We start from the raw sequence: 144,179 nt of genomic DNA, 5'->3' as shown, positions 1-144,179 counted from the left end.
TTGTATTTAAGTCCATAAAGTTGACATAAGAACATATAAATGCATTTGAAATTTTAAAATGAAAGAAGAAAAAAGAAGTTACATTTCGGGATTCCAATTCAAAAATAGCAAAAAATAGCAGATCTACAAGCTCGAAACGCGTCGCAGTTTTGAGCTTGTAGATCGGCTATTTTTGCTATGTATATGCATTGTGGCCCTCTGGAGTGAGTGTGAAAATGTAGTGGCCCTCTCCAACATCAAAGTTGCCCACCCCTGATCTAAAGAAAGAAAGAAAGAAAGACAGAAAGAAAGACAGACAGAAAGTAATAAAGTGCGCTACAGAGGGCAGTGCGGTCTGCCCAGTGCATTCTCTGAGGTGCTGTTAGACGCCAAGCGCTGCGCAGCCAAGGCTGAATGATTCATCATAGACACTCAGCACCACTCACAGCCACAATCTGTTCCTGCTGCTGCCTTCAGGCACACAATAAACTGCATTCACTCTCTGAGTGAATCCCCCATGTAGTCTTAGCTAGCAGCAACAGTGTGTCTTTTCATTTCCCTTAGATTTTGATATCCAGCGTTGTCGTCGTTATTATCTTGTTATATCGTTGCCGTTGTTATATCGTGGCAGAAAACTCTTACAAAAGCATCAAAAATAGCAGATCTGCTACTTTTTTTATGCTTTTGAATTTGAATCCTGAAAAGCAACAGTTTTGGACAGGTTTGCACCTGAAGTACGACAACAGGGTGAATCAAAATCAGTGATAGCTTGTGATAATAACTACATTTCTAAGTAGCGTAATGGAAATTTGCTACATTTCTCTGGGGATAGCTTGTAGTGTAGTTAAGCTATATTTAATCAGAGAGTAATGTAGCTTACTACATTTACCAAATAGCTTGCCCATCACTGTTGGGAAAAACAAATCAATAAATAGACCAGTCAATTGCAATAGTGTCCCCAATAGTGTCCCCAATAGTGTCCCCAATAGTGTCCCCAATAGTGAGGGGACAATAGTGTCCCCAATAGTGTCCCCAATAGTGTCCCCAATAGTGAGGGGACATTCAAGACCGTCTGACCCCCCTACTACTTTTGCCAGCATGTAGCTTGTAGCTCAGGTAACTACATTTCTTTGGGGATAGCTTCGCTGTAGCTTTAGCTATATTTAATCAAGTGTAACTTGTAGCTTAGGTAACTTCATTTTCATGCAAGTAGCTTGCCCATCACTGATCAAAATCATCACTTTGCCTTGTGGGGAAGGAGTGAATGTCAGAAGTGACACGGAAAGAATTACAGTATGAAAAGAAGAATGTCTTGTTTGCATTTTTTTTTTTTTTAAACATAAATAAACAGGTTTGAAGAATATTCACTTTGTCAATAGGCAATAATGAATATTGAATAAAGAGAGGAGCAGATGGCTCAAATCTATTAGACTGAGAAATCCTTCTCAAAAACCTTGAATCATTAGCAGTGTGCTGCCCTCCTCCTGCAGTGTTTGCTGGCACCGTCAGCATAACATGCAACACCAACATGTTGCTGCTTGTACTGTACCTGTATGATGAGGAACACCTAAAAGCCTCTTTAATCTTGGATTCTGCTCTATGAAATGCACAGCGAACAGTGTAAAGCAGGGGTCTTCAACGTTTTCAGGCCAAGGACCCCTTAGTTGAGAGAGAGATGCAGCAGGGACCCCCACAACCTTTTCATTGATTCAATATAGTTCATTGTTTGACAGCACAATCATCAGTGTTTTTTGGATTCAAGTATTCAATCAATCAATCAATCAATCAATCAATCAATCAATCAATCAAATCTACCTGCTGCACAATGACCCTAACCTGTTATTCAACCCTGCCACTAGATGGCCATGTCAGTCTCTGTTTCACGTTGGTACACTGCCCTCTGATGTCACTCACTGTATGTAACCTGGCATTACCAGACTGGCCACCTCAAAGGAAAACACTCTGACTGTAGCACTGCAGATACATATTCACACCTTCTATTTGATATGTGTTGATGTTTGATATGTTACACAACTGAGTGAATAGGATTGAACACCATACAGTATACTGGGTGATCACATTGATATCACAGTTCTGTTTGTGTGCCTTAATGCAGTGTTTCTCAAACTTTCAAATTTCAAGGTCCCCTCTTAAAGGAGTCGTTCAGACCAAAACACATATAAGGTTAAATCTACCTTTTATCATACCCCTTCACACCTGCTTTAGTCGATTTTTTTCATAGCTGCCCCTGTTGCTAGTTTTCGGCTGCCCCTGTAGCTAGATTTCGCGGGCCCTCTCATAACTAACAGAGTAGATAGTCATTATTCTAATGCGGTTATTTCTTTAGCTTCAAAGTTAGTATTTTTTTATTGGATAGTGTTTACACAACGTCCTGAGACCAACCAAACCGCTGTTTTGACCATCTAGCAACAGGGGCATTCGAAATCTGGCAACAGGGGCAGCTATGAAAAAGATCGACTAAAGCAGGTATGAAGGGGTATGATAAAAGGCAGATTTAATCCTATATGTGTTTTGCTCTGAACGACTTTTTCTATTTTGGTTCCATTTGTACACTGTCAGAGTTATAGACTTGTATGGGTCAATTTAGACCCCCATAATGGAACCCACAGAGTCCTTGGAATCCACTTTGAGAACCACTGCCTTAATGTATCCATTTAGACTTTAAACTTAACTTGATTCTTATTCTTAATTTAATTTGACTGCAATTTCCAAGAAGCTTGCTTAAAATGGTGTAATGTGACAACGTTCAAGTGGAAAACCATTGTCTTATAGCAGAGCTCCCTCTGTCTCTCTCTGTCTCTGTCTCTGTGTCTCAAATTCAATTCAAATTGCTTTATTGGCATGACAAGCATTCATTCTTCCATTGCCAAAGCGTTACATACAGTATGATACAAAATGATAATATAAATAATACATATTCAAAATCAGAACAATCAATATGAACAAAACAAAGAGAAATATAAGCAAAATTACATTCGTCTATATTCATTGTGATCAACACTTATAGTGTTCACCCGTTGTCCCTCATTTTGTGACAGGCTGCTACATATTTTGCTGCCAACCTTGAACATTCGGCTTTCTCACCTAGTAAATAGGGGATTGCCTGTATAGATATACGATACAATCAGAACAAAGTGAAAGGAGTGTAACAGTGTTCATGTATCAAGGTTACATGCAGGCAGAGCAGGGATATATACAATGATCAGTAGTCTTTAAGGTGGTTGTGTTCCATTTGATATCCTTCTCCTATCACAGCAGCTCACGAATCTTGCTGCTGTGTTTGCACATTGTTGTACTTCACCCAGCAGGTATGGGAGTTTTATATCATTGGTCATGTGATGTCTTCAAACTCTCCTTGGGCGGTTATGATCTCTCTCTCTCTCTCTCTCTCTCTCTCTCTCTCTCTCTCTCTCTCTCTCTCTCTCTCTCTCTCAGGTCAGCTCATCTCCTGTCCAGGTATCGTCCTCGTTGTCCTATCATCGCCATAACCAGAAGCCCTCAGGTACGACCTCACCCTGTCCACTATAGAGCTGTATGTTGCATGGTTATGAGATTAGAATGAACTCGTGTTTAATTCAATTCATTTATAAGAATGGTGTGTGTGTGTGTGTGTGTGTGTGTGTGTGTGTGTGTGTGTGTGTGTGTGTGTGTGTGTGTGTGTGTGTGTGTGTGTGTGTGTGTGTGTGTGTGTGTGTGTGTGTATGTGTGTGTGTGTGTGTGTGTGTGTGTGCGCGCGCACGGTGGTGTGTGTCAGGTGGCGCGTCAGTCCCAGCTGCTCAGAGGAGTGTTTCCTGTTCTGTTCCACCCACTTCCTGCCCCCGTGTGGGCAGACGACCTCGACAACAGAGTCAACTTCGGCATGGATATAGGTGCGTGTGTGTGCGTGTGCGTATGTGTGTGTGTGTGTGTGTGTGTGTGTGTGTCTGTGCTATTGTCAATCTTTTAATTACCGGTAAGCAATATTACACGAGAGGGTGTAACACGGTTATCCTGCACTCCAGCCCTACCTACGGAACTCGCCTGTCGGCTCGTTCCTGCGGCAAGGCTGTCGTGCAGGATAACCGTGTTATATGCAGACCCTCGAGTGTAATATTGCGATTATACAACTGTTGCCCCCTTAACCCTTTTTGTGCCTATCCCGAACAAGTTCGGCCTATTTCAATCCAATACAATATTTTATTTGCTATTTTACTTACCCCGAGCTGCTTGGAGCAACGTGGGTGGTCCTTGCTCGTCCAGCGCTTACCAACGAGAGACGCTAGATGGTCCGACAATTTATTCCATTGAAAATGGTTTAAAATAAAGTTTAGAGCCCCCCAAAAAAACCTCAATCTATACTGTCTGCGGCGCGACGTATTCCGGGGTGCCTATCCCGAAGTAGTCCGGGATATTTAATAAAATGAATTATTTAATCGGAGGCCTCAACGAAGCCCCGGTCTAAACGTCCATCCATGGTCCGGGCCAACACTCGGCCATACACGGGCCGTAGTCGCGCTAACGGCCGCATCGCGCCACCCACTCCAATAATAAATCACATCTTTAGACAGGATTTTCTCCGGATTGTGTTCCCAGACCCAAAGAGAAGGTTTTTTGCGACTGAAATAGCTTTAGATCGGGCTTCTAAAGGGGTTAGCATTTTGGCTACGTGTCAGCTAGCTTCCTCCTCTCGTCGCACATAGCATTGGCTGGAGTGAAATCCCAAGGCACTTGGGACAGTGTCTACGGAAGCTAGAGCGAAGGTCTATAGAGAGATTTCTGGCACTCTAGCGGCCACTTGTGGCCCGGGGCACTGTATGAGTTAAAAAAAAGAACACGTCAATTTTTTTAATGCCACATTTAGCTACTATGTCCCTGAACGTCACATGAAAATCGCTAGCCTAGCCGCCTAGCATAGTGTGGGGAGAGAGGAGCGCTTCCTGTCTTTCGTGACCAATGCAGCTGATTTCTTTACTTGATGAGAGACAGTGCATCTGTGCTCGTTATATGCACGGTTGGAGAGCCTGTTTTCCATTGAGAGCCCGACTACCTGTTGTATAATGTGTATATTTCCCTAGAGGTATTCAGTTATTAACTTCTGCTGTCTCTCCTTTCTCTGTCTGTCTGTCTGTCTGTCTCCTGCCCCCTCTGCCCCCGTTGATGACAATATTTATCCGCATGCAGCAAGTATCTTAATATCACACACTAGACAATGTCCTTTCACAGTTACCGATGGTGTACTGTGTTCTAAGGATCAAGGTAGTTTGTTCTCAGGGGAGGGAGGGGAGAGAAGTCTCTTTAACCCATTCAGAACGGGTACACATTATTGTGTATCATTATTTTGTGCTTTAACTATTGAAAAACAGCAGATATACAAGCTCACTGCGCAGCACCGAGTGCTGCGCTGCGAGCTTGTAGATCTGCTATTTTTTTAAATTGTGAAAATTAGAATTTTGACCCGATTCTATAAGTGTCTTTTGAACTGGAGCTCAGTTAGTCTGTTCTTGAGAGACTACTATGTCAGTGGTTCTCAAACCTTCTCATGTGAAGGACCCCCAAAATGATATTTATTTGGCCACGGACCCCCATCTCAAAATATTTAGTTCCAGGGACCACCCAGAAGCAAAATTTGAGTTACAAAAGTTCAATTTGAAAATACATATAGTCAAAGATTTGCACACATTTTCACGACTTTTTCAAAAATAGCAGATCTACAAACTCGCAGCACGGCACTTTGTGCCACGCTGTGAGCTTGTATATCTGGTATTATTTTTCACTGGTTAAAGCATTCAATAATTCTAGGCATATTAAACAGCATTGTTTTATTTTATTGACTAATAAAGTTCTCTCTCTCTCTCTCTCTCTCTCTCTCTCTCTCTCTCTCTCTCTCTCTCTCTCTCTCTCTCTCTCTCTCTCTCTCTCTCTCTCCCTCCTCTCCAGGCAAGGCCAGAGGATTCTTTAAGACAGGTGACATGGTGATTGTGGTGACCGGCTGGATCCCTGGCTCGGGTCACACCAACATCATGAGGGCGGTCCACTGCACCTGAAGCACATGGCCTCGCACACACACACCGCACCGCACCGTACCTCTGTCTCTAACCCCTTCTACACTACAGGGCCGAACCAGACCTAGAACCAGTACCTTCCAGAGCCAAGAACCTTCAAGAACCCCTAAAATTCCGGGAGCAATTCTGCTTACGTTTCCACATAACCAGAACCTAACCGGGAAGGTCCCCAAAAAAGAGCAGCATAGGTTCCAGAACCTTGTCTGAAACCGTGCTGTGCACCATAGAGCATCGCAGCGGAAGTGGTTTACTGGTGCCACCTAAAAATCGTCATTCATTTTCCCCATAGACTTTTACAAAAATATTTATAACAATTATGTTAAGCCTAGAACCAAGCAAGGTGACCGCAAAACAGCCAAAAGGCACGCACATCTAAAGCCACAGTTGGCTGGGTGCTAGACTAAAGCAGTGCATACAAGTAGAATAATAAAAGTCTGCACACCAATTTATGCTCCCAAACATTAAGTTTACTTGTGGTAACGTTTCGAGCCTAGCGGCTCTTCATCAGACCTCAACTAATGAAGAGCCGCTAGGCTCGAAACATTACCACAAGTAAACTTAATGTTTGGGAGCATAAATTGGTGTGCAGACTTTTATTATTCTACTTGTAAGCCTAGAACCAAGACATCCAGGATTGCAGTGAATCATGACCATACAACCTTTGTTTCTATGAAAAGGAACATTTTGAAAATCGCTAAACAAAGGGTAGTTATTAAATGTAGTATATCAAATAATTTAATATTGAAATATATTTTCACATAGGATCAAAGGTTCTATGGTCATGAGTCACTGCCGTGCTGGATGGCTTGGTTCTAGGCTTAACATAATTGTTATAAATATTTTTGTAAAAGTCTATGGGGAAAATGAACGACGATTTTTAAGTAGCACCAGTAAACCACTTCCGCTGCAATGCTCTATGGAAACAAAACCAGAACCAAAGAAATAGGTTCAGGTTGTGGAAAGTTCTGGTTCCACCTCGTAGTGGAAAAGGGTCTTCTGTCAACGTGTCTGATTGACGGCAGTGGTGGGAAAAGTACTCACGTTCTTTACTTGAGTAAAAGTATCAACTCTGCAATGTAGAAATACTCTGTTACAAGTAAAAGTCCGGAATTCAAATCAACATGTACTTGAGTACAAATAAAGTATTGGCATAAAAATGTACTTAAAGTACCGAAAGTAAAAGTGCTCATTATGCAGAATGTCCCATTAATTTTTTTTCAAATGGATAAAAAAATCTTTTGAAAATAGCAGATCTACTGTACGAGCTCACATTGTGAGCTTGTATATCGGCTATTTTCAAACGGCCGAAATGCATATTGGGTTGAAATGGTTAACGTATGTCTGACTAGTACCTAAGGAAGGTTTTCAGATAATTGCAAAAGTACGATGTTTGGATCCGAGACGTACAGTGGAGTGGACGTATTGGAAATTGGAAATACCTCAAGTAAATGTACTTAGTTACTTTGCACCACTGACAGGCAGACAGACTAGACTGTGGAAACATAATGACTCCCTGCTAAATAAAACGTGATGTGTTCATTAATATTCTGTCCAGGGTGTTTATTATTCAGAGGGGCGCTCGGTGCTTGGCGGCGCGCCAGCGCAGTGTGTCGGGAGTGGATGTTTATCTCACATAATGGGCAGCCAGACAGCCGTATGGCAGCTGCACTCACTGGGATTCAGCTTAGTTCGCTTTGTGATTCTCAACCTTTTGGATTTCAAGGACCCCCGGTTTGCATAAGGGCCACCGACCCTTTTGTCTGTCGGTAAAAATTGACCTCTCCAGACCATGAATCCACTTTTCACTACGGTGAAAGAAATGCAAATGCCCCCTCTTTCCATGCCACAACTGAAGGCAGCATTCAAGAGAATTGCCTGGTCCAAACTCTCCTGAACTTGATCCATGCCGTTACGCCACATCTCCAGTATTGACTTGATTATGCTTAGTTCAGTGTGGTATCAAGCACTGAAAATAGCCGACCTCCAAGCTCACAATGAGCTTGGAGGTCGGCTATTTTCGATATTTTAACCAAAAGGCCCTTTTAGAAATGCCCTGCATCTCTAAGATTCTCAGCACGTCTCTGCCACAGACCCCCATTTTATCCCTGCGACCCCAATCAATCTACACCGTAAATACCTCGGTGCTTATTTGACTCTGACGGAGTACAAATGGAACCAAAGAGTCCTATAAAGGTTCCTTTTGTACACTGTCACGTTTGTATGCCGCCCCTTTGGTTACTAGTTGTCAGAGTACCCGTAATCAGAGCACTTATAGTGCCTACGTTTTCAAATGTATAAAATGTATACACAGATCTACAAGCTCACAATGCGCATTGTGAGCTCGTCTTTACCAACGCAAATGTATACTATATAAATCAAAATCATCTGCTTGCTGCTTAGCAGAAATGGAAATTTAAAAAATATTTTTCATGAACGGAAATGAAGAACAGATGCCAGCTTCTGTGAGACGATTTCGGGAGGTGTAGTTCCAGACTCTATCGTTGTGTGGCTACACGAGACTAGGGACAGACACATACAGTCAGACAGACAGACAGACAGACAGACAGACAGACAGACAGACAGACATCTCCTTGGGTTGTGACGGTCCCCATGGGCCAGACCACACCAGTTCACCCAGCAGATGGGGCTGAGGCCTGGGGAGAGACTTCAGGACCATGGACAGCGCACAGCCCTTGGTCAGCGGATCTTTCTTATAATACAGGGGTCAACGTTTTCAGGCCAAGACCCTTAGTTGAGAGAGAGATGAAGCAGCGACCCCCACAATCTGTTCATTCATAGACATAGTTTCATTGTTTGACAGCACAATCATCAGTGTATTTTGGATTCATGTTATTGTGTGTTTTCAGATATTTAACCACTTGAACGATCAATACTTAACCACTTGAACCCTAGCGTCCATACTCTGAGAACTTTAGCCAGAAATAGCAGATCTACAAGCTCACAAGAGCTTTGGAGGGGGAAAAGCGCAGACTAAGTACAGAGTGAATACAAGAAAGGGGGAAAACCAAGTTCCTATCACACAAAGATTTCGAGGACTCCCTGTAGTAACTCTGAGGACCCCCTATGGGTCCTCCGACCCCCTGTTATGATATGTGCCAATTCCTCTATACTTATTCGACCATGTTCCTCCAGGGCTTAGTCTCTCAAGACAGGCTGCTGCTGCCTTTAAATGCTTCCGCCCCAACTATCTGTATAATGAAAGCAATAAATGTGATTAGACAATAAAGCGGATGAACCCCCCCCCCCCCCACACACACACACACACACACACACACACACACACATACCGGTACACACAGACACTTCCTTTTCGCCCTTGCAGTGCAACACACAATAAATCTAATTAGCTGAAGCCTATCGAGCTTGTTGCTTAGTCAAAAATAAAAAGATTCTAAACATGTTTTGTGAATGGAAATAATAGATGACAGCTACCTTTTAGCGAGGCACAGTTACCTCACTTACCTGACTCCCTGTAGCATTCGAAGATTGTGGAAGGGGCTTGAGAGACTACCCAGACGTCCATACTTACCTTTTTCCCCCTCTACATCAAATCTCTTCGCCCATCTACTAGCTCCTTTCAGAACCACTCGCTCCGCGGCTATGATGTGGTCCCGGCTCATAACATGCCCAAATGAGCTTTTTCTGCGGGTAGTTCGCCAGGTTATCAACCGCTCTTACCATCACCAATCGTTGTATCCAAAAAGCAATGTTCCTGTACCCGTCTCTTGCATCTCTACTTTTTTAGAGGTAATCCAAGTGTTGTGTTGAAACAATACTTTAAAAATGCTCTCTTTGTCAGCCCGGTCTGTGTTTTTTGTCAGTCTGTTGCCATTTCTCACGGGGAAATCTCGCGACACGCTCCCATTTCTCGCTCCGACCGCAACACAGATTAATGGCGAGTCACGTTGACTGCTTCCGTAACATGTCACTGGGAAAACATGGAGCTGGCTGACAAAATGAGCGTGTTTAAAGTATTGTTTCAACAAATCGCTTGGATTACCCCCGCTGCTAAAAAAAAGCAGAGATGCAAGAGACGGGTATAGGAACATTGCTCTTTGGATACAACGCTTGGTGACGGTAAGAGCGGTTGATAACCTGGTGAACTACCCCCCCGGAGAAACCTCATTTGGGCATGCTGTGAGCAGGAACCACATCTCGGAGCGGCATAGCCGCGGAGCGAGTGGCTCCGAAAGGAGCTATACCCATCTACAAACTCTAAATGCATTTAGCGACAGAGACGAAGAGTGTTTATGTGCTCAAACAATGGGAAGTGGTTACATCTGGTTGGCTCACCTTGGGCTGTGTGCACAGACTCTCTCCTCAGAATGTGTTGGGTCTCAGGGACGTGCTGGCCATTGGGAAAAGCGGGACAACCCCCGAACGGCCGGTTCATTCCCGGCCGGTCCAGGCCGGCCATCATTCCATTTTGGGGGCTCAGCGGCCACAAAGTAAATCGTCACTTCGGGCAGAAATCTTGTATCTCCAAGTTTCAAATTTGTAATTTTTTTCGCAAAGCAAAGCCCTGCTTCATCATACAAGGCTGTCGCACAAAAGTAGTGAAAACAGCAGATCTACAAGCACACAACGCCTCGCGGTGCGATGCGTTGTGTGCTTGTAGATCGGCTGTTTTCACTAGTTTAAATCATTTTTAAAATGATAAATACGAAACGGTTTTGGACATACAAACATAACTCATGTAATTGGCCCACTGGCTTGTCACTTGTCATGATCTGAAATGGCAAATCTTTGAGTAGCAGCAGCGCTATAGAGAGATATCTCTCTCCATAGCACGCAATGAGGGCCTCTCTGACTCTTTTTCCCGGGCTGAATCAGGGGCTCAGCACGTCCCTGGTGTTGGGTCTCCTTGGTGGACGCTGTGGGGCGGTAAATAGGCTGCTAGATTATGAACTGGTTATGCCTCAGGCTCTCTCTCAAATACTCATTATCCTGCGCTTTCTTGTAGGCTATATGTAGATGGAGATTAAAAGACTTGCAAAGCAGTACTGGAAATACCCAGTAGATTTATATTAAGCCTTGTTTAAACCTTCACCCCTTTGCCTTTGTTAAATCCTCCCATAGATTTATGATAAACTGTTTTATTTCATCCAAGAAACCAACTCTATTTTGTGTTTTTTTTGGGGGGGAAACTCTTGTGTGGGTTTCCAGTCAGCCCCCACAACCAGCAGACTGTGTTTCTGTGCATGGGAACGGTGGCACAGTCGGTAGTGCTGTTGCCTCATAGCTAAAAGGTCCTGGGTTCGATTCCTGCCAGGGAACCTGTGGGTGCTATGGGGCGTGTTCCTCTATCCTATGCGTCATCAAAGGCAAATGTTCTCCCCGTGTCTCCGAGGGTGGTACCCTCACAAAAAACATGCAGTAATCCCTATACTGCCTCCCCTTATGGAGAACCATAAGGTTCCCAGTTCGATCCCGGGCTCCCCCAGAGTTTGTGTGGAAGTGTCCTTGAGCAAGACGCTGAACCCCTAATTGCCATCGATGTGCTGGTTGGTGCCTTGCATGGTTTCCTCCACCATTGGTGCAAGAATGTGGAAGGGTGAATGTAATCTATGTAAAGCGCTATATAAATGCACCAGGTAACCAGAATACTGTCTGTGCACCAGCAGGACAGTGGTTGTGTACCAGATGTTACACAGAACAACACGCCAACCATTTCTTACCATAAGCCAATTAACTGTGCCTGCTTCCGTATGGATCTGCCCCTTCCTCCTCCTCTCCTCTTTCTCTCTCTCTATTTCTTTCTCTCCCTCTCTTCCCTGCGTATCCTCCCCCCCCCCCCCCTGCTTCTTTCTGTCCTTCTCTCCCCGTCTGCCCTCCGTTGTTAATGTGTGTCTGTGTCTTTCATGTGCCAGGCCAGCCGTCTGCTAATAGCTCCATGCACCCCCACCCACCACCACCCTTTCCTCCACCCATTGTTGTTGTCGTGTTTCAATGTCAAATTGATGAGCTTTATTATATAGGGAGGAGATGTAATAAACAATATTGCTTAATTGATCATTGTACAAACTGCTGTTAACAAACAGTTAAGATTGTAAAGATTTAAATCGAGCCCCTGGTGAGTGAGTGAGTGAGTGAGTGGGCCTGCTGCAGTTTGCATAGCAGGGCAAACATTGGTGTGTGGATGATATCATCTACCTCAGGGGTGTCCACACTTTTTGAGCGGTGGTCACACCGTCTCCATAGCGTGGCCGTGTGTGTATGTGTGTCTGTCTGTATGTAGCCTCTGGTGTAGCCTGAGTACCCTGGGTGACCAGAGAGGTGCTGTTGAGTCTAGTCTGCCCTGAGCATCATCTGCAATACCAGTGGCGGCCTGAGTGACATGCATGGATGGATGGATGGATGGCGCTCTCTCTCTCTCGCACGCAAACAAGCACCCCCCCCCCCCCCCCCATATTATTATTATTTTTATTATTAATATTTTTTTAATATTTTATTTTAATATTTTGTATTATTATTATTATTATTACCCATATATATATATATATTTTGCTGTTGCGCAGCCTCCACGACCACCGCTCAGTTCACACGGGTGTGATTTTTGACTCAAGAGCTACTTTTAAAATGACCTGCTCAACATGATCTACCCACCCCAAAACCTGAGGAGGCTTTGGAATAGCAGCACTGACATTACGTATAAGACGAACACACATGAAATGGGAAATATTGGGGGGAAAGCTCTTCATCCCATTCTTTAAGGGAGTGGTAGGTTTTGGGGTTCTTTGTAAATGCTACAGACTCTTGAAAACAAAGCATTGCATTGTGGGGGGTTTGCCTCCTTTTGAAGCCATGAAGGGAGGCCATTCTTGATGTCAAAAACAGGGGTTTTGTGATTTTTAATTACATACATGTTTAGGGGCATGTCTGGTGATCTACCTGCACAGCCTTTGTGATCTACTGGTAGATCTACCTTTTGGGCACCCCTGATCTACCTGTTCCACAGAGCCTACACACACACACACACACACACACACACACACACACACACACACACACACACACACACACACACCTGGAGAGGCCACGCAGCATGCACCTTCTCTTTATTGGTACAGTACTGCTCTTGTCTTTGTTTTGGTTTTTTTCCCCTCTTATCTATCTTTTCTTACGTCTCTGTAACTTTGTAAATAACTGTATACTGCTGTACTGGACAACTGAATTTCCCCCTTGGGATAATAAAGGTATCTATCTATCTATCTATCTAAGCTCTCTCCCACACCTTCTTCAACACCGAGAGACAGCCGCTGGCCGCCGCGTCCACGTCCATGGACGCGGCCGCGAAAAAAACGGCCGTGGACGCGAGGCCGCGTCCACGGACGCAAACGGCCGGCCGTCCCGGCCGTGGACGCGGCCGTGGACGCGGCCGTGGACGCAGACGGCCGGGGACGCGGCCGTGGACGAGGCCGCGGCCGTGGACGCAAACGGCCGGCCGTGGACGCATCCATGGACGAGGCCGCGAAAAAAATGCTGCGAAAAAAAAAAAAAAAGGTGTCTATTGTATGTATTTTTTGATGGAGAATTCAAATATGACCTTCTTTTTTGCATAGGACAACTCTAACCTGCATCAATTGGTATTTTATAATTGCCAATTGTACCCGTATCTATCTATCTATTTATTTATACTTCACCTTTAGTCCAGAAGAGAGTTCAGCCTCAGGAACTTGCACACATGGAACTGTGTCATGACTGTGTCATGGAGCTAAAACAGAGCTATGTTAAATACTCACAATGACTCTGATGGACCAATCAGGGTGGTGGTGGGGGGAGGGATCAACAATAGACAGAAACTGGATAATGCTTTGTTAACTGTCCCACCTAAGTCCCTGCTAGTCTGAACAAACATCACCTTCCCTCTCATAATACTACTACTACATTTATATAAAGCTGTTCTTGCATTTGAATTCAAGTCTGACACAAGTTAAGGTTAACTTAGTTAGTATTTCATTTTGCTGGCTTTTAGGGTCTGTGTGTGAGTGTGTAGGCTCACAAATTATTATAATTGTCATTAAGTGACTCTATCTATCTATCTATCTATCTATCTATCTATCTATATATCTATATATCCATCTATCTATCTATCTATCTATCTATCTATCTATCTATCTATCTATCCATCCATCAATCTATCCATCTATTTATTTATACTTACTGTTTACATTTTCTATCTATATAAAACTCAGTTGTGTGGAGTTATTGTGTGCCTTTTTTTTCCTTGTAGCTAAAGAGTCCATTTGTTCACTAGACATTAAGTCAAGGTTACTATTTTGAGTTGAAGCTAAGTGTTTTATTGCTTTGTGGTTTAACATGATTTAAAAGGCAAATTCATTGTTATGGTTACTTTAGAAGACTGCTTTTGCATTCAAACATGACCTAACTCACAGCTGCCATTGGACAGACAGTTACAACATACTCTTATCTTTCACAGAACAGACAATTATCATTTATTTTATCTATTTGAGACTATGTAGCTGCTCTAGGGGAAATAGAGCATTATATCAGCCTATTCAATTGATAATGACCAATGGGTGCCAGTTTCTAAGTAGTTAAAGCATATTAACATAACAATATATGTGGCCTAGACATGGATATTGCCCAATCAACTCGTAATCTACAGAAATGTCCACCACATCACAGTATAAAACCTAGTAGGCTTAGTGGATTACCTATGTTAAATCATGTCAGGTTAGTTTGGTTCAAGGTTCAGGTATAATAATTTATGAGACAAAAATGTAAACAGCACAAATGTACAATCATTATTGTGGTCCTAAATACTACAATGATTAGTTTGGATGCATTGCTTCTATCATGTCCAATTAAAAATAAATACATTACATACATACAGAAATCTGCCTTCTCCTGTATTGTATTAGTGACATTCATTATAAATAGTAAAATAACAGGACAGAGCAAAAAAGGCCTCTGTTGTGTCTTTATCTGATCACATGCAATCATACACTCACACTGCACAGCAATACTTTATTACAGGCTCAAGGCCCACAGGGTAAGAAGACAATACATTACAAAGATAATAATTAAAAAACAACAACAGAGAGTACATTCACCAAGCCCCACCGGAGCTAAAGAGGCACTCATGCCAGTGTCCTCTAACGGTAGACGTGTACCTGACAGAGCTTTCCCCACATTGGTTACAGATATAAGGTTTCTCTCCGGTGTGAATTTGTTGGTGTATTTTGATATGTTCCAGTCTAGGAAAGCTCTTTCCACACTGGTCACAGCAATAAGGTTTCTTTCCAGTGTGATTTTTCTGGTGTGCTTTGAGATGATGCATATCACTGAACCTTTTCTCACACTGGACACAGCAGTATATGGCTTCTCACCAGTGTGGATTTTCAGGTGTCTTTTCAGAGCCGTCTTCAGAGTGAACCTTTTCCCAAATTGGTGACAGCAGTAAGGTCTCTCTCAAGTGTGAATCTTCTTGTGTTGTACGAGGCTAGATTTTACAGTGAAACGTTTGCCACAGTGTTCACAGCAGTAAGGCTTTTCTTCGGTGTGAAATAAATCTCTGGTGTACTTTCAGAGCAGCCATTAAACTGAACTTTTCCCCACATTGGACACAGCTGTATGGTTTCTCTCCTGTGTGAATTCGTTCATGTATTTTGAGATAAGACAATCGAGTAAAGCTTTTCCCACACTGGTCACAGCAATAGGGCTTCTCTCTAGTGTGAATTCTCTGGTGTTCTTTTAAAAACCCCTTTTGAACAAATCTTTTCCCACACTGGTCACAACAATAAGGTTTCTCTCCAGTATGTGAATGCATATGATCTTTTAATTGTCCAGACCGAGCAAAATACTTCCCACATTGTTCACAGCTGAATGGCTTCACTCCGGTATGAATTCTCTGGTCTACTTTGAGATAATAAATTGAGCTTTTTCCACATTGGTCACAACAGCACTGTCTTGGTTTAACTGAGGACAGCACAGGACAGGGAGATAAAACACACACCTGATAAGAGCTAGATTCACACATTGATCAGCATTTAAGTAACATCATCATTATTATTGTTGAGTCTGAAAAGAACAATACAATGTGATAGACCTTTACACATCTGACCCATAACATTATTAGCAATTCACATGGTTACTATAATAGGTGAGACTTCTAGCTTTTTAAAAATGTAATATTTCATTAATTCTTTCTCTTACTAAGTGGAACATCCCACGTCTTAATTGTATATTATTTGGAAAGGGTTGAGTAGCAAAATGTTTGCCATAAATTCAATGCTGAGTTGCATTTGTTTTCCTACATTTTCCCCTTCAATGTATTATTACAATGTATTTACTATTTCTTACTTAGGTCTACTTAACTTTGTATTTTTACATTATTATATTGATCAACATTAACACATAGTGTGTGTTAGGTTAGGTTAGTTGCAGAGTGTCCACAACTGTCCAGAATACACTGTACATCATTTCAAGACTCCAGACTTCAAGTGAAGATGAAATCTCTAGACGGCACCAGCGGCAATTCTGATGAACAGGTGGAACCCATAGACCATCAAGATCTCTGTAAGTCACAGACTGAGTAAGTCTCCAGATAAACTCACACACATCAAAGTGTTTAAACATTACTTTTATCATTCATGACATAATATCATGTTACTGTTACCTACATGCCTTTATATGGGGAGAACCAAGCAACAACTTTGACCCGGTGATGATTTTGCTTTTAATAGAAAGGAATCCCTTACATTGTTGTATGTTAAATTACTTTCTGATCTGTTTGTGTTCATTATAACAGCCACAGGAAAGATACATTGTTTCAGATTGTTCCAGAGACTGATGACAGACCCTGGATGTAGCTCTGTCAGGTACACGTCTACCATTAGTGGACACTGGCATGAGTGGCATGAGTGCCTCTTTAGCTCCGGTGGGGCTCGGTGAATGTACTCTCTGTTGTTGTTTTTTTAAATTATTATCTTTGTAATGTATTGTCTTCTTACCCTGTGGGCCTTGAGCCTGTAATAAAGTATTGCTGTGCAGTGTGAGTGTATGATTGCATGTGATCAGATAAAGACACAACAGAGGCCTTTTTTGCTCTGTCCTGTTATTTTACTATTTATAATGAATGTCACTAATACAATACAGGAGAAGGCAGATTTCTGTATGTATGTAATGTATTTATTTTTAATTGGGCATGATAGAAGCAATGCATCCAAACTAATCATTGTAGTATTTAGGACCACAATAACAAGGAGTAGTCAGGACTTTATGTTATCATTCTAGCCTAGATGTGATTGTACATTTGTGCTGTTTACATTTTTGTCTCATAAATTATTATACTTGAACCTTGAACCAAACTAACCTGACATGATTTAACATAGGTAATCCACTAAGCCTACTAGGTTTTATACTGTGTGATGTGGTGGACATTTCTGTAGATTACGAGTTGATTGGGCAATATCCATGTCTAGGCCACATATATTGTTATGTTAATATGCTTTAACTACTTAGAAACTGGCACCCATTGGTCATTATCAATTGAATAGGCTGATATAATGCTCTATTTCCCCTAGAGCAGCTACATTGTCTCAAATAGATAAAATAAATGATAATTGTCTGTTCTGTGAAAGATAAGAGTATGTTGTAACTGTCTGTCCAATGGCAGCTGTGAGTTAGGTCATGTTTTGTGTTCCTTTAACTTAACTCTTTGAATTAGCTTGGCTCTCTTTTTAACTCATGAATGCAAAAGCAGTCTTCTAAAGTAACCATAACAATGAATTTGCCTTTTAAATCATGTTAAACCACAAAGCAATAAAACACTTAGCTTCAACTCAAAATAGTAACCTTGACTTAATGTCTAGTGAACAAATGGACTCTTTAGCTACAAAAAAAGGCACACAATAACTCCACACAACTGAGTTTTATATAGAAATAAATATTTATAGAAAATGTAAACAGTAAGTATAAATAAATAGATAGATAGATAGATAGATAGATAGATAGATAGATAGATAGATAGATAGATAGATAGAGTCACTTAATGACAATTATAATAATTTGTGAGCCTACACACTGACACACAGACCCTAAAAGCCAGCAAAATGAAATACTACCTAAGTTAACCTTAACTTGTGTCAGACTTGAATTCAAATGCAAGAGCAGCTTCATATAAATGTAGTAGTAGTAGTGTTATGAGAGGGAAGGTGATGTTTGTTCAGACTAGCAGGGACTTAGGTGGGACAGTTAACAAAGCATTATCCAGTTTCTGTCTATTGTTGATCCCTCCCCCCACCACCACTCTGATTGGTCCATCAGACTCATTGTGAGTATTTAACATAGCCCTGTTTAGCTCCATGACACAGTCATGACACAGTTCCATGTGTGCAAGTTCCTGAGGCTGAACTCTCTTCTGGACTAAAGGTGAAGTATAGATAGATAGATAGATAGATAGATAGATAGATAGAAAGTAGGTTGATGCACCAATTGATGCAGGTTAGAGTTGTCCTGTCTAAAAAAGAAGGTAACATTTGAATTCCCCATCAAAAAATACATACAATAGACATCCAATTTGTTTTTGAGATGGATAGGGTACAATTGGCAATTATAAAATACCAATTGATGCAGGTTAGAGTTGTTCTATCCCAAAAAGAAGGTAATATTTGAATTCTCCATCAAAAAATACATACAATAGACATCCAATTTGTTTTTTAGATGGATAGGGTACAATTGGCAATTATACAATACCAATTGATGCAGGTTAGAGTTGTCCTATGCAAAAAAGAAGGTCATATTTGAATTCTCCATCAAAAAATACATACAATAGACACCTTTTTTTTTTTTTTTTGCAGCATTTTTTTCGCGGCCTCGTCCATGGATGCGTCCACGGCCGGCCGTTTGCGTCCACGGCCGCGGCCTCGTCCACGGCCGCGTCCCCGGCCGTCTGCGTCCACGGCCGCGTCCACGGCCGCGTCCACGGCCGGGACGGCCGGCCGTTTGCGTCCGTGGACGCGGCCTCGCGTCCACGGACGTTTTTTTCGCGGCCGCCATGGACGCGTCCACGGCCGCGTCCATGGACGTGGACGCGGCGGCCAACGGCTCTTGCTGGAGATATTATGGACTACACACATCAGACCACTCAGGGCAGCCTGTCAGATGTGCTGCAGCTGGTGAACAACACTGGTGCTCCCAGAGGAACTGTTGCTGTCACCTTAATGCTGTTCAGCTTCCACTTAGGTCACACTCTGGGTCACGCTGACACAGTACTACTGGGCGGGAACAGCAGGATCTTTTCATTTGGGATATAGGCCTTATTTGCACACTAAACTTCACCCCCTCCGGGCGACAGACAGTAGAGTACAGTTACAGTAGTACAGTAGATGCGCTGCGTGATGTCATCAACAATATTAGCCTAACTGATTGAGTTACTATCAAAACCTCCACCGGCTGTCTGTCAGTCCGTCCGTCCGTCCGTCCGTCCGTCCGTCCGTCAGTCTGTCCGTCACGTCACATTTTTCCCCTGCTCATATCTCTGCCACCGTTGCCCCGATCCATGCCAAACTTTGCACACACACTCCTTGGCAAACCACAACTCACATGGCCCTCTTCTAGCGACACCATGGGGACGATTCTTGGACACTGCTCCTACAGATTTTGCCCTAAAATCATGCAAAGCGGTAAACAGTATCTCTACTGTCATGTCATCAACATGGATCTGTCCCATTTCCCATATTCCCTCCTGATTGGCTACCATTGCTTTCTAAAGTTTGTGTATGCGACCTGACGGTCACTTATCTCCCGATTTAGGGAGTCTTACTGGTTTACCTTAGCTTGTTTTTGCATGTCGTCACATCTTTAAGAGGTTTCTCACACCTGTTCTGTCTAGGTAGCTCAGTCGCAGTAGAGCTCTCGCTCTCGCTCTGCGTAGAGCTCTCGCTCAGCGTGCGTGCGTGCGTGCGTGCATGTCATAGAGCTGGTAGATTTTTTTCTCGCGTGAAATCTGGCAACGCTGCCTTCAGACTCCACAACCGATATTGACCCTGACAGCTTTGTCTGTCTGTGAATTTAGAGTTGGCAGACACCCACATGGACTCTGGAGCACTTATGCAAAGAGATTGCTGTCTGTTGACAGAATATATTTCTACTTTCTTTCTCATATGCACTGTTCATAGACTGTACACAAATCATATTAGATAATCTATATAGCATATCTGTTGTAGGCTACGTAATTCATTCAGCCTTAATAGGCCTAGCAGACTGATTCATTCATTCATTCATTCATTCATTCATTCAGAGGTCCGGTGCACATAACCAGAGCCCTCATGCAGCATGCGGTGTTACATTTAATTCCATTTCTTAATATTTGGGGTATCTTTATTATCTTAGTTTGACTCCTTTAATCTTATCTGTATCCTTTGTGTTTCATTCTCATTGCTGTGATTGAAACCTGAAATTAATTTCCATCTGGCAACATAAGCTACATCTGTGATCTAATCTTATTTGATGTTATCTTAATTTCAACAAACGATAAAGCAGAACAATGACATGTTGGCAGCAACGTGACAGGAATGAATAAGAGAACTGAACAGACGCCAGTGGCGTTTCTCAAACGTTTTCAAGTCAAGGACTTGACAAATTGACAGTTTTTAGCCCGCAGACCCCCATTTGAAAAGATATGCCAGGGAGCCCCATAAGAGAAGATTTTTACGGCTCTAGCATCTCAAACATTTTCATTTCAAGGACCCTCAGTTTGACATGCACTAGGCCACGGACCCCCATTTAATTGTATTTCTATCTCTGAGATCCCAATTTATTATGTAAAATCAATGTTAATTTAACTCTCTGAGAGTGTACAAATATTTGGTTCCATTTGTACTGTACACTCTCTGAGTTACAGACCCATAAGGGTCCATTTGGTTCCTTCTATGATTTAGCTGGGGACCCCCTGGAACTCCCTCAAGGACCCCTGGGGGTCCCCGACCCCTCTTTGAGAACCACTGGTGTAAAGTAAGTAGCCTACATCTACTCAAGAACTGCTGCCTTCTTAAGTACAATTTTGAGGTACTTTTACTGGAGTATTTCCAATACTGAGTATTTTACTTCTATATTCCACTACATCTCAGAGGCAAATATTGTACTTTTCTTCCAGTACAATTAATTCAAAACTTTAGTTACTTGTAGATTTGTAGAAAACATACATTAACCACTTCAGCCCTGTCAAATCTTGATGCTATATGCACTGTGAGCTTGTAGAACTAATTTCAAAAGATGTTTTACATATTTTATTTTATAGGCTACATTTGAAGAGCACATTCTGCATAATGAGTACTTTCTACCGTTGGCACTTAAGTAGGCTACCTTTTCATACCAGTAATACACTATACACATGTAGGCCTACTTTTACTCATGTAGGCCTACATTTTGAATTCTGGACTTTTAGGCTATATTGTAACAGAGCATTTCTATACATTGCTCTGCTTTTACTCAAGTAAAACAATGCAATGTTTAATTTGTCAGCGAATAGGCCAAGGTGCTGCTAAATGTAGGCACCAAGTTTATAGTTTAACATTTGCAGTAACATTTTGGCACATGTGGCCCATCAGAACACTATAGTCAATCAATCAATTTGGAATGATCAATCTGAATAACTGGCATATTAAAAATATATATTTTTGAAGCGGTGAAAGACGCTTCCAAGGAGTGGCTTTGTGTGTCCCGTTCATGTCCATATATGGTCATTTCAGTCCAGAATGAACAGGTTTTATCTGTCCGTAAATGTGTTTCCCCTCATGTCCATATATGGTCATTTCAGTCCAGAATGAACAGGTTTTATCTGTCCCGTACGTCCAGAATATGTGTGTAGTGTCCGTCCCGGTCTGATGATTGGATGATTAAAAATGTCCAATGAGACCATACTTTGAGGATTGGTCAAGCTTCACATGACAATCCAGCCCTCCAGATAAAATCATTCATTCATTCAGAATTCAGAATTCTGAAGCTCTAGAACACATAGAATAAAAGTTCACCACTTCATCGGACCGAATGTATATACAGAGTTCATAGCTCTAGAACACATTGAATATATTAGGACTACTGTAGTAGTCCTAATATATTCAGTAGTCCTAATATAGTCAAGCTTCACTTGACAATTTGGCTCTCCAGACAATTTTATACTCAGATTCACCGCTTCACTTCGAACCGAGGTTTGATTTTTATTATTCTATGACACCATATATATATGTGTTTATAGGTAGGCCTATAGCTGTCTATTGTGTGTCAGTGTCACTTATGAAGCACCATCAGAAAAATTACAAGAAATTGAACAAAAACATGAAAATATAAAGTAAAGACAAATGCTGCAACCAATCCACTATGTTTTCCCAATACACTATAAGAGGTGAAGGAACATGTCCCCCCTTGTTCCCCCTCAAATTAATCACAGAAAGAATGTGAGTATCCTATCCTATACTCCCACCACTGACAGATGCCCCCCGGCCCCTTTCCTTGCAGGGTCAATTGGGTATGGCAGGGGTATATGCAGCTGCCATACCCTGGGTCCAGGGGGGGAAATAAAAGTTACTTTTAAATATAAATCCATGGATGTCTCTTTGTCTATATGTGCTGGTTATTATGTTGTTAAATTACAGTAAAATAACTACAAGTGCAACATTTTACAAAATGCATGGTCACGTATTTAATATAATTATATTCTCCACATTTGTATTCTCCCCATCTTGACAAAATGGTATATTCCCAGGTTCCGCAGGTCAGCTGCACAGGTGCAATTCATTATTGTTAATTGTGGCACGTTTACTAACATGCCAAGTTTAGCTGCACTTGAACAACCATTCCAGGCTGCCATATCCAGCCCAAGAAACCATAGAAACAGGGGGGGGGGGAAAAATGAACTTCTTAAAATAAATGTAGCCTATCATGCCTGTTGCTAAGTATGGCAACATGGCGCGTGCAAGACACCAGTCATGTTGCCATACCTTTAGCTTTTTCTGAACTGATGCCACTGTTTCTTTGGAGTCTGGGACTGGGAGCATGATGACGCGCGGACCCCACCTCCTCCACCTGTGATGTGATGGCCGCGTGCGATGATGATGATGATGATGATGATGTGGATGATGCGGCTGCCATGGTAACAAGCCCGGTTACATGCCGAGCCTTTAAAAGAAGCTTATTTATTTATTTCATGGTCTATTTGCAGACATGTGTCGCCGCCGCGCACTACGGGCGCAAGAGAGAGAGAGAGAGAGAGAGAGAGAGAGAGAGAGAGAGAGAGAGAGAGAGAGAGAGAGAGAGCGGACGTGTTCAATTGATGTGCTATTCTTATCTGTCCAGTGTAGCCTAGATTGAATAGGAATACTAAATCCGTGCAACTGGTGTATTGATCGGTGTCGCGCGGATGCAACAAGTTCAACAAGTTCTTTTCTCTCAGCCTCGGCTTTTAGATCCAGAGAGAGATCCAGATTGCAGACACGCGGATGTTTATTTTTGTGTCGTTTTAACCGCGGACACGTGTCGATGGGAATGAATCTCGCATGTTAAACTGTCAATTTTTTTAACGGGAGACGAGAGAACGCGCTGTCCTCCTCCGGTCCTCGGCTCACACATCAGAAGACAATGTCATCATCATGTCAAAGTGACAGTCGATCGGCGGAGAACCAGCGATATAGAAGATAATTGGGGAATAAGGAGATAATTGGGTCTTTGAATCCCAAAGTAAATCTGTTATTTTACATTCATTCAACCTCTCGGTGCCGTGACCTCTCTCTCTCTCTCTCTCTCTCTCTCTCTCTCTCTCTCTCTCTCTCTCTCTCTCTCTCTCTCTCTCTCTCTTTCTCTCTTTTTCCCCCCGTGCGCGTCTGAGCGTCTCAGGATGAACACGTTATGCCTGCCGTTGGTTTGTTTGGACTGGAAATGATTGAGAACGAGCCGCAGATTCCATGAAAACATGGGGTAAATACATGCATAAAGTTCACTTTTGCTCCCTCCTCCGTGTCTTTGTATAGCCTGCTACTGTATCCCTGTGTCTGTCTAGTCTGTATCAGTTCACGTGTTTGTGTGTCAGAGAATGGATCGGCGCGCCTCGTAGCGCGTCCGTTATTGACTGTGGCCGTTAGATAAAGACCGTTCCTTTCCCCTTTCTCCACAAAGCGACTCTCAAGTGTCCTTGTCTTGTCATTCATTCATCCATGCTGGATGAATGTCGCTCTCTCGCCCTCTCTCCTCCCTCCATCAGTCTCCGACGACCTCTCTCCCTCTCTCTCTCTCCCCCAAATCGTTACATAAAAACCCATCAACGGTGGCTTTACGCCGGGCGAGGCGAACCCCACGGGGTGAGCGGGTGAATTAACGGCTCCTCCGAGCGAGGCAGGCAGTGATTAATTATAAGCCATTAAAGCTCTTCGGGGTCGTCTTGAGACAGAGACAGACACAGAGCGAGAGAGTCAGAGATCAGTGCCAGGGAATTCATTCAGTGCCAAGCATGCCGGGCGGGCACCCTCCGTGCGCGGTGGTGGAGTGGTGGGGAGACATCAGGGGAGGAGAGGCAGGGCCTCGCTGCCTCCAGAGCAACGCTTCAAGGACGCCGAAGGAGGAATGAGTCAGAGAATCCTTTAGAGGACACACTCACTCACACGCACGTACGGCGTACGCACGCCCAACGCACAGCAGAAAGGAGGAGAGAGAGATAAATGGGGGAAAAGTGAGAGGAGTGGAACCTCCGCTGGCGTCACATCCCTGGGAGAAGGAGGAGAGAGAGAGAGAGAGAGAGTGGGTAGAGTAGAGTAGTGGGTCTTTGTTCCTCCAAGGGCACCGGGTGTGTCACTGATGATGAGCTGACTGGACCAATAGCAGCTTCCAGCGAGTCGTCTCTACGCTGACGGCTTGGCTTAACCTTCATTCAGACACACGTTATAGTTAGAGACTGTTGTCCAGATAGAACGCCTAGGAGGAGCAAGCTACAGGTAGGCTTGGCTGACTGCCTGGCCACTCTCTCCTCTCCCATCCATCAAGCCTTCTCCTCACCTCTCTCTTACTCTTCTGCTCTGCTCTCCTCCACTCTCCCCTCCCGTCCTCTCCTCCCCTCCCCTCCTCCCTTCCCCTCCACTCTCCTCCCCTCCCCTCCTCCCTGGCTTGGAGAGATGGATGGCGTCCTGGGAGGTGTGGTCTCCACCCCCAGCAGCAGTGGAGGTGACAGTCTGTCCAGGCGGAGCGCAGGTGGAGGAGGGGAGTCGGGCAGCAAGCGGCGCAGCAAAGGCAGCCTCCCCTCCCCGGGCTACCGCCTCTCGCAGGCCTCGCTCGGGGAGGGGGGCGGGGAGATGAACAAGGGGGGCGACGGGGGGATGTCGGCCCGGCGGCGCCTCTCCATCATGAGCTCCTCTGCCCGCTCGGGGGCGACGCCCACCACGCCCATCCCGCTGCCCCCGCCGCCCACGCTGCGTTCAGTGGGCTTCGCCTCGTCGTCGTCGCTTCGCGGCACCGCCCCGGCCTCCTCCGCCGCCTCCTCCTCGGTGGTGGTGGTCTGCACCGGCGCCGAGACCGCCACCACCACCACCACCACCACGGCCGCCGGGACCCCCGAGGTGGGCGGAGGAGGAGGAGGAGGAGGGGGTGGTGGCATGGGGCTCTTCGGCATGGGCGGCATGGCGGGCATGGGCGGCATGGGCCCCCTGGACGGAGAGGACTACAGCTACTCCAACCAGAGCACCTTCATCCAGAGGCAGTTCGGAGCCATGCTGCAGCCCGGGGTCAACAAGTTCAGCCTGCGCATGTTCGGCTCGCACAAGGCCGTCGCCATGGAGCAGGAGAGACTGAAGTCTGCCGGGGCCTGGATCATACACCCATACAGTGACTTCAGGTACTGTACTGTACACACACATCATACACCCATACAGTGACTTCAGGTAATAACTGTAGACACACATCATACACCCTTACAGTGAGTGACTTCAGGTAATAACTGTACACACACATCATACACCCATACAGTGACTTCAGGTAATAACTGTAGACACACATCATACACCCTTACAGTGAGTGACTTCAGGTAATAACTGTACACACACATCATACACCCTTACAGTGAGTGACTTCAGGTACTAACTGTACACACACATCATACACCCATACAGTGACTTCAGGTACTGTACTGTACACACACATCATACACCCATACAGTGACTTCAGGTAATAACTGTACACACACATCATACACCCTTACAGTGACTTCAGGTACTGTACTGTACACACACATCATACACCCATACAGTGACTTCAGGTACTGTACTGTACACACACATCATACACCCATACAGTGACTTCAGGTACTGTACTGTACACACACATCATACACCCATACAGTGACTTCAGGTACTGTACTGTACACACACATCATACACCCATACAGTGACTTCAGGTACTGTACTGTACACACACATCATACACCCTTACAGTGACTTCAGGTACTGTACTGTACACACACATCATACACCCATACAGTGACTTCAGGTACTGTACTGTACACACACATCATACACCCTTACAGTGACTTCAGGTACTGTACTGTACACACACATCATACACCCATACAGTGACTTCAGGTACTGTACTGTACACACACATCATACACCCATACAGTGACTTCAGGTACTGTACTGTACACACACATCATACACCCTTACAGTGACTTCAGGTACTGTACTGTACACACACATCATACACCCATACAGTGACTTCAGGTACTGTACTGTACACACACATCATACACCCTTACAGTGACTTCAGGTACTGTACTGTACACACACATCATACACCCATACAGTGACTTCAGGTACTAACTGTACACACACATCATACACCCTTACAGTGACTTCAGGTACTGTACTGTACACACACATCATACACCCATACAGTGACTTCAGGTACTGTACTGTACACACACATCATACACCCTTACAGTGACTTCAGGTACTAACTGTACACACACATCATACACTCTTACAGTGACTTCAGGTACTAACTGTACACACACATCATACACCCTTACAGTGACTTCAGGTACTGTACTGTACACACACATCATACACCCATACAGTGACTTCAGGTACTGTACTGTACACACACATCATACACCCTTACAGTGACTTCAGGTACTGTACTGTACACACACATCATACACCCATACAGTGACTTCAGGTACTGTACTGTACACACACATCATACACCCATACAGTGACTTCAGGTACTAACTGTACACACACATCATACACCCATACAGTGACTTCAGGTACTGTACTGTACACACACATCATACACCCATACAGTGACTTCAGGTACTGTACTGTACACACACATCATACACCCATACAGTGACTTCAGGTACTGTACTGTACACACACATCATACACCCATACAGTGACTTCAGGTACTGTACTGTACACACACATCATACACCCATACAGTGACTTCAGGTACTAACTGTACACACACATCATACACCCATACAGTGACTTCAGGTACTAACTGTACACACACATCATACACCCATACAGTGACTTCAGGTACTGTACTGTACACACACATCATACACCCATACAGTGACTTCAGGTACTAACTGTACACACACATCATACACCCTTACAGTGACTTCAGGTACTAACTGTACACACACATCATACACCCATACAGTGACTTCAGGTACTGTACTGTACACACACATCATACACCCTTACAGTGACTTCAGGTACTAACTGTACACACACATCATACACCCTTACAGTGACTTCAGGTACTGTACTGTACACACACATCATACACCCTTACAGTGACTTCAGGTACTGTACTGTACACACACATCATACACCCTTACAGTGACTTCAGGTACTAACTGTACACACACATCATACACCCTTACAGTGACTTCAGGTACTGTACTGTACACACACATCATACACCCATACAGTGACTTCAGGTACTGTACTGTACACACACATCATACACCCTTACAGTGAGTGACTTCAGGTAATAACTGCACACAGTAGGGCATTCACGAATAGTGATTTTTAGTATTCGAATTATTCGACCTCAAAGTATTCGAATAGTCGAACATTCGACAGGACTGGCCGAACTGTCAAATATTAATAAGCAAGAGGCGAACATTGTGAAAATAGCCGATCTACATGCTCACGATAGATCTGCTATTTTCACAATATTTATCTGCGGAACCGAGTCTCATTAAATGTAATACCTACAATTCCAAGTGCTTGTCAGGGTGGGTCCCCATTAATATATGTTTATTTTGGGGGTCACGGCCTAAAAAGGTTTGAGAACCCCTGGTATAAAGCATTCAAAAATTCATCCACCAGGGGCATTGACAACTCATTCTTATGACTTCCTATCTCGCCAAGCTTTATCAACTATATCTTTTTTTAAAGAGAAAATAATAAAAAAATAAATTTAAAAAATATTTCTAAAAATTAAAATAAGCGAATATTCGACTTCGGTGAACAACGTCGAATAGTGACTTTGATATTCGAATATTCAAATAGTTGGTGAATGCCCTAGTACACACACATCATACATCCTTACAGCGACTTCAGATGGGACCAGTAAGACTCCTGGGACCAGTAAGACTCCCTAAACCGGGAGATAAGCGACCGTCAGGTCGCATACACAAACTTTAGAAGGCAATGGTAGCCAATATGGGAAATGGGACAGATCCATGTTGATTACATGCCTTTAGAGATACTGTGTACCACTTTGCGTGATTCTAGGGCAAAATCTGTGGGAGCAGTGTCCAAAAATGTGTTTTGCAAGAATCGGCGTCATGGTGGCGCTAGAAGAGGGCCATGTGAGAAATGATAGGGGCAACGGTGGCGGAGATATTGTAGGCTCCGGGGTAGCGTGTTGGTCATTCGCCAACGAGCTCAGCTCTTTGGCTGACTGGTTAACGTACGCGCCCTGTTAAGTAGCGGCCCGGGTTCGCCTCGCGGTTGTTGCCTCGCGGTCACGCTACAATATGAGTAGGGCAAAAGTGTGACGTGACGCGACTGACTGACTGACAGACCGAAAGCCGGTGGAGGTTTTGATAGTAACTGCGTCCTGACTGTCGCAATCATACATCCATACAGTGACTTCAGGATTAAGATTACATACAAAATCGTGGTATATGACATAATTATTTTTATGTTTAGTATGGGACACACAGCGGTGCAGAACTAAAAATAAATCTGGCATTCCTCTAACCCGATTACCACACCTACCCTCCAAATGCTTAATCCTTACCGTAGTCTCAACCCCAACATGAATCTTCTCCAAACCAAGGAAGCCTGAACTCTAAAAATAGTTTTTAACCATAAAGCAACCGTGTTTCTTGTGAGGACCATTGTCCTGGCTCACACAATGTCTATTTCTCAGCTTCTATATTTAATTGCGGGGACGCACGCACGCACACGCACACTCACACACGCACGCACACACACATAATTTCACACTTACTTATCCAGAGCATGTATCATGGATACAGAAAACCGCACCTCAACTGTGACGACTGACAATTACAGCAGACATGAAGCGAAATCCTGCCAGTGTCTAACAGGCTTTATTACATGGCCTTACATCGTCTGAACACAGATGGAGGCAGCATACGGCCATATGACCTTAACGAATACATCAGCAATCCTGTCATGCCTTGCAATGTACGTGCCTATAAGCAGCCATTTAGACATTATGATAATGAGACAAGAGATTCAGTGGCTGGATTATTATGTGTTAGAGAATCAGAGAGAGGGAGAGAAATTGAGACGGGTCATTAATACTTATAATCTAGCTGTAAAAATGCTCATCATGCCTCATCAACTGCAAAATTGCTAATTATTGAATATGAGACAGTATGATGAACGGCTTACAGTCTAGTCCAGGGGTTTTCAAAGTGGGTGACGGGGAACCCTGGGGTGCCGTGATGGCAGTCCAGGGGTGCCGCGAGATCATTTGGTAATATTTGGAAATATTTAGTATCATTTTAAAATTGAAGTACAAAGTTATTTTCAGTCAGTTCTAACCAAAATGGCTGTTATCTCAACATTTTCCTCGCAACATAATCACTAAATTATTGTCACTGTCGGGCAGAAACCTCGTATCTCCAAGTTTCAAATGTGTACGTCTTTTGGTACAGCAAAGCCCTGCTTCATCATACAAGACTGTCGCACAAAACTAGTGAAAACAGCCGATCTACAAGCACACAATGCCTTGTAGATCTGCTGTTTTCACTAGTTTAGTACATTTTATAGATGATAAATACAAAACAAACGGTTTTGGACATACACGGTTTCCACCCGACAACGACGGTATGCTATAAATATAAGGTGCTGGGAGTGAAAATTATAATGTAGGGGTGCCTCGGATTAAAACAAATATTTATGGTCTAGTCCTTGTTTTTACTATAAACCGCTTCAGTGTTGTTCTTGTTGTTACTATAAACCGCTTCAGTGTTGTCCTTGTTGTTACTAAAAGCGCTTCAGTGTTCAGGGGCGGCATAGCTCAGGGGTGGAGAAACTGGTATTAGAGCACGAAGGGTATAAATCCCGAAGGGTTCCCAGTTCGAATCCGGGCTCCCCCTGAGTTAATGTCGAAGGGTCCTTGGGCAAGACTCTGAACCCCTAATTGCCTCCGGTGAGTAGGTTGGTGCCTTGCATGGCTTCCTCCGCCACCGGTGTATGAATGTGTGCGTGAATGGGTGAATGTAATGCACAATCTATGTAAAGCGCTTTGGATTAAAAGCGCTATATAAATGCACCATTTACCATTTTTTTGTTGTTACTATAAAGTGGTTCAGTGTTGTTCTTGTTGTTACTATAAAGTGGTTCAGTGTTGTTCTTGTTGTTACTATAAAGTGGTTCAGTGTTGTTCTTGTTGTTACTATAAAGCGGTTCAGTGTTGTTCTTGTTGTTACTATAAAGTGGTTCAGTGTTGTTCTTGTTGTTACTATAAAGTGGTTCAGTGTTTCCTGTTGTTACTATAAAGTGGTTCAGTGTTGTTCTTGTTGTTACTATAAAGTGGTTCAGTGTTGTTCTTGTTGTTACTATAAAGTGGTTCAGTGTTTCCTGTTGTTACTATAAAGTGGTTCAGTGTTGTTCTTGTTGTTACTATAAAGTGGTTCAGTGTTTCCTGTTGTTACTATAAAGTGGTTCAGTGTTGTTCTTGTTGTTACTATAAAGTGGTTCAGTGTTGTTCTTGTTGTTACTATAAAGTGGTTCAGTGTTTCCTGTTGTTACTATAAAGTGGTTCAGTGTTCTTGTTGTTACTATAAAGTGGTTCAGTGTTGTTCTTGTTGTTACTATAAAGTGGTTCAGTGTTGTTCTTGTTGTTACTATAAAGCGGTTCGGTGTTGTTCTTGTTGTTACTATAAAGTGGTTCAGTGTTGTTCTTGTTGTTACTATAAAGTGGTTCAGTGTTGTTCTTGTTGTTACTATAAAGTGGTTCAGTGTTGTTCTTGTTGTTACTATAAAGTGGTTCAGTGTTGTTCTTGTTGTTACTATAAAGCGGTTCAGTGTTGTTCTTGTTGTTACTATAAAGCGGTTCAGTGTTGTTCTTGTTGTTACTATAAAGCGGTTCAGTGTTCTTGTTGTTACTATAAAGTGGTTCAGTGTTGTTCTTGTTGTTACTATAAAGCGGTTCAGTGTTGTTCTTGTTGTTACTATAAAGTGGTTCAGTGTTGTTCTTGTTGTTACTATAAAGTGGTTCAGTGTTGTTCTTGTTGTTACTATAAAGCGGTTCAGTGTTGTTCATGTTGTTACTATAAAGTGGTTCAGTGTTGTTCTTGTTGTTACTATAAAGTGGTTCAGTGTTGTTCTTGTTGTTACTATAAAGCGGTTCAGTGTTGTTCATGTTGTTACTATAAAGTGGTTCAGTGTTGTTCTTGTTGTTACTATAAAGTGGTTCAGTGTTGTTCTTGTTGTTACTATAAAGTGGTTCGGTGTTGTTCTTGTTGTTACTATAAAGCGGTTCAGTGTTGTTCTTGTTGTTACTATAAAGCGGTTCAGTGTTCTTGTTGTTACTATAAAGTGGTTCAGTGTTGTTCTTGTTGTTACTATAAAGCGGTTCAGTGTTGTTCATGTTGTTACTATAAAGTGGTTCAGTGTTGTTCTTGTTGTTACTATAAAGTGGTTCAGTGTTGTTCTTGTTGTTACTATAAAGTGGTTCAGTGTTGTTCTTGTTGTTACTATAAAGTGGTTCAGTGTTGTTCTTGTTGTTACTATAAAGCGGTTCAGTGTTGTTCTTGTTGTTACTATAAAGCGGTTCAGTGTTGTTCTTGTTGTTACTATAAAGCGGTTCAGTGTTCTTGTTGTTACTATAAAGTGGTTCAGTGTTGTTCTTGTTGTTACTATAAAGCGGTTCAGTGTTGTTCATGTTGTTACTATAAAGTGGTTCAGTGTTGTTCTTGTTGTTACTATAAAGTGGTTCGGTGTTGTTCTTGTTGTTACTATAAAGCGGTTCAGTGTTGTTCTTGTTGTTACTATAAAGCGGTTCAGTGTTCTTGTTGTTACTATAAAGTGGTTCAGTGTTGTTCTTGTTGTTACTATAAAGCGGTTCAGTGTTGTTCATGTTGTTACTATAAAGTGGTTCAGTGTTGTTCTTGTTGTTACTATAAAGTGGTTCAGTGTTGTTCTTGTTGTTACTATAAAGCGGTTCAGTGTTGTTCATGTTGTTACTATAAAGTGGTTCGGTGTTGTTCTTGTTGTTACTATAAAGTGGTTCGGTGTTGTTCTTGTTGTTACTATAAAGCGGTTCAGTGTTGTTCTTGTTGTTACTATAAAGCGGTTCAGTGTTGTTCATGTTGTTACTATAAAGTGGTTCAGTGTTGTTCTTGTTGTTACTATAAAGTGGTTCAGTGTTGTTCTTGTTCTTGCTGTTACTATAAAGTGGTTCAGTGTTGTTCTTGTTGTTACTATAAAGCGGTTCAGTGTTGTTCTTGTTGTTACTATAAAGCGGTTCAGTGTTGTTCTTGTTGTTACTATAAAGCAGTTCAGTGTTGTTCTTGTTGTTACTATAAAGTGGTTCAGTGTTCTTGTTGTTACTATAAAGTGGTTCAGTGTTCTTGTTGTTACTATAAAGTGGTTCAGTGTTGTTCTTGTTGTTACTATAAAGCGGTTCAGTGTTGTTCATGTTGTTACTATAAAGTGGTTCAGTGTTGTTCTTGTTGTTACTATAAAGTGGTTCAGTGCAGTTCTTGTTGTTACTATAAAGCGGTTCAGTGTTGTTCTTGTTGTTACTATAAAGCGGTTCAGTGCTGTTCTTGTAACTTTCCAAGGCTCCTCTGGCGTTTCATGTTCAGTATCCATCAGAGAACAGTGGCCCCCTAATGAGATCAGACAGTCAAGTCTGGCAGGGACCTGCAGAGAATGTTAGAGAGGCAGGGTGAGACATTTCCGAAAGGGCCTTTTGATGAAAATATTGAAAATAGCAGACGCAAGGCGTTGTGAGCTTGGAGGTCGGCTATTTTCAGTGCTTGATACCACACTAAACTAAGCATAATCAAGTCAATACAGGAGATGTGGCGTAACGGCATGGATTTCTACAAAGAGAGGGCAATTCTTTCAACATTTATAAGATGCTGCGTTCAAGTTCAGGAGAGTTTAGACAAGGCAATTCTCTTGAATGCCTGGGATCCAGCCTGCTTGCTATGTTCGGTTCTCAAACGAGTGAAATACGACTTGTGGCTTCTGATTGGTCTGTGGAGGGTCTGTGTTGTCCAATGTAAAAGTTCAACTTTTTCGCTGCTGCTGTGTGGCGAGACAGACCAACAGCCAAACCAGAAGTGCACTGTGCGGTCTTAAGGGGAGCGTTTCGCTGTTACTACGTGTCATCTTTTCGACACCCAAACCTAACCCTAACCCTCTCGACGCTTGTTTACAAGCAAGTTGACAGAGACGAGCATCAGGCACCTGTCCTGTATTTCTCCTGCCTTAATGCCCATGAGCTCCCCGGCCGGGTGCAGAGTGGTGGTGGTCTCCCTGGAGCACAACTTGCTTATCGTCACTGTCTGGCAAGAACCTTGTATCCACAAGTATCAAATTTTTACCGTAAATTAAAGCCCTGCCTCATCATTTAAGACTGTTGTACAAAACTAGTGAAAATAGCCGATCTACAAGCACACAACGCCTCACACCGCGAGTTTTGTGCTTGTAGATCGGCTATTTTAACTAGTTTCACAATTCTTTTAATTTGTATGAATAAACCGTTTTGGACATACAAGGTTTCCACCCGACAACAGTGTTATTTATGCTGGTGTCACTCATACCTCAGACACGCCCGTTTTATTGCTTTTCGTGAATGACCACAACAAATCAAATCAAATCAAATCAACTTTTATTTATATAGCACATTTACAACAAAAACCATTGCCCAAAGTGCTGTACAGGGTGCATCAAGTAACAAAACATGTAATATAATTAATAAAACAGCAAAACACATTATAAAAGCAAAGCATAAGATGAGACTAGTTTAAGGAACATTAAAAGCTAGGGAGAAAAGGTGAGTCTTAAGAAGAGATTTAAAAACACCAATGGACTGAGCCCTTCGAATAGTTAGAGGAAGGGCGTTCCAGAGAGCAGGGGCAGCAGCAGAAAAGGCACGGTCACCCTTGGTCCTGAGGTTCATTGTGGGAGCCACCAGGAGTGACTGGTCAGCAGACCTCAGAGCCCTGGTTGGGCGATAGGGCTCAATGAGCTCAGTGATGTAGGGCGGGGCCAGCCCATTTAGGGATTTAAAAGCAAATAAAAGAACTTTAAAATGAATTCTAAAATGGACTGGAAGCCAGTGGAGATCAGCTAAGACTGGAGTGATGTGTTCTCGCTTTTTAGTGCCTGCAAGGGACATTCGCTCGCGGCTGCTGGCGTGAATTCATCGTTACAGTGAGAGTAATCTATCAAGACAGATTCTGCTGTTTAGCACGACTGATTTAAAACATGTAGTGACGTTGTTAGTAGGAATAAACACAGAAGCACCCGGGAGGAAGTCGTCTAAGATAGCGGAGGAGCCAAACCAAGTTATATTTTCTCTTAGGGTCAGGGTTAGGTTACAGAATGGGTTCCCAGCTTGCAGTGTGAGTCACTCAACCAGTCCGGGAACACTGCAGTCCGTACAAAGAGGTTATTGACACCAGACCAGTCTGTCCACACTCCCCAGAGAAGACCCATAACAGTGAGGGTACATCCTTCCACTGGGTTACCGTCTGAAACCCAGGAAACCTGGCCCCTCCTCCCATGCCAGGGGAACCTTATTAGTTATTATGCGTAATGATTCTCAAAGTGGGGGTCCCGGGACCCTCAGGGTTCCTTGAGTGGGTTCCAAATTAATCCTCACAGGTCTGTAACTCTGAGAGTGTACAAATGGTATAATCTCAAGAGTTATGGGGGTTCCTGAAATGAAAAGGTTTGAGAATCAGTGTCCAAAAACAGAGAAGTTCTTGCATGGCTCCCTGACAGTCCTATCATCACTGTTCAACACAGTGATCAGATGGGACATAGTGGCATAGTAAATCCTGTCCTGTTTGTACTGGAAATGTCTCTGGTAGCATGAGTATATACTGTCTCACTGGTAGTATGAGTATATACATACTGTCTCTCTGGTAGCATGAGTATATACATACTGTCTCACTGGTAGCATGAGTATATACTGTACATACTGTCTCTCTGGTAGCATGAGTATATACTGTACATACTGTCTCTCTGGTAGTATGAGTATATACTGTACATACTGTCTCTCTGGTAGCATGAGTATATACATACTGTCTCACTGGTAGCATGAGTATATACTGTACATACTGTCTCTCTGGTAGCATGAGTATATACTGTACTGTCTCTCTGGTAGCATGAGTATATACATACTGTCTCTCTGGTAGCATGAGTATATACTATACTGTCTCACTGGTAGCATGAGTATATACTGTACATACTGTCTCTCTGGTAGCATGAGTATATACTGTACATACTGTCTCTCTGGTAGCATGAGTATATACTGTACATACTGTCTCTCTGGTAGCATGAGTATATACTGTACATACTGTCTCTCTGGTAGCATGAGTATATACTGTACATACTGTCTCTCTGGTAGCATGAGTATATACTGTACATACTGTCTCTCTGGTAGCATGAGTATATACTGTACATACTGTCTCTCTGGTAGCATGAGTATATACTGTACATACTGTCTCTCTGGTAGCATGAGTATATACTGTACATACTGTCTCTCTGGTAGCATGAGTATATACTGTACATACTGTCTCTCTGGTAGCATGAGTATATACTGTACATACTGTCTCTCTGGTAGTATGAGTATATACTGTACATACTGTCTCTCTGGTAGCATGAGTATATACTGTACATAGTCTCTCTGGTAGCATGAGTATATACTGTACATACTGTCTCTCTGGTAGCATGAGTATATACTGTACATACTGTCTCTCTGGTAGCATGAGTATATACTGTACATACTGTCTCTCTGGTAGCATGAGTATATACTGTACATACTGTCTCTCTGGTAGCATGAGTATATACTGTACATACTGTCTCTCTGGTAGCATGAGTATATACATACTGTCTCACTGGTAGCATGAGTATATACTGTACATACTGTCTCTCTGGTAGCATGAGTATATACTGTACATACTGTCTCTCTGGTAGCATGAGTATATACTGTACATACTGTCTCTCTGGTAGCATGAGTATATACTGTACATACTGTCTCTCTGGTAGCATGAGTATATACTGTACATACTGTCTCTCTGGTAGCATGAGTATATACTGTACATACTGTCTCTCTGGTAGCATGAGTATATACATACTGTCTCTCTGGTAGCATGAGTATATACTGTACATACTGTCTCTCTGGTAGCATGAGTATATACTGTACATACTGTCTCTCTGGTAGCATGAGTATATACTGTACATACTGTCTCTCTGGTAGCATGAGTATATACTGTACATACTGTCTCTCTGGTAGCATGAGTATATACTGTACATACTGTCTCTCTGGTAGCATGAGTATATACTGTACATACTGTCTCTCTGGTAGCATGAGTATATACTGTACATACTGTCTCTCTGGTAGCATGAGTATATACTGTACATACTGTCTCTCTGGTAGCATGAGTATATACATACTGTCTCACTGGTAGCATGAGTATATACTGTACATACTGTCTCTCTGGTAGCATGAGTATATACTGTACATACTGTCTCTCTGGTAGCATGAGTATATACTGTACATACTGTCTCTCTGGTAGCATGAGTATATACTGTACATACTGTCTCTCTGGTAGTATGAGTATATACATACTGTCTCACTGGTAGCATGAGTATATACATACTGTCTCACTGGTAGTATGAGAATAAATGCTGTGTCTGGTACCCAGCAAGCACGTCAGGACCTGGACCAATCAGTGACGTCTCGATTGGGGCCAAATCACAGCCCATATGTGGATGATCTCTTTTTTTTTTTTTTATATAATTTTGATCCCACGATTTTGCAACCCATTTTCACCCAGTGCCAATTGCCTATGTAATCCTGGGCTCTGCTCTCCCTCTGCCGCACCTGGGGAGACAACGGACTGACCTCATGCTTCCTTCAATGCATGAGTAGTCCAAGTTGCTTCTTTTCACCCGACGGGGGATTTCCCCGGGATGGACGTAGCACGTGGAAGGAACACGCTATTCCAACCAGTTCCTTTCCCCTCCATCAAGCGCCCCGGCTGGCCAGGGGGAGGCATTATTGAGACCAGGATTCATATGGGGATGATCTTGACATGATTACCAGGACATCATATGGACTTTTTTGTTTGACAGGATTATTGTAATTGTTTGTAATGTTCGTTGAATTATGAGCATATAAGGTTATATTCTGGGACATATCTAACTAGTTATGATATTTATCTGGCCTAGAATATCACCTGATTTCAACCAACATAAATCCTGTCAAACAAAAAAGTCCATATGACGTCCCGGTAATGACGACAAGATCATCCCCATATGGCAGGGTTCCCCAATTAGTTTTCCCCAAGGGCCAAATTATGTCTAGGGTACCAAGCCGAGGGCCACAACATTGCAGGGGGGCGACGGTGGCGTTCCCGCTACTCCAGTGACAGTTCAGATATCGTCGTTGTCGGGTGAAAATCTTGTATGTCCAAAACCGTTCGTTTTGCATTTATCATTTTAAAAATGACTTAAACTAGTGAAAACAGCCGATCTACAAGCACACAACGCCTCGCACCGCGAGGCGTTGTGTGCTTGTAGATCTGTTGTTTTCACTACTTTTGTGCTGCGGCCTTGTTTGATGAAGCAGAGCTTTACCTTGCGAAAGAACGTACACATTTTGAGATACAGGTTTTCCACCCGACAATGACGATATACTAGTGTTGTTGCTGCTCTTATACCACCATTATTACTGGGGTTGGTGGGGGCCACACAGTAGCCCCCCGCGGGCCGCCTATTGGGGAACCCTGCCATGTGGGCTGTGATCTGGCCCCAATCGAGACGTCACTGATTGGTCCAGGTCCTGATCGGTAGTATGAGTATAAATACTGTCTCTGGCTGTAACAGTGTTCAGTCTAGACTATTTTATCATTCAGTTCACACAGTGTTTTGATCATTAAATTAACTCTGGGACTTTTAGACTTTGAATTTCACTCCTGCCAGAAGCCGTCTTAATAGCTTCCACCAGGGCAGTAATTTCATGGGGGTTGTGGAGGCCATTGTCGCCCGTGCCCCTTCGGTTTGGCCTTGTGCCCCTCAAAAAATGGCATGCCCTGAGGTGGCCTTGATGTCCCACCCGCACCACTCTATCGCTGATTCCTCCTCTGCCTCCTGTCAATACTGCTTTTGGACAATTCTTAAGACTCCCCCATCTTCAAATGGACTTAAAATCATTGTTTTATTTGATGGCTTTGCTGCCCTCGAATTTGACATTTGTTCCCTTTTTCAAAAGAACGCCGATGCACACCTCAAAGGTTAGTGACAGGTGCGTAGGACAAGCAGGAAGGTCCAAATGTTGAGAAAGGGATACGATATCAAATCAAAGAAATGTTTGTCCTGATGAAGGCCTAACGACCGAAACATCGATTTTAATAAAGAGAATCATAGAATCATAGATCCCTTTCTGAACCTTTGTGTCCTCAAAGAATAGAACACTAAAGGCCAATCGGTCCTGCTGCCCTACAATGAGATTCCAGGCCAGGCCTTGTCACCTTCATCAGCAGCTGTAATGAAGCATCGATCAGATCCAGTCTAGCAGTGAGCTTCAGCTTAGTGACCATGTTATTACCCAACTGGTAGTCTCGCGTCGCCAGATAATTATTCCACAATCCCTGAATGCTACATACGGTAGAATCTGGAAGCTGTCATCTGTCCGTCATTTCCATTCAATAAAATATATCTTAAAATATCTTTACATTTCAATTTCCATTTCTGCTTAGCACCAAACTATACTGTATTATGCTTAGATGATTTTGGTTTATTTTCGGATACATTTGCCCGACTGTAAAGAGGAAACTGATGTGGGGCATCATCATATCCGCTTTATTGCTCGATCATTTTCAGAGCTTCTGTGCTCCAGACTGTATGAGTGGCAGCATTTTGAATGCTTCCAGAATATTTCTTTAGAACATCCACGTAGGTATAGGTGTGGGACATCCTCTTGATCCATTCCTCTGTGTTGGTTCCCAAACTAGTATAAGCTTTTTGGCAGGGAGTTCCCGGTGTCAATGGCAGTGATATAAAAGTGTTGTTATTCATTATACAGTACATCAAGTATGTGTTATAGGGCTTGAATTGTTAACTCTGTCCATTCACCTGCTACGGTTTGTTAAATTCTCAGGTAAGCGTGTATGTCTCTTGGAGGCCAGGTCTTCTTAGATTTAGAATTTAATTTAGATAGATACCAACGATTTCCCTGACTATGCAGAGAACTCTAGAGCACTGATTCTCAAACTTCTAGTAAACCTGGTTGTAAGAGCCATTTGACTGGTGTTTAATTGATGATGTCACAGACAGCAGGGCTGGGTCAAGGCCAAGGTTGCCTGGGTTACAGGTATTTAACTCTGTCCCAAATCAGCCTCAGGTGTTTCTGAGGACCAAGGCAAACAGTTTTCAACTGTGTTTCATGTGCTGTGGTCTGTATTTGTGCCTTGCTGTTTTAGTTTGATCCTTTATTTGCATGCTAAAAGTATAGGGTTAGGGTTAGGGTTCATAGTGACAATAAATATCATTTAATATCAACTATGGACACGTTTAGACTTCAGATTTATTTGAGCACACGTCTTAACAACATCTTGGCCATCGGCATCCTGTAGTGCTCTAAGTATTGGACTCGGGCACTTCACCGGTAGTGCTATGACACGTTGGGCCACGTATTCCCTTAACTCCAAGAGAACCAGTGTTCTAGAGCAGAGAACATGTGTTCTTCATTACCCTCTCCTCCCTGTGATGCCGGCTGCAGAGCACCAGCATGGCCGCGTACAGGCTCAGAGAGGAAAGCACAAGTCACTCTGCCACTTAATCCTCTGATTGATGGCAATTACATTAAAGGCACTCCAAGGACGAGCTGTTTTGATGTCCTCTTAGAGAGACTGTCGGGAGTCTGTAAGATGACCTGAATAAAAGATACACTATAAATATATTGATCTAAAAAAAACTCTGTGAGTGAGACTGTGATGTGTGTGTGTGTGTGTGTGTGTGTGTGTGTGTGTGTGTGTGTGTGTGTGTGTGTGTGTGTGTGTGTGTGTGTGTGTGTGTGTGTGAGTAATGCCTGTCCATTGCATATCACGAAAACTGTCTAACCAATGGCCTTCACATTTGGGTTGTGTGTTGCTGACAGCCCCAAGGGACGACTGCAGTGTGGAGTGAAGTCAGTCGGATATCCCTGTCTCTCTGCCTATATATAGAGCTTTTCCTAATATCGCCCAGCCTTAATATTAAGGCTGGGCGATATTAGGAAAAGCTTTGATATTCGATAACGCTGTTGAATACCTCCATATCGATATTACTCACGATTTTAGTAAAAACAATTGCATTATATAGCTGCTTTAGGTCCACTGCCTGCCGAACCCAGATAATGAATAGCATATCCATGCATGCACACTGCACAGTACACATAGAATATTATGCCTTATTTCCATTTTCCAACAATGGCTTTATTGAAATAACCACCCCTGATTACAGATGCACTGCTTTTTTGCATGTGCTACGTGCATGCATAGTGTGTCTGTTAATTAATTTGACACATACACCAGTACCTCATTTCAGGCCGTCTTCGTCGGTATGTATACCTTGCATGTTGATACCGGTACCTCGACGAAGGTACATTTTATACACTATACACATAGGACTACAGGAGAGACACAGAGGGAGAGAAAGCTATTTAACACTCATAGTAAGTGTTAAATTGCTCTCTATGCCAGCAATCGTTGTAGAGTGCCTGTTCCGGAACAGGGGATGTCCCCGTCTCTCCGACTCTCTACAGAAAATATCATTTTCAGGTTGAGGTAGCAATTTTATGCAATTCAGGAGAGAGAAGTTGTAGAGGACGCAGGTTGAACTGGTGAAATTGGAAGTGAACAAAATAAAAAACGAGCAGAACTGGAACAGGAACACTATAAATTATAATAATACAAGTGTAACACTCCCTAAGGTCGAGTAGCGACCGTCAGAGCTTTTAAATACGGCACATTTTAAGTAATTGGGAGTACCAGCTATTTTTGCTATTTTTACTTACCTTCGCGACGTACGATTGGCCCGCCAAATCGATCACGCAGACAGACACAGTCTTTGTGATCATGTGGGGGGAAAACATTTTCACGGTTCCAAAGTTGCAGGATGAGAGAAGTTGTTGTGACTGCGTTAGTATCGGCAGAGCTGACTGTGGCTCGGAGCGTAAAACTGTGTGTGAACAAGACAGATTGTGTGTGTGTGTGTGTGAGAGCTGATAAATGGTCTTTGTGGGGAGAAGGATGGCACTGGAGAGAAGGAGAGAAGGGTTGGGGGTCGGGGTAAACTTTGTCTGTCATTTCAGATGATCTTTTGATCAAGCTGTTTATTTACTCACTTGTTTGCGGCGTCCCTCCTGGGAAGCGCCGGGGCCAAGTTGGTCCTTCTCTACTGGCTCTCATGACGTCGCTGCCTGCCGCTTGCTTTTCAGGAAATGGGAAAATGGAATAGATCGAGTCAAGCTAAATGTAATGCCAACTCCTACAATTCCAAGTGCTTGTGCAGGGAGGGGGGTCCCCAGTTCAAATATGATTATTTTGGGAGTCACAGCCTGAAAAGGTTGAGAACCACTGCACTACTAGACCAAGGAATATCCCTATGGACTGGGGAGGTATTAGACTTTTAAGTCATCAGGCTGAGGCAGTGAGTCACAAGGTTTACACAGGTTTAACATGCATTCAGGGTGCTGCATAGCCCTAGAATGTCTGTGATCGATCAGATCACAGCCATAGAACGGTCCCTATCCACGGCGGTTAGCAGCTTATCTGCGCGGCACTGAAGTGCTGCGCGTTACTTGTGTACTACTCACCCAATAATTTATTCCTCAGCCTGGGAGAAAGACATTGTCCTGTAGTGTCATATCCCTTTTAAAGCTCTGGCTGAAAACGTCTCCACTTATCCACGAGCCAACACAGACGACTTTCCGACCGGGCGAGGGGCCCTGAATGACTGCTGGACTGATATATCAAAACTTCCTTTGGGAAGCACAAACGTACGCCGGGCACACAATCACGCAGGTGGTGTGATTAGTTACCCCACGTCAATCACAAGCACCTGTCAATTGTGTGCCCTGTACGTTTGTTATACAAATGAAACCAAATTTGGTTTCATTTGTATACTGTCAGAGTTAAGTGGAGACCTTGACATTTTAAAGTTTGAGAACTACTGATTTAGGTTTCAGGTTTAAATTGAATTCTGCAATGAATCTTTGTATTAACGATTAAACAGGATTTTTTTACAAGGCTCCCTCAATTGTATCATGATATATCCACAAGTTTCCGCGGGAGTTTACTGGAGACTATCGGGACCAAACTTCCGGGTTTAACAGCAGACATACAAGCTCACGTCGCGTCGCAGATGCAACCCGTTGTGAGCTTGTAAATCGGCGCCGGAAGCTCGGTACAGACGTCTGCGCGGCGTTGGAAACTCGTGGATACGATACCTCTGGGGGGGGGGAAGGTGCAAATTGCGATTGGATCCAGTCAGCGGTGAAAGATGGTGTTGGAAGTGTCAGTCACAGTGGAAACCCTTCTTAGAATCCGCATCACGTACTGTATTTCAGCAACGGGAGTCAATCAATGCAGATGTAAAATATTCAGGCATATTCTTTCAATGCCTGAATGGCATTGAGCTTTGAATCCAGCTCTGAAGGCACATGCACAGACTCACGTACAGACACACACACACACACACACACACACACACACACACACACACACACATGCTCTCGATGTGCGAATGTGTGTGCGTGTGAATGGTGGAATGTATTGTAAAGCACCTTGGATAAATGCGCGATAGAAAAGCAGACCATTTGCCAGTTCTGTGTTATTCTATTAGTTGACTGAACTTCAGTGGCTGACACAGAACCAAGCTGTGCAGAGCAGACTTTGTCAGTGGAATTGCGTTGCCAGGCAACAGTTTGGGTCCAAGATTATTTCCTGTCTGCCGCTGATATTCACAAACACGGCAACAGGAAATAGAGCCAGACCAATTTAGACTGTTATTTATGTCGTCAAAGGTCTATTTCAGGTGGAGCAAGCTGAGAGTGTGCTTCCATTTGTTACACACTCAGAGTTATAAATGAGGCTTTTGTACTGAATGCGGGCCCATGTCCTAACAGTACTATCAAACCGGGGTTCCCTGAAATGAAAAGGGTTGAGAATCACTGTTCTAGATTCAATTCAGTCTTTATTAGCAGACTCCATAGAGGGTACAAGGAATAGACATAAAAGAAACACGACAGGCAATAAAAAATCATTACGAAAATGTAAAATAAATAGTACATAAAACCCACAGGAAAAACACATAGGCTTTTTAGCCAGTGTATCCTTAGTGTGGTGTATGGCGTGAACTTCTTATAAGGGGGCTTGAAAGTAGCCTGACACTTCAGTCCGCACATCACCCCCCCCTGCTGGTGGGTGGTTTGTAGTGTGGACTGAAGCTGCACACATTTTAATCTATTTCGAAGGCGCCCGAAGAGCGGGCGCATTGAATGGGCCAATCAGGGTTGTATGCTTGGGGCACGTGTGTGGCTGCTCCGGTCCCAGCCCCCTCCAAACAGAGCTCTTGAGCTCACGTAAGACTCACTCGTGGACTCTGATTGGTGTCCTCTGCCCACGTGAGAGTCTAGTGGACTCTGATTGGTCCGTGAAAACTGTCATGGCGGAGTCAGACTTGACTCGTATTATTTTAATAAACTATGAAATAGTGCCGTTTCTTCACGTTTTAATACCATTTTGCACTAACGTAAACATGCAGACATATAATATGTTATGAGAAATAACGTATTTTTGCAATGTCACGCCACGTCGCCGTCGCGCGTGTGTGTGTGTGTATGTGTGTGTGTGTGTGTGTGTGTGTGTGACGTCAATAGGCTTTAGCCCCCCCCCGCCGAAATGGATTGTCTGCCCGGAATGTCAGACTCTCTCCCCCCACGTAGTGTGGTGTTGAGATGTCGGACGCTAGCAGTCAGGCAAGCTTGAAAGCGCCACAATGATGCTGTGCGTAGATACATCCAACCGTTGCATGATTTTGAACATTACGTTTCTTAAAAGTGCTTTAAAAGTCCTCACTCCAGCAGTGACAAACATCTGACTAGCACTGCCTGCCCCCTCTGGGTTTTTTAAGGAGTATTCTCATAGCAACATTATATGCAACTTGCAGCCTATGCATACTAGATTTCTTATAAGATGACATTATATAGAAATATAATGTTTGTAGTAATGTAGACATACAGTGACTGAAACAGGTGGTGGTGGAGATAGAAACAGCGTAGGTGGAGAAGTGGAGAGATGGAGGAGGGGGAGACAGGTGGAGAAGTAGAGGAGAGAGAGAGAGAGAGAGAGAGATACAGACAGACAGACAGACAGACAGACAGACAGACAGACAGACAGACAGACAGACAGACAGACAGACAGACAGACAGACAGACAGACAGACAGACAGACAGACATCATGGTACACAGAGGGTAATGTGTAGACGAACAGCCAGTCTTCTAGTAGTCAGGGGATGTTAATAAAATCTGGGAATACATTCCTTACCAAGAAAATTCTTCACCAATGTTTGTGTAAAGGTGTCTAGTAACACATCTAACAAAGTTTGAAATTCAAAATTCCCAGGAGACTTTTTTTTTTTTTTACAGCTGCTGAAAGTTGACTTTCTATACAATACTGAACAGGAAGAAAATACCCAGGAAATAAATCTGCTTTAAGTAGTATGTGAGGGGTCTAACTAAAAAACACTTCCTTGGGCTAAAAACGGCCCCAAAAACGATGGTTTAGTTTTGAGTTATCACTTTTCACAGTTTTGTGGGGGCCAAAAGAAAATGTCCATGTATTTGTCCGATAATCACTGCACTCCACACCTTTCACACAGATTTAATTTCTTTTCTAAATAGTTACTATATTGATTTTAAATCACTGAATTGAATCGTATTGTATCGCCATGAATGAACCAATATCGTCCATGTATCGTATCGTCAACCATGTATCGTGATATGTATCGAAATCGCCATTAAAATGTATCAGTTTATTATTAACCTTGTGAGAGCCCCCTAGCCGTCAGTTGCCCATGTATGCACTACTAGCAACACCTGTGCAGAAACCTTTTCACAGTGTGTCTGATGACACACACTTCTCAGCCACCATTCCAGCTAGCGGGGCTGTTAAGGAGAACAATACTTCAGTTCTGGAAAGAAGCACCACAATTTTACAGAGTGTACCTCTTGGGTCATTCTTTAGAAAAATCACATTAGACACTTAATTTTCAAAATGTCCGCCAGTTTTAAAGATGGCCGCCTTTTCGGATATGTTTTACAGTACGCCAGCCAGTTAATATCGAATTTTCATAATATTAGAGTTGTTTTGTAGGTTTTAAAACATCCTGAGTTCATTTATTACACTTTTAAAGCAGCCAGAATAACCTTTCTGACTTTTGGTTGGGGTCTTTCCTCACCTGGGACCCCCCAGACAGACCCCTGAGCCTATTTCAGTAATCGCTCTGCTCCTGCACCAGAACAATGTTAAATTAGATCTGAAATATGCTCTGAAATAAAAAATGACTAGTAGCAAATAACAGAGGTCTTCCACGGGGGGTCCGGGACCCCTGGGGGGGTCCTCAGAGCTATTACAGGGGGCCTGCCAAATCTCGATGAGATCTTTTTTTTTTTCTTTTTTTTTTTACATTTGAAACTTTGAATGTTTTTATGTATCCTGGTTTTATGTATTGTACTTTGATGGTTTATTAGTATTCTCAGTATTATTTATAATGTTTTTTGTGTTAAAACAGTTATGGTTGACAGCTGTTACTGCAGGGATTGCAATAATGAAGGTATTGCAACTTTTCACTTTGGGTGCAGAACAACATTTCCATTTATTGCACTGCACTCACACTGACAACACATACACACACACACACACACACACACACACACACACACACACACACACACACACACACACACACACACACACACACACACACACACACACACACACACACACACACACATTTTAACCATTTATTTATGTCCACACAAAGGAGATGCATACAAGGACACAAATAGTATAGGTGCAGTAGAGTAACATTTACAAAATCATGGCATTATGTCTTCATGATACAATAGCAAGGCACTTGGTACTCTACGGGTATAAGTAACAGCGTCTCCGCCATATGTGGCGGCTGCCGATTATAGCGGAGACGGAACAATACTTTGCCAGCCTTTTTGCCTCTTTTTTAGGCACTCCAAGTTGTTGAAACCCTCTAACAACCAGCCTGTGGGTATGTCCTAGGCTGCCAAATATGAAAACAAATAGTCTGCACCTGTACCCCAGCTCTGAGATCGTATTTAGGAGAGGTTGGTATTTAATGACCTTGGTCATGAAAGCTTCCTCTAGGCTAGGGTCAAAGGTGCAGGCCATCTCCAATACAGACACTTCCCTGGACTCTTCATCAACCACAACAACATCTGGTGTATTAGCTGTCAAAGATGCAAACATTTCAAAGTTATCACAGAGATGAAACATGGATGGAATGACACGGGAATGTTTGTACACACACACACACACACACACACACACACACACACACACACACACACACACACACACACACACACACACCTCTTTGTTATTGTCACCCCAAAACCCTCACCTTATCCTCTTATAGAGCCCATGGTTAATTACGCCCAAAGAGATTCACTACACTACAGTAATTTCAGACATGCAGGATATATTCGTCTTCATCATCATCATCATCTTCAATGTCCAACCTAATAGTGTTGACACAGTCTCCACCATAGCATAGAGTGAAAGGCAGGTTATTTGAGCAGCTGCACCGTCCCTTACAACCTGCTTTGCAGACACATTTGATGGGCTCAAGTACTGCCTTTGGAGCAGGGAGAGCAAGAAAACTGAAACCTGGAATATACCCTCCACTCTCTGAATTCCATCTATTTTCTTCGATTGGTGGAAGCACAGGGAAATTTGTCAGGTATGATTTATCCTGCATTGTGACGGAGTTGGCACGGAGGTAATGTGGTAGCAGTGCAGCACGAGTTGGAGGTAGCATCTCACCCTCCAAGTTATTTGACAGAAATAGTTCCCATCTGAGTAATCCCAGGGTTGTTGGACCTTTTGAACTGTAAACATGGCATGCAAAATGTTCGGACTGCAATGTTGATGGAAGCTCACAATTTATAAGCTCAGGAGGAATGGCCAATGACCTTGCCAAGGTCCTTGAAGCGGTTAGTGGCTTGGTCATCATCATCATCATCATCATCATCATCAAGTAGGCATTGACCCATGTCTTTTTGGTGATTCCAACAAATGTTCTTCCCCAGTCAACACCTGAAAAACGCAAAGGAACCCTTGACATTTGTAACATCAACTTGAACTCACTCGAATATATCAATTTCCTTTTTTTGTACCGGAGGCAAGGACTTGATAAGGAATCGGGGTATCAGCCTCTTCATGTGTTTGCACTTCCTCAAAATCATGTCCCTTGATGAAGGTATCGTATTATGATGCCTACTTCGTCATACCTGACAAATTGCCCTGAGCTTCCATCAATTGAAAAAATAGATGGAATTCAGAGAGTGGAGGGTATGTTCCAGTCAGGTTTCTTGCCATCCCTGCTGCAAAGGCAAAGCTCATCAAATGTGTTTGCAAAGCAGGTTACAAGGGACGGTGCAGCTGCTCAAACAATAACCTGCCTTGCACTCTCCTCCCTGCAAATGATATAGTGGAAACTGTCAACATTATTAGGGAGGACATGTATAGTAGTGAATTTCTTTGGGTACAATTGACCGTGAGCTCTTTAAGAGGATAGGGTGCGGGTTTTGGGGTGACGATAACAAAGAGGTGTGTGTGTTGTGTTGTCAGTGTTAGTGCAATGCAATAAATGGACATGTTAGACTGTGCGCCCAAAGTGAGAAGTTGCAATACCTTAATTCTTGCAATACCTGTGAACCTGTCTGTCTAACACACACATGTTATAAATAATACTGAGAATACTAATAAAAACAGTTTCAAATGTAAAAATATATATACATATAAAAAAAAGGAACTTCCCCATCAAGATTCGGCAGGCCTCCTGTAGTAACTCTGAGGACCCCCTAGGGGTCCGGGACCCCTGTGGAAGACCCCTGGGTATTTGCTACTACTCATTTTTGCTTTCAGAGCCCAGTTACAACAACTTTAATGCTTCAGTTATGATCTAATTTAACATTGCTCTGGAGCAGGAGCAAAGTGACTACTCAGATAAGCTCAGGGGTCTGTTTGGGGGGTCCCAGGTGAGGAAAGACCCCAACCAAAAGTCAGAAAAGTTATTCTGGCTGCTTTAAAAGAGTAATAAATGAACTCACAATGTTTTAAAACCTACAAAACAACTCTAATATTATGAAAATCGGACATTAACTGGCTGGCGTACTGTTCAGAGGCAGCCATCTTGGAAACATGGCAGCCATTTTGATTTTTCAGTGTCTAACGTGTTTTATCATAGGAACAACCCCTAAGGAGTACTTGTGAAAAGTTTTAGGTTTCTTTCCACTTGTGAAGTATTTTAGTGCAAAAATGCATTTACCTGCCCCGCTAAGCCTGCTGTCTGTCTTCAGAGATAATACCCGTCTTATCTGTTTTCCTCCATGGAGGAACAAGAGCAGCACACATCTTGTGATCTTTCTGCTGCTGGGACTTTGAATTCCCTCTTCTGTAACCCGCCTTGGGGATGATGGCATATCATCGCTGTCCAAAAGGCCTCAGAAAATAACCTTCCAATGGATCTTATGGAGTTATTCTTTTGTCACAAGATCTTGTTAATACTTTTTATTTGTAAAATATTTATAAACCCATAAACAGACCTGAAGACTTTCAACCTGGAACATTTCCCCCCAAAGAATAACAACAAAAACATTGCTTAATGACTATCAAGTTCATTTCCCATGCACTCAAATGCAAAAAGACCCAAAGGGTCTGGAAAACGATTACTGGTATTATTCTCATTGTTCCAGATCTGTCAGACAGACTGAATGGTGCATTTAGATAAAGTATATTCTTAGTATAATCTATGAAATATTTAATAACTTTATTTGTTGGTTATTTATTGCATTGTATTTAATGGTGTTCTCCAACCAGAGTGGTACCAGTACTGTAATATTATGTTCTCAACATTAGTTTACTGTATCTCTCAGAAGTAAAGGGAATGTCAAGTCTTACAAACAAAATGGTTAGAATCCATGTTGACTGTGTAACAGTATAGGCTACTCAGTATTTTCTAATATTTGCTATCATAAGGTTTTTGATGACACTGATTGAAAATACACAAGGCTCTCTTTGGCATCTACTGTATACATCTCAGTAATATAGACATTACTGTCTGTGTGTGAGAATTGCGAGAGATTGAACACGGACAAGATCGCCATTTACGCTTTTACTGATTGTAGCCTACTGTCATTTACTGTCAGACCATGTGACTGCGATAACAGAAAGACAAATAGAAGACTGCATATCCAATGGGGAGGAGAAAAAAACCCTACAAGATTAGAAGTGTAAACACAGGAAACAGCCCTTGGGCACAACCGTATCATGGGGATTGTACAGGGAGTCTACGACGTGGGCCCTTCGTCATCTCATTAGGGCTGTCACGATTATGACATTTTACATGCCGATTAATTTTCTCTCAAATAATTGCGATTTAAAAACGATTTAATTGTGTTTTTGTCGTTGACAATTACATTTCTGTTTGGCTTTGAAGTTGCACATGGCAGATATGACACATAACCTAAATATACAAAGTCATTACTGACATAATGCAACTTTATACAAAAAAAAAATAACATTGATAGTGGAAATAGCCGATCTACAAGCGACGCGTTGTGAGCTTGTAGATCTGCTATTTCCACTTTTTTTTTTTACTTAAAAAAATATATGAACATTTTTCAACATGGAAACGATTATGACGATTATGAAAAATAATAATTATTTGACATTATTTGACATCTCATAGTGTATACCTGTCAGGCCACAGATTACCATCCACGTCACTGTTACAGTGGTGGGAAAAAGTAGTAAGTATTGGCACCAAAATGTACTTTGGTACCAAAAGTCAAAGTAGCCTACTTATTTCGCAGAATGTCCCATTTCAAGTTGTCCCATTTTCAATGTGTAAAAAAACTTTTGACAATTAGCAGATCTACAAGCTCACAATGCGTCGCATCGCAAAACACATTGTGAGCAGACACCCCATCTAAAAATATTAAGCAATAAGCAAAGATTTGAGTTAAAAATGTATTTACATTTGTAGATTTTTACACAAAAGAACTACAAGCTCATAGCACAGCACTAAGTGACACCCTATGAGCTTGTTTATCTGCTATTTTTAAATAGTCAAAGTATAAAATAATGGTTAAAGTGGTTAAAATGATTGTGACGCATTAACTACTTTTGGGACCCCCTGAAACGGAAGACAGTTGCAATGCATATTTGCATGAATGTCACAAATCATTTACAATTTGTGCAACAGAATGACACATTGCTTTCATGATTTTTGCAAGTGAATAGATGATGCGGAGGTTGAACAAGTAGTTTTGAGAATTTCTGTTCCGAGAAACACTGCATTCACATTTCTGTATGAACTCATTGTAAATGAAATAGCGATTACGTTATGAAATGAAACACTGTTACATTATCCGTTGTCGCAGCCTTGATAGCTATGGTATGGGCCAAATGGATTGTCCATAAATTGCTTTGTGTTAAACGGACGGGTCGATGAGTCAATTTAGGCATTTAGCCGACGCTTTTATCCAGAGCGACTTACGGGTGTGAAATCAGAGTAAATGTCATGAACCCTGTAGTCAACAAATGACAGGGTAATCATTTCTCACAGTAGTGGAGCACAAAGAACATAGTAGTGCTTCAAAGAAACTAGGATACCAGATAACCATCCAACCAACAGGAATTGTAACAAGGACGTGAACAAAATATTCATAACATTTGTGGCGAGGCAAAACAAATCTAAATGTCAAAGCCGTGAACAAATAACCAAACATATCTGCGTAGCATCTGCAGTATCAAAAGGACGGTGACTTCCCCACAATAATGTCTCAAGACAGACTGTTGGCTTACACTGTATCAAATGCTCCTGACAAACAGTCTACAGGTACTCTGAACCCACACACACTTCCGTTTCCAAAGTACACTTGCGTAAATACTGTAACTCCTTTGCCCTGTGTCTTGGCATTTGCAATGACACAGGGCGCTTTTTTTTGATTGTCTTAAGTACCAGCTCTTATGCCTTCACTTAAAGGCCTGTTAATATACTGTCTCCGACCACCAAACCTTTCGTCAGAAAGGTCCGGTTCAACTACAAAATGACGTCACTCGCATCTTCTGAAAAGCATTACCCCGAATTTGAGCTCGGAAAGCTGCATGTCGAAAAGTCGGAACTCTCAGACGAAATGTTAGGTGGTCGGAGACAGTATGGACATGCCTTTAAGTTTAGGGATAAGAGCTGGTATCTGTTCTCCACAATTCTAGACTCTCTCCAAGTCTCCAGTGATTGTGGACGACACAGTCTGGCTTTGAGGGGCTGCAGTCGCTCTATAGCACTTCGAGGAGGAGAGGAGAGGGTTGATCAGGATATGTGTTCCACAGGAGAGACTGTTGAAGACAAGAGGAAATTGAATGGACACACACACGCACGCACGCACGCACACACGCACGCACGCACGCACGCACGCACGCACACACACACACACACACACACACACACGCACACACACACACACATTCACTCCCCGATGGTAAGATAGACACACACACTCAGTCAAACTCTCACAGATAGCATCAGTAATCTCCAAACAGACAGACAGACAGACTGCCAATAAAGCTCCTTTGAATTGAAAATGTAATTGACATCCACAACAATGGATGACTTGATCCCCCAGACTATTGGCCCACTTCACTGTAACACGCTAGCTCACGCACGCACGCACGCACGCACGCACGCACACACACACACACACACACACACACACACACACTCACAATCTAGATAGATAGACAGACAGATGGGTGAGTAAATGTATGGACAGACAGACAGACAGCCTGTTGAATCTGTGCAGACAGCAGAGTGTGAGACAGTAATGGTTTGTAATTATCAGCGCTGATTGTCACGATTGAATATGTGTTAATAATGTACCAGGATGTGAATTATTCACGTGAGCTCATGAACTATTCATAAAACAGATAAGTTACCGCTCTGTCTTCAGACCCCTCTGGCCATCAGGGCTGCAGGTACCAGGGTGCGTGTGTGCACGTGTTTGTGCGTGTGTGTCTGACTCAGACTCATTGTTACTATATGTGGTCAGCATCACAGCTGTTGGATTAGAGGTCATGGACATCAAACACAACTGACAGACGGACAAATGGACGGACGGACCGATGGAGAGACAAACATGAGATCTCTCTGTCTGTCTGTCTGTCTGTCTGTTCTCTCTGTGTGTCGCTATAGCTCTCTCCCTCTCTCTGTCAAATCGAATCAAACATTATTACTGGAATGGAAATCTAGTCATCAACGTCGACGTAAGTGGATTAGCTCCGACGTCCACTTCAAGTCCTCCATTAAAGAGCAGGCTGAATCGCAGCCGGAGCTAATTATAAGCAACAATTAGCTGATATCAGGGCAGATGCATTTACAGTAACCCGTGTTGTTCTTTACAGGCGAAAATACAGAAAGTAGTTGATCTACAAGCTCACAACGCGTCGCAGTACGGCACGTTGTGAGCGTGTACCGGTAGATCGGGGCAATGCACTCAGCCAAGTCTAATCGAGCCGTTACTGGAGATAAGTACAGCCTACGGCATGGATTTCTACACAGAGAGGGTAATTATTTAAATAAATGCTGCATTCAAGTTCCTGAGTGTTCAGATAAGGCGATTCTCTTGAACGCTGCCTTTAGGTACGGCTTGTAATGGGGACATGATTTGCATTTCTTTCACCGTAGCAAAAGCTGCATTCCTGGTCTGGAGAGGGCACTTTTTACAGACAGCAGGTTAAAGGGATGTCTATGTGTCTCTGACTCCGTCTGTCTCTCTCTATATCAGTGGTCCTTGAGGGGGTTCCAGGTGGTCCCCCAGCTTGAAACTTGAAACTCTTGAAAGTGTAAAATGAAACCAAATGGAGCCTTACAGGTCCATTTGGTTTCATTTTACGCTGTCAAGAGTTAAATTATTGTTTAACATCTGCATTACTTAATTTACAAGAAGTCTACACAATTATAGAATGTAGAAGAATTGTTATTGAGATCAACATTTGCCTGTTATTGGTACCAACATCAGTACAGCATGGAATTGTGGTCAAAATCTCATCCAACAATAACAAAATATTCTACGTTTTGGGACTGAGACGCTAAATCTCATCAAATCCGTTGTCTGTGGCTCAAATGCAGAAACTGTCCTTGATATGAAAAGGGTTGAAAACCACCTGCTGTATTATGGGTGCGTTCGGAAAAGCGCACCGGGTGTGTGCTCAGTGTAGTGAGTGCAGTGGGCGTGACGTTGTAGAGTGTGTTCAGTGTGGCTTGTTTACGAACGCACCCTATATGTCCCTCTGTGCATGTGTTCCTCTAGGTTTTACTGGGACCTGCTGATGCTGTGTCTGATGATGTATTATGTCCCTCTGTGCCATTAGGTTTTACTGGGACCTGCTGATGCTGTGTCTGATGATGTATTATGTCCCTCTGTGCCTGTGTGTTCCTCTAGGTTTTACTGGGACCTCCTGATGCTGTGTCTGATGATGGGCAACCTGATCATCCTGCCGGTGGGGATCACGTTCTTCAAGGACGAGAACACTCCCCCGTGGATCATCTTCAACGTGGTGTCCGACACGCTCTTCCTCGTGGACCTCGTCCTCAACTTCAGGACCGGCATCGTCAAGGAGGACAGCACCGAGATCCTGCTGGACCCCAGGTGTGTGCGGTGTCGTGGAATACTGATCAATCAATAATCGATGAGGCAGTTATAGGAGACAAGGCAATATTCTAGGTGGTGATGGTTATGCTTTATGTACATGATGGGATGATGGAGAGAAGTACAATAACACTCAAGAAAAAAAGATTCTAGTTCCATTCCATTGTAACATAAAACAGTGCACTGATGAGGTGGGGAACTTAGAAAAAATCCAAGGCAGCTCCGTTCAGTTCAAAGTAGAAAATACATTTATTTAGCTCATAGCAGCATTAAAAAGAAACGACCAACGCGTTTCGGCCTTGAAACAACCAACGCGTTTCGGCCTTGTTTGACCTTCATCAGGGTCCGCATCAGCGGACCCCGATGAAGGCCAAACAAGGCCGAAACGCGTTGGTCGTTTCTTTTTAATGCTGCCATGAGCGAAATAAATTTATTTTCTACTTTGAACTGAACGGAGCTGCCTTGGATTTTTCCTAAGTTCCCCACCTCATCAGTGCACTGTTTTATGTTACAATGGAATGGAACTAGAATCTTTTTGTCTTAATACCCTCTCCAAAGAGCACCTGTCTTCAGCCTATTGTTCTACTCACGGACCCACGCAGCACTTCTTCTACTTTTATTCTACAATAACACTCATGTCGGTGGTACGGTAGTTCTGCCTATACATCATATGGGCAACTGGTGGCCCGGGGGCCACATGCGGCCCCCCACCTTCATACCGGAATACTGAATATATTATTGATTTCAGCTGTTACAATTCCAAGCATGACCTGCTTTAATTCCTTCAGTCTATATTAGTAGCTTAATGACTAGTATAGTAGCAGGGTTTCCTGCAGCACTTTACAGGCCAGGCGCCCCGCCCGGCCTGAAAACCCCCCCGCCCCCCCAAGGGTATTTAAAAAAAAAAAAAAAAAAATTTCAAAAATAATTTTTTTTCTCAAAAAAACTTTTTGGACCTCCAACAATGTACTAGGCATGATCGCGATCGCGAAATTGCATGTTTAACCCCCATACCAACCCTATCTTTCAAACATGGCAGCCATGTTTGTTTACATTTGAAGAAAACATAAGGGCTGGTATCTCCTGAATGCAGGAAATACTCAAGTAAAGTGCAAATACCTGAAAATCTCCTTTGTACAGTATAAGTACAGTACTTAAGTAAATCTACTTAGTTACTTTACACCAATGTTTCTTTTTTTTTTACTGTGCTGTAGACTTCTATTTATATGGCACGAGTGCTGGTTGATTAACCTGGGGGAAAAAAACAAGTTACACTGTCCTGTGAAAAACGTAGTTATTCAATGTTGAATAAATGTGAATGATAGCATGTAGTTGTGTTTTCCGTCATCATGGGCACATTCATGTGTTTTTTATAGGGCAAAAATAAGAATTAATATAAAAAACTAGAAATACTGTTCCTTCGAAACAGTGTGGGCTCGATTCCAACCCAACAAATAGGATACTTTAAGGTACTGTAAGGTACAGTACCCTACAGTATTGTACTGTACCTTACTATACTGTACTGCACCTTACTGTACTGTACTGTACTGTACTGTACTGTACTGTACTGTAACTTACTGTACTTTACTGTACTCTACTGTACTTTACCTTACTGTACTTTACTGTACTCTACTGTAACTTACTGTACTTTACTGTACTCTACTGTACCTTACTGTACTGTACTTTACTGTACTCTACTGTACCTTACTGTACTGTACTGTACCTTACTGTACTGTACCTTACTGTACTGTACTTAACTGTACTCTACTGTACCTTACTGTACTATACTGTACTGTACTCTACTATGCCGTACTGTAACTTACTGTACTGTACTCTACTGTACCTTACTATACTGTACTTTACTGTACTCTACTGTACCTTACTGTACTCTACTGTACTTTACTGTACTCTACTGTACCTTACTGTACTGTATTGTACTTTACTGTACTGTACTTTACTGTACACTACTGTATCTTGCTGTACCTTACTGTGCTGTACGTTACTGTACTTTACTGTACTTTACTGTACACTACTGTACTGTACTGTACCTTACAGTACTGTACTTTACTGTACTCTGCTGTACCTTACTGTACTTTACTGTACTCTACTGTAACTTACTGTACCTTACTGTACTGTACTTTACTCTACTCTACTGTACTGTACCTTACTGTACTTTACTGTACTCTACTGTACCTTACTGTACTGTACCTTACTGTACTGTACTTTACTGTACTCTACTGTACCTTACTGTACTATACTGTACTGTACTCTACTGTGCCGTACTGTACCTTACTGTACTGTACTCTACTGTACCTTACTATACTGTACTTTACTGTACTCTACTGTACTGTACTCTACTGTACCTTACTGTACTGTATTGTACTTTACTGTACCTTACTGTACTGTACTCTACTGTACCTTTCTGTACTGTACCTTTCTGTACTTTACTGTACTCTACTGAACCTTACTGTACTTTTACTGTACTCTACTGAACCTTACTGTACTGTACATATTCTATGTGTTCTAGATCTACATTTTTGATTCTGTGTTTGGGAACCAGCAACTGTCAAATGGACTCCAACTGTAGTGGAGTATATTGAGTGCATATACTGTAGGCTAACAATCCCAGATCACATCTGTCCTCCACTATGTCTATAACCAAGGCGTTCTTCTATGTGGCCACTCCAGACTGAGGAGTGGAGCATGGCTTTTATTGTGTTTGTGGATCTGACTTGGAAATGCATTGGTTTTGATATCTCCCTGACAACCAACAACAACCACTAATATGGCTGACTGTCCCTGCGGGCTCTAGGATATATGGCTATGGGATTTACATCCCATCGCCCGGACTTGATTCTTGATCACAGCTGTGTAATCAGTAGAGTGGAGAGGGACATTTATTTATAGTTTTAACTATAACTATAGTTTTATACATCACACAGCTTAGACATTTGGATCAAATCAGAGAGCAGACCTGTGTGAACGCAATGATATAGATAGCATATCTGAAGTGTGAACACTGCAGCCACAGCGCCTTAACATAAACATGGGTCTATTATCCTTCTCTCCACTCACTAAACCCATTGGAAATGCATTGGGTGCTTAAAGTTAAACATTTTTATTTTTTTATATTTATACTACAAAACATTTCAAAACCAAAAGTACAAGCACACGTGTCCTCAGTAAGCTGAACACATAAAAATTTGAATGGTGTTGAAAGGTGTAAGCGTTTAAGAGATGAAGCGCGCCAAAGTTTTGAGGAGATACTGACTGACTGACTGACTATAAATAATGAAGATAACATACGTGTGCTCGCCTTCCAGGCGAGCCCACAATTAAGTGAATTAATTACTCGAATTAATTAATTAATTATCAAAAAATTTCGGCGCACACGCTTTGCGCGTGCGCCATGAGATCCCCCCCTGGTCAAGACTTTTTCCTGCAGGAAACCCTGTAGTAGTATTACAAAAAAATGTTTTATGTCCAATGTATCTGTATTTATGTTCATAAAGTTAACATGAGTATACCGTTGTTTTGGGTAGAGATTGGCACATTTCCTGGTGCAATCTGCCCAGATCATGCATGTCTCTGCTATTTTTGCTTCTATTGTATGAGATACTAGAATGACAAAGTAGGACATAGCAATATGCAATGTGGCCCTCTGGAGTGAAGGGGGAAATATAGTGGCCCTCTCCATCATCAAAGTTGCCCACCCCTGGCCTACATAGTTATACTGTGGCTGCTTCAAGGACCAGCTGAACCATAACAAGATAGACTTCACCAAAACAATAGCTCTATCAGGCCTAGTGGAGACATCTAGACTCTTACAAGCTATTAATTTTCAAATGTATTTAACATCGTTTGAAAATAGCCAACCTACAAGCTCACAATGCGTCGCAATGTTCAAGTTCATATTGCGGTGGATTGAAAGTACAATATTTGCCCATGAGATGTAGTAGAAGTAAAATAATCGGAAATTGGAAATACTCAAGTAAATACAAATACCTCAAAAACTGTTCTCAAGTAAATGTACTTACTTACTTTACACTGCTGGTGGTGTCTGTGTGTGTGTGTGTGTGTGTGTGTGTGTGTGTGTGTGTGTGTGTGTGTGTGTGTGTGTGTGTGTGTGTGTGTGTTTGTGTGTTTGTGTGTGTGTGTGTGTGTGTGTGTGTGTGTTTGTATGTGATTGTGTGTGTGTGTGTGTGTGTGTGCGTGCGTGCGTGCGTGCGTGCATGCGTGTGTGTGCGCGAGCGTGCATGTGCGAGCGTGTGCGTGCGTAAGTGTGTGTTAGTTTTGTCAGTTCACTCAGTGTCAATTGTTTTTTATTTATAGCGTGACGTCAGCCCAAGGCGTCTCTGCACACTTCACATCATGACAAACACAGTAGCAGAAATACAACTTCTAGTCCATGGGCCATACGAGATGTCGGTATCGGAAAGGTAATCTCTCGAGACAGCCTCAGAGAGACAGACCGATGTCGCACTTTCTTCTTTGACGATGGGTTCCCAGATTGTCGGAAAGGTGGCAAAGGTTATCATGCATTTTTGAAAAGCTCTATATCTGTAGATTATATTTTGTATTGATAACCCTTTCTGAGACACAGCTAAATTGGTGTTATCAGCCACAAGAGTTGGTGTCCCATTAACTTTACATTACAGGGGAAAAAAAGCTAAAAAAGAATCTGCTTTAAGTAACATATGAGGGGTCAAACTAGGGTTTTTTCATGATTCTGAATCCATTGCAAGCTTCTGTTTTGCGCAAAAAACATTCCATGGGCTAAGAAAATGGCCCCACAAGACTATGGTTTAGTGATGAAAAGTGATGAGTCATCACTTTTCACACTTTTGTGGGGTCCGTTTTAGCCCAATGAATGTTCTTTTATGCAAAACAGATGTTTGCAATGGATTTAGAATCATGAAAAACCCCTAGTTTGACCCCTCATATGTTACTTAAAGCAGATCATTTTTTTGCTTTTTTCCCTGTAATGTAAAGTTAATGGGACACCAACTCTTGCGGCTGATAACACCAATTTAGCTGTGTCTCAGAAAGGGTTATCATACCAAAATATAATCTACAGATATAGAGCTTTTCAAAAATGCATGATAACCTTTGCCACCTTTCCGATACCGACATCTCGTATGGCCCATGGACTAAGTGTTTGAAATTCTACCCATATGAGGGCGGATTCTGGCAACGCTTTACAATGTGAATGGAGTGGTTTGTTACCAAAAACAAAACCCATTCCCATTGAAAAGCATTGGCAGAGTAATATACTTATATATAATATACTTGAGTAGAATTACAAAAGTATTGGTATGAAAATGTACTTGAAAGTGATCATCATCATGCAGAATGTCCAGTTTCACAAGGTAGCAATTTTGAATCAGATCTACAAGCTCACAGCGTGTCGCATCATAGCACGTTTCAGTTATAGATCGTCCATTTTCAAATAGCCAAAGTTTAAATAGGGCTGAAGGCTTTAATGTAAGTTTTGTAATAATAATTCAAATCTACAAAGTAGACTATGTTTTCAAATAGCTGTAGTGGTGTAGAAGTGGCTTTGAAGGCCAGCATTAGTGTTTTGTATTCAGTGCGGGCCGCAACCGGGAGCCAGTGGAGGGAGCGGAGAAGGGGAGACACATGTTTATAAAAGTACCTCAAAATGTTACTATTTTACTGTAATAAAAGCTCCACCGGCTGTCTGTCTGTCCATCTGTCCGTCACCGCACACTTGCCTACCAAACCACAACCCCCACCCCTCATTTCTCACATGGCCCTCTTCTAGTGCCACCATCAAGAAGATTTTTCCAAAACTCATTTTTGGAAACAGCTCCTACAGATTTTGCCCTAAAATCACACAAAGCTGTACACAGTATCTCTAAAGTCATGTCATCAACATGGATCTGTCCCATTTCCCATATTCCCTCCTGATTGGCTACGATTGCCTTCTACAGTTTGTGTATGCGACCTGATGGTCGCTTATCTCCCGATTAGGGAGTCTTACTGGTTCTACTAAGTACAGTACTTGAGTATGTGTACTTAGTTTCCACCAGGTTCTTTCTGGCTTCCATCCAGGCTGTCTGATGTGGGACTCCCACATCAGACAGTCTGGATGGCAGTGTGTGCATCAGGGGCGTCAATTGGGTATGGCAGGGGTATGCAGATGCCATACCCTGGGTCCAGGGGGGGAAAATAAAAGTTACCTTTAAATATAAATCCATGAATGTCTCTTTGTCTATCTGTATCATGTTGTTAAATTACAGTAAAACAACTACAAAATGTAACAAAATGGTCACTTTAACAAGGTGTTGTGGCATGTTTAACATGCCAAGTTTAGCTGCACTTGAACAACCATTCTAGGCTGCCATATCCAGCCCAAGAAACTGTAGACACGGGGGGAAATCGAATGTACTTCTTAAGGTGTGCCAACATGACTGGTGTCTTGCACTCGCGCGAAGGCGCGCGTGCAAGACACCAGTCATGTTGCCATACCTTAGCTTTTTATGAACTGACGCCACTGGTGTGCATGGCTGCAGTGAGACGTGTGTGATGTCCCTGCCTCTTTTGCATCCTGGGTAAACAGCTGTGACAGCCGGTTTCCTCCCAGAGGGGGTCGATCGACTCGGCGGTGCACCAGGAGCTGTCTGTCACAGCTGTTACCCTGCTGGGCTGCAAAGAGGGGACGTTTTGCATCAGGTGGAAGAATCTTTGCACAGGAGAGAGATGATGCAATGGCAGACAGGATTTCCTCTCTCCTCAAATGTACTGTAGCGCCTCAGTCTGATTTGCTCTCTCTACTAGTCTCTCCAGTGCGTCTTTCTGCATTTTACAGTGGCTCTTTTGTAGGCAAATCATCTAGAAGAGGGTCTGTCTGTTTGTGTCTGTGTGACCATTTTAAAGTACATTCGACCACAGTTTGGAAGAGGCATTCCTTACCAAGGTGCTAAAGTACCAACGACGTCTTATCTACCAAGGATGCTGTTATACAGCTTGGTTACAAATGTAAACTTGTGTTCATATTTGAAAGCTACTGTAATGGCCATGAATCAGTTGTGAGAGGCAGGAATGCCCAAGCCGAGAGCTAAGACATTGGCACAATTCTGTTCAGTGTCAGTGATAATTGGCAGGAGACGATGCCTCCTGTATCCGTGATCTTCATCTTGATACTCTTAATAGTCAGGGAAAACTAGCAGAATAACTGTCAAATCTGGGAATAAATTCCTTACCAAACAATTTCTTCACCAATGTGTTCGTAAAGATGTCTAGTAACATATCTAACAAAGATTGAAATTCAACATCCCTAGCAAAATGTTTGACAGCTAGGGTAATTCTGGGTCTCATTCACTTACTATACACTATACTGTAAGGGAAAAAATCACTCCCAAAAATATGCTTTAAGTGGGATGTGAGGGGTCTAACTATGTGTTTTTAATTATTCTGAATCCATTGCAAGCATTTGTTTTGCACGGAAAACATTCCGTGGGCCAGAAATGGACCCCATACACCTTGTGAAAAGTGATGACTCATCACTAAACCATAGTTTTTTTGCGTCTGTTTTTGGCCCAATGAATGTTTTTCGTGCAAAACAAATGCTTGCAATGGATCCAGAATAACACATAGTTAGACCCCTAACATGCTACTTAAAGCATATTTTTGGGAGTGATTTTTTCCCTTATAGTACAGTGTATATAGTAAGTGAATGAGACCCAGAATTACCCTAGCTGTCAAACATTTTGCTAGGGATGTTGAATTTCAATCTTTGTTAGATATGTTACTAGACACCTTTACGAACACATTGGCGAAGAAATTGTTTGATAAGGAATTTATTCCCAGGGTTTTATTAAAATTCCCTGACTATAAGCCTCTGTCAGAGTCCAGGGTGAAGAGCTATTCACTTCACCACGGTGTAGTTTTCTAGCTATCACCTAAAAATACATAACAAAGTGATAGCTAGGAAAACTACAACGAGGTGAAGTGAATAGCTATTCACCCTGTACTCTGTTAGAGCTTTTATTGTTGAGTTCCCCAAGTCTGTGCATCTACTACGGCTTGATGTGAAATGTGTGCGTGCGTGCGTAGTGTTTGATCCCAGCTCGGCCCCAACCTGACATCGGGCCTGCAATGAATCAGCCTGAGCTCAACCTGAGACCTGACACCGAATTAATTTTCTCTCTCTCTGACGTGCGCTTTGTCTGATGTGCGCAAGAGAAGACGCAGCTCTCTGATGCACACTCACTTGTGCACTCGCGTCTGATGAATGCAAACACATTCAAGAGAGACAGGCAGCGAAGGACTGCCGAGCTTGGGAATCGAACCCGGGAATACTGTCAGTCATCAGAGCCTATGTGGTGTGTGCCTTAACCACTTGGCTATTGGCATGCCATAATTCAATATTAAACTTGCTATAAGTGCCACCGGCAAAAATGCTCTAAGCCAGTGGTTCTCAACCTTTTCAGGCCGTGACCCCCAAAATAATCATATTTTAACTGGGGACCCCCCACCCTACGAGCACTAGAGTTACATTTTGTATAACACAGTTCTATTGTGAAAATAGCCGATCTACATGCTCACAACGCCTCACAACGGCGTTGTGATCATGTAGATCAGCTATTTTCACTATTTCAACCTAAATTGTCACTTTAGAAATGTGCATATACCCTCTATACACTTAAACTTTATGTTGGTTTGTTTACTGTTGAGTGAGAAAACAATGTTGCACATTAAGTTAATCATCTGGGGAACCCTCAAAATAATTTGGGGACCCCCCTGGGTCCCGACCCACAGGTTGAGAACCACTGCTCTAAGCTACCGAGTCCTGACTGTCCGACCATTACACTGCCATGGCATGCAGCAGAGAATAAATCAAGCTAGCAAATAGTATAAATGCCAACAACAGCAATGCTCAGAAATATTAATAGGGCCGTCCATTAGAGACGACAGTGGCATGACATGGCCTGCACTGCACTAATAAGGCAGGTTATGTCATAACACAGCAGCAGATAACATAAATTCCCCCGTTAACAAGGCTCTCAAACCTCCCATTGCTGAGAGGCATAATAAAAGCCATTTATCAGCTTCATCCAGCAGCTTATAGTCTATATTTATCTGTGAATGTTTACATTTCATCACTTCCAATTTCACGTGTTTATCCTCCTGTATCCTAGGAGAGTTCTCCCTCCTGAATGAATGAAATTGATGTTTACTAAAGTGCCATGGAGAGACAGAGGCGTGGACCCCTGGTTACTGAACAAACACTCTACAGCAGGGATTGCTATTAATTCAGAGCTCTTTAACAAAAGAAAGATCACAACATCACTCACCTTTTTAACAGTTTTCATAATACCTGAAAACTGGTACATGTTTTCTCATTGAATTGAGTAGGACCCCAATGTAAACACGCTTTCTTGGGTTTAAATCCTATTAGTAGACTGTGTATCTGAACTGTACTGTCCTGTGCTTTTCCTATGCAAACTGCTAATAACGTATTCAATCAGTCAATCAATGTATGGTATTTAAAAGTCTCATGCAGTTCTGTTTTACTGTACTAGAGGTTCGGGCCGCTACGTGGCCCTCACATCTAGAGTTCTCAGACCTGTCCTACATCGCATCACAGATCCGACCAAATTATGTCTGAATCATTGTGTTGGGGATGTGTCAGAGTACCCGTTGTACGTCTGTCTGTGTCCTATTTATGATCAGTCACGTGCACACATAGACATCAAAGGGGGCTTGAGCCCCTGCCCTTTTATCTGTCTGTAAAAAGTGCCCTCTCAAGACCATGAATGCAATTTTTACTATATGGTGAAAGAAATGCAAATGTCCCCCTTTTCCATGCCATACCTGAAGGCAGCATTCAAGAGAATTGCCTTTTCCAAACTCTCCTGGACTTGAAAGCAGCTCCTTTATGTTGAAAGAAATTGCCCTCTCTGTGTAGAAATCTATGCACCACAACTCCAGTATTGACTTGATTATGCTTACTGTATGTAGTTCAGTGTGGTATCATGCACCGAAAATAGCCGACTGCGACGTGTTGTGAGCTTGGAGGTCTGCTATTTTTTATATTTCCACCAAAAGGCCCTTTTGGAAATTTCAGCCCCTGCCTCTCTAACATTCTCTGCACGTCCCTGCTTATGACCATAATGGAGATCCCTGATATCATCATTAGTATTTGTTCATTCCCTGTATATTGACATGCCCATATTTGGTCGGATCGGCGGTTCTAGACAACTGCATATCCAAACAACTTCTGTGGCGGGAACTGCACTCCCTTGAATTCTTGACGATTCGCGCCGAGTCAGATGTTTGGTCTGTCTCATGTATGCACATGACCATACTGGATCTCCATATTTGGTTATATATGGGAATATCAGGATTGTTTATGGTTATGTCTGAGTCGCAGTGATATGCCTAGGACAACTGGATCTCCACATTTGCCTATTGGCCTATATGGGCAGATCATGCTTTTTTATTACTAGAAGCTGTTCGGGCGGCCCAGCGTCTAGTCGGCGACCTGGCCAACTCGGGAACAATGTAAATAGGGAATGAATGCCCCGCCCTTTAATGCAAACCCCATTATACCTGTTGTCATAGGACCTGTTTTGACCATCTGTTTGCCTGTGTCCATTTATGCCCATATATGGAGATATCTGTATCTATCTGTCGGCGTCCATTTTATGTCCATATATGGAGATCACTGCAGATATAGTTCTGGGTCCATTTTATGCCCATATATGCCCATATATGGAGATATCTGTCTATTTGCGTCCATTTTATGCCCATATATGGAGATCTCTGTATCTGTCTGTGTCCATTTATGCCCGTATATGGAGATCTTTGTGATTCTGCGTCCATTTTATGCCCATATATGCCATATATGGAGATATCTGTTTATCTGACTGCGTCCATTTTATGCCCATATATGAGATCTCTGTCGCTTTTTGTTTGTTTCTTCTTTAAGCAGAATATGCAGCCTGCTTAAATCTGCATCATTCAAGTCATCCTCCCAGTCCCACGCTTTGTTGCTTGTCTTATGTTTGTCTTTGTCTCTTTTATTTTCTTTTTCTTTATTGGAGCAGACCCCATGAATGCCCCACCCTTTAATGCAAACCCCAATATACCTGTTGTCATAGGACCCGTTTTGACCATCTGTTTGCCTTTGTCCCCTTATGCCCATATATGGAGATCTCTGCACACACAGTACCGGTTGCTGAAAACTCTGATGTCAGACATCAGCTCCGCATACGGGCATTCATTTTATGCCCATATCTGGAGAACGCGCGTGCCGGTGGGAAGAAGGGTTCTCGAGATACGCGGATTACATACATACATACACATTCACAGAGATTTTTTGTTGACTCATGTGGCGTACGTGATGTCAGAGCCTTTTATGAAGTGATGTCACAATGAGTCAGCGCTTGCGCCGAAAACCGCGTGTCGGGTCGGGTCGAGGCCCGGCACTGCACTCCGCGCCGCGGCGGGGAACGCGCGTGCCGAATCTGAAGCCGGTGGGACGAACGGTTCTCGAGATACGCGGATTACATACAGACAGACAGACAGAGATTTGTCGCATTTATAGATAGATGAGTCGTAGTGACATGCCTATATGGTCTTATCGGTTTTGTTTTGTGGTTATGTCTGAGTCAGAGTGACGTGTCTGTGGTCCGCCGACCCTCCCAGTAAGCAATGTTAATATAGGATATGAGCACTCATGTAATGTCTCTGGTTCTAATATAGGATATGAGCACTCATGTAATGTCTCTGGTTCTAATATAGGATATGAGCACTCATGTAATGTCTCTGGTCCACATTATGTTGAATAAGCAGCATATTGGAAAGAAATCGGGCCCCTTCCTTACTTCCTTCACAGGTCTTAACAATAGGGACTTTAAGTTTGGACGGTTTTCAGGACGGCTCCGTCAGGTGGAACTACAGCTGCTATGGCGTGATCGCCGTAGCAGTCAAAATCGCTAAGCAAACAGCCTTCGCCAACGGGTTCCCATATCTTTTACTGAACTCTTTGGTTCCCATGGTGACGCGTCTGCACGTTGTAGACGCTATATCAGGGTTCCCCAATAGGCGGCCCGCGGGCCATTTGCGGCCCGCGGGGGGCTACTGTCTGGCCCCCACCAACCCCAGTAATAATGGTGGTATAAGAGCAGCAACAACACTAGTATATCATCGTTGTCGGGTGGAAACCTCGTATCTCCAAATTTGTATGTTCTTTCGCAAAGTAAAGCCCGGCTTCATCATGCAAGGCCGTCGCACAAAAGGTGCGAGGCGTTGTGTGCTTGTAGATCTGCTGTTTTCACTAGTTTAAATCATTTTTTAAATGATAAATGCAAAACGAACGGTTTTGGACATACAAGATTTTCACCCGACAACGACGATATCTGAACTGTCACTGGAGTAGCGGTAACGCCACCGTCGCCCCCTGCATGTTGTGGCCCTCGGCTCGGTACCTTAGACATGATTCGGCCCTTGGGGAAAACTAATTGAGGAACCCTGCAGTAGTAGGAACGGCTACAACAGCAGGCAGGTTTATCTAACGAGCGCTGATCCATTTCTGGTTACCGTAGCCGACTGCCGTAGCCGCCATTGCTTAAAGTCCCTAATGATCCTTTCATTTCCCCTCCCCTACAGGGCGATCCGCCAGCGGTACCTGAAGAGCTGGTTCCTGGTGGACTTTGTGTCGTCCATCCCGGTGGATTACATCTTCCTGATGGTGGACCTGGAGGCCCACCTGGACTCGGAGGTGTACCGCACGGCGCGCGCCCTGCGCATCGTCCGCTTCACCAAGATCCTCTCTCTGCTGCGCCTGCTGCGCCTCTCCAGGCTCATCCGCTACATCCACCAGTGGGAGGAGGTGAGCGCTGGTGTAAAATATCAAAGTACTTTTTCCACCACCAGAGGGAGAATTTGGGTCATCAGGGCATAGCAATTGCCTCCCCCTAGTGTTCACTTTTAACCTCAAAGTCAGTCATTTCATGCATGTTGTCCCCAACTCTGAATAGTTTTTGCAGATGAATATGATTTCATCGCAATTGATGCCCATCCCTCTACATGTGACACGTGTTATGTAAGGGATAACGTCTGTCTCAGCGGTCATTATCGAGTGATAAAGTCCTGACAGGCTGATATGGCACCACAAGTGTTGCGCTGGGCATCCCCCCAGCACAACCCGGTCACCTTGGAAAACAAGGAAGTGTTGGTCAAATACAATCCATTTTCTGTTACTGCATCATTTATTTCTCACATCAAATATTTTAAAAAACATTCTTGAGAGCAACTTTTAGTTGTAAATGACACTGTGTGTTTGTTTACATGCTTCTCACGTTGGATACAATTTACAATTTCCATTTTCAGTGTAAGTGTACAAATGGAAAAGTAGGAGAAGTGAGAGAGAGAGAGAGAGAGAGAGGGGAAAAGAGCACATGAGAAAGAGGCGTTGTTGTTATGAACAGCATGGTTTTGATGTTATTATTGACATGACATTTCTCTCTCTCCCCTCTTCTCTTCTCTCTTTTTTCTGCCCTCTTTTCTATCGGTTTCTCTGTTATTTTCTCTCTCCCCTGCCCTCTCTCTCTCTCTCTCTGTCCAGATCTTCCATATGACCTATGACCTGGCCAGTGCCATGGTGCGCATAGTGAACCTGATAGGGATGATGCTGCTGCTGTGCCACTGGGACGGCTGTCTGCAGTTCCTGGTCCCCATGCTGCAGGACTTCCCACTGGACTGCTGGGTGTCCAAGAACAATATGGTGGTACGTCTGTCTGTGTGTCTCTGTGTGTGTCTCTGTGTGTGTGTGTGTGTGTGTGTGTGTGTGTGTGTGTGCGTGTGTGCGTGCGTGCGTGCGTGCGTGCGTGCGTGCGTGCGTGCGTGCGTGCGTGCGTGCGTATCAATTGTGACAGGACTGTCACAATGATTGCATACGGTAATTACAATTATTTTAGATAATCGCAATTGTGAAATGTTTTTTGATCATCTCTGTGTTGAAAATATATATATATAAAATATATTTTCGAAACATTTCTAAATCTACGAGCTACAAGCTGTTTTCACTAAAAAAGTATAGGCCTAAAAAGTAGGCCTAATTAAATGTGTTATATTTGTCATGTCTGCCCTGTGCACCTGTCTATGAAACATAAAAGGCAAACAGAAAATCATATTCATAATATGTTCAATGACACAATTAAAACGTTCATCGCAGTTATTTGAGTGACAACTAATCATCACGTAAAACGTCATAATCGTGACAATCATCTGTGAGTGTGTGTGTGTGTGTGTGTGTGTGTGTGTGTGTGTGTGTGTGTGTGTGTGTGTGTGTGTGTGTGTGTGTGCATGCATGCATGCATGCGTGTGTGCGTGTGTGCATGCATGCATGCGTGCATGCGTGCATGCGTGTGTGTTTACTTGTCCTGACAGATAATTGGTTCATGCAGTAACTTGTCCCACAAAGGCAAACACACAGCAGCCTGGGGACTCACTGCATGTTCCATCACATGCACGCATACACACACACACACACACACGCGCACGTGTGCGCGCACGCAGCTGGGCAAAGAGCTGAGTCACATGGTGGACGGTTGCCATGGTGACTGTTCCTAGGCGTCGTGATGCTGGGAGGTTTCCCCCAGGGAGAACATCCTCACCGGAAACATTATTCACTGTGTGTGTGTGTGTGTGTGTGTGTGTGTGTGTGTGTGTGTGTGTGTGTGTGTGCGTGCGTGTGCGTGTGTGTGTGCGTGTGTGTGCGTGTGTGCGTGTGTGTGTGTGTGTGTGCGTGTGTGTGTGTGCGTGTGCGTGTGTGTCTTTCTGCGGGTGCCTGCAAATCCAAATGTAAAAATATTCAGAATGTCTGAACTGAATCTCTCTCTCTCTCTCTCAATTCAATTCAATTCAATTCAATTCAATTCAATTCAATTCAATTCAATTCAATTCAAAGGGCTTTATTGGCATGAGAAAACATACGTTTACATTGCCAAAGCAGAGGTACAATAGAATCAGTCAATATAATACAATCAAAATAAAATATGTACAATTGAAAGGGATGAAACAGTTTTTATGTGTGGAGATTACTGGACGCAGACAGTGCAGGGATGTAGACAGTGCAGGGATGTAGACAGTGCAGGGATGTATACAGTAGTCTTTGTGTTCAGACAGTGCAGGGATGTATACAGTAGTCTTTGTGTTCAGACAGTGCAGGGATGTATACAGTAGTCTTTGGGTTCCATTTGATATCCTTCTCCCATCACAGCAGCTCACACATCTTGCTGCTGTGTTTGCACATTGTTTTACTTCAGCCAGCAGATATGGGAGTTTTTCATCATTGGTCATGTTTTCAAACTCCCCTTGGGTGGTTATGATCTGTGGGAAGTATGTGTCTCTGATGTCTATCTTTCCCTGCCCGTTCCCCCTCTCCCTCTCTCTCCCTCTCCCTCTCCCTCTCCCTCTCTCTCTCTCTCTCTCTCTCTCTCTCCTCCCTCCCTACAGAATGACACATGGGGCGTCCAGTACTCCTATGCCCTGTTCATCTCTCTCTCTCTCTCTCTCTCTCTCTCTCTCCTCCCTCCCTACAGAATGACACATGGGGCGTGCAGTACTCCTATGCCCTGTTCATCTCTCTCTCTCTCTCTCCTCCCTCCCTACAGAATGACACATGGGGCGTCCAGTACTCCTATGCCCTGTTCAAGGCCATGAGTCACATGCTGTGCATCGGCTACGGCGCCCAGGCTCCGGAGGGCATGACGGACGTGTGGCTCACCATGCTCAGCATGATCGTGGGCGCCACCTGCTACGCCATGTTCATCGGCCACGCCACCGCCCTCATCCAGAGCCTGGACTCCTCCAGGAGGCAGTACCAGGAGAAGGTACGGTATATACTCCTCCCTGTGACAGTACCAGGAGAAGGTAGAGTTCTCAAATTCTGCCCGAACCCGACCATACCCGACACGACCCGACATTTAGGGTAGGGTAGGGCCTAAAATGTATGCAAATTAGTAGGGCCGGGCTGGGCCTCAGGCTCAATGATTTATTATTATTATTTTTTTATTACTTTTACTCTGTGATAGTTCTCAAATTCTTCCCGAACCCAACTCTACCTCGAGCCTCGGGCCAGCCCAGTTAGGGCCCAGTTAGCAGTTATGGCCCAGTTAGGGCAGGGCCTTCATTTTCAGGCACGTTGAGAACTCTAGGAGAAGTTACAGCACCACTTGCATTTTGTCACTGTCGGGCAGAAACCATGTACCTCCAAGTTTCAAATTTGTACGTTTTTTTCGCAGAGTAAAGCCCTGCTTCATCATACTAAGACTTGAGCCCCCCGCCCATCTGAAAATGTGGGACCCCCAAATCGGGCGTTCAGTAGGTGGGTTGGCGTCACAAACTTGACACGCGGACGTCTGAGGCGCACCATCGCTCCGAACCGCAAACTTGGCACGAACACTGTTCAGGGGTCAGCCATCAGCATAGCCACACCAGGGACCCTTAAGTATAGGCCTAAAAAGTAGGCCTAATTAAATGTGTTATATTTGTCATGTCAGCCCTGTGCACCTGTCTATGAAACATAAAAGGCAAACAGAAAATCATATTCATAATATGTTCAATGACACAATTAAAACGTTCATCGCAGTGATTTGAGTGACAACTAATCATCACGTAAAACGTCATAATCGTGACAATCATCTGTGTGTGTGTGTGTGTGTGTGTGTGTGTGTGTGTGTGTGTGTCATCATACTAAGACTTGAGCCCCCCGCCCATCTGAAAATGTGGGACCCCCAAATCGGGCGTTCAGTAGGTGGGTTGGCGTCACAAACTTGACACGCGGACGTACGAGGCGCACCATCGCTCCGAACCGCAAACTTGGCACGAACACTGTTCAGGGGTCAGCCATCAGCATAGCCACACCAGGGACCCTTATTGTGGCCCCTGGGGGGGGGGGGGCTCATTTGCGCAACACAACTAGGTTGGAAAATCTAATAACACATTACTCTGCCCAGACAGCTGGCGTAGCAGAAAAAGCCCCAAAAAACACAAAAAAACGCTCACATCTGCTATTTTCACAATAGAACTGTGTTATACAAAATGTAATGCCTCAACTCTTAGTGCTCGTCAGGGTGGAGCGTCCCCAGTTAAACTATGATTATTTTTGGGGGTCGCGGCCTGAAAAGGTTGAGAACCGCAGCTGTAGTTGACCAGAAGTATCTACACTTGAGCGCTTCGTTCACTACTGGTAAGCAGGAAGTCAGGGTAGGATACGCTTGGGGGGAAATGTTTTATCCCTGGTCTGACTGAATTAAATACATGTGTTTCCTGTTGGGAAATGTAGACGCTCTGATATGTTTTGATATTTATGTTTGATAACATCACATTTTATTATTTCATTAAAGAATATGTTACCCAAATTAACCCTGGTGTCCCTGTTTTGGGCATATTTTCACTATTCGTCGTACGATGAAATACGCTTAACCACATGAATCATGGGGTAAACATTATAGGCAAAGTGTTGCGAGCGCGGTCGCCCAAGAGATTTGGTGTACAGGGAAATCATGAGGGGGCCACGTATCGCTTTGCAGGCACCCGGGTCAACAAAGTACCTATTGGGCTTAAAGGAGTAGTTCACCACTTTTCAACCTGTCTTCATATAATAGGTCCTCACTAATGTTCATGATAAAATATCACAATTTTTTTCTACTCAGTCCAAGTCTCCTAGGAGAGCTGTGGGAAGTTCAGAATCCATAGTCTTGTGACATCATCATTTTCCCCAAAAAAATTGTAATCAATATTTTTGAAAAAAATATTTAGATTTTTATTATCGCGAGAACAATGGCTTCCACTTTAAAATTGCAACTTTTCAGGAATAGAAAGCATGCAGTTTCTATAAGCTGGATTGACAATCGATGATGTCACAAGACTATGGGTTTCTGACCTGCCCACAGCCCTCCTCTGAGAAAAAAAAAAAAAAAAAAGAAAAAAGCTATTTTTGAGTGAGGACCAATTATATGAACATAGGTTGAAAAGTGGTGGAGTGCCCCTTTAAGTTAAACCCCATTAAAACCGGGAAACCGTCTGGGTCATTTTAGATATTTTGTGTTGGCTTTTCAAAAATAGCAGATCTACAAGCTCACAGCGTGACAGTGTGAGAGGAACTACTGATTTAGAAGGCATCTGTAGAATCGGCCCCAGGTCTTAATGGTTAAAGTGGTTAAGCCCCTCCCTTCTGTTTTGTTTTCACTAATGGGACCCTGTGTAACGGAGGTGATCCGAACCGCCCCACCCGGTTTCGAACCCGGGTCTCCCAAAGTCCAATATCTTAACCATTACTCCAAAGGGACATCCCTATGGAATGAGAGCACTACTAGACTGTTGAGGCTTCAGGCTGGGGCTGCGTCTCATCACACTGTGCAACGGTCTACGACCCACCACACCTGCTCACTCCCAGGTTGTATTGATGTTTGCTTGGTCAATGTACTTTGTCTTTGCATATTGATGAGGATGTGACCATGCAGGCATGCACAGATGCACTATGCTCTATTATGCAACTCCAATGCTGCTGAGTTGTCAGAAGTAGACATGGTGTTGCTCTGCATGCCTCGCGGGGCTCAAGTCCGCTTCTGACAGCGTGCCTGGCTTGTGTTGACCACGTTCAACCTCCTGTCCTCTTTTGGGGCATACAGCAACAGTGGAGTCAGTTCAGCAAAAGCTAGGGTATGGCAAAGATGGGAGTCCTCATGGAAAAGAGGCATTACATTTTGTATAACACGGTTGGTTCTATTGTGGAAATAGCAGATCTACATGCTCTCAACGCCTCTCAATGTCTGAAAAAAACAAGTTTTGTCCGTTTTTTACACAGGTTTCTAAGGTTTCTTGGGCTGGATATGGCAGCCTGGAATGGTTGTTCAAGTGCAGCTAAACTTCGCATGTTAGTAAACGTGCCACAATTAACAATAATGCATTGCTCCTGTGCAGCTGACCTGCGGAACCTGGGAATATACCATTTTGTCAAGATGGAGAGAATACAAGTGTGGAGAATATAATTATAATACCTTGTTAAAGTGACCATTTTGTTACATTTTGCATTTGTAGTTATTTTACTGTAATTTAACAACATAACCAGCACAGATAGACAAAAAGACATTCATGGATTTATATTTAAAAGTAACTTTTATTTTCCCCCCTGGACCCAGGTTATGGCAGCTGCATGACCCCTGCCATACCCAATTGACGCCCCTGAACAGCGATGGTTCCTCGTCCGCCACGAGGAACCATCTTACAAAGAAGCATAAAATGGGGCTTAAATGGTTATACGTTAACGTTAAGAGGCAAGGGGGTCTTGAGCAAGCGTCAGTATGTGACAGTAACCCATTTAGGCCTGAACACATTATGAGAGAGGGCGAGATCATTTAGCGACCTACAACCGGGTTGCGACGTGGTCGGTAGTTTTCAGCGACCGGGTCGCTAAATCGACCGACTGGGACGGTAAAACCACCGACCGGGACGCTAGAACCACCGACCGGGACGCTAAAACCACCGACCGGGACGCTAAAACACCACCCGGGGTCGCTAAATCGACCGACCGGGACGCTAAAACCACCGACCGGGACGCTAAAACCACCGACCGGGTCGCTAATTCCACCGACCGGGACGCTAATTCCACCGACCGGGACGCTAATCCAGCGACCGGGTAGGTAAATCCACCGACCGGTGGTCGCTTCCACCGACCACCGGGCTACTAACCCTAACCCTAACCCTAACCCTAACCCTAAACCTAACCTCAGTAACCTTACCTCAGTTAGGCTAACCTGCCACGCAACCTCCCGACCGGGTAGCTAAATCACCGACTGCGTCGCTAAATCACCGACCGCGCCGCTAAAGCGAGCGACCGGGTCGGTAAATCGACCGACTGGGGCGCAAAATCTTCCGACCGGGTCACTAGATGTACCAACCGGGTCGCTAAATCTACCGACCTAAAACTGCAGGCAGGTCGGTAGATTTAGCGACCGGGTCGGTCGATTTAGCGGCGCGGTCGGTGATTTAGCGACCCGGTCGCTCGATTTAGCGACCCGGTCGCTCGATTTAGCGACCTGGTCGCTGAAAACTACCGACCACGTCGCGACCCGGTTGTAGGTCGCTAAATGATCTCGCTCCTACTGCACATTATTACGCAATATTTTATGCTTTAAATATAAAAAAATAGCAGAAGTGTCTTCTAAATCCTTCTAAGGTTTTTTTTTTTTTTTTTTTAACTATGTTTCTGTCAGTGGTTCTCAAAATGTTTCATGCCAAGGACCCCCAAAACTACATGTATTTGGCCACGGACTCCCATCTCAAAATATGTTGTTCCAGGGACCCCCCCATCTCAAAATATTCTATCAGGGACCCCCCACATATATATATATAGTGGGCAGTGGTGGCTGAGTGGTTAGTGTCCATAACTTGTGGGCATCACTGGGTTGAGTTCAGTTGGGTCAAAGCTGATAAAAAAAGCAGCTGGGTTGGGCTGCGATATCTGAATTTCCCCCGCGGGAGGAGTAGGTATTCATCATCATCATTATATTATATATATCACGTTTTTTCAAAAATAGCAGATCTACAAGCTTGTATATCTGCTATTTTTCAATAGTTAAAGCATTCAATAATTCTAGGCCTAAGTCGCGCGGACAGGTAGTGAATCAGTGTCTTGCTCAGCGGCACTTCAACAGCCAGCTAGTGTGAGATGTTACGTGTCCATTTGTTTGTTTTGATACGAGTGTGTGTTTGTGTGTGTGTTACAGTACAAGCAGGTGGAACAGTACATGTCCTTCCACAAGCTGCCTGCGGACGTCCGTCAGAAGATCCACGAATATTATGAACATCGTTTCCAGGGGAAGATGTTTGACGAGGAGAACATCCTGGGAGAACTCAGTGAACCCCTGAAAGAGGTACGCACACACGCACGCACGCACGCACGCATGCACGCACGCACGCACGCACGCACGCACGCACGCTTTCACATCTGGGACAGATGTTTTCAGGCGTTCAATAGATTCCTATGTTAAACCTCTCATCTTGGACACGTATAAATTGATGCTTGGACACCACTGACTTGCACCAAAACATCTACTGGTCCTACTTTTTGATTGCAGAGATTATACGTTATATGGCATGTCAAAGGACTGAGTATAGTTTATGCCTGACCATGTAATATATCTAACTCAGGGGTCTTCAACGTTTTCAGGCCAAGGACCCTTTAGTTGAGAGAGAGATGAAGCAGGGAGGGACCCCCGCAACCTTTTCGTGGATTCCATATAGTTTCATCGTTTGACAGCACAATCATCAGTGTATTTTGGATTCATGTCAATTTGTGTTTTCAGATATTTAACCACTTGAACCGTCAATACTTAATAAACTTGACCTTTCACTCTGTACCCCGTAGAGGTCCCGGACCCCTTGTTGAAGACCCTTGATCTAACTGCTTGTTGTTTGTGGTGTCCCTTAATAACCAATCAACTATGGCATGACCTCTCTCTCTCTCTCCCTCCCTCTCTCTCTCTCTCTCACACTCTCTCTCTCTCTCTCTCTCACACTCTCTCTCTCTCTCACTCTCTCTCTCTCTCTCTCTCTCTCTCCTCTCTCTCCTCTCTCTCTCTCTGTGTAGGAAATTGTGAGTTTCAACTGTCGTAGTTTGGTGGCCAACATGCCTCTGTTTGCCAACGCCGATCCTAACTTTGTGACGGCGGTGTTGACCAAGCTACGCTTCGAGGTGTTCCAGCCGGCCGACTTCATCATCCGAGAGGGAACCGTTGGCCGTAAGATGTACTTCATCCAACACGGCCGGGTCGGGATTCTGACCCGCGGGAACAAAGAGACCAAGCTCAGTGATGGGTCATATTTTGGGGGTGAGTCCTGCTTTGACCCTGGTTTGGTTTGGTTTCTTTTGGCCTGGTCTGGTTTTGGCCTGGTCTGGTTTTCTTACTGTAGGTCCTGTTTTGTTTTTTGTCTTAGGATGTTATACACCTAGCTTACAGCCAATCTAGAGTGATATTATTTTACTATGCAAAGTCACATTTGGTCACACAGAGGAGTGACTGAGGGTGGTTAAAAATGAATTACAGCTAGTAATCCAGATGGAAAGAAACAAAAACAACAACTAAAATTCTATATCTTGATAATAATAATTGTATTATTATAATTTGGGGGCAATTCTAAACCTTTGAGATTGACATTAGAACAACGCTATAATTCCTGTGTGGATCCTGAATCCACATGAATCAGTCTGGGCTCTATTTTGATTGTCTTCAGTACCAGCTCTTATGCCTTAAGACAATCAAAATACAGCCCCAGTGAGTGTGTCTCAATAGCAGTATGTTTAAAATAATCCGCTACACAGCCAGAGCTAAGGGAGCTATTAACAATAGCGAGTACATTTGGGCCTTGGGGAGTTGAGAGCATCTTTAAAAATAGATATTGGGATGATGTCAAAAGGACTGGAGGCTGTGAGGGCCATCTAATGAGATTGGGGTGAAATGGCTCAATAGATATCGTCTCTGGCGGGTGAAAAACCTCATTTGTCCCAAACTTTTACTGTTCAGGAATCAGCATTCAAATTCAAAAGTAGCAGATTGACAAGCTCAAAATGCGGCGAGAAGCGCTTCAAGCTTATGGATCTGCTGCTACTTTTGATGCTTTTGTGTGACGCTAACTGTAGTATGATCAAGAAGGCTGTTAATTTGCGACAAAACACAGACAGTTGAGACAACATGGAGATAAGATGTTTTTGCACAACAGCAAAGAAATACAAGGAACCAGTCAACCCCGGAGCTATGGCAGCACAAGATTGTAATGTTGTAAGCTTGTAGATCGTCTATTTTCGGCGACAGAGATTTGACAAAATAAAAATGCAGTGCCTAGTTGAGCGTCAACTAGCGCATAATTGGTCAAAGTGAGATTAGGCACAGTATTTCTAGCCTCATTCACTTTGTGATTAATAGATCAGAGTAGTTCCTTTAAGTCATAGGCACAAAAACTAAACCTCCAGGGAAAATATTTCATTAGGCAGACCATATGGAAAGTCTTTGGTGGTTAAGAGAAGCGACTTCAGATCTTTCTTGAATTGGTGGGAAGACTCCAGTAGTTGTAATGCGTTTGAGACATACTGTAGTGTAAGGGCCATTGGGGGTCTGAGGTGACTTGAGCTATGTGTTGTAATTGTATTTATTATGGACCTGAAAATGATATTCAAATATATGATGAAAAAGAAAAATCTGTGTTTTATCAGTGTGAAAATAAAACGAAACGTTGTGCTGCTGCCCTAGTGGACTAGACTTTAAAAGCTACAAATATAAAATGATGGAATTTGTAAAACATGTGGGCCTATTCTTGATCTCTTAAATACAGTATCTGAGACCTGGCTGAAAGGTGGAGACAATCTGGCCTTGAATGAGGAAAGTAGTTCCTTTATGTGGATATGATGAATCCCCAGTTTAGTATTTTTCCTCCTACGCTCAACCTTTCTGCGCTCTCTTTTAAGGCCTAGTCTTATCCAAGGGGACAGGTTAACCGCGCACATTGATTTGTTTTTAAACCGAGCGACCAAATCTATGGCTGACAAGCAGAGGTTGTTCAAACAGCCGACTAAATCATTGCTCTCCAGGGAATGAATGTCATACCCTTCTTCTCGGGTGTACGAACAAAGAGGTGAATTCTTCAGCTGAGTGCCTAGCTACTGTAGAGTGCCAGAATGGATGGCGCGTTTGGCGGATTGGGTGGTCGGCATTACAAACAGTATTACAAATGATGCTCTTACGATCGGAAACCGTGTAGGTACAAGGCCCTACGTTCTACTAGTGGGGGCTCCTCACTGGCAGGTGAGTCAGTAGGATATGACAGCAGTGACAACACAGAAATGTGTGACTGGGGAGGAATCAATTGGCCTAAACCGTAATGACTAAATTGGGGAGAAAAAGTGGTAAAAATAATTGGCTCCATCAAAAGACTATTTGGGCGGGCGCCTGCTGGCCTAATGGTCCAGCAGGCCACATATAGCCTCTGTGCAGCCGGTGACTGCTCTCCATTCCGACATATGGGGCTTTTAAGCCGTGACATCAGGAGAACTCTGCCCCGAGAGCATTTTCTGTCCCTCGCTATTTCAACAGATCCGAGACAAAAATAACGACTAAAGTATAATTCTAACACTTTCCTTTCAACAACAAAGAGAAGAAAAATGTGTAAATAGTAAAAATAGTAAAAAGATTCACGGAAACTGGGGGCAGAAATTCTCCTCTGCCTACAAAATGATGTCATACTTAACAGCCCCAGTTTAGGGTTAGGGATAGGGTTAGTGTCGGAATGGAGACATGTCGGAAAGGAGACATGTCGGAATGGAGACATGTAACCGTGCAGCCTGACAGTGTGTCATGGGTTCCCAGCAGTGGTAAAGTACCTGCCCACCATCGCAGAGTCTAAACGGTTCGAATCCACCATGGTGCATCTGGTTTGGCCAAGCATCATTCTATCTTCGGAGGAAAGCCGACAGGGAGATTGATCTTTGCCACTGCATTTACCCCAGCGGGCTGGGGCTGTGTCTGTCGCAGCCGCACCACAGAAATGTGTGGGCAGCGTAAATTGCCGTGACTAGACAAAAATGGGTACAAATTGGCTACTCTAAATTAAATAAATAAATACATGGATTAGATTTGATAGGATTAGTGTAGATAGGATTAGAAATAACAATATCCACTTGACAGCTGCTATTACCTCCTCAAGCAGACATCCTGGGCCTGCCGATGAAGTCACAATCTGCGGGAGGTCATTCAAGGCCAGATTGTCTCCACCTTTCAGCCAGGTCTCAAATATAAAGAGATCAAGAATTCTTACTTTCCATCATTTTATGTTTGTTGCTTTTAAAGTCTAGTCCACAAGGGAAGCAGCACAATATCTCGTTTTATTTTCTATTCACACTGATAAAGCATGGAAGCGAAGTGTTGAAAACTGTCATTCCCATCCTAAATGTGTCATATCTTGTCCTCTAATCCCCTCTTCTCCTCCCCTCACTCCATCCTGCCAGAGATCTGTCTGTTGACCCGTGGGAGGAGAACGGCTAGCGTCCGTGCGGACACGTACTGCCGCCTGTACTCCCTGAGTGTGGACAGCTTCAACGAGGTGCTGGAGGAGCACCCCATGATGAGGCGGGCCTTCGAGACCGTGGCTGTCGACCGACTGGACCGAATCGGTAATGCTCTCCGTCCGTATTGGCTGTTGATGCTGAAGTTTGTCATCCATTGGTTTTTCCCCTCCTCAGTTGTCTTGTTGATGTTGTCCTCCTTATTATTGGTTGATTTGTGACGTTGTTGAATGCTGATTTAGGATGTTTTCTATTGGTAGAGTGCTGATGTAGGAATCTGAGCATAGCCTATACTGTTGGACTCACATTGAATTAACCACAGATATAAAAACAGGGCTGCCAAGTTTCAGAAAAAGTTAGGGGTGAGACATCAGGTTTTTTTCGGGTTTTTCCATGTTTTTCCCGGGTTTCTATGGTTTATTATTTTTTTTTTTTTACCTGCGGTCCTCGGGCTGGAATGGTTGATCAAGTGTAGCTAACCTACAGGCTGAACAGTGAACACTGCTGCAGGGCTCCAGACAAACCAACGTCCCATTTTAAACATATTTTTTATTAATTATAATTATTATAATAATTATTGTTGTTGTTACTATAGCAGCTGATAAAATATCCTGGGCAATCATTTCTATTTTTATATTGTGATTTGTGGCTACTGGCTATTTGCTAGGCCGGCACTGCAGGCAAGAAGATGTTTTCAAGTCAAGGACCCCTTAGCTAAAGGGAGATGAAGCAGGACCCCCACTACATATTGTGTCAAAATTCTGTTGCAAATTAAAAAAAATAATCATATTTTAATTGGGGACCCCTCCACCCTATAAGAGTTCAGGCAACATTTTGTATAAAACGGTTCTACTGTGAAAATAGCAGATACATGTGAGCATGTAGATCTGCTATTTTCACAATGTCTGCCTCTAATACTTGACAATTTGGCCAATGTTTAATTTGTCATTTTAGAGCTATTCTTTTTAATAGCTCTCCTTAAATTGTCACTTTAGAAATGTGCAGATACCCTCTATACACTTAAACTTTATGTTGGTTTGTTTACTGTTGACTGAGAAAACAATGTTGCACATTAAGTTAATCATGGCGACCCCCACAACATAATTTTGGGACCCCCCTGGGGGTCCCGACCCACAAGTTGAGAACCACTGGGCTACTGGGATTCTTCCCTCTAGGAGAGTAGTAGTGTTGGTGCAAACCGCGGCTCAGCTGTTCTTACAGGAGTACGTAAAGACCCGCCCCCACCTGCCTCTGATTGGCCTAGCAACTTCCGTATGTGTGACGCACGTGGAAGCGATGCACACGATTGGTCCCCCGATGCATATGCACCAGAGCCGAAGTAAGCAATTTACCCCGAGTGAGAGGACATTATGCTCTGATAATGTCCTGTGTGAGGGGGTGATCGGACGAGGCGAAGCCGAGTCCGATAACACCCTCACACAGGACATTATCAGAGCATAATGTCCGACCCCGAGTGGTAAATAGCTTTTCTACCACTTTTTCCCTTATACATGAAAGAAAACACATAGTTGTAACTTGCAAGGATCTTAAGTTACAATCATTATTGCCTATAAAACTTCCGCGAGACAGCAGATAGTTCCACCAACAACATCTTCTACTCACCAACAGATGGCGCCAACTCCATACTAATCCATGCGTCTAGCTTACAGCTAAGCTAACGTCAGTTAGAAGTACCGTTCCGGCCGTAAATAGAGGCTGTTCGCTTCCAGAAAGGCATAGGTTCAGAGAAAAGGGGCTTTAAAGTTGGCGGATTGCATTGGATCCAAATAAATCGGCGACTATAGCATGCACGTTAGTAAACATAGGACCGTTGCCACGGTCATTTGTTGGTTGGGGGAAAGGTGTTCCGACTACCTCCTGAAGTCCCCGGATGTACACTGAGGCGCATTGATCTCGGACAAGTCCTCACACAACTTTGCGGCAGTTGTTCTGTCATAACCTCCGGAATTTAGCCAATCAGAATCCAGTATTTGAACACGTGACTCGAAAAAGTGGTAGAAGGAGGCATCTACCTTTGTCTATAAAAATCGAACCTCTGTTCGAAGTGGAGCTGTGTGTGTGTGTGTGTGTGTGTGTGTGTGTGTGTGTGTGTGTGTGTGTGTGTGTGTGTGTGTGTGTGTGTGTGTGTGTGTGTATTGCAGTTGATGCTCAGGGCAGGCTAGACTCAACAGCACCTCTCTGGTCACCCAGGGTTACTACATACAGGCTACATACAGACCCACAGACCCACCCACATACCCACCCACATACCTACACACACGGCCACGTATAGGGTAGCTTGTGTTCCACACAGCTCCAAAAAATATATATAAAAGTTTGAAACGTGTGTTGTGTCGTGTTGTTCCCTATGCAGGAAGGAAGAACTCCATGCTGATGCGTAAGTCCTCCCAGGGCGGCTCCATGATGGGGGGAGGCAGCATGGGCCGTGGGGGTCGTGGTGGTCCGGGCGGTGCCGGGGGTCTGGGTGGTCTGTCCATGGCCGGGCTGGGCTCCATGGACAGTATGCTGGTGCAGCAGATCGTCAAGCACGACAGCATGCCCGCCATGCAGGAAGCCATCGCCGCGGCCGCCGCCGCCTCTGCCGCGGGAAGGGGCGGGGCCTCGGGCACGGTGTCCCCGCGGCCGTGCCCGCGCCCGCTGATCTGGGCGCCTCTGGTCCACGCCCCGCTGCAGGCGGCCGCCGCCACCACCAACGTGGCCATCGCCCTGATGCACCAGCAGCAGCAGCACGCCCTGCACGGCGGCACCATCTTCCTGCCCTCGCCGCTCATCTCGCCCTCCTCCGCCTCGTTCCCCCTCTCGCCGCCGCGGGGGCCCCCCGTCCTGCAGCCGCTGCGCCCGTCCGTCAGCTCCCTCATCGGGATGATGGGGGGGCTGTCCCCGCGGGGCGGGGGGTTCCCCCTCCCCGGGGGGATCATATCCCCGCCCGTGGGAGCCAAGACCCCGTCCGGTCCGGGTCCCGCCCCGGGCGTCCCGCCCTCCATCCAGCTGGGGCGGGGCTTCCACTACGGCCTGCGCCTCCACACCGATCCCCAAACCTCCATGATGATGGGCGGCTCTCCCGGGACGCCCACGGGTACGCCGCCACTCCACAAGGTGGCGCCCATGCCCACGCCTCCGCCCACTAACCCTTCCCCCTCTCCCGCCCCGCCTCCTCCTCCCGGAGGCCCTCCTCAGACTTCGGACGTCGGGCGTGGTTCCGCAGCCAGCCAGCAGGGGGCGAAGGAAGCGCTGTTGCGCCACGGCGGAGGAGGTCCAGGGCCGGGTGGCGGCTGCCAGGGCCTCCCGGCGCTGGGCAGGCTGACCCAGGAGGCCCGGCTGCTGTCCGCCTCGCAGCCCAGCCTGCCTCAGCGCTGCTGGGTGCAGGGCCTGCAGCCGCAGCCCCCGCTGCACCGCAAGGCCTCTGGAGGAAACCTGCTGGCCGCTCCCTTTCTGCTGGCCGGACCCCTGGCCAGAGGGGGCAGCACCGGGGTGCTGAGCTCCACCGCTCCGTGTCTGATCCCCCCGTTCATCACACAGGTCCCTGTGGCCCAGTGTCTCTCCACACACACTGCCAACGCACAAGCTGCCTCTCACGCGCATCACACTGCCGCGCACGCCAGCACACAGCCTGCCTCCTGCACGGCCCCGGGGGCACCCACGCCACCACCAGCACCTCCACCCTCTCTGCCTCCGTCCTGCGCTCCCAAGCTGAGCCCCCCCACCTCCTCCGTCCACTCCCACGGTCCCCGGGTGAAGGCCTCCTCCTCCTCCGTCACGCCTCCGTCCCCTTCTCCCCTCTCTGGGCCCAGCCCTGCCCCCACCCCTTCCCCCATCCTCACCCCCACCCAGCAGCCCTGTAACCCCACCCTGACCCCCAGCCACATCCTCACCCCCACCCAGCAGTCCCCCATTCAGCCCTCATGTACGCCCTCCCAAACCCCGACGCAGTCGCGCACCCCCACGCAAACTCCCTCCCATACCCCCACCCAGTCCCGTACCCCCGCCCAGACTCCCACCCGTACCCCCACCCACTCCCCCGGCTCCACTCTGACCCCCACCCAGCAGGCCCGCACCCCCACCCCCACCCCTGCCCTCTCCCCTTCCCAGGCGGTGCTGCAACAACGTTCCTCTTCTCCCCCAGTCGCTTCTTCTTCGTCCTCGCCGGCTCCTCCTCCCGCTCAGGCCGCCCCCCTCGTCCCCCCCTCTCCCCCCACCAGAGCCCCACCCACTCCCACTCCCACCTCCACCCCTCCCCAGGTTCAGACCTCCACCCCTGCTCAGACGATCACCAGTTCTCCCGGTAAGGTGAAGTTCTCTGTGCATCCGGTTCTGCAGTCTCCGTCGGCGTCGCCCCTCCCCCTCCACCCTGCCACGCCCCCAACCACCACCCAAACCACGCCCGTCCCCGCTAACCCGCCTCTCTCCTCCTCCTATACTAGCACAGCGACAACCACAGCAACTGACTCCGCCCCTTCCTCCAAAACAGCCGCCACAGCGGCGGCCACTAGCCCCGCCCCCCTCTCGAAACTCAACACCCCCTCCGGTCCCGCCCACACGTCCCACTGACCCCCCCCCCCCCCCCACCTCAAACACCCTGCGCTAGCTCCGCCCACACTGCCATCGCCCCGCCCCCTGACCCGGAAATAACTCTGAGGGTCTCCTGTTAGGATCCGGGGAGAGGAAGAGGATGTGATTGGACGAATGTTTTGACAGTATTTTGTAGCGGGGTGTTGTCATTGGCTGAGCTGTGTGGGTATACAGCACTTATTATTCCCAAACACTGGGTCGGGACCCATTTTTTTGTTTCCTACATTTTCAAAAAACATTCTCAAAAAGGTCGGGAGTGGCTTATTGTCGGTATCAGCCGGTAACACGCGGGAGTCTGTCCCCGTTACAATGCGCCAGACCCCTGGGAGATGGACTGCTGAGGTGGAGCGCCACACCTACCATCAGCTCCCAGTACTTGCCGCACGACTTGCCAAGCCGTGCTACTCATACGCTGAAACATTCCCCCAAAAGCTAAGATTTTCATGAATTAAAAAAAAGATATAACGATTTTTCAAAGTAATTTTATTGATACATAAAGTAAGAATCCAAGAATTTCATAAATTAGAAAACAAAAATGTAAGAAGTAGTGAAAATGGCCAATCGGCTGCTTGCAATTCGGCTGTTTTCACTAGTTTGGGTCCCAGACAAACGTCTAATCTCTCTTTTGGGTCTCGACATGAAAAGTTTGGGAACCACTGGTTATACAATGTTGTGTGTCTGTGTTGTTAGAGGTGTTCTCATGTGGACACGTCCAGTTTGTCATCCATCTAGAATGTTGTCGTCTTTAAGAGCATCAGGGGTCACACTACTGTAACTGGCATTAGCACGATGGAACTATATACTGTGTGAAGCAGGCGTAATACTTGTAGACCCTGTGTCTACAAGTAGCATGTACGTGCTGGCCATTGGGAAAAGCGGGACAACTCCCGAACGGCCGGTTCATTCCCGGCCGGTCCAGGCTGGCCATTAGGAAAAAAATTTAAATAAAATGTCGGCCTTTGTTCCATTTTGGGGGCTGGGCGGCCAACAAAGTAAATCGTCACTGTCGGGCAGAAACCTTGTATCTCCAAGTTTCAAATTTATATTTTTTTTCGCAAAGGAAAGCCTTGCTTCATCATACAAGGCCGTTGCACAAAAGTAGTGAAAACAGCAGATTGGCTGTTTTCACTAGTTTAAATCATTTTTAAAATGATAAATACGAAACAAACGGTTTTGGACATACAAGGTTTCCACCCGACAACGACAAAATATAACTCATGTACAGTAATTGGCCCACTGGCTTGTCACTTGTCATGATCTGAAATGGCAAATCTTTGAGTAGCAGCAGCGCTATAGAGAGAGATCTCTCTCTATAGCGCGCAATGAGTGCCTCTCCAACTCTTTTTCCCGGGCTGAATCAGGGGCCCAGCACGTCCCTGACAAGTAGACTGCAAATAGATGCACTGAAGTTCTGATGGCTCAAACCACTCAAAGAGGTCGCTCACTACTTGGCCACCCAGACAATAAAGCATGAATACAAAGTGTCTCCAATCCTCTTACGGTATATTTTATTTACACACATCCAATAAGGAAGAGTGCAGGTAGTGATCTATAATTATTGGAGCTTCACCGGTCAGCACTTGACACAAAGCGACATACAAAGAGGCCTTAGCCCAGGGGTCGGCAACCCAAAATGTTGAAAGAGCCATATTGGACAAAAAAAAAACCCAAAACAAATTTGTCTGGAGCCGCACAAAATTATAAAAGCCTTATATATCATCGTTGTCGGGTGGAAACCTTGTATGTCCAAAACTTCGTTTTGTATTTATCATTTAAAAAATGAACTAAACTAGTGAAAACAGCTGATCTACAAGCACACAACGCCTCGCACCGCGAGGCGTTGTGTGCTTGAAGATCTGCTGTTTTCACTATTTTTGTGCGTCAGTCTTGTATGATGAAGCAGGGCTTTACTTTGCGAAAAAAAAAACATACACATTTGAAACTTGGAGATACAAGTTTTCTGCCCGACAGTGACGATAAAAAAAATCGTTAAAACAAAAAATATTTTTTTCCATTTTCCTAAACTTTTTCCATTTTCCTAAATTTTTGAAAAAGCTCCAGGGAGCCACTAGGATGGTGCTAAAGAGCCGCATGCGGCTCTAGAGCCACGGGTTGCTGACCCCCGCCTTAGCCTATATTATAGTTAGGAAGCCTCAGATCCGTTGAAAGAGAGACATAGACAGTCTTGGATCTTACTGTAACGCCATCACACAGTTTCATAATGAATGGTGTTCAACTCTGTAGTGTTTGGCACTATTGGACGCCACGCCAGGATCAAGATCTTTCTTGTTTTTGTTGTCTCTGAGCATAAATACTGAAACAAATCTTAAATCAGCTGTAAGTTGGTTTTGGCAATACATTATTGAATATTGAATATCTGAAGTCAGGCAGAAACCAACTATGTCCAAACTATTATCTTTTCAGGAAATTGGGAAAAGATTTAACATGTTTTTAGAACAACACAACGCTGCCTCATCAACTTTTGGTATGGTGACTTTATACACGTCAGATACTTGAATATGTCTTTATCAGCACTGGACCAAATACAGCTCAAGTGGGGTTTTTTACCATAAATGTGAGGACCATAAATGTCTGACTTCATCATTCTAATGAAATCAATGCTGGAGAACTATCTCCAAAGTTGGAGTTGACTGACAGTTTGAGGATCCAATGGAGTTAATAGGTTTAGTCAGAAGCGTTTTTTTAAATACTTTTCATTGGTCCAATATTTGTAAAACCCACACACAGACATAAAAAATGGAGATAGCTGGTTTCTGCCCGACAGAAACTATATTATATGTCTATTGGAGTGTCCTAACTCTTTCTCTCAATGGTTCCGGGAGGCAAGTGACCAATCATAATCACCTGGAGGTTTCGGTTTCAGTTGAGGCGGCGCTTTGAAACTTGAACAAATTCACAATGCAGCTACTGTAGACAAAGGGTAATCAAGGAGATTAGGAGAGACTTTGGTCACGGAGGCTGACTCTTTTTATAGACATTCAAAGTGTGCTTAGTGAAGACGCTAAGGCCCATAATCGGTTTCGCTTTGTTTCGGGTGATGCTATAGGAGGGTTAGTTGTATTCAAATGGTAAATACAGCGTGACTGATCTGATTCATATCTGGACATACGTATCTGTGTGTAAGAAACACATGTTAATGCCAGGACATGACGAGCTGTATCTACACACATGTGTCCTGATCGGGACAGCAAGGAGCCACATCCACATATCGTCGCTGTCGGGTGGAAAGCTTGCATATCCAAAACATTCCTTTTTTTTGTTTTTATTTTTAAAATGATTTAAAATAGTGAAAATAGCCAATCTACGGCGTTGTGTGCTCGTAGATCGTCTATTTTCACTACTTTTGTGTAACACTCTTGTATGATGAAGTAGGGCTTTAATTTAGGAAGACAACATACCCATTTGAAAGTTGGAGATACAAGGATTCTGCCTGAAAGTGAGGATATGCATCCATATTATGTACTGTATGTGTATGTTCGTTATCTTTGGAGGATGTGGAGCACGACAACAGAGAGGACGAACGGACATGGATTACATGAGTAGAAGCATCGTGTTTTGTGCAGAACGGACAGCGTGCTCTTCTGGAACCAATCACACATCTTAGACCTTTGGCTGTTTTGGTGCGTTTCCTTTGGTTTTCTCATTTCTTTCTGGTGTAGGCATGCAGTACCTGACTGCAGGACTTGAAGGATTTGCAGGACAGGTGGGCCTGCATGCGTGACTGGCATGGGAACAAGGAAATATCCCCTCTTTCCTACAGAGCACATAAGTGGAACATGTGATTTCTATTGACACATGCAGGTTCCGTGTGACTACGTCTGATCATCTGATCGGTACGTCCTGAATCTCCTGATCCAGCCGTCTTACTGGGTTCGGACTCGGAGCCCAGTGAGTGCATCATACTGGCTTGGAACGAGGGGCCAGTAGTACAATACAGCTCAGTGCCCCATCTTGCCTGCTGGTTTTCACCAAAGTGTAATATTTTCCTTCATCAACATAGTGATAAGTATCAGGATATAGTTTAATGACAACTGTATAGTTGAGGACCTTGTGAATAAGGGTATAATAGCAGTTCACTGTTGTGTGGGTGCGTGTGGTTGTGCGCGCGTGTGTGTGTGCGCGCGTGTGTTTAGTTTTGGACTAAGACAAACTTTTGATAAGTCATCGTGTCGACACATCTCAGAGCTGCTGTAAAAACAAACCGTTTTCTTGTGTGAAACTATTTCCTGATGTTCTTCTGTAAGCTGTGGAGTTATGTTTGTCTCTTCTCTCTCCCTGTAGATTACGCGTGCCTCTAGGATTGTGGATACCTCTCTCTCTCTGCTTTTGTCTTTCATCTGTCTGCACCTACACACACGCAAGCACGCACGCACACACGCACGCACCCACGCACGCACGCACGCATGCACGCACACACACACACCATCTCATCATCACAGCTGTTAAAGGCGTATGTCGCTGTATCATGTCTCTGCCTTCAGTAGAAAAGATTATTCAAGAGAGATTTATACTAGTCTACTTTATTAATATATATTTATATCTAATAGATGAAGCTATATGTTCCAGTATTTCTCAGTGACACTTTAGACCACGCCCCCCCCCCCCCCCTCCACCCCCCACTGAGATTGATTCCTCTACATGGAATAAATGATGATGATGATGATGATGATGGTCAACTCAAATTAACTCTCATTAAAGTGTTAATCTGTAAGATCATGATATTACAATATGCCATATTGATTACAATATACCTTATTGTAATAGCTATATTACAATACTGTAAATGTAATATTTATATTACATTAAATCATATCATAATGTCAGCATTTTTATTGCAATAGAGAACAAAGCCAACCAGAAGTGCGCTGTGCTCTGGAGTATAGGCTTGAGCTAGGCCTATACACTCAACAACGGTGGTTCTCAACCTGTGGATCTACAAGTTCACAATGGCTCGCAATGCGAATTGTGAGTGAATCTATCAGTCTGGCTGTATGCCAGGCTATGTCAGCTCCCCAGCCACCGTGCAACTGTTAGATTTTAATTCACCAAAACCACAGATCAGCAGCATTAACACTTTAAATTCTCGAGAGAAATTATGGGTTGATGGGTTCAGTATCATGGACAGGAGAATATCTAGATCAGAATAAATCAATGTACGTTTTGGGTGAAATGTTACTTTAATGCTAATCTTTCTTCTTTCCATTCAGCACTGCGTGTTCTTCTCATCTCTGTGCTGTGCCGTATGTCTGTGCCTGTGTGATACCATGTTGCCTAGACTGTATACATCTACTGTATAAGGACCAGGGGCGTCACAAGGGGTAGGAAAGTGGGACTGAGTTACCAGGGCCCAAGGTGGAGGGGCCCTATAGTAACTTTAGCTATTGAAAAATAGCAGATATACAAGCTCACAGCGTGGCACCGAGTCGCGCTGCGAGCTTGTAGATCTGCTATTTTTGAAAAGTCATAAAAATGTGCGCAAATCTTTGAATGTGTATTTTTTAAGTGAACATTTGTAACTCAAATTTTGCTTCCGGGGAGGGGTCCCTGGAACTAAATATTTTGAGATGGGGGGGTCTAGCTGTGGCCAAATACATATCATCTTGGGGGTCCTTCACATGAAAACGTTTGAGCACCACTGACATAGAAACATAAGTTTCTTGCACACATTTTCACGATTTTTCAAAAATAGCAGATCTACAAGCTAGCTTGTATATCTGCTATTTTTCAATAGTTAACATTCATGGGGGGCCCGCAGTGAATCCTTGTACCAAGGGCCCAGAATTTGGTGTGGCGCCCCTGATAAGGACCAAAAGCATTCTTTTTTGACTCGTTCACAGCTTTAGCTTTCAGCTAAATTAGCTACTGTCAGTGAGGGGAGTGATGATAACTGTGATGATGATGATGATGATGATGATGATGATTATGAGGATAATGATGGTGATGTATATATCTGGTTGTAAGAATAAAGTGGTTTTAGATATCAGTTTAGTGAGCACTATAGTTTTCCTGAAGTGTGTCTGCTAACTGCTTGCATTTTTCTGTCTATGTGTGTGTGTGTGTGTGTGTGTGTGTGTGTGTGTGTGTGTGTGTGTGTGTGTGTGCACTGCAAAAACAGATTTTCAAGAAAGTAAAGAAATCCTTGTTTGTAGTCTTATTTTTGGTTTTCTCAGTTCTCATTTGAAGGAATTTGTTGCAAAAAAAGAAGAAAAAAATCTTACCCCATTGTCAAATTTATTTTCTTGATATGAGACAATTTAGCTAGATTCATAATTTTATTTTAAAAAGCCATTTGTGTGTTTTTAAAATCCATTTCCCAATGGGTGCTTATTATGTGGAACTGAATGAATTGTAGGAGGTAAAGTGCACTGGCAGAATAATACCGCTAGATGGCGCTTATATACAACACTGCACACTAATAGTCAGGCTTCAGTATTTAGCATGGCACTTGGAGCACAGGGAAGCTTATGGTTTAATAGTTCATTATCATTTATCTGCGTTTAGCGGTGGGAGCCGTTAAACTGACACTGCACCGAGGGCAAGATAACGAGAGCGTGCTGGCCGCATGTGTGTGTGTGTGTGTGTGTGTGTGTGTGAGAGAGAGAGAGTGAGTGCGCGTGCGTGCATGTGAGACTGCATGTAGTTAAAGTGGATTACCAGCCCTGAATAGAGGTGGTACAATAAATAGGCAGATAATTGGTACCTGTCACCACGGCTGTGAATAGACTCAACCCAGAGAAGCCTGTAGTTGTCACTAGGCCTACAATAATAGGCTACTCCTCTTTAACACACAATTAATTAAGAATAACAAATGTAACCGTTTGATTTTATACAAATACAACATTATATGTGGAAAAATGTGAAGGTGTACGTGCTAGGCCTATAGCATCTTGTGGCCTTCTGGTGTGGGTGCATAATGGTAGTGGTGCACAATTGAAGTTGGAGGAGTTGGGATAATCGGTCCAGTGGTTTGCAAGATTAGCTCTAGGCGGACGGACACACACACACACACACACACACACACACACACACACACACACACACACACACACACACACACACACACACACACACACACACACAGAGAGAGAGAGAGAGAGAGAGAGAGAGAGAGAGAGAGAGACACACACACCCTCTTGGGCGGATATAGACAGTCCTGCAGAGCCAATACACAAATCAATTTCTTATGGACTCATCCTCTCTTGCTCCTTCCCTTAGGCCTATCTCTAGTTTCTGGTTCTGTCACTTCTTCCATCATCTATCACACAGAATACCCCCTGATCCATCATATAGGATCATCAAAGACTGTTTTATAGGCTTGATTGTAATGTTTCTAATGTAAGATCAGCACATTATTCTATTGGACTTACTTGTCAGTATAGATCTTGTTCACATTAAATCCTGCCCGGCCTTTGGAACTATAGAACACTCCTCCCGTGTGGGATCATGGGATGCTTACTGTAGGCCGCCTACGGCTTGGGCAAGGGAGCTACTGAGCTTCAGACAGCAGGCCTACTTGTCAACCAACAGGTGTCTGTCCTATCCTACGAGAGACATGGCCCTAAATGTCTCAATGGAAGAGTAGGGAGACCTTCCTGAAACTATAGGCTATAGGGCCTAGGCCATAGACATAGAAAGGTAGACTAGACGCCTCCTCCGCTCTGGGGCGTTGGTAAAAGAGGACTGGCAAGCTTCTGGAATTCTGAAGGACGCTTCCTTGGTCGTCACAGAATGGGACGCTTGGTAGGCCAATCAGACTCCCACTGCAAGGGGCAGAGTGCCTTCCACAGTTCCACACTTCCGGCAGTCCTGTTTTACCAGTCGCACCAATGAACTTCAGCGGCGGAGGAGGTATCTATAGCTTTTTATATCTGTGGGCTAGGCGCTATGCTAGACCAGATCGCTCGCCCCAAATCCCACTCGCCCAGTGTTTAGGAGCAGAATGGTTGCCCTCGATCCAGTGCTGTCGCCCCGAGACAAACTGAATGCTCGCCTTGAACGAACTGAACGCTCGTCCCGGTAACGTCGCCCCAAATGACTGGAACGCTCGCCAAGAACTTGCGGAACGCTCAGCCACAATTCATATCATATCGCATGGTTGTAATTTGCATATATAGATAATAATTATCCTCTGTAGCACACCTCTGGGGCGATGGGACCAAAGCTTGGAGGGGACTGCACACTGCACAGCTCCTCTAGGGCGACCTTTAGGGCGACCTTTCTTTGCGATCCAAGTTGATTGTGATTTAGGGGGCGACCGGGCTGGTATTCATACCTAGATAGGCTACAGTGTAATGACTAACTAGCTGCGTTGTTTCTTTCTAGGAATTGATACAGTTGTTGAAACAATTTAGAAGAGTTTCCTTTAAATAAAATGATGTAGGCCTAAATGCAGACCTGGGCATTGTACGGCCCGGGGGCCGTATGCGGCCCTTTGGTTCACTCGGACCGGTCCGTGTAGGGTTAATGGCAAATTACAAAATAAACTCATTTTCTAATTTTACCTCATGCATGGACTAAAGCTGCATTGCTTTTATTTTGACGTTTTTTATTCACGTACATATGGACGCAATGCGTGATCATTGGATGTTGTCTCAATAACAAGCAGGTGGTCAGACTGGTCACAAGTCAAGACGACCTGCTTTCCATCAAAAATGGCTAAAGTGGATAAAAAAAGAAAAGTCGATGCAGAATGCCGGGTTTTCAACAAAGATTTGACTGCTAAGTATTTATTTACTGAAGTCGGAGGTAAAGCTGTGTGTTTAGTTTGCGGGGAGCACATCTTGCGGGGAACACTGCCTTTTGGCCCGGCCCTCCACAATATTTTCTGTTGTTCATGTGGCCCCATGGAAAAAATAATTGCCCACCCCTGCCTAAACGTGTAGCTAACTCATGCAACAAAACGTGATTTTCTCATAGTGTGTACGTGCGCACGGGAGTGCCCTTGAGATGCCTATGAGCCGATAATGGATTTTTTTGTTATTGAGGGATCAAATGAATTACACTTTCTTTACATTTCTACTGTCATAAAGATCTCAACTCTGCCTGTCATCTGACCCTGCAATTTACTGTGATGCGCGCACACACACACACACACACACACACACACACACACACACACACACACACACACACACACACACACACACACACACACACACACACACACACACACAAGGAGACAAGCACAGCTAGCTACAAGCCTACATAATGTTTCCACCCATCCATATAAACACAGACACATAGGCATATGTACATATAAATAGGCCTAAAGAAATAACATGCTCACACACACTTATAAGCACAGAAACATGAAGGCAGGTAGGTAGCTAGACCACAGAATCAGCACAGATTTTAAGTGGAAGGGGCTTCTTGGGGAGAAGGTGGGCTGAGTCGGTACACCGCAAAATTATATTTAGAGTTCCTTCCTGGCTGCACCTTCATTTCAAAACCCACCGACACACACACACGCACGCACGCACGCACGCACGCACGCACGCACGCACGCACGCACACGCACACACACACACACACACACACACACACACACACACACACACTAGAAGCTGTAGAGGAGGGTGAGAACTTGCAGGGGGGCGAGGTGACTCCCTTATCTCACTCTAACCACTTCAGTCACGCGGGTTGTGCGCGCTATGGTTTCTTTGCTGGAAGAGAAGATGAGAGATGTTGTGATTCGCGTCTGTTCAGGAGTCACGTAAAAAAAAAAGCACCAAACACATTTGTCACACATCTTCTTTGACTGTTTGTGGAAAGTGTTGCTCACACTAGACTAGAGCATGCAGTGTTGTTGTAGGCCCTATAGCTACTACGAAAGCGGGCTGGTTTCCTTAAAAGCAATGAATCATTAAAACATAAAAATATATTTCAAATAAGTCTGGAGGTCAATCCTCGGCTTCTGAGAAACAGTGACACATCATTACTAGTTCATTGTCATTGATTACAACGGGGGCCAGTTTCATTCCCAGTTCCCATGCATGTTCAAATCCCCAGGTAACTGTTGATTATTAAATCCATATAGCAGCCAGAGATATTATATTCCCCATCAATCAGAAGCGGTCATTTAACCACTTCTTACCACCTATATATTTTTTATTTTGATAAATGTATGTTATGAGACCTTTTGCATGTAGATCTATTTTTCCAAAGGACCCCAATGGAAACAAGCCATAGGCTTTCTTGGGTTTAAAATCCTTGTGCCAGCCAGACCTTGCATTGAACTGTTACTGTACTTATGTGGTTTTTTTGAGAGGTGCTCCTGGAGGATCTAAGCTCCAACATCTGGCTTTGTCCGGGACTCAGGGCGCGAAGCATGGCCTACATTTGGCCTACATCTTTGCACAAACCTCTCAAAGTGTGTTGTATGCAGTGCACAGGGTCACATTGGCCTGGCCTACATCTGGCCTACATCTGGCCTACATCTGGCCTACATCTGGCCTACATCTGGCCTACATCTGGCCTACATCTTTGCACAATTAAGCGCTCAGTTTGTTGAACACCCAGGGTCACATTGGCAAACTACTAATAAAGTATTCAATCATTCAATCAACTATTTTCAAATAGCCTAAATAAATACATACAGTATATATACATGCATAAATAGGCCTACATACTTATACATACAGTAGGCCTACAAAGCCTAGGTCTAGGCTAGCATACTACATTTTACACATCTTCCCAACATTCCAAAAATATAGGGGGTATATTGATAGCCAAAGAGAGCTACCCCACATCATTCAGTCAGTGTCAGTTAACTTAACTAGAGTTGAAAATTCTGTATCTGTTGTCTTCTCCACACCTATGGCCAGTAGGCCTACCTACATCATGCCCGCAAGCAAGGTGTGAGTGTGAGCCAGCCTGCCACAACTAAAGTAAACAGCGTGGAATTATATGTCTGAGTCTTATGACAACATCATCAGGATGGAGGAGCTAGCTATAAGCTTGCCAAAGCTTTGGTGTTTGACTAAAAACATATTTCGACCCCAATATGTCTTTGCATTCTGCAACTTTGGAAGTTATCAATACAGCCAGAGGAGGAAGGGGAGGCCCCCCCCCCCCCGACCGAAACCTGCCCACCCAGGACAGGTCCTCCACCCAGGTCCTCCCTCCTCCTCCGACCCACCCTATCCTTCCATCCTCCACCCTTGATACCTCTTGTGAAATGGGAATGTGCATAATAAGTAGGCCTAAGTACTTTATACTCATCGTATATTTTGCATAGCAGACTTTTACTTGTAACAGAGTATTTCTACATTTATATGAGATACATAAAGTCGAAAAGCTTACTAGGATCTCCTTTTAGTCGACCTTGTACCAGTGATTATTTGTACTGTCATGATGATAATGTACTTTTTCCTATGCAACCTTCTAATAAATTCTTCAATCAATCAAAAGCAGTATTGATACTTTTACTTAAGTAAAAAAAAACTTTTTCCACCACTTAAACAGACACCACCGCCGGCCTATGCCTATCGGCTATCGCGCCACGCACCGCGTGTGGACCGACCCCCCGCTGCGCCCGCCCTGTCCCCCGTCCCGTCCTGCCCACCGAGTGCGAGCGAAGCGCTGCAACGCCGCTCGGCCGGGCTTCGCTTCTCTCGCGTCACTCTAGTTAGTTTCTCTCCAGTCTCTCCACCACCACAACCAGCCAGGCTCCAGCAGCTCCTCTCTCTGCTGGCTGCCAGAGGAGAGCCAATCCGATCCGGGGGCTTGCTTGAGAGTTGAGACTGACAGAGTGAGTGGTGTTATTAAAGTAGGGCAAAGCCGCTTCTTCTATCGCTGCTCCTCTCCTCTCCTTCCTGCTTTCTCTAGAGGAGAAAAGGAGGAGCTGCAGCCTCAGTCAGCCCGGCCAGCCCTGAGCCAGCCTAGCCGGGGAGGAGGGAGGAGGACACGGCTAGGGACAGCCAGGGACAGCGAGGCGGTGTCAGTGTGGGCACAGTGGGCATAAGAATAATAAGACACGGGACCGGAGGGAGGGGGGACAAGACAACCACCACCCACCCGCTGCAAGGAGACACACTACGGACAGACACAGAGAGACCGACCGACGCCGGCCGGTACAGCTGACGAAGGAGGCTTATTTATTAGACCCCCTCCTCCCTCCCGGAGTCCCGGTGCCGGTGGTGGTGGTGTCGTTCCGGGTTGTCAGAGCACGCAGCTCTCTCTCAGTCTGACCCCCCGCTGGGAGAGAGAGAGAAACACGCAGGGTGGGGGTGGTGGAGGAGGGTGGTGGAGGAGGGTGGGGGGGCAGGGTGGGGGGGCAGGGTGGGACGGCAATAATCCAGGAAGTGGTGGTGGCACACACACACACACACACACACACACACACACACACACACACACACACTGACAGAGTGAGACGCCGGTGGCTCACTCACTCAGGTGGGAAGGAAGGAGGAGGCTAGGCGGTCTGCAGGTGACACCACCACCACCACCACCCATACATGCTACACCACCCACCCAGCAGCAGCACCTCCACCGGCACGCAGGTAACTAACTACACTGGCTGGAGGGAGAGAGACTACCGAAAAGGACGCGACGGAGAGAGAGAGAGCGACACACCGCCTGCACACCGGCTGATACAACACAAGGTTTTTATCCGTTCTGCCGTTTGTTTATTTATACTTTATTATATCACCTCTCTCTCTCTCTCTCTCCGTTCTCTCTCTGTGTCTCTCTACCCTCCCTCCCCAGTCCGTCTCTGTGTGACTATCAGGGTCACGGGAGGACTAAACCACGTCATGGGTATTCGGTAACTCCCGTGTGACGCGAACACGTCGGTCGACTGTTCTTCTCTCTCTCTCTCCCTGCTACTCTCTCCCTCCCTCTCTCTATGTGTCTCTACCTCTCTCTACCGCTCTCTCTCTATCTCTACACCGGTAATTTCTTCTCGACAACCCGAAACCAGGGCAGCTTGCTTTCTTTATTATTGTTCCCCCTGTTCTGTTCAGTGAAAGAAATGTTGCTTTAAAGAAAAGGGAAAGAGGAAAGAAAAGAGGAGTGCAGGACAGGTGCGAGTTACCTGCGCGCGTGCACGTGTGGCGTGCGTGCGTGCGCGCAGGTGAGCTTCTTCTATAGCTCAGCTCTGCTGCTCCCTCCTCTCCTCTCCTCGTGCACGGTGCACGGTACGGGGTCGCCGGGGACGTGACTTGTCTTTCTAATTATAGTCAGACCGCTGAGGCTGACATCCAAACCCTGAACCTGTTCACACGCACCTTGCTATTCCTTCCCTCCCTCCTAGCTCACCTGCATGGCTGCTGGCTGCAGTGGCGTCAGCTCAGCGAAAAGCTAAGGTATGGCAACATGACTGGTGTCCTGCACATACCTTAGCAACAGGCATGATGAATGTATTTTCAAGAAGTACATTTAATTTTTTCCCCCTCCGCTGTACACAAGGTATGGCAGCTGCCATACCTTGCCATTATACCCAATTGACGCCTCTGGCGTGGCTGCTGACTGTGATGGAGCGGAGCAGCACCTGCTGCCACCCTGCACCCCCCTATGTGTCATACGCATGTCACTGCAAGATAGACACTAGAGGGGACTATAGGGATGCATGGGGCGATAAACGCTGTTATCGTTTATATCGTGATAAAAAAAAAGCACTTGCGATAATCGTATCGTGGAGATTTAAATTTATTGTGGAATTGTCCTCTTGTCATGCACTGGGATCAATTCACCTTTTATTTGCCGGGCTGCGGATATCCGGTACCATTAAACCCTCTATAGCAGTGGTGTGTTCTAGAATTTCTTTGAGGGCATACTATTATATCTACGATCTGCGGCCATTCCTGTGGCCAGTGCTTAATGCTTATCAGATACGCTACTTTGAAAGGTTCAGGAGGGCAGACGTTTTTTTTCACAGTATTCGGAGTAGACCCCTGTAGCAGGTAGAACACAGCACTGCTCTATAGGCATAATTGGTAAAAACAGACCTGGAAATGCCGTACTTGATACAGTCTTTTCTTCATCCTCTACCAAATCAAAAATTAGCCGATCTACAAGAGTTATGAGCTTGTAGATTTTTTTGCCATTTCTTTTGGCAAATGTTCCACCCCAGCCAGGGTAATAATGGATGTTGGGGATATTTCGATTATCGCGATAATATCGTAAAAATCGCCAATTTCTTTAGGTCACCATAATCGTGACATGACATTTTCATATAGTGTCCCATCCCTTCATGGGACTGTAGTTTTACTTTAAATAACGTTACAACTGCTGCTTTCTATTTTAACAGGATGTTGGCTATAATAACAGGCGGTCGGGGTTAAGTTTTGCTTCTCTTTTCAAAGTCGTGGGTGGGGAGGGCTTGTCTTGTGTGTGTGTGTGTGTGTGTGTGTGTGTGTGTGTGTGTGTGCGTGTGTGCGTGTGTGCGTGTGCGTGTGTGTTCTGTGGGCAGACTGGCTGAACCAGCCTAACAGGCTTGGTTTTGTCTGAGCTGCAGTGTTTGGTTTGGGCTTCTGTCTTCCCTGCTTGGAGGAGTCTGTGTTCTGGTTCAGACTTCCAGTCCCCTCCAGGGAGTTTGCCTGGGGGGGGGGGGACTGGGGTCTCTCTCTCTCTGCTGGAGTCAGGAGTGTTTTTACCTAGAGTCTCTCTACTGGGAGCAGGGCTGTCACAATTATTAAATAATCGTGATTATTTTTCATAATCGTCATAATCGTTTCCATGTTTAAAAATGTTCATATATTTAAAAAAAAGGTCAGAAATAGTGGAAATAGCAGATCTACAAGCCGATGCACGTTGTGAGCTTGTAGATCGGCTATTTCCACTATAAATGTTCTTTTTTAAGTTTAAAGTTGTCAAATATGTCAGTAATATCTTTGTATATTTGGGTCATGTGTCATATCTACCATGTGCAACTTAAAAGCCTATAAGCCAAACAGAAATGTAATTGTCAACGACAAAAACACAATTAAATCGTCAATCACAATTATTTGAATGACAAATAATCGTCATGTAAAATGTCATAATCGTGACAGCCCTAACTGGGAGAACTGGAACCTGTCTACTGTTGGGGGTGGGAGGGCGACGACTTTAATCTCTCTCTCTTGTGGGGGGACTGACCTCTCTCGTTGGACTAGTCTCGACGGACTGGTTGAGACCAGAGATGTGACGTAAAAGTGTTAACACAATATTTATGAAACAGTCTTCTCCACATTCAATATGTCTCACCATTATGGTCATGTGCTCTCTAAACTTCCTTCACCACTACACAGTAAAATCCTTTAAGTTTATAGAACATGGATTTAAACCAGGGGTTCTCAAACCTTTTTAGGCCGTGACCCCCAAAATAAACATATTTGAACTGGGGACCTCCACCCTGACAAGCACTTGAAATTGTAGGTATTACATTTAATGTGACTCGGTTCCACAGGTACATTTCGTGAAAATAGCAGATCTACAATACATATGCTCACAACGCCTCGCAGTGCGAGGCGTTGTGAGAAAACGACACAAAAGAAACGACATTAAGCTAATCATCTGGGGACCCCACAAAATAATTTGGGGACCCCACAAGTTTGAGAACCACTGATCTAAGTGAACCCAATAAGTAAGAAAAACTGATTGTATTTAGATTTATTTTGACATGTAAGTGGGTTTTGTAAGGCTACGGTTGCAACCTTACTTGAGCAATAAGACAAAGAGACAGAGTGTGTGTGTTATCGTGGTTGGCATGGCGGCATGCTGTGGCGTTGGCGCGACGCAAAATGGAGTGTATCGCCGCCCTGCACGACTGCGTGCCAGTAACCACGATAAAAAAGCATGACCCTCCAGCGTTTCGGTTGCTTTTTCATCCAGCAGCACCGCAGCAGCCGTCGGTCGTAAAAAATCTTTTTTATTTTCTTAAAATATGAGTTAGTAGTGTTCAATTTCGCTAAATTGCGTTTGCTTTCAGCCCTGGCTGTGCAATCCAAAATAGTTCCCCATTGTTTCCCGTTGCTATAGGCAACTCGACACACCACGGGCTGGACTGGCCCACAACAACGGATCACATAGCGCTACTTTTACCGGTGATTTGTCCCTGTGGTTCTGAAACCCTTTCATGCCAAGGAGGACCCCCAATTCATATGCATTTGATCCCCCGTTTGTAAAGATGTTGTGCCATGCAGGGACCCCCATAAATAAATACAAATTTTAGCCGCACAGCTGAGCTTGAAGTGGTTAAGCTGTTCTAATTTTGCTGGGGACCCTCAAGGACCCCTGAGGGTCACATATAAATCAGTGTTTCCACTGATTTATACATTGTTTTTTTGTTGTTGTTTTTTTTTTGGTTATTGGCACGGCTCAGAATATCTCTTGACAACTCACGATGCATGGTGATGCTACAGTCATATTATTGCCGTTACATGGTTATTCTCATAATCTGGTTATCGGTGTGCAAATCCCGTTTATTCACAGGAATGAGACTATTTGATTGTGGTGAATTATTTTCCTTTCTTCTCTATATTGAACGAAGGATGGGACCTGAGTGTGTCGCAGTAAAATAAGACCCTAACTCTTATTAGAGGTACAGTAGAGCGGATGCTTGGGAAACGGAAGTTCCCAGGTTCGATCGCCGGCTCCTCTCGGCTGTACGCGTCCTTGAGCAAGACACTGAACCCCTAAACTAGGGCTGTCACGATTATGACATTTTACATGACGATTAATTGGCACTCAAATAATTGCGATTAACGATTTAATTGTGTTTTTGTTGTTGACAATTACATTTTAGTTTGGCTTTTAGGCTTTGACGTTGCACATGGCAGTTATGACACATAACCTAAATATAGAAAATAATGACTGACATATTTGACAACTTTATACTTAAAAAAGAACATTGATAGTGGAAATAGCCGATCTACAAGCTCACAACGCGTCACATCGTGATGCGCTGTGAGCTTGTAGATCTGCTATTTCGTGGAACGTGGAAACAATCATGACAAAATAATTGCGATCATGTGAAATAATTGCGACTATGTGAAATAATTGCGATTAGACGATCATGTAATAATTGTGACAGGCCTACCCTAAACTGCTCCCGATGAGCAGGTTGGTGCCTCGCATGGTTTCCTCCACCCTTCGAGGGTGTATGAATGGGTGAAGTAATGCGTGGTTTCATCCACCCTTCGAGGGAGTATGAATGGGTGAAGTAATGCGTGGTTTCATCCACCCTTCGAGGGTGTATGAATGGGTGAAGTAATGCACATGGTTTCATCCACCCTTCGAGGGAGTATGAATGGGTGAAGTAATGCACATGGTTTCATCCACCCTTCGAGGGAGTATGAATGGGTGAAGTAATGCGTGGTTTCATCCACCCTTCGAGGGAGTATGAATGGGTGAAGTAATGCACATGGTTTCATCCACCCTTCGAGGGAGTATGAATGGGTGAAGTAATGCACATGGTAAAGTGCCTTGCATAAAGGCGCTATATAAATAAAATGCCCCATTCACCACATTCTACAGACTGACAGAAACTAAAAGCTTGGAGACTCACTGAGAGGCCTGTTTTTCTTTCTCTTAAATACTGTTTTTCTCTCTTTTGCTCCGTCTAATTTTCACTGTCCAACGCTCTTCAACTGACTCTTAGTCTTGACCTGACCTGGCCCCTGAATTATCTCCTCTCCTCTTCTCTTCCTCTAGGCTCACGTAGCCAGATAATTGGAGATCTCTGCCCACCCGTACGTCTGCTGGTAACATCAGACGTACATTTTCAATGTAGCCACTAAAAGTGGGTGTGGAAACTATTTGGAAATGTAAAACCAAACTCTTCAAGTGCAGAACCGATTTTTTAAATTCAAAGGAGCTTTATTGGCATGAGAAAACATACGTTTACATTGCCAAAGCGAGTTTAAAAACATAATGAAAACAGTTGAAAATGGGGAACATATATACAGTTGGAAGGGGTACAGCATTGTGTAAACGGAGATATGTCATGTTTTGTCGTTTTGTACAGTTTATACAGGGTATGAAGCTTTTTGGAACAATTATCAGCATTTTGTTTTTCTCAATACGATTCCAATAATAAAATAGAATAAAAAATCCTCACATTTAAAACAAGTGCAGTAGGTCTGGATGCCATTCAATGGTTTGTAGTCCTTAGGGTGGTTGTATTCCATTCTCTAGCCTTCTTTTATCGCAACAGTTCACAAATCTTGCTGCTGTGTTCACACATTTTTGTATTTCTCCCAGTAGGTATGGGAGTTTTTTTTGGCGTTGGTCATGTTTTCAAACTCACTTTGGGTGTGCGTAATCTGTGGGAAGTATGTGTCAGAACCGATGCAAAGGCTTTGGGGTGGTCCGTCGTATTGGGACAGGGCTGGTTTTGAAAGCAGTAGGCAGAGGTTTGTCAGCGGAGGTTTTCCTTGCTGTTCAAGCCTCTACATTGAATTTAGATTTCCTCCATCGTCTGGCTACAGCTCTCTGCCAACTCCTCTCACTCACCATCGCTCTGTTTGGCCTGCTCTATCTTTTTGCACGCACACACACACGCACGCACGCACACACTCACAAAGTGTGTGCGTTATATTATTTCTGTTTCTTAGAAGTTAAATTAGGAAGTGGTCTGCCCCCCGCCTCAGATCATCATATGATTGTGTGTGTGTGTGTGTGTGTGTGTGTGTGTGTGTGTGCACGCGGGTGTGTTTGTGCGAGTCATACTGTACCATACCCTCTACACAGCATGATGAGACTTTACCCAAAACTTCTTGTTGTTTGTTCCGAGATCAATTTATCACTGTCACGTTACCCTTTCTCTGCCTCTGTCTCTCTCTCTCTGTCTCTGTTAGCCCCCCTGGCTGTGTGTGCATGAAGTCTATTCATATTAGCATTCGTTGTGCTAACATCCTCAGGTGTGCGACCCCGCCGACCTTTACAACTCCAGAGAAGAAGGAGAGAATACGAGAAGTGAGAAAGAGAGAGAGAGAGAGGGAGGGAGGAAGAGAGAGAGAGAGCAGGCAGCCATCTTCTCTTGAGGAGGTGAGAATTTTGACTAAATCGATCTTTTTTTTCAGTCTCTATGTGTTTCTGTGTATTCACACCCACACATACACACAGTAAAGTACATTTATGAATATGCTCTTATGTATAACACGGTCAAATATAGGTACTCGTTGGAAGTTCTCCGTTGTACTTTGTAATGGTGATAAACTCTCTGTGCTCGGCATGTTTGGCAATATTCAAGGTGTTTGGGTGAAACCGAGGGTGGATCATGGTTGCTATAATCGCTGGCGACGGTGTTATGAAAGCAATAACACACTTGAGGTTGTGATTTTGTCATTTTGGCTGCGGGCAATTAATTATGCGTACTGTATGGTCTATGCCCACACACACACACACCTATATATATATATCTACTGTATATACTGTATCTATCGTATCCATATATTTGTACCAAGAGCAATGGTGAATGCCAGGTGATGACTTTATTATAGCTCTATTTGTTCACAAAGAGGAACCAGTGTCTCGTGAATTTGATCAAACTTTGCGCGAAAACATCTTTTGGTGGCAACGTTTCATTCCTGTTTGTCATGATGAGTTCTGTTAGCATGGAGGTCACTCGCTGTGACGGTTCAACGTGCTGTAACACTTCAACCACACTCATTAGTCAGCTGCCATGTTTCTATTTAATTCATTTAGAAGAACGGGTACACATTATTGTGTATCATTATTTTTATGCTTTAACTATTGAAAAACAGCAGATATACAAGCTCACAGCGCAGCACCGAGTGCCGCGCTGCGAGCTTGTAGATCTGCTATTTTTGAAAAATTGTGAAAATTCGAATTTTGACCAGATTCTATAAGTATCTTTTGAATCCTTCTAAGGTTTTTTTTGAAAAAACGTATGTTTCTATGTCAGCAATCTGGCCAGCCATCGTCAAAGAAAAGGTCCTTTTCACTCAGTTAGTCTGTTCTTGAGAGACTACTAAGTCAGTGGTTTTCAAACCTTTTCATTTGGAGGACCCCCAAAACGATATTTATTTGGCCACGGACCCCCATCTCAAAATATTTAGTTCCAGGGACCACCTAGAAGCAAAATTTGTGTTACAAACGTTCGCTTTAAAAATACATATATTCAAAGATTTGCACACATTTTCACAACTTTTTCAAAAATAGCAGATCTACAAGCTCCGAGCTACGAGCTTGTATAATATCTGCTATTTTTCAATAGTTAAAGCATTCAATAATTCTAGGCCTAAATGGGTTAATTCATTTAACCAGACACCGGATGTTATACTTACAAATATTTTCAGAAATAGCAATAGTAGCTGATCAACCAGCTCATAACACGTTGCATGGTGCTATGCATTATGAGTACCATAGTTTGAACATTATTTTAAATGAAACGTTTTGCCTATAACAATCAAAATTTAAAATCCGATTGCAATAAAAGAAGAATACATGGTGATATGAATTTAAAGCAGAAGAATACATGGCTATATCAATTAAAGCACAATTGGTAAATATCAGCAATGAAGACAAATAAATATTGTAGGAACTGACAATGTGCCAAATGAATAGATTAATAAAAACAACAATAAAAAGCTAAAAGCATTGGTAGTTACAGTGTAATTGGCATTGAGCCTTGGATTGACTGAATGGTATTAAGTATCTGGATAGTCTTTAACCAAGTGGTTAAAAACTATCCTAAAATCTGCGATTTGTTCTAACTAGTCGTGTGCCCAGGGGTGTGTGCACAAGGTTGTGCACAGTATCTGAGGGATTGAATGTAGGATATCAGAAGTAATGTTGGAGTGCCCGTTGGACATTCGCTAAATTAATAGTTAGATTGTTGTACGGCAATATACATACAGTATATAGGGCTTAACCCATTCCAAAAACGCTTTCTAAACACTTTCTAAAGTATTCTAAAAAACGTCAAATATTTATTCAAAAACCCCACCCAGTTGGAGTGAGCAGTGCCTTAGCCTATGCCCTGTACCAGGGGTCAGCGATCCTTTTTGAAATGAAGTGCCATATTTTTATTCTCTAGATAGTGACAGTGTGCCATATCAAAATACATTTTAATGACACGCCATCAAACATTCTGACATATTTGGATTGGCAGGACATTGTTATAACGATCATTAGACCCAGAGCAATAATCCACCTATCTCCCCGACTCCCTCCCCAGTCAGAGTTCAGAGATTTAATGGATGTAGAATTACTTGCAGGATGTAATATGCTGTAAATGATGTGACTTCATTTAATTGACCAAGTTAAACAAAACAAAAAAAGATTTGATTTTAAAATAAACTCACACTTCTGCCAGTGTGCCAGTGTTAGCATGGAGGTCACTCGCTGTGACGGTTCAACGTGCTGTAACACTTCAACCACACTCATTAGTCAGCTGCCATGTTTCTATTTAATTCATTTAGAAGAACGGGTACACATTATTGTGTATCATTATTTTTATGCTTTAACTATTGAAAAACAGCAGATATACAAGCTCACAGCGCGGCACCGAGTGCCGTGCTGCGAGCTTGTAGATCTGCTATTTTTGAAAAATTGTGAAAATTCGAATTTTGACCAGATTCTATAAGTATCTTTTGAATCCTTCTAAGGTTTTTTTTTTTAAACGTATGTTTCTATGTCAGCAATCTGGCCAGCCATCGTCAAAGAAAAGGTCCTTTTCACTCAGTTAGTCTGTTCTTGAGAGACTACTATGTCAGTGGTTTTCAAACCTTTTCATTTGGAGGACCCCCAAAACGATATTTATTTGGCCACGGACCCCCATCTCAAAATATTTAGTTCCAGGGACCACCTAGAAGCAAAATTTGTGTTACAAACGTTCGCTTTAAAAATACATATATTCAAAGATCTATTCAGTGATCACCCTCCCCGTGCCAATGTTGGCACCCGTGCCTAAGCTTCATTAGTAAGACACTCAATAGGCTATATGCAATACTTATCTGTAAAAGGTATATTTACAGAGAAATGTCTACTGTATGTGGTCTAGTGATGGGACGATACGCGATATTATCGTTTATCGTGATAAAAAACACTCACGATAATCGTATCGGGGAGATTTAATTTATCGTGACATCGTCCTCCGTCATGCACTGGGATCAATTCACCTTTTATTTGCCAAGCTGCATACCTTTTACCAAATCCTTTGGTAAAAGGTACTTATAATATACGTACTTTATACAGTCTTTTTTTTCACTCTATCAAATGTCTTTGCCAAAAAAATAGCTGATCTACAAGCTCACAACGCGTCACCTTGCGACGCTTTGTGAGCTTGTAGATCTGCAATTTTTTGGCAAATGTTCCATCCCAGGATAATGGATTTTGATTATCGCGATAATATCGTAAATCGCAATTTCTTTTGTCACAATAATCGTGATATTAAACTTTCATATTGTCCCATCCCTAATGTGGTCAGACTTCAGATTCAGTTTGCCACTTTGATGCACTGTTCTGGCACATACCGTACATGTGGACATATTAAGCTGGGAAACTCCACTACAATAAAACCAACAACTTAAACAGGCACAATCTAAAAGCAAAAGTAGAAAACAGGACAAAGATCACCAAACAAAGCATATGTGCCACTTTCCTGGGGGCGGGTGGGTCTTCGGGGATCTTCTTTTTAGTAGTACCGGAATTGGAAAACAAACTACAAACCCCAGGGACGACACTGCAACTGACCAATCGGCACACAGGCTTATCATCCTTCTCTGTCCTTGTGTCACCCCCCCCCCCCCCCACCACCACCCACAGCAAATACAGACTGGGCATGTGATGAAGTTATGAGTTAAGTTATGTGTATATAAGCTTGTGTGTGTGTGTGTGTGTGTGTGTGTGTGTGTGTGTGTGTGTGTGTGTGTGTGTGTGTGTGTGTGTGTGTGTGTGTGTGTGTGTGTGTGTGTGTGTGTGTGTGTGTGTGTGTGTGTGTGTGTGTGTGTGTGTGTGTGTGTGTGTGTGTGTGTGTGTGTGAGAGAGAGACACATATGTCATGTGATTAGCGTCTGTTTGTGCAGTGTGCATGAGGTGGTATTTAGAGGGAAGTAACATTGAGTGGTCTGTCTCTCTCTCACACACACACACACAAAAGCACGCGCAGCAACGCACTTCCAGTAAAGACATGAATTAGGGCACCACAGGAGTCTCGATGAATTCCCCCTCACATGCGCTGTATCTCAGTTTCATATGTATCTGTCTATCTATCTAATGGGTGTGTATGGGGGGGTGGGGGGGGGTTAGGGAGGAAGAGGAGTAGGAGGAGTGGGAAGAAGTGTTCTTCCTCTCCGTTCCTCTCTGTTTCATCTCTCCTTTCTCTTCTTTCTGTTTTCAGTCTGACGTTCCCCCTGTTCTGTCCCCTCGCTCCTCTCGTCTGCCTTTGTTCTTCCTTCTCCCAGTCCAATACTGTACAGAGTGCATGTGCATTGTGCATGCATGCAATCCATACAGAGTGCATACATGTGCATTGTGCATGCATACAATCCATACAGAGTGCATACATGTGCATTGTGCATGCACACGGTCCATACAGAGTGCATACATGTGCATTGTGCAATGTGCATGCACACGGTCCATACAGAGAAAGAGAATGCATACATGTGCATGCATACTAGAGTTCTCAAATTCTGCCCGAACCCGACCCGACATTTAGGGCCGGGTAGGGCCTTAGTCGGGCCAGGTCGGGCCTCGGGCTCAATGAAAAAATATTTATTTTATTTTATTATTATATGACTTTTACTCTGTGATAAGAGTTCTCAAATTCTTCCCAAACCCGACCATACCCGACCCGATGTTTTCGGGCCGGGTAGGGCCTAAGATTTATGCAGATCTGTCGGGCCAGGCCTCGGGCCAGCCCAGTTAGGGCCGGGCCTTCATTTCCAGGCCTGTTGAGAACTCTAAATTGGATACAGTCCACACAGATAGTGCTCTATGCGTACGGGAGCGTGCTGCTATTTCTACAAGTCATCTTTTCGACAACCAACCCTAACCCTAACCTCCGTGGGGTGAGTAGCGATACCTGCCGACGCTCGGTTGTCGAAATGAAAAAGCTAGATTTCCCCTATGCGTACACATGTGCATTTATACCAGCTTTATTTGATCAGATTGTTAGTTTTATTACACTCGCTATTCTCTTTATTATTGTGCTACTATTGTTATTAACACAGTCTGCAGTGTGCAGCATGATGTATATAATGGTATACTATCTATATATCGTACACAGTATACACTCTATATAGATTACATACTATGTGTTGCCAGGGTCTGCTTTTACCTCATGTTCATGTGAACCAATAGAGGAAGTCTATTTGGCATTTCCTCTTTTCACTGCTGACAGACCACCAGTGTGATCTATCTCTCTCTATATGTGTGTGTGTGTGTGTGTGTGTGTGTGTGTGTGTGTGTGTGTCTGTGTGTGTGTGTGTGTGTGTGTGTGTGTGTGTGTGTGTGTGTGCGTGTGCGTGTGTGTGTGTGCGTGTGTGTGAAAAGTAACAAGTGCATTTCTCTTCCTGTAATGACACCACAGAAGAAGAAGAAGATAAGGTGTGTGTGTGTGAGACACACTGTGTGTGTGTGACACTGTGTGGGAGTGTGTGTGTGTGTGTGTGTGTGTGTGTGTGTGTGTGTGTGAGTGTGTGTGTGTGTGTGTGTGTGTGTGTGTGTGTGTGTGTGTGTGTGTGTGTGTGTGTGTGTGTGTGTGTGTGTGTGTGTGTGTGTGTGTGTGTGTGTGTGTGTGGGATCATGATTCAGCGGTAGTGAACAGGGTGGGTGTTTCAGCTTCAGGGAAACAGAGTGACTGTCTGTCGATCACTTTCAGCCAATACGAGATCAACGTACAGTAAATGCATACTTACTGTACACGCGTTTCTCGCACACAACCATCTGAACCAGATGGACGACACACACTGCTTCGTGCTCCTGCAACGTTTTATCAGCTCAAATTTACATTGAGACTTTTATGCTGTCACGATTATGACATTTTACATGATGATTCATTGTCACTCGAATAATTGTGATTTAATGATTTAAGTTGTCGTTGGCAATTACATTTTTGTTTGGCTTGTAGGCCTTGGAATTGCACATGGCAGATATGACACATAACCTAAATATACAAAGAAATTACATATTTGTCAAATTTATACTGGAAAAAGAACATTGATAGTGGAGATAGCCGATCCAAAAGCTCACAGCGCATTGCATCGTGATGCGTTGCGAACTTTGCTATTTCCACTATTTTTTTAAATGTTTGAAAATATACGAGCATTTTATAAACATGGAAACGATTATGACAAAACAATTGTGATTATGTCAAATAATTGTGATTAGGTGATTATGTAATAGACAGGCCTAACTATTTGACACGATGCAGACATTTAGCAGACACTCTTTATCTACGGTGACTTTCAATAAGCAGGGTAATGGCATACACAAGATGCAGAGAGGCAGTGTAGTGCCACAGTAAACTACTGTAGGCCCAAGGGAAAGCAAGAACCCATAGCATCAGTGTAAACCAGGGTTCCCCAATTAGTTTCCCCCAAGGGCCGAGTTATGTCTAGGGTACCAAGCCGAGGGCCACAGCATTGCAGGGGGCGACGGTGGCGTTCCCGCTACTACAGCGACAGTTTTAGTCGTTGTTTAGAGCCCTGCATCGGGAGCGCGCTGTTCTCGTCTGTTAACGGCTAACCGGTGGGCAGATATTTGCGGCGGCATTGTCACTCACTATTTAGCCTAAATAACAACTATTTATTATAATATAGTCCCATCGCCTATGTCCAATCGCAATATAAACACTTTACCTCTGTTAACAACCTCACAAATGCTCCTCTCTCGCGCACGTACAGTCGTACACTAGTCCTGTTGGTTTTGGATCTCAATGGATTATACAAACGTCAACGTGCCTTCTTTAGCAAGTCAAGATGTGAATAGAGAACGCAATTCTCCCTGCTGAGTGAGGACAACGCACCCACATTGATACAGTACGTGGACTGGAGTCTCTCGCCAAGTTCTCTCTCTCTCTCTCTCTCTCTCTCGCCTCTTGCTCTCTCACTCCGTGCCGTGGCTCCCTCGCTTGCCCTCTCTCTCTCTCTCTCTCTCTCTTTCTCTCATTTGTTCTCACCAACTGTCAGTCCGTCACAAATATGCTCCTCGCATGGCGCACACGGCACACTTTTTTGTTTGGTAATGGTTTTGGATCTCATTTCAATGTGCCTTCTTGGGAGGGAGGCTGTTGGACGTTCTGCGATGTGCGCCGCGGGAGTCCGCGGGTCAAAATTCACATAATTTGTTTGTCGCGGGTGGGAGCGTTGGAGAGGAAATTACAGCGGGCGGTCAAAAATGAAATCATTGGCGGCACGGGCAGGAGTCGGCAGAAATCAGGCGGGAGCGGGCGGGAGCGGGTTCAATAAATCAGTCCCGCGCAGACCTCTAGTTGTCGGGTGAAAATCTTGTATGTCCAAAACCGTTCGTTTTGAATTTATCATTTTAGAAATTATTTAAACTAGTGAAAACAGCCGATCTACAAGCCGATCTACAAGCACACAACGCCTCGTGGTGCGAGGCGTTGTGTGCTTGTAGATCTGCTGTTTTCACTACTTTTGTGCGACGGCCTTGTATGATTTGCGAAAGAACGTACACATTTGGAGATACGAGATTTCCACCCGACAATGACGATATACTAGTGTTGTTGCTGCTCTTATACCACCATTATTACTGGGGTTGGTGGTGGGCCAGACAGTAGCCCCCGCGGGCCGCAAATGGCCCGCGGACCGCCTATTGGGGAACCCTGGTGTAAACTCTGAAGAAGAAAAAGATTGTACTTTGAAACCATAAAAGCTGTAGATGTAGATTTGACCTGATGAAGGCTGGTTTAACCTGATGTGATTATGTGACAGTTGAACAACTGTTTGCTCAATGACATTTGTGAGAGTTTAGGTGCAATGGACTGCATTGTCCTCTACTAATACATACATCTGACACTTATAAAAATGATTGAAAACACATTGGAAACTATATTCTTTTTTGTTAAAAACTTTAATATTTTATTTCTAAAACAATGTAAATGATAATGTATTAAAATTATTCAATGGAAGGTCACTGAAGGTCACTCAAAATCACTGCGTTTCACATCTTTCTGGTTTCACGCTATCGCTCAAAAAACCTCAATATAAAAACATTAGGAACATGAATAAATATTATTGATAAACAATATTAAATGTAATAAATGTAAAGTTGCACAAATTCAATGATCTTGACCAATGATAAACTGATTGTACCAATATCTATAGTTTTAGATCAGTTAATGTTCAATAACCATGTTGTATAATTTATACAAAATAAATCTGTTGGTACGGAATAAGTGAGGCTTCTTTCTCTTAATAATAATAAATACACCTTATTCTGCTTTACAAAACACTGAAAATAAAATAAAATCAGTGGCAGAAGAAAAACATAATTGTATAAAATGTATAGGAGAAATACAGTCAAGGTAATCAAACAATAACATTTAAAAATGTACATTGTCGAAAGAACTGTTGATAAAATGTACATTATCGAAAGGGCTGTTAATAAAAGAATGTTTTAAAAATAGATTTAAAAGACAATGAGATCCTCAGGCTGCCCACAGGTAGCCTGGAAACCAGATGAATCTGCCATTGCAAAAAAGTCAGATTTGGTCTGGCACTGCTCAGTTGTGATTGGATTGCAGGCCCTCTGGCTAGCACACAGGCTCATAAGGGGTTAGTTAATACTGTAACTCTAAAATGTAATTGGGAGCCAGGCCATGAAGTGCTTTAAATTCAAAGTAAAATCTTAAAATCTATCCTCAACGACTAAAATGGGAGTAATATCTACTCTTCTTCTGGGTTTTATTACACGCCTCCTGTAGCTGCAGTGTTCTGTATAATTGAGTGTTTTAGGCTTAAGACATGCTAAAACATCATTCTAACAGTCAAGGCGTGAAGAAATAAAAAGCATGTATGTATGATGATTTTAGGTGTCTTCAAAACTAGTCTAAATTGATCTGATCCCAGATCATATCAGATGATGAAAACATGCCTGAACATGTTTGCTAATGTGACTCTTATAAGGTTGAGGCTGGGATCATAATGAGACACAGAGGCTTTTGGCAACAGACCTCACACATTGTTATTCTGACAGTTAACTGTAAAAGTTCAGTAAACATGCATATTGTTGGCTATATTGTTTTCATCAACATATTGGTCAGTATGTTGGCAGTGTTCAGCAGTCTCTGTACTGTGTGTCAACTGACAGACACACAGACAGTCTGTGGTTGATAACGTGTCATTGACAACATCAGACACAAAACGGGGTCGCCGATTGGTCCGCAGTTCTGTCCGTCAGCAGTTCTGCAGTGTCGAATTATGGCAAAAGTTTAACAGGCTCCTCCCATTTCCATTCTGTTACTAGGACACCCAGGAAGAACACAGTATATTGTATGTGAAAAAAGTAGCAGGGATTGTGTGTGTGTGTGTGTGTGTGTGTGTGTGTGTGTGTGTGTGTGTGTGTGTGTGTGTGTGTGTGTGTGTGTGTGTGTGTGTGTGTGTGTGTGTGTGTGTGTGTGTGTGTGTGTGTGTGTGTGTGTGTGTGTGTGTGTGTGTGTGTGTGTGTGTGTCCGTCCACATACTAAATCTGTTCAAATATCCTTATTTTATTATTTTCATGTCCGGCCTATTTCTTTTTTTTTTGTTGCTATCTTTCCTATTCAGTCTCTCTCTCTCTCTCTCTCTCTCTCTCTCTCCTCTCTCTCTCTCTCTCTCTCTCTCTCTCTCGTCCTCCATTTATCTGTCCATCTGTTCTGTTGGTCGTCTGTCCTCTCAAAGGAACAGGAAACTGATCAGGATCTGTCAGCTTTGCAACAGTGTGTGTGTGTGTGTGTGTGTGTGTGTGTGTGTGTGTGTGTGTGTGTGTGTGTGTGTGTGTGTGTGTGTGTGTGTGTGTGTGTGTGTGTGTGTGTGTGTGTGTGTGTGTGTGTGTGTGTGTGTGTGTGTGTGTGTGTGTGTGTGTCTTGTATTTTGCAATATCTTCCTGTGAACTGGGAGGTTGAATGTGTCTTGAGTTGAGCAACCTAGAAAGAAGACATGACTTAATACAACGCACGCACACACACACACACACACACACACACACACACACACACACACACACACACTGTTAGCTAACGTGGACAAAGGGCCTTCCTTGATACCAGGAGATGAAACTATTGTGCACATTCTGCCACTGCCTCTAGATGGCGCTGCAGTAGCGCTGCCGCCATTTTGTACGGAACTGTCCAACTTACTGCCTATAAAAACCTGAACGAAGAATTTAATACAATAATTACCAGAGTCCAATATTTAATATGTATTAACTGTTGACATGTTAATATGGCATGAGTGCAATCAATAGTGTATACTGATGATTTATGCAATCAAATATGGCAGGAATGGAATGATAGTGATTGAAGAGTAATTGAAGAGTATCGAAAAAAGTGTATTTTTGGCTTATTGGATTGTAATAACAATATAAATAATATAAGTATAAACATAGATGGGAAGTTTTTTTTTATAAGCAGTTATTACATTATGAGTTTAATATTACAAAATGACCTGTACTTTCCCGACGTGCAACATTTTCTTTCCTGTAATAAGGAATCGTACCGTACGTATTCTGTGACATACAGGGCTGTCACAATTATTACATAATAATCGTCTAATCGTGATTATTTGACATAATCGTGACTATTTTTCATAATCGTCATAATCGTTTCCATGTTGAAAAATGTTCATATATTTTTAAGAAAGTCAAAAATAGTGGAAATAGCAGATCTACAAGCTCACAACGCATCGCATCGCGATGCGTTGTGAGCTTGTAGATCGCCTATTTCCACTATCAATGTTCTTTTTTTTGTATAAAGTTGTCAAATATGTCAGTAATTTCATTGTATATTTAAGGTTATGTGTCATATCTGCCATGTGCAACTTCAAAGCCTACAAGCCAAACAGAAATGTAATTGTCAACGACAAAAACACAATTAAATCGTTAATCGCAATTATTTGAGAGAAAATGTATCGTCATGTAAAATGTCATAATCGTGACAGCCCTAGACATACTTGACCGTTTACAGTATAAGTATAGCGTTCCTCAGACCCTGTTTATCCACAGTGCAGTTCAGAGGAGACGGTCAGCCAACAGCAGGATGAAGTGAATTAGACTGCTAAGAAAGCAAGTATGTGATACAAAAGAAACTAGGAGAGCAGGTCGACCTGCTATGTGTGTCAACAACACTACTAACAACACCACAGCTGTTCTGGAGGTCAGCTCAGTATTATAGAAATGACATTTGACAGCCAGGAAATGTAATTATTTGTTTTAAGGCTGGTCAGTAAAAATGATATCACAATGTTGGCATTCAAAGACATGGAGAGATGTATGGATAAATGGTCCTATTCTAAATGTAAATGTAAACAGGGTATTTCTTCTCCACTCGTCTTGATTGATTGATTGCGGTCGCAGATTAGTATGCAAATGGTCACAGCTTGTCCGTATGTCTGTATCTCTGTCTATAATAGACATCACGCTCTGACGTCACTGTGATGTCAGGGGAACCACTCTTAACAGAATGGGTTTGCCGCTCTGACATCACGCTCTGGCTTCACTGTGATGTCACACTAACAGAATCCCTTCTATGCCCATATATGGAGTTCCCTGATGTCATCAATATTAAGCCCATATCTAACAGGACTTAATATGGGAATGCCCATATATGGAGGCCACATCGGCCACATACCACACTAACAGAATCCATATACTGGATGGCCAAGACAGATGGCCAAGACGGCCCATATCTGTGTGGCTGGTTCTACAGACAGGGATCTCCATGTATGGGCATGGGCATGTATGTTAAGGTTCAGGTTCTACAGACAGGGATCTCCATGTATGGGCATAAAAGGGTATGATGTCAGATGTCATAGACATCATAGGACTTTCACATAACGAATAACTGAGGAAGCATGTTTGGGCTCTCACAGCATATCTCCATATACAGTACATGGATCTCCATATATGGGTACCAGGGGTCTCCATATATGGGTAACTGGTCCGATATACATCACTGGCCAGATGGCCAAGAATTGTCGCGACGCATGTCTCCCTGAGGCGTCTTACTAGTTGTTTGAATCATTTATTAGTACAAAGGTGCAGTACAGCATTTAGGCTAAAAGGACGACACAAAAGAGTCCTGCGGACTCCTTTGTGCTCCTATGTGTTCACATGACATGATACATGAAAGACTTGACACTTGTTAATGGTAATTCTGACCCACATTCTGAACTAACACATGAGCTCACTTGTAGTTAGCATAGCATGGTTTGCTAGCACACAAGTGGACTACCGGTTCTCCAGTGTAGTGTTGGATTCGGGAGAGAGAGAGAGAGAGAGAGAGAGGGACTGTGTTGTTTTGAGTGGTGTGTGTTCATCAGGGACATGCTGGGCCCCTGATTCAGCCCGGGAAGAGTTGGAGAGGCCCTCATTGCGCGCTATAGAGAGAGATCTGCTGCTGCTACCCAAAGATTTGCCATTTCAGATCATGGCAAGTGACAAGCCAGTGGGCCAATTACATGAGTTATATTTTGTCGTTGTCAGGTGGAAACCTTGTTGTCCAAAACCGTTTGTTTTGTATTTATCATTTAAAAAATGATTTAAACTAGTGAAAACAGCTGATGCGAGGCGTTGTGTGCTTGTAGATCTGCTGTTTTCACTGCTTTTGTGCGACGGCCTTGTATGTTGAAGCAGTTTCATGCTTTGTGAAAAAACGATTTACTTTGTTGGCCGCCAGCCTCCAAAATGGAACGAAGGCCGACATTTTATTTTCAATTTTTTACTAATGGCTGGCCGGGACCGGCCGGGAATGAACCGGCCGTTAGGGAGTTGTCCCGCTTTTCCCAATGGCCAGCACGTCCCTGGTGTTCATTCATGGTAATGACTAACTGGACAGTAGCTAGAGCTAGACTAACAGCCATGCTTCCATGAGGTCTGAGACACATCAAGTTTCAAGTTTATTTCGCCATTTGCGTTAAAACTTACATTAAAATGCATTGGAATTTCTTGTTCACAAGCCACACACACAAGTAAAACAAACACATACATGACAGTGCAGACTGCAGAGTAGGACATGGGTACAATCAGCATATCGGCTCGCGTTTTTATGGGTCCCTTTGTTTTTGGTTTCCTACATTTAGTTTTTTCCTACATTTAGTTTTTTAATTATTATTATTCAATATATTTTCATAAAGCATTCCCAAAAAAACATTCTTTTCATGTTTTTTGTGAAAATAGCTGATCTACAAGCTCACAAAGCGACGCTGTTGTGAGCTTGTAGATCTTCTGTTTTCACTAGTTCGGGTCCGGGGAGAATATCTAATCTCTTTTGGGTCACATGCTAAAAAGGTTTGGGAACCACTGCCTTAAACTGTCCCACCCACATGTTAGATCAGGTGGTGGTTGTCAAACAACCCTCCCTTAAAGGGATAGTTCACTCCAAAATGACCTCTATCGATTACTCACCCAATGGAGACTTGAATGAATGGATATATTTTAGTTTTTGTCGCAATAATTTCATGATAATAATAAAGACCGTATCCGGCATACAGTGCTGTGTTCTACCTGTCACGCAACGCGGGTATACGGAGTATGCTGTGAAGAACCTCTGAATGACGTCATATTGTAGTTTAGACAGAGCCAAACTGAAATTAATTCAGCTCTAAAAGTGGAGTATGAATCGGCCCTTTGAAGAGCACCATATCACCCATACACACACACAGGCATGTACGCACGCACACACACACACACACACACACACACACACACACACACACACACACACACACACACACACACACACACACACACACACACACACACACACACACACACACACACACACACATACCACTACTAGAGATCCTTGTAGTGGGAGTTTGAAAGTGCTGACCAGATTAGAGCGAAAAGGGAGAGTTGTACTCACAGTATGAGAAACCACGCTGTCAGCACCACACTGTGTGTGTGTGTGTGTGTGTGTGTGTGTGTGTGTGTGTGTGTGTGTGTGTGTGTGTGTGTGTGTGTGTGTGTGTGTGTGTGTGTGTGTGTGTGTGTGTGTGTGTGTGTGTGTGTGTGTGTGTGTGTGTGTGTGTGTGTGTGTGTGTGTGTGTGTGTGTGTGTGTGTGTGATGTTAATGATAGAGCTGCTACTGCACCTCTACTCCAGACATCTGCAAAGACACACACACACACACCTGCAAGGACTTCCTGTGTGTGTGTGTGTGTGTGTGTGTGTGTTCTGTCTTTTTTTTAAAGGCTCTTCTCTTTCAAACAATTTTTTCTCTTGTATTTCTTTGTGTTTCATTCTTTTCATGTCACCGTGTCACCCCCAAGCGCACATGCGCGCGCGCACACACACACACACACACACACACACACACACACACACACACACACACACACACACACACACACACACACACACACACACACACACGTGCGCGCCTCTGGTTTCATGTCTCCTCTGACACAGATTGTTGGTAGGGGTTTGGACTAGATTTTCCTGTCTTACTTAGCCCCCCTTCCCCCCCTCCCCTCTCTCCCCTTCCTCTTCCTCTCTCTCTCGCTCTCTCTCTCCCTCTCTCTCTCTATTTTACAGGCACTTGCACACATAGACATCAAAGGGGGCTTGAGCCCCTGCCCTTTTATCCATCTGTAAAAAGTTCCCTCTCCAGACCATGAATGCAGTTTTGCACTATGATGAAAGAAACTCCAAATGCCCTCTTTCCATGCCACACCCGAAGGCAGCATTCAAGAGAATTGCCTTGTCCAAACTCTCCTGAACCTGAATGCAGCATCTTATGTTGAAAGAACAGCTGAATTAATGACGGTACCCGCCCCTGTCCTCTCTGTGTAGAAATCCATGCTGTTACGCCGCATCTCCAGTAATCACTTGATAATGCTTAGTTCAGTGTGGTATCAAGCACTGAAAACAGCCGACCTCCAAGCTCACACCACATTGTGAGCTGTGAGCTTAGAGGTCTGCTATTTTCGATATTTCCACCAAAAGGCCCTTTTATAAATGTCAGCCCCTGCCTCTCTAACACTCTCTGCACGTCCCTGCTGTCTTATCTCTGTGTTATCTGTGTGTTCATCAGTAACGCCCACCCCTCACCTCTCTGTACATTCAGTGCCTCCTCACTCTGTGTGTTTTCTAAGAACAAAACACACCTCCGTCATCCTTCCTACTGCTGACTATCCTTAAATCTCAGTCAGACCCCCTGTTTCCAACCACAGATTTATACCTCCTCTCCTCTCCTCCCCTCCCCTCCTCCCCTTTTTCCACCTCTACTTAAATCTTTTTGCCTACAACAGCCAATTTAGAACGTGTTGTGTTGCTATTCTCGTCAAATGTTTACCCAGAACAGTGGTTCTCAACCTGTGGGTCGGGACCCCCAAATTATTTTGTGGGGTCCCCAGATGATTAACTTTTAATGTGCAACATTGTTTTCTCACTCAACAAACCAACATTATAGTTTAAGTGTATAGAGGGGTATCTGCACATTTCCAAAGTGAGAATTTAAGGACTTTTTAATACCTCTAAAATGACAAATTAAACATTGGAAATGTCAAATAATATTAGAGGCAGAAATTGTGAAAATTGCAGATCTACATGCTCACGACGCCGTAGATCGGCTATTTTCACAATAGAACTGTGTAATACAAAATGTAATGCCTCAACTCTTAGTGCTTGTGGTGGGGTCCCCGGTTAAAATCTGGTTATTTTGGGGGTCGCGGCCTGAAAAGGTTGAGAACCAGTGACCTAGAATAGGGCCTCTATATGGTTCAAGTGGTTCAGGTGATAGTGGGCTGACTGGGTAATTGTCTTAATGTGGTCTGACTGGCTGGTCCTGAGTCAGTGTGGGGACCGGCAGGGCTGCTACACTCTGCCATCCTGATGAATAATGGACGCTGTTCTTGGAACGCAAGACCACAATGCACACACACACACACACACACACACACACACACACACACACACACACACACACACACACACACACACACACACACTTCGTGCCCCACTTAAGTACAGGGGAACAACGCAGTTGAACTCCAGTGAAAAACTGTCTGTTTTGTGGACAGAACATCAAGTTAATCTCTCTCTCTCTCTATCTGTCTCTTTCTCTCTCTGTCTCTCTCTCTCTCTGTCTCTCTGTCTCTTTCTCTCTGTCTCTCTCTCTCTCTCTCTCTCTCTCTGTCTCTTTCTCTCTCTCTCTCTCTCTGTCTCTCTCTCTCTCTCTCTATCTCTCTGTCTCTTTCTCTCTCTCTCTATGTCTCTCTCTCTCTGTCTGTCTGACGTTTTCTTTGAAAGTCCTATCTTGAACAAATTCAAATGGTGAATTCAAATTGTCTCCCGATTGTTCTGCTATAATATCTAGGCCTACTGGATGCAAATTCTTTCACTGGAAGACAGGGAATGTACACACGCACGTACGCTCAGTCACTCACACACACTCAAATGTGAGGGAGTGCAGTTCGCATTGGTACGGTTGCTTCTTTAACATAAATACCTTAATTTGGTATTCTGACTATATTGGGCTGAATGTAGCTTCTTGTTTGCGTGCGTGCGTGCGTGCGTGCGTGCGTGCGTGCGTGCGTGCGTGCGTGCGTGCGTGCGTGCGTGCGTGCGTGCGTGCGTGCGTGCGTGCGTGCGTGCGTGCGTGCGTGCGTGCGTGCGTGTGTGTGTGTGTGTGTGAGCGTGAGCGTGAGCGTGAGTGTGAGTGTGTGTGTGTGTGTGTGTGTGTGTGTGTGTGTGTGTGTGTGTGCGCCCTCAGTGCCTTCCTCTCCTCCTACAGTCTTCCTCAGAGTGTAGATTTCCTCTTTCCTCAGAGAGAGAGAGAGAGAGAGAGAGAGAGAGAGAGAGAGAGAGAGAGAGAGAGACTGAGGAAGAAGAGGAGAGAGAGAGACACTGAGGAAGAAGAGTTGATGAGAGGAAGATGAGAGAGCAGTAGTGAAATGGTGTGTGAGTTTGACCTTATAACCTCTTGTCCCAACGACGGCTGTTATGTTGTTTGTGTAGCCTGACAGTTGTTTAGTTTATCGGCTTAGCACTCAAATGTTAAATGTAGTACATTAATTAACCCATTTAGAATGGGTACACGTTATTGTGTATCATTATTTTATGCTTTAACTAATGAAAAATAGCAGATATACAAGCTCACAGCGATCTGCTATTTTTGAAAAAGCGTGAGTATTAGAATTTTGACCCGATTTTACAAGTGTCTTTTGAATCCTTCTAAGATTTTTTGAAAAACCTATGTTCCTATGTTTCTATGTCAGCAATCTGACCAGCCATCGTCATAGAAAAGGTCCTTTTCACTTAAATGGAGCTCAGTTAGTCTGTTCTTGAGAGACTACTATCCCACTACTATGAGACACCCTGCCCAAACCCTCACAGACCTGGACTACGCCGATGACATCTGCCTGCTATCTGACCACGTAAGGCATGCACAAGAGCTCTTGACCAGAGTGGAGTTGGAGTGTGCTAAAGTTGGCCTCAGGCTAAATGCAAAGAAGACCGAGGTCATAGCCTACAACATCCCCCAAGAACATCTGCCCCTAACAACAACAGAAGGTACTGCACTAAAGGAGGTCACTGACTTCAAGTACCTGGGCGCATGGGTCGGCTCCACTGAAAAGGACCTTAAAGTGAGGAAAGCACTCTCCTGGAGAGCTCTTAACGGCATGACCAGTGTGTGGAAATCCAACCTCCCCAGACACATCAAGATCAGTTTCTTCTCTGCAACCGTGGAGTCCGTTCTCCTATATGGCTGTGAATGCTGGACACTAACGCAAGCCCTACAGAAGTCCCTGGACGGGTGCTACACCAGAATGTTAAGGGTGGTGCTGAACATCAACCAGGACGAGCACATTACCAACAAGCGTCTGTACGGGGAACTGCCAAGTGTATCAGAGAAGATAACAGTCAGGAGGATGAGACTAGCTGGACACTGCCATCGACACCAAGAACTCCCAGTCAAAAGGCTTGTACTGTGGGAACCAGCACACGGGAAGCGATCAAGGGGACGTCCCACACCTACCTACGTGGACGTACTAAAGAAAGATGCTGGAGCAGAAAGCACAAACGAGCTGTCCAGATGTATGGAGAACCGAGATGACTGGAAACGACGATGGAGGGCTCGTCTGAGGACGACGTAGAGAGACTATCAGTAGTGTCAGTGGTTCTCAAACCTTTTCATGTGAAGGACCCCCAAAATAATATGTATTTGGCCACGGACCCCCATCTCAAAATATTTAGTTCCAGGGACCACCCAGAAGCAAAATTTGAGTTACAAACGTTCGCTTTGAAAATACATATATTCAAAGATTTGCACACTTTTTCATGACTTTTTCAAAAATAGCAGATCTACTTGTATATCTGCTATTTTTCACCGGTTAAAGCATTCAATAATTCTAGGCCTAAATGGGTTTGCTTCACTATCCACTGGATCGTATTGACTGTTTTACGTAGCGCAGTGCAGCTGTCTCAAACGCTTTTTGCATTACTCTACAAATCAGGTTAACTGTACTACCACCAGCCTCTGGAAACTTTGAAATGGTCCCCTTCCGAAGCTCGCTGCCAATTTCCCTCCGCCTTTTCCCTCATCAAAGGCCCGTTCAAGGGTACATTACTTACGTGACTGGGCATTATATCCGTCTTCTTGACGACGGTGGCTTCAACCACAAGGTGTTTTCCCCGCGCGCGTTCCTTTTTCTGTCTTCCATCTCTCTTTGCAGTCATGACTGTTCCTTGTTGTTTGAGTAGGAACACAAGGTTGTGCTGCTTGTTGTTTCTGTCATCGTGGCTTTGAGGAAGACTATGGTTTTTCATTGAGAGAAAACGACTTTCTTTTTCCCCGTCATGATTTCAGTTTGCACGCAATGCCGGGCCTCCGGCTACAATTTACAATTACAATTTAGGCATTTAGCAGACACTCTTAATCCAGAGCGATTTACGATAGGCAAGGAAATAGTCATGTAAAAACATAGGTAGACCAATAACCTATATTCAATATAATCAATAAAAAATCAAAACAATCAATAGGCTACATCAATAATCTGTATATCGAGGCTGGGCGATATTAGGAAAACCTTAGATATTCGATAGCGTTGTTGAATACCTCGATATCGATTAGATATTACTCAGGATATTAGTAAAAGATAATGCATTATATAGTTTTTAATGTTTTTATGCTTTAGGTCCACTGCCTGCCTATAACCCAGATGAATAGCATATCCATGCATGCACACTGCACAGTACACATAGAATAAAGAAATTAAATGCCTTATTTCCATTTTCCAACAATGGTTTTATTGAAATAACCACACCTGGTTACAGATGGACTGCTTTTTTGCATGTGCTATACTGTAAGGGCATGCATAGTGTGTCTGTTAATTAATTTGACACATACACCAATACCTCATTTCAAGCTGTCTTCGTCGGTATGTATACCTCGCATGTTGATACCTTGAAGGTACATTTTCAATATACTGTTATTGCCCAGCCTTACACACTATAGCTTTGATGTACGATAGGATGCCAACTAAGTCAAAAATGGTCTGGCGTCAGTCCGATAGCTAGCTGGAAGCAGAGGGTTTACTGCAAGGCAAGGATTCATGGGAGTAACATTTAAAAAATATATATAATAATTATGCATAGAATTCCTGTACTTTAAAGAAACGAAACCTCCTAAGTACATTTGATCCTAAAACTGTCGTTCAAACCACCTTACTCCAACTTTGGAGTTGGGTGGTTTGTCCCCAATTCATTAGAATGACAAAGTCAGACGGGGGAAAAAAATCTCCATATTAAACCTCCTAACTCCACTTGAGCTGTATTTGAGTAATGTGATGATAATATAAGGACACATTGAAGTATCTGACAATGTATAAAGTCACCATACCATCTTTGAGGCATTGTTGTGTTGTTTCTAATAAACACGTTTTTTTTTTTTTTTTTCTTGCATAGGAATGATTCTGTTCCAAGCTTTTTGATTTTTGTTTCCACTGTAGTTTGTTTAATGGCTGTTCATTCTGGTTGTAGTTGATAGTTTTATGTTTGCTGATGGTTGTTTAAAGGACAACTTTGTTTTTCTTTTACAACGAGGGTTCATATTTTAGAGAAAAGAAAAGATGAGTGTTAAAATGTTTTCATGTACTTCTTTCTATCGTTTTAGTGATTTTAACGATTATGATTTGGGTTGGGGGCATGCATGCAAGTGGCTACCGGTAAATATGTATTTTTAGACACAATAAGCTCATTCCCAAGATGTTTCATGGGCAGATGTGACTTATGGGGGCTGGTGTAAACAAACGGTACCAAAGAAATTGTCGGCTTATTGTGTCTAAAAATACATTATTTAGCCACTTGTACGCATGACCCCACCCACTGAAATCAAAATACTAAAATCACTCAAACAATGGAAAGCAGTACATGAAAACATTTTAACACTCTTTAACAATCTTTTCTTTTCTCTAATTACAATCTAAAATACGAACCCTTGTTGTAAAAAACTAAAGTTGACTTTAACCCTGGTGTCCTTATAGGCAAACAGTTCTACAATTTTCCAAAAAGTTTTCAAATATCGGCCATTATTTTCAATATCCGTCATACGACAATGATGTTTTGCTGCTGCAGGCGGTTTGTTTCACAGACAGTCAGGCAGACGACAGACAAACAGACAGAGAGGTGCACATAGAAGTTGGAACACTGTTTGAACACTGAGTGAGACTGAGTGGCATTTATAGATTATATGTTTATATTGTGTGACCTTAAAAACATCATCCTGCCACTGCTTTAACCCCTTAAGACCTGGATTTTATACTTTAGCTATTGAAAAATAGCAGATATACTGCACGAGCTTGTGGATTGCTGTTTTAGAAAAGTCATGAAGATTTTTGCAAATCTTTGAATATATACTTTTTAAAGCAAACTTTTTTTAACTCAAATCTCTGCTTCTGGGGGTCCCTGGAAACAACATTTTGAGATTCCACTGATTTAGAAGAAGGATTTAGAAGACATTCATATAATCGGGTCAAAATATTCAAAGACTTGCTCAAATGTTCATGGTTTTTTTGCAGCACGGCACTCAGCTTGTATATCTGCTATTTTTTAATAGTTAAAGCATAGAGGTTAAAGTTAAATGTTTAACGGGGAGTCAGTGGATCAGGAGGTAGAGCGGGCTGGCTGCTTTTGAATCGGAAGGTCCTTGGTTCGATCCTCGGCTCCCCCTGTGCTGCTACTGTCGACGTGTCCTTGAGCAAGACACTTAACCACTAACTGCTCCCGATGAGCAGGTTGGTGCCTCCTCGCATGGTTTCAACCACCGCCGCTTCTGTGAATGTGTGTGTGGGTGAATGTAATGCACTTTGTAAAGCACTTTGGATAAAAGCACTGTACTGTATTCATGCATCATTTACTGCTTTGAGGTACAGCTGCATGTCAAAATATATTTTCAAATATACAGTATTGATCCATTTCAGTTTTGTTATCTAGTGTCGTAAATTGTTTTTAGTTTTTACAACACATTTATTAAGATTATTTAGTAGTTTATTTCATATTTGGGCTCCCCTTCTCTCTCTCTCTCTCTCTTTTACACAACACACACACACACGCACGCACGCACGCACGCACGCACGCACGCACGCACGCACGCACGCACGCACGCACACACACACACACACACACACACATGCACACACACACAGGGACCCTTTGGAAAACATCTGACATCAGATTTCATAAAAGTTTTCCCCTGGTCTCCCTGTCAGGCTGGATAATGTCACTTTTTCCCTGCAGGAAAGCTGAGGATTGAGTTAAAGACTAACGCCTGTAACTAATGTCTCTAACTCAGAGGAGGATGGGTTAAACTTTTAATTTGATTACAGTTTTTTGGCATTAGGACGTGGAAGTGGAAACTTAAAAAACTATTCTGCAATTACCTATTCATTTACATTATGCTTGTTAAATTGAAGAGAAACGATGATGATAGTAGTAAGAGAAAAGCTACTTTACATTTCCTGTAGTTCCAGGCACAGTAAGTTGCACATTTTTAGTATCCAGTGTGATGCCTTGGAACGAATGCAATACCTGTTGTCAAGTTGCCAGTATCATAGTACTTGGAGGCCAGTCTTTGATGTCTCTATATAGTATATGTATCCAGCTGTTTCCGCGGGAGTTTACTGGAGATTATTTGGACCACACTTCCGGTTTAACATCAGACATACAAGCACGCGTCGCGTCGCAGATGCAGCCCGTTGTGAGCTTGTAAATCACACTCGGCTGCGGCGCCGGAAGCTCGGTACAACGTCTGCGCAATGCACTATGGGGCGTTGGAAACCCGTGGATAGACTTCAAAGATCTCCACATATGGGGATTTATGTTTGGAGAGACACTGATCGAACAGACTTCACACACTGGGCACTACTCTCTCTCTCTCTCTCTCGGGTTCCTAGGCGATACAAAAACTCGATCCTAGGTGGGGTTGGCGAAAGGGCCTTTCTGCGTGGAGTTTGCATGTTCTCCCCGTGTCTCCTAGGGTAGATACCCTCACAAAAACATGCAGTAGTCCTGGTTTCTATACCGCCTCCCCCTGGCCAGCCAGGGCTCCCCAGGCATGGCAAAGGGAGAGCAGAAACCCAGGATTACAGGTTAGGCAATTGGCACTGGGTGAGAAAATGGGTTACAAAATCGTGGGATAAAAATAAAAAAATCGATCCTACAGTCTGTCTCTAATAGTCTAAATGCAAAGTGTTTATAGATTGAAACTGCAATTAGTTATTTAAATGTTACTTTGTGCAATGTTACTTTTGTTGCACACCTGCAGTGGTTGGAGGCGGTCAACAGGCATGATACATTTATTTTAAGAAGTACATTTTATTTTTTCCCCTAGTTTCTACGGTTTCTTGGGCTGGATATGGCAGCCTGGAATGGTTGTTCAAGTGCAGCTAAACTTGGCATGTTAGTAAACGTGACACAATTAACAATAATGCATTGCACCTGTGCAGGTGACCTACGGAACCTGGGAATATTCCATCTTGTCAAGATGATGAGAATAAAAGTGTGGAGAATATAATATAATACATTGTTAAAGTGACCATTTTGTAAAATTTTGCATTTGTAGTTATTTTTGCTGTAATGTAACAACATAATAACCGGCACAGAAGATAGACAAAGAGACATTCATGGATTTATATTTACAAGTAACTTTTATTTTCCCCCTGGATCCAGGGTATGGCAGCTGCATACCCCTGCCATACCCAATTGACGCCCCCGCTTTAAACCCTGGTGTTGGGTAGGTAGGGTTCATACTGGCTCAGCTCATATGTTCAAAATACCCGGGTAGAAATGTGGTATCCCATCCTGGTTCCAATCACAGGTAGGACACTACATTACTGCAGCTTTAAACGAAGTACTTTAAACGCAGCGGTATCGTGTACTCATCGATTACTTTCCACAAGTCAGCACTCAGACGAATGATGTTTTGGGCGTAATTCTGTCGAACGCGTTGGTGACGTACGTGTCATTGTGCAAGGATTTAGTTTCCATTTGACGCAGAGTGTGGTTAGAATCGCTGGATGTGAATTCTGAAGTTTTCAATGAAAACGAATCCTTCAACCCGTCGGTTTTCATTAACCCCCTGATGGCTGTGTTTTCATTTCCCGTTACTGCTGTCGTTAGTTTATGCCGTAAATAAAGTAAATAATCCTGTGAATCCCTAGCGACATAGTAAGCGAACATTTGGTGAACAGCGAAAATGGCAGATTTACAATCTTCTAAATCTGCTATTTTCGCTATGGTCTAGGTTGTTAACTATAAACGATGGATTCAAGTAGGCCTGTGTGTGCGTGTGCGTGTGTGTGTGTGTGTGTGTGTGTGTGTGTGTGTGTGTGTGTGTGTGTGTGTGTGTGTGTGTGCGTGTGTGTGTGTGTGTGTGTGTGCTCGCACACACGTATGAGTGTGTGTCGAAAGCGAGGGAATAGGAAGCCATATCGCCGAGAGGAGGGGGTGTCTGCTAGTCATCCGTCGCTGGCAGTGGGAGGTGAATTCTCACTAAAAGAAAAGCAGAAGAACAGACAGATGTTCCAGTTCTGATGAGCATTAAAACAAAAACAAAACAAAAAAATTCACATCTGGCATTGGTGTCTTTAAACCCATTCAGAACGGGTACACATTATTGTGTATCATTATTTTATGCTTTAACTATTGAAAAATAGCAGATATATTATACATGCTCACAGTGCGGCACCGAGTGCCGCGCTGCGAGCTTGTAGATCTGCTATTTTTGAAAAATTGTGAAAATTAGAATTTTGACCCGATTCTATGAGTGTCTTTTGAATCCTTCTAAGACTTTTTGAAAAACCTATGTTTCTATGTCAGCAATGTGGCCAGCCATCGTCAAAGAAAAGGTCCTTTTCACTTAACTGGAGCTCAGTTAGTCTGTTCTTGAGAGACTACTATGTCAGTGGCTCTCAAACCTTTTCATGTGAAGGACCCCCAAACTGTTGTTTATTTGGCCACGGACCCCCATCTCAAAATATCTAGTTCCAGGGACCACCCAGAAGCAAAATTTGAGTTACAAATGTTTGCTTTAAAAATACATAAAGGATGTGCACACATTTCACAACTTTTTCAAAAATAGCAGATCTACAAGCTCGCAGCGCGGCACTCGGTGCCGCGCTGCGAGCTTGTAGATCTGCTATTTTTCATTGGTTAAAGCATTCAATAATTCTAGGCCCTAAATGGGGTTAACATTTGATGTGAGGGTGTTTACACTCTGTGATAGGAATAAATAAGAGATCAGATATTAACATTACAAAGGATATTTTGCGCTTAAAGGAGTAGTTCACCCCCAAAATGACTTTTTTTCTGTTCTTTAGTCACGCCATGGAGACTTGAGCTCAATAATATTTTTTTGTATTTGTCGCATTCCTAAGACAAAAAAAGGATTATAGTAAATTTACCCCTATTGATTCTGAATGGAAATTTGGGGACCCAAATACAAGGCCCTGGATGGGGACCCAAATGCATTTGGGTCCCATTCTAGAATCAATGGAGGTAAATTTACTATAATCAATGTTTTTGTCTTAGGGATGCGACAAATACAAAAAATATATTATTGAACTCAAGTCTCCATGGCGTGACTAATCAATAGAAAGAAAGTCATTTTGGGGTTGAACTACTCCTTTAATAGCTATAATTATCTGCAAGTAGCCTATATGTGTCATGTTTACGTAGGGTTGACCTACAGTGTATTGTGGCGTCACTGAACTTGGCTCTTAATAGTTGTCCTTAGAATGACAGACAGACAGACAGACAGACAGACAGGGGAGATGGAGAGGATACTAGCAGTTAGCGGGCATGAGCAGTGTGCAATAGTTTGTGTGACTGTGTACATACATGCACATAATGCGCATGTGTGTGTGTGTGTGTGTGTGTGTGTGTGGTTCAGGGTGTGTCATTATAAAGTGACTCAGTGCGTGCGTGTGTGCGTGTGTGTGTGTGTGTGTGTGTGTGTGCTGTGCATGTGCATGTGCGTGCGTGTGCGTGTGTGTGTGTGTGTGTGTGTGCATGCGCGTGTGTGTGTGTGTGTGTGTGTGTGTTAACTGGAATTTGTCCTGCTTCTTTCCGTACATGTCTTTCTGAGGAACCGTCCTAAAATAACACTACACAAAACCTGCTGTACCCATTCACTGTGAACCTCTCTCTCTCTCTCTCTCTCTCTCTCTCTCTCTCTCTCTCTCTCTCTCTCTCTCTCTTTCCTCTAACCTTCTAATGTTGGCCTGTGTTGGCACTTTCCTCTAAAGAAGGAACACTTTGTATTTTTCCTTCATGGAGATTCTCAGCATTTGATGATGATGATGATGATGATGATGATGATGATGAGGTAAACAGTCATTCATTTGAATCACAATTGCATTCATTGCCATTGGTGTGTTGTTAACACATACAAGAAAATGGCAAAGAAGCAAAGATGCAAACACAACAGTCAGACGGTACTGCAGTATTGTATTGGGCTGTGTTTACTGCAATAGTGTATCTGTCTGTACTGCAGTACAGACTGTCTGTCGCACTACAGCAGGGGTCAGCAACCTTTTTGAAATGAAGTGCCATGTTTTTCTTTCTAGATAGTCATGTCAGTGTGCCATGTCATTGTGAACATAAATTGTAATGACACACCATCAGAAATTCAGACATATTTTGATTGTCAGGACATTGTTATAATGCTTATTAGTCGACTCAGAGCAATTTCCTTCCTATAACCCACCTATCTCCCCGATGTTAAAGTTCTGTATATTAACTCATTCGGAGTTTACGGCCGTAGAGGGGCAGAGGGCAGAAGCCACTCTGAGCATAAATAATGTTTAGACAAAGGAATGACTAAACAAAAAGAAACAAAAGTTTGGAACCTAAGAAGTAATAAGGAGGGAAACGAGGACGACGAAGCCTGGAGATTTCTCTATGTCTTTCACTGCCGGCTTCTCCTACCTGTTAACGTGGGCGCTCATCCAGTTCCCATCGTGCGTGATCGGACACTGCTATGCATCGTGTGTTCGCGTATTCCATCAGCTTCTCAAATCCGTTGAAACTTTTTCAATTGATCAATCCGTTCTCCGTCTGTAAGCCGCGGAGTTTATACAGAAAGCTAACGGGCCAAAATAGACGACGGACCATCAGCTTCCGGTTCAAGGGCTCAATGATAAGTGGTCCGCTCAATAATGTGTCCGTGTAGAAACCGATCACGGAGCATTAGTTCCGGCCTATTTTAGTTCCGCTTCGATAAAAACTTTTTTTTTAATTAAAGCTTATTAAATCTCCGGGTTCTACGGGCATGGCAGAGAAGGGGTACAAAGGGGTATTTCTTTGTCAGCAAAATTGTTAATGAATGTAGATTTATGTGCAGGATGTAATTTGCTGCAAATTAGGTAACTTAATTTAATTGACCACGTTTAAATGGCCTCAAAAGTCTAGTATCTCCCTCGGTCCATAGGGATATCACTATGGACCGAGGGATCAATGGTTAAGATATTGGACTTTCACGCAGGAGACCCGGGTTCGAATCTCGGGCGTTACATCTGCACTACAGTAATTAGCTGGCAATGTTGAGAGCCTCTATTCTTGGATGGGGGCCTTTCTGACTGTGTCAATGCTGACCATGATACTGACATGAATGATACTGACCATGATACTGTCATGAATGATACTGACCATGATACTCACATGATACTGCCATGAGAGGCTACTGACATTAAACTGACATGATACTGACCATGATACTGACATGATACTTGCATGATACTCACATGATACTGCCATGATAGGCTACTGATATTAAACTGACCATGATACTGAAATGATATGTAGTGGACATGAACTTCTCAACAATGAGACATTATTACATTATGAACACTATTACATTATGAGCGGATATGCATGTAGCATCATTATTACATTATGCCCAAATCAGTTATTGTATTACATTATGAGCCATTATTACACTATGAGCTTTTATTACATTTAGTTTATTACATTATGAGCCGTTATTACATTATAAGTTACATTGATTTGAATCCAACATGTAGTGAGGGATTCAAACCAAACTACTTCAACACCTCAATACTTTTTAAAGTTGACCTTTGGCTCTGTCCTTGGTCTGATCCTTTTTCCCTGTACACCAAACCTCTTCGCCGGAACTAGCCAATCAGCAAGCTCACAGCTTGTAGATCTGCTATTTGTGGCTTTTATCCACAAGTTTCCAACGTCCCATCGTGCATAGCGCAGAAGCTGTGCACCAGTTCCGGCGTCGCAGCCGAGTTTGATCTACAAGCTCACAACGGTTGCATCTGCGATGCGACGTGAGCTTGTATGTTTGCTGCTCTCTGGATGTGTCCCACACATAATTCTACAGTAAATTCTCGCAGAAACAGATGGATACATTTTAAAACTTTAAATGGGACATTCTGTATAATGAGTACTTTCTACTTTTGGTACTTTAAGTATATTTTGATACCAATACTTTTGTACTTTTACTCAAGTAAATTTTGAATTCTGGACTTTGACTTGTAACAGTGCATTTGTACAATGCAGTATTGATACTTTTACTTAAGTAAAAAATAAGTACGTTTTCCACCACTAGCCATTCGTGATACCTGTGTTGTTTCATAAATGTAGGAGAAACAAGTTGAGTTAGAAACGTTGGGTTTGAAAATGGGTTACGCCAGTGTTTAACCTGTGACCCTAATGCAGGGGTAGGCAAAGGGATACTGGCAGAAGTGAGAGAGAGAGAATTTTTATTTTAAAGTCAATTAAATTAAGTCAAATAATTTGCAGCAAATTACATCCTGCACACAATTCTACATTCATTAAAATTCAGAACTTTGACTGGGGATGGAATCGGGGACGGGGAGATAGGTCTGAGTCGCTCTGAGTCTAATGATCATTATAACAATGTCCTGACAATCAAAATATGTCAGACAAAATAAAAACATGGCACTTCATTTCAAAAAGGTTGCTGACCCCTGACCTTATGGATCCACTGACGACAGCCTCTCTTTGAACAGTAGCCTTCATGTGATGTCATTTAAACAAGTTAAACTTTCACATCTCCTCTGTCTCCTTGTTTAATCTGATCTTGTGGCAGAACTTTCTTCTGTACGAACAAATTGTACAGACGAATGAATCCCCCTTCCATTCTCTCTCTCTCTCTTTCACTTCCTCTGTGATGCTCGCCCAACACGTCACACATGCCATTCACCAGTCAGACAAATCAGGTAAAAATAACAAGTGCAACGCTGCAGTGAAAACATCACATTGAGTTACAAAAGGAATTCATTTGAACAAAGACAGAATCAACCAAGCTCAACCTGTGTACAGATTTGTTTTGTCTGGATATAGTATGTGTGGCACTGTTTAAATGTTTTTAGTTTTTAGACACTCTATGCTTAGTAAAGCAGGCCTGATTTGCTCTGTACTTGATGAGTTATTTTTCCATCGACCTCGACTCTCTTCACCAAAAACATCAGATCTACAAGCTCACAACGCGTCACATTGTGACGCTTTGTGAGCTTGTAGATCGGTTGTTTTTGGTGAACCTTCCCCCCCAGAATAGGGATGCTGGGGTTCAAGTGGTTAATGCGCATACTGTGTGTAATATGTTTTTTTTTAATACTGTTACTGTATGTAATATGCATTTTTAATCCACATACCTGTGCGTAATATGGCTAGTTAATGCGCATACTGTACTGCGAGTGTCTTTTTAATCAGTTTAACCCAGGTGTCCTCATGTTGGGCATATCATTGTTGGCAAAAATGTTAACACATTTCCCCAAATTGTCAATTATTTTCAAATTATAATGTCTTTTTAACTTCATGTTTTTTTCTACATCAAAGATAACCAATCTCTCAATGCAATACAGTGTGAGCTTGTAGATTGGCTATACTTTCATTATAGATTCAATATACATTCTATTTATATAAGTATACGGGGCGTAAGTGGTTTTTAAAGCTCAGACTCTGTGTGATCTGTCTGTTTAATGCTCATAGTGTGTCTACCTGTATGCGTGTTCCCGGGGTGCTGTATGAGTCATAGCTGCAATATGATTCTGGGGTTTTCACCCCTATAGAACTAAATATGACATTTTGTGCAGAGAGTGGAGAGAGAGGACGTACGGTACTGTATATGGCTGAGCCAGATGTTTCAAAGGAACGTAGCTTCTTCTAATCTCACCGTTTGATCAGATCTGCAAGATCACAAAGTCTTTTGAGATCACTCACTCTGTGTTTTCACCACGTGAACCTCAGCATCCAGATTTTGTGTGCGTGTGTTCCCCCACTCGTCTTGCAGTGTGTGAGCTTGTAGATCGGGCTAATTTTGTTGAAGAGTTTTGGTGTAGAGTGGGGGAAAAAAGCGTAGTACAGTTGCAACTCAGCGTAGCAAGTGCAGTTGCATTTCGTCACTGTCGGGCAAGAAAACCTTGTATCTCCACGTTTTACATTTGTATGTTTTATTGTTAAGTAAAGCACTGCTTCATCGCACCAAACTAGTGAAAATTGCAGATCTACTAGCACACAAAGCCTCACAATGCAAGGCGTTGTGTGCTTGTAGATCAGCTATTCTCACTCGTTTTACCAAAACGAACTCTTTTGGACATACAAGGTTTCCACCCGACAACAACGATTTCAGGTTCGTTTTTAGTAAGCATAGAGGTGTTTCCAAGTGGTTCATTTGACCCCTGACCCCCTGACCTGTGACGGCCTCCATAACGTCCACATGCTACAGGGGAGGTTGGAGGGGGGGGGACTTTCTGAAATTCTGTTTATCGGAAAAGTCGTTCGGAAAACGGGCCGTTTGCGGTCTCTTGGAGAGGAGGTTGGGGGGGGGAGTGGGCGAGGATGATGAGACGACGACGGGGAGGGGAGGGGAGGGGAAGGGGAAGATTGAGGGGCGCTCAGTGACTCCTCCGTCACCTGCTGTCACCATCTTTTTCATACGACAGGAAGAACAGCAGACAGAAAGAAAGACTTGGTTATGGCAGAAAGGTATTCGAGCAGGTTGAAAAACCCCGAACCGTCATCTTTCTGAGTTCTGACAGACTTTTTTAAGAGTTTGAAGCGAAACCTCCCAACAGAAGAAGAAGAGGAGGAGGAAATAGATAGAGAGAGAGAGAGAGAGAGAGAAGTGGATTTGAAGGTTTCTCAGAGAGGGAGCGGAGCGAGGGATCTGGGTGGAGGTGAAGAAGTAGAGACGACGGAGGCCATGATGACACCCACTCGGCCTCGTCTCCTCCGACCCACCATAACACACAAGGTACGCTAGGGTGGGTGCGCTGTGGCTACGGTTCCCGTCTGAGGAACCGAAGATTTAGGTCCAGCAAATGTTTTCACATCCATGTTTTTACTGCGTGGCTCTGCAAGAGGCTAGGGTTATGGGCTTTCTGTCTGACTACGTAATCTCGCACCGTGCCACCAGGGGGTCTGCATTTTGGGGGTCATTGATGTGAAAAAGTTTGAGAACCGCTGATTTAGAAGGAGGATTTAGAAGACATTTATAGAATCGGGTCAAAAGCATTCAAAGACTCGCACACATTTTCAAGACTTTTCAAAAATAGCACATCTACAAGCTCGCAGCGCACACTGTGAGCTTGTATATCTGCTATTTTTTATAGTTAAAACATAAAATAATGGTTAAAGTAGTTAAAATGTTTTAAGATCCATGTTTTTACAGCGTGGCTCTGCAAAGAGGCTAGGCGTCTCTATAACAAGGGTTATGGGGTTTCTGTCTGACTATCCGGAGCTAATCTCGCACCGTGCTTGGGGGTCTGCGGCCAAATGCATGTATTTTCGGGGGCATTGACTTGAAAAAGTTTGGGAATCACTGATTTAGAAGACCTTTATAGAAGCGGGTCAAAAGCATTCAAAAACTCGCACACATTTTCAAGATTTTTCAAAAATAGCAGATCTACAAGCTCGCAGCGCGGCACTCAATGCTGCGCTGTGAGCTTGTAAATCTGCTATTTCTTTATAGTTAAAACATAAAATAATGGTTAAAGTGGTTCAAATGTTTAACGTCCATGTTTTTACAGCGTGGCTCTCTTGCAAGAGGCAAGGCGACGGCGTCTATGACAGGGTTATGTGGGGTTTCTGTCTGACTATCCGGAGCTAATCCGGAGCGAAACTTTGTACGCACGCTTTGTACTTGCTGCCCTGTATACCACTATCATTTCCTAGTTGATTAAATTGTACAAATTTTGGATATGATCAGTCTTACATTTCCAAAAAGGAAATGCATGCATTTAACTCAGTCTTGGACCAGAAGCAGGGATAAAATAATCTCCCCACCGCCCATAAAAATGAACGATCGGAGGGGATGTAAGCCCCCCCCATCCCCCCCCCAGCAAATCCAACCCTGATTATAGCTAAAGTATGCTATTATTTTTGCATAATGTTGTTATCCATTGATTATCGATTCTTTTTTATGATGATTTTAACACATTTAGAACGGGGAACCCCTATTGGGGTTTTTACCTTTGAAACCGGGAACACCTTTTGGGGTAGTTGTATGTATATATTTTTTTTAAATATTTTAAGTTTTTCAGAAAACTTAGTTCAGGATTTATAGAAGGCGTTTTTAGAATATCGGCCTCAGGTCTAAATGGGTTTAGAGCGTCATGTCTTTGGACATATGAACAAAGACACGTCACCTGTAAGCTATCACGTTATGTTGATGTAACGGCCCCTGAGATTTTATTAATCCTTGTTCTGGTTTTTAGCCCGTTTGTGCATCAGCTGACTAAACATACAATGTGTGAATCAACTGGCAAGTTTCATGATCACATGGTATGCATAAATGTGAAACGTAAAATCTCAATCTTCAATCGTTTTCAATTAGGGACTCTGATTGTGATTGTCCGACATACTCAGTAAACACAGTAACTCTCCAAGGCCAATGCACAACACTGCACAACAGCATATCTTCACTGTCGGCCAGAAACCTCGTAAGTTTCAAATTTGTACTTTTTTCACCAAATAAAGCCCTGCTTCATACAAGGCTGTCGCACACAAGTAGTGAAAACAGCCGATCTGCTATTTTCACTAGTTCAATTCATTTTTAAAATGATAAATAGAAAACGAACGGTCTTGGACATACAAGGTTTCCACCCGCCAATGACGATAGTGTAACATGATCCAGAAGATGGCTGTATGCCTAAGTACAACTCTGTGGTGTGTGAACGTGACGTGACTAATGTATATGACTGTGATTTTGTTCTGTGATTCCCTCTCTGACTTTACATCATTCCACTGACTGCGGCGTGGGCCTGTAATGTCGCTTGTATGGCGAAATTGATTTACACATAAACCGAAACCAGAAACTAATAACGCATATAAAATGGCTACTTTCTGTGTGAAAGTAGCCAATCTACAAACTCTAAAAGTGTTTTATTTTTCCAGGCAAAGAGATTTAGAGTAGAGGGAAAAAAGGAGGGGATAGACCCCTGGGCAACCCTGTAAATGAAGTATAATACATGTTTTAAGTGGTTGATCTCGGTTCTAAATCTAATCAATAATCATAATTGTATGCAAATACATGCACTGTACTGTAGGCTATAGTGGGCTATGAGACAACCGGTAAACTTAGCGATTCCATTCCAAGGCACTCCGCTCAGTTGAGTTTTAGCCATGACTTTCAGCTTGGCAAAGTTAAATACAAATCACACTCAGTGTGAAGTGAGCTGTGCTATTTGTGAGTTAATTTCATTAAGAATTTGACCCTGTGGCCATACAGTACAGACAGACACCAATGACAGTCCTGACAAACATAGGAGTCAAGACAAACAGACAAAGCCAGATCTAGGATCAGTTAGCACCACTCAAAAATGACCAACGCGTTTCGGCTTAACCTGGAAGACCTGGAACCACTTTAACCATTATTTTATGCTTTAACTATTAAAAAATAGCAGATATACAAGCTCATAGCGCTGCACCGAGTGCAGCTCTGCGATTTTGAATGAATATATTTTGAGTGAATATACAAATGGCCATAACTTTTTTTCGCGATGTTTCCGGCAGAGCAGGCCTCTCATTCTGTGGACTTTAATGACCAAACTAATAAATAAAACAGAAATAAAAAGTACGGCAGAACATCACAGGTCCTCTCCCATTATCAGGGACTGGGTCCCTGACTACACTGACATCGACCAAAGTTTTCCCGCGTTGCTCAAAACAAGGGCCCACTACAATCTCGATAACAAATGTATTGAGTACCCGGTATCAATAAGCTTTGGGCTTATCAAGCCTGTTATCGAGCCTAGTGGCCCATGACGTCATGTTGAAACAATGAAGACAAGAGGCGATCACAAATGATTACAGTACTATTCATAATATAAAGCCATTTAACACTTATTGCACACTAATGAATGATTGTTTTAATGATATTTAATGATAATATTTGTTACTTTTGTCAATTGTCATCGTCATAGGTGGTGCTCAGCCACAAGCTCACAGTCACAACAACTGGCCAATAAAAAAAGATACCAGTTTTGTACAGAATTTGTCGTCTCGCATCTTTCCACGAAATATTCTAAAACGCTCAATAGTGGGCTCGATAAAAGCCCGGCTTAATAAGCAGGATCGATAAGGTGCTCATTATCAATAAAAACGAACGAGCTCCATCTCTAGTCATAACGTGGTTAAACGCAACATTTCTTAGTAAAATGTCCATACATTTCTGGAACTCCTTATTGTCAGTTAAAAGAAAGATACGGCTGATGACTCCATGGGTATTGGAGGATAGTGTGGTTGTCTAAGACTAAGTATAGGAGTTGGCAGTGACAGTGACCGACAGTGGCTAATTACGTGAAATGAAAAACAACAAAAAATGATTGTTGAAACTGGTTTTAACATGGAGGAAAACGTTCTAGCTGTATGATCCTTCTTTAAGAGGGTATAAAAGGATGTAAACCCGTCACGCGTTGGTGTGTCATAATCCTCCAAACTGGCCTCATCAACCCAATGTCCTCATCAGATGTTGGCAGTTGATGTGGAGGATGTCGGTTGATCAATGCACACTCGTCCATTGTTTCGCCACACAGCAAATATACGTGGCACGAAAGCCCCCGAACAACCTATATCGGAATGCCTCTTGCTGGCATTATGGCTTACATAACATTGTGGTTCACCTTAGGCCTAGAATTAGTGAATGCTTTAACCAGTGAAAAATAGCAGATATACAAGCTCACAGCGCGGCACCGAGTGCCGCGCTGCGAGCTTGTAGATCTGCTATTTTTGAAAAACGTGATATATATATATACCGGTGTATATATATATATATATATATATAATTTTTGGCAAGTCTTTGAATATATCTTTTTGAAAGTGAACATTTGTAACTCAAATATTTGCTTCTGGGGGGTCCCTGATACAATATTTTGAGATGGGGGGGGGTCCCTGGAACAACATATTTTGAGATGGGGTCCGTGGCCAAATACATGTAGTTTTGGGGGTCCTTGGCATGAAACATTTTGAGAACCTCTGACAGAAACATAGTTAAAAAAAAAACAAAAAAACGTAGAAGGATTTAGAAGACACGTATAGAATCGGGTCAAAATATTTAAAGATTTGCACAAGTTTTCAAGATCTTTCAAAAATAGTAGATCTACAAGCTCGCAGCGCGGCACTCGGTGCCGCGTTGTGAGCTTGTATATCTGCTATTTTTTAATATTTAAAAATAAAATATTGCGTAATAATGTGTTCAGGCCTAAATGGGTTAAAGGCCCATTCCCACTGGGCCAGATAGATAAAACATATCTGTCTCCATTGAAGTGGATGGTAAGATGATAAAACATATCTGTGACATATTTGTATCTGTATCTTGCCATCCACTTGAATGTAGACAGATATTTTGTCTACAGAATCAGTCTTGAGATGTTGTGTGTGTGTGTGTGTGTGTGTGTGTGTGTGTGTGTGTGTGTGTGTGTGTGTGTGTGTGTGTGTGTGTGTGTGTGTGTGTGTGTGTGTGTGTGTGTGTGTGTGTGTGAGAGGCACACTACAGAGTCAGTCTAACAATGGCAGGTGGGGGAACCAAGAAACTGGCATGCTGTGTGTGTAGGGTGTGTCTGGAGCAGGTTAGTCAGGTGTGTGTGTGTGTGTGTGTGTGTGTGTGTTGTTCTGCAGAGTCCTCTGGGCGCGACGTGAACACTATCATTGGATGGCTGGGGGGTGGTGGGGGGTGGTGGGGGGGCCTTGTTTGTGGAAAATCTGGTCTGCTGAGGTAGGTGTGTGTGTGCGTGCGTGTGTGCGTGCGCCTGTGTGTGTGTGTGGGCACGCCTACAGTATGTGTGCGCATGCTTGTGATATTGTTTATGAAGTTGTAGGAGGCATGAGAACATGCAGTTTGTTAAAAAGAAACTGTCATGTTTATCAAGTTCACATTTAGACCTCTAGGAATGGTTACTTCCGCCATTGATTGTAATAGCGTTACTTGTTGTACTGGTGGTGTGGCTCAACTGCTGTGGTGATGTATGGCTCACACTGGAACCTGAACTGTATTTATTTTACCTTTCTAGCCCGAACATTTCTGATCTACAAGCTCATCAAAACTCATCGCAGCTTGGTGATCGGCTATGTTTGGTACACGACAACACTGTGCTCAACTGCCGCAAGGGCACAGAGGGAAATTCTGTCATCATGAAATGCTGCAGTCAAGTTCAGGAGAGTTTGGAAAAAGGCAATTAATTCTCTTGAATGCTGCCTTTAGGTATGGCAGGGATGGGCAACTTTGATGATGGCGAGGGCCACTATATTTCCACCTTCACTCTAGAGGGCCACATTGCATATTGCTACGTGCTACTTTGTCATTCTAGTATCTCATACAAAAGAAGCAAAATTTGAGCTTGTAGATCAGCTATTTTTTCTTTTGAATTGGAATCCTGAATTATTTTGTTATTTTTTAATTGGAATCCTGAAACATTTTGATTGAATTTCAAACGCATTTTGTTATATACCCACTCAACTTTATGAACCTAAATACAAAAACAATGGACATAAAAAAATACATTTTAATACTACTATACTAGTCATTAAACTACTAATGTAGACTGGCGGAATTAAAGCAGATCATGGTTGTAACTGAAATTAGCTGTTAAAAACAGCTGAAATTAGAAAGTATTCCGGTATTAACCTGCGGGCCGCATTAAGTGAAGGTGGGGGCCGCATGTGGCCCCCGGGCCACCAGTTGCCCAGGGTTAGGGCAACTGGTGGTATGGCATGGAAAGAGGGCATACTGTATTTGCATTTCTTTCACCATAGTAAATGCTGCATTCATGGGCAGGTACAAGGGCACAGGCTTAACCCATTCAGAACGGGTACCCACAGTATTGTGTATCATTATTTTATGCTTTAACTATTGAAAAATAGCAGATATACAAGGTGCCGCGCTGCGAGCTTGTAGATCTGCTATTTTTGAAAAATCTTGAAAATTAGAATTTTGACCCGATTCTATAAGTGTCTTTTGAATCCTTCTAAGGTTTTTTGGAAAACCTATGTTTCTATGTCAGCAATCTGGTTAGCCATCGTCAAAGAAAAGTTAGTCTGTTCTTGAGAGACTACTATGTCAGTGGTTCTCAAACCTTTTCATGTGATGTTTATTTGACCACGGACCCCCATCTCAAAATATTTAGTTCCAGGGACCACCAAGAAGCAAAATTTGAGTTACAAACGTTTGCTTTGAAAATACATATATTCAAAGATTTGCACACACATTTTCACGACTTTTTCAAAAATATACAAGCTCACAGCGCGGCACCGAGTGCAGCGCTGCGAGCTTGTAGATCTGCTATTTTTCACTGGTTAAAGCATTAATTCTAGGCCTAAATTTAAGCCCCCTTTGATGTGATGTCTCCAGTATGTGTGCGTGTGCCTGATAGACACACAGACCCACATCAATGAGCTGAATAAGTCCTAAACGCTGATGCTGCAGGATGCTGAGGTGGAGCTGTCAGTAGTGACAGGGGGCAAACCAAACATTTTACCATTTAAACAAATCTAAAATGGCCAATCTGCAAGCTCACACATGCATTGCATCATGACGTGTTGTGAGCTGGTAGATCAGCCCTTTCTTTTAAAATAAAATAAATACGTATAAACTTTTCCCCCATTTTGCTGGGGACTCCCTGCATGGAACCACCCAAGGACCCCTGGGGGTCCCCGGGCTCCACTTTGAGAACCTTATGTCTGTCTGTCTGTCTGTCTGTCTGTCTGTCTGTCTGTCTGTCTGTCTCTCTCACTCTCTCTCTTTTCAGTAATCTTAGGTTAAAGTTCAAGGCCAGAGTGTTGCGTAGAGGAAGTTAAGCCCTCATTAAAATGTTCCCTGGGTCTAACAGAGCTGTCAGAGAGACAGTTATCCTGGGTCTAACAGAGCTGTCAGAGAGACAGTTATCCTGGGTCTTAACAGAGCTGTCAGAGAGACTGTTATCCTGGGTCTAAAAGAGCTGTCAGAGAGACAGTTATCCTGGGTCTAACAGAGCTGTCAGAAAGACAGTTATCCTGGGTCTAACAGAGCTGTCAGAAAGACTGTTATCCTGGGTCTAACAGAGCTGTCAGAAAGACTGTTATCCTGGGTCTAACAGAGCTGTCAGAAAGACTGTTATCCTGGGTCTAACAGAGCTGTCAGAGAGACAGTTATCCTGGGTCTAACAGAGCTGTCAGAAAGACTGTTATCCTGGGTCTAACAGAGCTGTCAGAGAGACAGTTATCCTGGGTCTAACAGAGCTGTCAGAAAGACTGTTATCCTGGGTCTAACAGAGCTGTCAGAAAGACAGTTATCCTGGGTCCAACAGAGCTGTCAGAAAGACTGTTATCCTGGGTCTAACAGAGCTGTCAGAGAGACAGTTATCCTGGGTCTAACAGAGCTGTCAGAAAGACTGTTATCCTGGGTCTAACAGAGCTGTCAGAGAGACAGTTATCCTGGGTCTAACAGAGCTGTCAGAAAGACAGTTATCCTGGGTCTAACAGAGCTGTCAGAAAGACAGTTATCCTGGGTCTAACAGAGCTGTCAGAGAGACTGTTATCCTGGGTCTAACAGAGCTGTCAGAAAGACTGTTATCCTGGGTCTAACAGAGCTGTCAGAAAGACTGTTATCCTGGGTCTAACAGAGCTGTCAGAAAGACTGTTATCCTGGGTCTAACAGAGCTGTCAGAGAGACTGTTATCCTGGGTCTCACTCGCTAGCCTTCGCCGTGGACTGAAGACTCACCTTTTCAGACTCCACCTAAACCCATTGCACTACTGAAACACTCAATGACCATACAGGAAGCTAGTTAGCATTTGTTTTTTATTTTTATTTTTATTTTTTTATCCTTTTTTTCTTTACTGATTATATTGTTTTTTGTTTTTGTTTTTTTTTACATTGATATTCATATGCATTTGTTATATTGTTGTTGATGTTCTGACATGTTATCTTGTTTATTATAGTGATGTATGATCTGCTTATTGTAAGTCGCTTTGGATTAAAAGCGTCTGCTAAATGCCTAAACTGTAAACTGTCTAACAGAGCTGTCAGAGAGACTGTTATCCTGGGTCTAACAGAGCTGTCAGAGAGACTGTTATCCTGGGTCTAACAGAGCTGTCAGAGAGACAGTTATCCTGGGTCTAACAGAGCTGTCAGAAAGACTGTTATCCTGGGTCTAACAGAGCTGTCAGAGAGACTGTTATCCTGGGTCTAACAGAGCTGTCAGAGAGACAGTTATCCTGGGTCTAACAGAGCTGTCAGAGAGACAGTTATCCTGGGTCTAACAGAGCTGTCAGAGAGACAGTTATCCTGGGTCTAACAGAGCTGTCAGAGAGACAGTTATCCTGGGTCTAACAGAGCTGTCAGAGAGAGTTATTCTCAGATCATTCCTAGAAACTACTTAAGTCAGTTAGTTGGACACACCCGCCCCCTGCTGGTAAACACATGGAAACTCATATTCAAACTACCAATACATATTATTGAAGCTCCACTTGATGATGTAACAGCCTGAAGATGTCACACTGCATATAAGAATGTCTGTCTACACTGTTTTGTGAAGGTCTGATGAAGAGCCAGTAGGCTCGAAACGTTGCCACTAGTACAGTTTAGGCATTTAGCAGACGCTTTTAATCCAAAGCGACTTACAATAAGCAGATAATACATCACTATAATAAACTAGTAAGACACCCAAGGGTGGAATGCGACCTCAGGGTGACATGCAACCTCGCCCTAAAGGGCGAGGTCGCGCCAATTCTTGACAATCTGGCCAACCACAGCGTTTCTCTGACGATTCTAGTTGTTGTCATTCTGGGGGGAGTTTGTTCATGTTTTTTGTGAGGGTATCAACCTAGGGCTCAGCCACTCACAAATCCATGGCACACTCACAGAATCAATGTTATGCCCATACATGGAGTTCCCTGACTATGTTATGTCAAAACATGCCCATATGTGGACATTACCAATATGGGCATTTCCAGATATGTCCTTAATATTGATAACATTGGACAGGGATCTCCATATATGGGCATGAAAACATATGTTAATTAGTAAAGCCATGCTTAGGTTTGATGCCTTGGGATTTCTATATTTGGACATAAGTGTGTACCCAATAGGTCATCATCTGGAAGGTAGGGTGTAAATCAGAGTAAAGCAGCTTTTGAGCTAGTTAGGGCCAGAGATTGATGACATCAGAAATCCCCATATATGGGCATAAAGGGATTTTGCTTTTGGAATGCCCATCTATGGCATTTTTATTTTATTTTATCCTTTATTAATAAAAATACATGTATGTATCCATATACATATAGAGTTCAATATGATGTTTTTGGAGAAGGTATGTTGTAAATGTATGCTACTTAGTAAGGGGCCTCGGGTTAGATACTCTTTGTATGGCCTCTGGAGGTCCTTGGCGTCGGTTAGTAGTATGCCCAGCACATAAGATGTGGGACGTCACAAAGCCTGCGGCCATGGTATCATTTTCCATCAGGCCTGTTGGTTTTCACTCGCTCCAGTGCGGCGTTCATGGCGTGCAAGTCAATGGCAGACTTGGCAGTCAGACAGACAGCCATTGACTCCGGCCTAACAATGGCTACTTTCTATGACGGTAGTCCCATATGACATGATGACTGGACTATCTCCATATATAGTGTTATCCACATTTCGTGTA

General features: G+C 43.5%; 2 protein-coding genes across 4 annotated transcripts in view; both read left to right on the top strand.

The window, feature by feature from the left end:
- pklr (pyruvate kinase L/R) overlaps window positions 1–7,584 on the top strand; it is a 36,056-nt gene extending 28,472 nt beyond the window's left edge. For all 3 annotated transcript variants that reach the window (XM_080751576.1, XM_080751574.1, XM_080751575.1), the window contains exons 10-12: window positions 3,436–3,502; window positions 3,755–3,869; window positions 5,917–7,584. In XM_080751576.1, the coding sequence (XP_080607702.1) occupies window positions 3,436–3,502; window positions 3,755–3,869; window positions 5,917–6,023 (289 nt within the window). In that variant the 3' untranslated portion in view covers window positions 6,024–7,584. The remainder of the gene's footprint in view (window positions 1–3,435; window positions 3,503–3,754; window positions 3,870–5,916) is intronic.
- A 17,573-nt stretch (window positions 7,585–25,157) lies between these two features.
- Window positions 25,158–85,440, top strand: LOC308306573 (uncharacterized protein). Its single transcript, XM_080751611.1, has 9 exons — window positions 25,158–25,902; window positions 54,556–54,762; window positions 67,402–67,624; window positions 68,360–68,521; window positions 70,410–70,628; window positions 75,528–75,674; window positions 76,391–76,631; window positions 79,799–79,963; window positions 82,230–85,440. Exons 1-9 carry the CDS (start codon window positions 25,187–25,189, stop codon window positions 84,422–84,424), a joined length of 4,275 nt encoding a protein of 1,424 aa, XP_080607737.1. The 5' UTR covers window positions 25,158–25,186; the 3' UTR covers window positions 84,425–85,440.
- Window positions 85,441–144,179: the final 58,739 nt, after the last annotated feature.

The sequence above is a fragment of the Nannobrachium achirus genome (genome assembly GCF_963921795.1).
Source record: "Nannobrachium achirus genome assembly, chromosome: 2".
Lineage (NCBI taxonomy): Eukaryota > Metazoa > Chordata > Actinopteri > Myctophiformes > Myctophidae > Nannobrachium > Nannobrachium achirus.
Note: the sequence above shows the minus strand (reverse complement) of the source record. Positions and strands in the feature narration are given on the sequence as shown.

Coding starts and splice junctions, on each gene's coding strand:
- LOC308306573 (XM_080751611.1), top strand. CDS start 25,187: ATGGATGGCGTCCTGGGAGGTGTGGTCTCCACCCCCAGCAGCAGTGGA. Junction 25,903..54,555: donor CACCCATACAGTGACTTCAG/GTACTGTACTGT, acceptor GTGTTCCTCTAG/GTTTTACTGGGACCTCCTGA. Junction 76,632..79,798: donor TGATGGGTCATATTTTGGGG/GTGAGTCCTGCT, acceptor CCATCCTGCCAG/AGATCTGTCTGTTGACCCGT.